Source organism: Ciconia boyciana, chromosome 7, assembly GCF_034638445.1.
Source record: "Ciconia boyciana chromosome 7, ASM3463844v1, whole genome shotgun sequence".
NCBI lineage: Eukaryota > Metazoa > Chordata > Aves > Ciconiiformes > Ciconiidae > Ciconia > Ciconia boyciana.
Window position 1 is genome coordinate 17,397,428 of NC_132940.1, and position 101,379 is coordinate 17,498,806.

General features: G+C 37.7%; 2 protein-coding genes, 1 long non-coding RNA gene and 2 pseudogenes across 8 annotated transcripts; 3 read left to right on the forward strand and 2 right to left on the reverse strand.

The window, feature by feature from the left end:
* Positions 1-1,690: 1,690 nt before the first annotated feature.
* On the reverse strand, positions 1,691-63,674 carry ODF2L (outer dense fiber of sperm tails 2 like). Of its 5 annotated transcripts, XM_072868449.1 has the most exons (19): positions 63,322-63,674; positions 62,250-62,364; positions 59,357-59,490; positions 36,950-37,047; positions 25,061-25,180; positions 23,600-23,749; positions 22,164-22,226; positions 21,860-21,931; positions 19,952-20,068; positions 16,552-16,737; positions 15,098-15,207; positions 13,393-13,528; positions 12,714-12,824; positions 11,444-11,548; positions 10,041-10,199; positions 7,839-7,924; positions 7,591-7,753; positions 5,953-6,078; positions 1,691-2,870 (listed from the first exon to the last, which is right to left on the reverse strand). In XM_072868449.1, exons 5-19 carry the CDS (start codon positions 25,166-25,168, stop codon positions 2,742-2,744), a joined length of 1,821 nt encoding a protein of 606 aa, XP_072724550.1. In that variant the 5' UTR covers positions 25,169-25,180; positions 36,950-37,047; positions 59,357-59,490; positions 62,250-62,364; positions 63,322-63,674; the 3' UTR covers positions 1,691-2,741. The 5 variants fall into 5 exon arrangements, with proteins under 5 accessions (XP_072724550.1, XP_072724545.1, XP_072724546.1 ...); XM_072868444.1 differs by lacking the exon at positions 10,041-10,199; XM_072868445.1 differs by lacking the exons at positions 10,041-10,199; positions 59,357-59,490.
* LOC140654114 (calcium-activated chloride channel regulator 1-like) lies at positions 37,019-55,134 on the forward strand (annotated as a pseudogene).
* Positions 63,675-63,853: 179 nt separating the features above from the next.
* Positions 63,854-90,073, forward strand: SH3GLB1 (SH3 domain containing GRB2 like, endophilin B1). Of its 2 annotated transcripts, none has more exons than XM_072867817.1 (9): positions 63,854-64,027; positions 68,623-68,764; positions 71,429-71,557; positions 73,299-73,432; positions 73,823-73,915; positions 81,995-82,084; positions 82,622-82,722; positions 88,392-88,623; positions 89,599-90,073. In XM_072867817.1, exons 1-9 carry the CDS (start codon positions 63,956-63,958, stop codon positions 89,704-89,706), a joined length of 1,101 nt encoding a protein of 366 aa, XP_072723918.1. In that variant the 5' UTR covers positions 63,854-63,955; the 3' UTR covers positions 89,707-90,073. The 2 variants fall into 2 exon arrangements, with proteins under 2 accessions (XP_072723918.1, XP_072723919.1); XM_072867818.1 differs by lacking the exon at positions 63,854-64,027 and adding an exon at positions 64,454-64,583.
* LOC140654496 (uncharacterized) lies at positions 74,051-77,615 on the forward strand. Its single transcript, XR_012043426.1, has 3 exons — positions 74,051-74,089; positions 76,018-76,056; positions 76,819-77,615. It is a non-coding gene; the product is annotated as an uncharacterized lncRNA (long non-coding RNA).
* A 1,044-nt stretch (positions 90,074-91,117) lies between the features above and the next one.
* On the reverse strand, positions 91,118-101,098 carry LOC140654115 (carboxypeptidase E pseudogene; annotated as a pseudogene).
* Positions 101,099-101,379: the final 281 nt, after the last annotated feature.

Sequence of the window (101,379 nt, forward strand, 5' to 3'; positions counted from 1 at the left end):
GAAAGCATGGTCAAACTTTTACACAGAACCTCTGATTTCTACTGCTTTTCTGGGCAAGGATGAAAAGAAACCTTCCTGCGTGCTAAGGGTCCTGTGAATGAACGCTACTAGACTGAAAACATAATCACAAAGCATGTACAGTACAGACCAGTAACTGTTGCTTTGATAATTTTTCTGTACATTTTTGCAGCAGTAAGATGTTTCATCTGACTGTCTGTATTTGAAAACTGCAGCAGCATATTAAGCATTTGGAGGGGGGAATGCTAAATCAAAATCTCATTTGAAAAAAGGCTGAGAGGTGAGGTGCTGGTGACTGCATCATGATCAAGGGCTTCTAAAATCGCCTAGAGATGAAAACTCCCAGGAAAGCAAGCATAAGGAGTCTGTTTCTTCCTAGAAAATTGAGTGTCACTTTGCTATGTGATGCAGACAGTAAAAATAAATTGCTTTAAAAAAAATATTAGAATCCCAAAATATAGTCAATTCAGTATAGCTGTATGCAAGAATTCTGCAGCATGACACATGGCCTTCTATGTTGTAAAATGAACAAGGCAAGAACTACTTTAGCTGTATTTTACAGTTACTAAAAATATAAGCAGCAATCTAGAGTAGATGGCAAATCCTTAGGTAGTTAGGAAAAGTAATTTCATTCTTCTCTTTATTAAAATCCACAGCAACTCATGTCTAAATGAGCTAACAAAATTTAAAATGGAAATAACATGATCAGCTAACACCAGTTCCCAAATGCAACTGAGAAAAAATAATTGATCTTTGTGCCTACTTCTACCATGCAAAAAAAAAACCCCAAAAAAATCCAAACCAGTAATGGAGAGCCATAAAAACATCACCATCATTTGGAAAATGCTGTCTTCATTTTTAAGAGATTTCTAAGACTTCAAAGATCGAGAATGTATATTCCAGTGCTTGAATATGAAGAAAAGGAAATAAAGTCTAGATTAATACAATGGAAACAATGGGTTGAGCCAAACAAAAATACAGATTTCTAATTTTATAAGCTAAATCAAGTCACATATACTTTGACATATCTTAAATTTATTGTTTGTAGACGTTCAGAGGTAGAGGTACCTGAAGCTGCCAGCAACTTCAATAATTCCAGATCTATTTCTTGCAAATGACATAGGAAAAAAACACCCTAATTTCCTGGATAGCAAAAGATAGGCTGAAATGAAGTTACTGTACATCTTTGTATCATTTATCAATGAAAAGTGTGCAATTTTCCATGATGACCTTTAAAAAACCTGTCATGGACTGGACTCAACACTTCATTTCTGAAAACTTTCCTTCATACATGATGACTTTCCAAAGGTTTTGATATTTAGTAGCACAGGCAGGACTAAATTAATACATATATGGTTATCTGTGTGTGTGTAATGCAAAAAACCCCAAAAATATAACAGAAATATTTGCTACTGGCATAAGTCATATATAATGAATTATAATTTTATTTTTAAAAAGTGCACACAAGCAGATCATTATGACATATCAGTATTTGTTAGGATGCATAAGCATTTGGGAAAAAAAAGAACATCAACATTCTACACATTATAAATAACAATGAAATACTAAAATTACCAAAAAGGTATTATCTGTGTATGAAATAACTTATGTTTTCAGTTAAAAATACAGATTATTTAAATACACATTCTAAATTGCATATATTTAACTTATCTGAATGTACTACTTTTCAAAAAACATATCACAGTTCTATAAGCATGTATCTATGAAACAATTACTTTGTCAGTCAGAATTGTTTTTTGTATTAGCCCTGTATCAGCTGGGCTGATATTTACATGTGTTTAACCTGAGGCATAAGTCAGTCTTACTCACTTCAGTGAACAGCAGCTTTTGTACTCAAGCACAGAAAAATACTTAAATACCTTAACTGGAGCTGTGTCACCGTGAAAGGTTATATCAACACATTCAGAGCTTAAACTGTATCTGTATCTAAAATACTTTCCTACTTATATTTGCAAAATATTACTATAGTATACTCCTGATCATAATGGGATGTAGGGAAAAAAGGCTGGATGGGACAGCCTTGTGGTGGCAACTATTTCATGCAGTGCAGTAGTGTGTGCTGTACTGGTGCTGAGCTACAGGGAAAAGACAGGAAGGGAACCTAATGCTCTCTAAATTTTTGCCTGTCTTAATAGGATAGATACCATTATCTTGGGCAACTAGATATCTACAGTAACAGAAGTGTAATGACTGATAAATATTATATAATTATTAATAATTAAAGTATGGAAATTACTATGCAACCAGTCCGTGGATGTTCTCTTCCCTCATGTGAACTGAAAGGTAATCTGTGATCATCTGCATTTACCATGGACTAAAAGGACACACGTAAGATTTTACAGCACAGGACCTAACACACGGTAAATTCACAGACCAATTTACAACTTTGTGTGCACACCCCACACTTACACACCTGTCATTACTGTCACGCAGTCTGCCTTTTCACTTTTGTTCCACAAATAATACAATTCTTTATATCAGTAATACCAGGTAAATTTTCCATATGTGACCAGCCAGTAGGATATACGGTAATGATTGACCTGCTTTTCCCTGTCCACAACAGAAGTTTTCCTAGGGAACAACTAACATTATAGTACTCAGTCCTACAAAATACTGTAAGGCCTCAACAGCCTTGCCTCCAACAAGAGTTAGCCAAATCTTGAAAAGTTTCCTTATTATTAAAATAAATTAAATTAAAGAATTCAGCCAAACATTGTTATGTATGAAGCTTTCAAAAACTGCACATAATTCTGGATGCTCTGGTTCTTATTCTCTGACTTCTGTAGGCTGTTCTCCAGCTCTTTCAAATGTACTTCACGGTGCTTTTCATTCTAAAGAAAAAAGATAAATGCAACGCAACTTAGAAATAAAATACAAATCAATCAAAATAATAATGTAAGACAACTAGTACCTAATTTTTACAAGTCTTATTTACTGATAAAAGTTTTCAGAGGCTCCACAAAAATGAAGGTTACCAAAAAGACCTCAAAATATTGTATGTTCAGTTAGGACCAAACTGAACATGTTTTGATAGGCTTATAATCCAAAAAAGGCCTGGGAATGTAAAAACTAACCTTCTGAATTTTTATAATGAAAGATTCCTAGCATCTTAAATCTGTTATGGACTTAACACTCTCTCTCCGTTGATTTTTCAAGGAAACATTTGTTATTGATCTCTGATGCAACATGATTTTTGATGCCTATTGTTCCTTATTTAAAAAGGATGATTGATAGCAATATTACCTGCTCATTAGTTCCATACCTGATGCACACCACAGATCATTTGTTATATAAATACTACAGATATTCAGGTATTTCCTTTTAGGTCCATTATAGATTTCAGATGCTGGTTGCTTAAAATAAATTCAACTTTAAAAAATGGAATTATAGTCTTCAGATTTAAATCCAGTCTTAGAAAAAAATAATCAGGTTAAAATGAATAACTGAATAAAGTTACCTTCACAGTCCTTTTTGTTTCCAGTTCCACTACAACAACAGGAATAAAACCATTTTATCGTTTTCCATAATGCATTCTCAGTTATATGTAAATGTAATTGGAATAAAAAGCAATGAATTAATTGAGAACAGTTCTTCTCGCAGACACATATACCTTTCACATTTATATTTTAACTATAAGCTTAAAATGGAAACCATTTGAACATAGACTTTATTTCTGACACAGAAGGATTAACAGGAGTGTTCTGCCAAGTGACATGAATTCTTATTATCTAGGACTGGTGATTCTCAGTTTCTTTGCCTGTAGCCATTGGTGTGAGGATTTAAAATGGACTAACAAGCAAACAATTATTTAGAAATTAAAGTGTACTGGTAATTTGATTGAAAAGAGCAAATTTAAATAATTTTAAATAGAACTAGGCTCTTGAGATCCAATTCTGTTCCCATCTCAGTAACTGGACTACCACTGATTTTAAAGGAAACAGAATGAGGCTTAAAAATAAACAGTAAAGTAACTTACAGATATCATACAAGTCGCATAAAAATAATTATTTTAAAACTGATAAAAAAGAACAAAAAATCCTGCCAAAAATGCAAGTGTGCCTACTTGTTTTTTTAAGTTGCAGAGAGAAATAAATTAGGATCTAATTTTAAGGATGCTTAACTGCCAGTAAAGCTATAACAGTGTATAGCACCAGATTCTGTAACTCTTACTTGTAACCACTGGCAGCAACTCCTTCCATATTGTTTCTTTGCCTTGTACCTTGGTATTATATCAAAGACAACCAATGCAACTCTATGATAATAAACAACAACAACATATATATGTACACAACATGATATATATCAACATATACACATATATACACACACACACACACACACTGTGCTGTACATTTTCAGGTTCGTTTCAAGACTCCAAGTCTTTAAAATAAATGTAATCTGGGAATCTTTAACTAGATTTCATGACAAGAGTAGAAAATAGAAATTTGAAATACAATATACTGTTTCTACATCACCATGAACCTCTACCACCAAAAAGCCCTGAAAGATAACTAATACCAAAACCAAACTAGCATCTCTGAACATAGGTCTTAAGGTATAGGATCTTACAAATCGGTCTTTTTGTTTCTTTCGGCTGAATTACAACACCCTCCCTGCCTCACCTCCCAAAAAAAGAGATTACATGAATGTCTAATCTTACTACACCTCACTAGGGAAAGGAACTTAATTTCTTTCTTAATATTAAGGCAAGGGTATTATGGCAATTTGCTTGCTGAATATGATTAAATTTCACATCCTAATTCAATTTGGGAGTTTTTCTTGGACAGAAGACAATAAAATTTTCTTTATTTTCTATTTTACTTTAACATAGTAAGAAATTCCTATGAAAAAATATTTGCAGTAGAATAAAATGCTAGCCAATGTCTGATTTTGTTTTAAGAACACTTTTGTCTTAGGGTAAATGCAGACATTAAGTTATACTTGATACAGATAAAAAGTTAATTAAAGCATACTGAATTCAGAACCATATCTCTGATGTCTCATTTGAACCTTGAATAGAGTTTGCATTTAGGTTGGCTTGATTTTAATCTTGAATGCTTCAAGTCAGAATACAGAATATTGGTTTTGAGAGTCTAGGAGAGTGATACTAAACCTTTTTAGTCTCTTCTATATTTATTTTAAATAGCTTTGTAGCTTATTATCACTGATCACAGGACAAATCTCTAACTGTATCAAAACTTTGATTAAAGCAAATGATTTGACATCACTAGGCTAGGCAATTCAGAGATGTCTGACATTTTATTAATAGAAAATGTGCTGGAATTTTCTGGATTAGATAAAACAATAAATCAGACTTCTTTTTTTTGTTGTTTTCAGGGAATATTACTCATGCAAAATACCTTCTTAGACTGTACATATTTTAGACTTCAACATATCAAAACCTGGGCATTTAAAGGCTTGACACTGAAAAATCAGAATATCTCTTTTGTTACTAACTACATTTATGTGCAACATCAGTATATAAGCTGAAAGCTTTTCACAAATTCTAGTAAGATCAGATTCTTGTATCAACTCAGGGAAAAAAAAGATACCACTATGTCATTTGGAACTGTTAGGCATTTATTCAAATCTAGGTATGCTTACTGAACATGATTAATCTGAGAGGGAAATTACAACTTCATACATATTCTTTTATTTTTGCCTTACTGGCAAAACTGGATTGAATAAGAGACGTAAACTCAATATTATTCCAGTGATTTAGTAAAATAGACTGGGCATCTGTTAAGTCTATTAGAAATGTCAATATACAAAGTATATTGTCAAGTTGAATTAATTTGCTGTTCCTCAAAGTATGTATCAATTAGATTAAAAGTGTGTTTTTCAGTAAAATGAACTTTATGTAAACAGTGATGTGGTGAGTAGTTTCTTACGTCATAAACAGTATTTACTCACATGGTGAAATATGCAGAGGAGTTGTTTTTTCTCTTCTTGCCTCTCTCTCACTTCAGTTTCAAGAACTAGCATTTTTGCCTGAAGGGCTTGTTCTTTGTATGACATTTTTTCCAGTTCTTCAGCTACCTGTAATAATAATGAGAGAGAAATTATGTATATTTACTTTCACTTAAAGCACAAACCAAATTATTTTCTTATATCTTAGCATTAGTAGCTCTATTTCCTATTCTGTCATCTAATACTTCAGCTATTTCCCATGCACAGAAACTAAACAAACCTGGGAAATATTCTGCCTAAATTTGAAAGAAGTTTCAATTTGGAAAAAAACGTCCTATTATTGAGAGGAAGACACTTTTGTAACTCATTTATAAGTTTACCCAAACTTGTTATTTTTTCAAAACCAAATCAATATCCTCAGACACTATTGAGAAAATTCAGACAGTTTATTTTAACATGATAATCTGAGACAGTGTGCTGGTTTTGGCTGGGATAAAATTAATTTTCTTCATAGTAGCTAGTATGGGGCTATAGTTTGCATTTGTGCTGGAAACAGTGTTGATAACACAGGGATGTTTTCGTTATCACTGAGCAGTGCTTACACAGAATCAAGGCCTTTTCTGCTTCTCCCTACCCCACCCCACCCCACCAACGAGCAGGCTGGGGGTGCACAAGAAGCTGGGAGGGAACACAGCTGGGACAGCTGAGCCCAACTGACCAAAAGGATATCCCATACCATTTGATGTCATGCTCAGCACATAAAGCTGGGGGAAGAAGAAGGAAGGGGGGGGATGTTCGGAGTGATGGTGTTTGTCTTCCCAAGTAACCATTAGGCGTGATGGAGCCCTGCTTTCCTGGAGATGGCTGAACACCTGCCTGCCCATGGGAAGGAGTGAGTGAACGAATTCCTTGTTTTGCTTTGCTTGTGTGCGCGGCTTTTGCTTTACCTATTAAACTGTCCTTATCTCAACCCACGAGTTTTCACACTTTTACCCTTCCACTTCTCTCCCCCATCCCACCAGGGGGGAGTGAGTGAGCGGCTGTGTGGTGCTTAGTTGCCAGCTGGGTTTAAACCACAACAGACAGAAATTACAACTTCATACATATTTTCTGATTAAACTAATACAATCCACTGCAATCTAAATGCCTACATTTCCTCTTCCATTTGATTTACTGTTTGCATCCTTTCTACAAATGACAAATCTCTGCTGAATATTGAAAGTGTGCAAAGACTTCCTCTAAAATTAGAAGGATTTCAAAACCAACATTCTTGTGGGCTACCTATTCCAAAGAAAATAAGAAAAAGGAAAGATTAAGCTTTTGTTCAGAAACTTTTTGCCATATGTGTGGGATTTAAATATTAGGTGGTTAAAACGTTTTGATTTGTCACCAAAAAAATGATGGTGAAATTTTGGTCCACTGAACTTCACTATTAATTTCAATAGGATCTGAATTCCACAAAGAAGTTGAATTGTGCAATCCATATTTAAATATGCAGAATTCCCAGTAACTTTGTAGTATTGCTCCCTACATGCAAAATAATCTTGTCCCATCTTTTCTTCTCAAGCACATTTGGTTTTAATGCTATTTTTAAATAGAAAATGGCAAACAAGATTAAGAGATGTATTAAATCATCAATACCATTTTTCTTCCTTCTTCCATAGCAGATTCCAGTTGTCTGGTTAATCCATTATATTCTGCAATTTTCTCCTCAAGTTGCAATTTACTGCACTGAAGACTCTCATCTTCTTTTTTGAGCTGACAAGCAAGTTCTTCATTTTGAAATTCCATCTTTTCTAATTGCCTTTATGCAAAACAGATTAATATATTATAATTCACTATAGCAGAAAAAATAGGAATTAATTGCAGTCAGATTTTTAAAAAGTTACCTTTTAAGATCTTCATATTTCTTCTGAATGTTACGGTTTTCTTCTTCTAAGAAATTACTACCCACAGAAGTTACACTGTCTTCCTCCTTTGAAAATGACAATTCGTTTCTAGTTGAAGAGACCCACATGTAGGATATTACAGAGTAAAGTAAGCTTGCCCATTAAAATCCAATCAAACAATTTAACTGTAATTTCAGGTAACCACTACATTATACTCAAGTAAACATTATCTTGTATTTAAAACAAATAAAATACAGCCAAAGTAGCAGACTAAAACTTTGTGTGAACACTTTAAGACTGAAAACCTGCTATGTAACAAAGTGAAGCCCTAACAAAACCCATATGCTGCTCATGCAGCCTTATGTATTAGGAGCTGGCCAGGTCTATCTCCTTGTGAACTTTGACTCTTAAGCTTTAGATTCCAGCAAAAATAAGTTCCCTCACACTACAGTCACAGGAAGCATAAAAATAATACCGCATATATATAAAGTTATCACAGAAGAACAGCGTAGCACTGGCAAAGAATTTCAGAAAGTAGTGAATATCAAAAAAGACAATCAAGTTCATAAAAAGAGGTATATCAGTAGCAGAAGCTGAAGAAAGCAAGAAGCCAAACTGTCTTGCCCTGATCAGCATCCAGACTGACAAACTGTTACGTGTTTTCTTTTAAATCTCCTAACAGTAGTGATGAGATTATTGTCCTTGCTACCACCCATCAACAGCAGATTAGCAATAAATAGCCACATCACCAGCCTGCTGGCACCATTATTTAAGGAGCAATATCCATCATTCATAGGACTACCGCAAGCAGTTCCATACAGTAATTTGAGCTAATCTGGTTGATTTTGCCTATGTGAAGTACAGGCTGTTCAGCTAGCAGACTGGTAGTAGCAGAAACCTCCAGCAGAGGGGCAGTAAACTGATGTCCTGGTCCAGCTGAACCCAGAAGAGGGTTTCTGCACATGGTCCAGTTACTTCAAAAGGAATTTTTCTAAATTCTGATCTTAGGATCAAGGGTCAGAATCTCTAAAAGACATCACCAAGATTTAATGCTGAAATCTAACTGCTGTTCCACCAGACTAGTGATTATATTCCCAATTACTTCACTATACTGAAGAGGTTTTTTGCATTTATTCAGTAAAACAGGTAGTTAGACTAAAATTGTACTAAATTACATACATCATTTTATATATGCACCTCAAAATTAATTGTTGCTTAAGTACTTTGCTAAGCAAAGATGGATTTATGAGTTTATGAGCATTTCTGGAAGGAGTATTTAAAATGATACAAACAAGAACAAAATTTGATGCTATAAAGATCATCTTGACAAGAAATTTAAAACAAAATCAAGAGCTATTTTTTTATAAGCATATAAAGTCTATAGGGACACAGAGACTCACTGTGTTTCAGCTGAAGTTTTCCACTGACACAGGAAGAAGATTAAACCCCTTTCCCACCCTACTGATTCAAATAAACACCTTTGTCATTCATGCTAGCAGGGTATTCTCTTCTAACTCAAAAGCACATAAAAGGGAAAAGAGAACAACAAAAACTCCTAAACTTAGCCCTGCTGTTGAAATTGATGTCACAGACAAAAAAAGCTGAGGAATATTCATATTCGGGCTTAAGAGGAAATACAAGCAGTAGCACTAAAATACTGCTAAAAATAGAAATGATCCCATTAAAGCATATTTTTAAAATATATTTTACCAACAAACACAATGTCATCATTAAAATATTAAAGTTATACATCATCAACAATACAATCTATGACTATTTATCTGAGCAAATACTGTCTTGTTTATAAATTAGTCATTAAAAACAAAATGAATGTGGAATTAAATTATTCCACTAGATACAAACAATAATTAGACTTGCACATTTATTTCCAGGGAAGAATACCACAACACATCTCAGGACATAAGTATTCAAAAGGATCAAGAATATACTCACTTAAAAGATACAGAATCTAAAAGTAAATATAAGTAACTAGTCTTGTCACATACCGAATTCACGTAAATACAGTTGGTGATAGTTTTATTTGCATTGTGCTATTTCTACAGAAGGAGCTTTTGATTTATGAAGCAAATAACAAAGGAAATGGCACAACTGTCACACATGCTAATAGGAAAAAAAAGTTCCAGAGACTTTCTTCCACATAATTTTCTCATTTATCTTTAAAAATCAGCATGTTCTAAGCACCTGAACTTGCAGCTCCCTAAGGGTTTTGCATTTCTGCACATGGATCCTTTCCCAGGACGTATGCTTTTCCTGATACCCCTGCTGCTTTTCCTCAGCTGCTTTCCACAAGTCACAAACATGTTCTAACTCCTTTAACTCAGCCTCCCTTTTGTCCCTCACCTGCATCATAGCATCACAGGAGAAAAATGTAAGTGTAAAACCATAAATTAATTGTCGTAATACTTAATGGCTTTCCATGTCAGTAATAAATCTGAAATTCTACACAAGTTGCATAGTGTCACCTATTTCATAAAATACTGACAAATTTACAAGTTCACCATTGGAGAAATTTCTATCTCTGACTACGTTTCATTAAAGACTCAGTAACACTCACAATGAACATTTACAAAATTATGCAAGTGTTAGCAGTTCATTACGCAATACACAAATTTTGATTTTATTTTTATTGCAATATATTTTGGGAGATGGCATACAGACACTCTAAGCAGCTTACAGAAAAAATTCTGACCATACAACTATTGCAGTATTTGAAAAGAGGGCAACACCTAATGCCACCTGAAGCCACATACAATGCTGTGCAAGTATTATTTAGGGGATCAGAAAATATTTTTTTCCATTCTACAACTGAATCATTGAAAAATAAGGTTAGTATGAAATAAAATGAACATCTGAGACACTTCTCTGTGCAGACTAATTCTGTTCTGTAAAACAGAACACAGGCAATGTTTCTAAACAGAAACAGAACTGTAAAACAGAACACAAGCAATGTAATTACAATTGCCTGTAAAACAGGCAATGCAAAACCTGTCCCTGCCTCAGCTTCATCGTTTAAAATAATATGTGTTTTGGTGAGAACTGGAACTGAGGAAAGTGATTTTTCTCCCAATTTTGTATTGTTTTCTGATGCTTAAGAATGTGCTAACTGTGTTGCAGTATTCGGCTCCACCTGCCGAAAAAACTTAAAACTCATCTCTGTATTGATTCTCCGTTTTAACTGCTAGTTAAAACAAACAACTTACACTGCGAACAGTGTAGGTTACAGTAGGTTTGCTTCCCTGTGCAACTTTCACAGCTGTTCTGTCGAGAGGTCTAGGTTTTAAAATCATCAATAACAAAATCACATTTTTAAAAGTCATAAAATGAATTCTTGAATTCTAAAATAGCATTACTCTAGGAAACATTTCTCACCTGTTTGCAGTTGTGTAGTATCCAAAAAATCACCTGCTCACAAGTAAGAGTTAGTAAAGCATTAAATGAATTCAAAAACAATTTTATAGATGGAAAAAGAAAAAAGAAAAAGAGCCAGTACCTTGTGACTTCTAATAAGTGGATCACAACAATGTAGTGATTGTCAATGTCCTACAGAATTATTTGGAAACATGTTTTATTACTGCAAAACTTACCTTATCTACTTCTAAGCATTTGCTTTCTGTTATTCTTTTGTTTTCATTTAAGACTGTGTCATATCTGGATTTCAACTCTTCTACTGCTGTTTGTAATTTTTGTACCTAGGACACAATATATTTTTCACATACATTTTCAAGGTGTTTCTTTTAAATATAGAAAAGAGAATCATTAGTATGAAGCATAAATTAAAACCTTTGATTTCTAAATAGAATCTCAATATTTGTCATTATATGAAGTTATTTATTTTCATTATCTTACTCACTACAGCAAATATAAAATGGTAGCCAGGTGAAGAGCACTCTGACATCAACATTTCATTTTCAACAATGAAGAATGAGCTACAGTTGTGCTACAGAAGCAGCCAGCATGACTCACCCTTCTCTCCCCAGATAACCAGTATCACCAATGAGAGTTCCCATCTGGAGTCACCACAGCTACGGGCTAGGGAATTTCTTCCCGCTCACTGCTTAAGGTTGACTGTTCACTGGGACTACATCTCCCATCTTAAAGCTGGCAACACTTTAATTGTGATGATGTGTCCCACAGACAAGGCACACTGGTTGTACTTAAGAGTTAGTATCAAGTCTTTCCTCTTGTCAATGATTTAAAAAAAAAAAGATAAGTTAAGACTGTCAGTGAAATAGTATCTATACTATAGCAGAAATATATACAACTTTGAATCAATGTTCTAAAATTCCTTCTCTGTGAGTAAAGCCAAATACAAAAAAGGAATTGATAAAAAGCCCATTTTAAGTCTGATTTATATGTTTTGCTGGTATTTTCAATGTGGAGCTACCGATATAAATAAAAAAACCTCTTACAACAGTACTTGAGTGCTGTTTTACTGTTCTTAGGAATGTGGGAATAAAGATATGACCAAGGAGAGGTGAAATACCATTGGATATGCCCACTAAAGACATCAGACTCAAGTTTTACTTTTTAAATATAGTTTACTGGGCTGCCAACTTGATTTTTAGGATGCAAATCTTTTCTAAGCAAGCATGTAATTAGCTCTGTTGGCTTCAACAAGCTTCAACTGGGCTTCACACAATTCAGTAAGGATTATGTGTACTGGTAAGAGTGTGGAGACTATTCTTGGATATGGTTTGTAATGGCACTCTCTTCTATCATCCTCAACGTTACGACAGTATTACAGTCAACATGACAATGAATCTGTTTTATTTACAAAGAAAACCTTTATCATTTCCTCAAAACTGCTTAAAAATTTAAAAACCCATACTTGAACATTTCAAATATGCTAGTCACCTGATTTTTATACCATTCAACAAGGTTTTCCTGCACCTTTGCCTTTTCTTGCAGATTTAGAAGTTCATTTTCAACAGAAACAGTACTGGTTTCCAATGTAGCAAGGGAAGCCTTGATTAAAACATGAAAAATATAAAAATTGTAAGAGTGTTATTAAAATAACACAATCTACAATATGATATTACTAGCAAGTGACCTGCAGACATTAAAAAGAGTGACACAATTATTTATCCTGTCAAACCAGAATGATAACCCACAGTTCATTTGTCAGCTCATCAGACTATTTACTTTGGAGGATAAATACAATACAAAACCTGTAAACCCTTTAAAAAATTTAAATTAATAATTGAGCTAAACTAATTTCTTTCATTTGAAAGAAAATTTTACAAACATAAAATAACAATTTCCAATTAAGCAATTTTGTAGCTACTGACAGTAAAATAAATGGCATCCTGGTTAAGCTCATAGATGATTAGACTATCCTGTTCCTAGATTTGCCACAGATTCCCACTGATAAATTTTCAATGTCTCATTTTCACTTACTATAAAAGATGGATGGCAAAATTTATTCTACAGGTTTGGGATCTCTAGACAGAAGGCCAAAAGGGAATTAATGTGGTTACTTTATTAATGTATCAGAAATGCAGAGCCATTCAACAATGATTTAAAATAATCTCACCTTTAATTTTTCATTTTCAAGGTAAATCTTTTCATTTTCAGAGTTTACAGAATTTAGCTTTCCAAGAATTTCCTCATCTGACTTTCTTCTCCATGCCTCCTTTCTTTTCAGGTCCTCCAAAAGGCTTGTGACCTGTCTTGTTAGATAGGCAAGAACGTCTATATCATATATAATACTTCCAAAACTCTCACTATGCAAATTAAATTGTACCTTAATACATACTTCTTCTGTGTTCTTATTTTATTAAAAGAAAAAAAAAACAACACAAAAATTGGGAGAATGCATTTGAGCATCCCAAGAAAGCAGTATCTATTGAAATAAGAAACTTTCCAAAAGAGATGTGGTCCACCAAGGAAGTGGTCCTAGCTAAATTATAAATAAATTCATTACCTAGAACACCCAAGCATACTTCCAAGACAACTATGCATACACATACTGTGCAAAATGGAATGATATTGAATTTATAAGGTCTATCAGATAATGTCCTACTAAGAACATTCCATAGGTAGTTTAGGAATGGTATTTTCCATTATTAAAAGCAGCAAATTGTGCTATATGCCTCACCATTTGCTTTCAATGTTAATAAAGTTAAACAATGAAATTTGTTTTGCTGTTTAGTTAGTCATACGCTACCTAGTAGAACAAGTCTTGTTAGAATGGTACATTTCAAGCAAAGACTTATATTTTCAGCTAAAATAAAATCAGCAAAAAAAAAGCTGGAAGCAGAAAGAGTACTTCCGGGAAGTATCATAGATGTTTCCCTTTTCTTATTCTTTCCTAGATGCCTCCTCATATACACTGGACCAATAGTGGGCTAGACAGATTTCTGGACTGACATCGTGTACCTGTACTCCTTTTAAATTTTAAAACACACAGAAAATCTGACATTTCTGAAAATATTTTCAGAAACAAAAACAAAACTCAAGCCAATTTAATTTGAGCTGTTATGTATTTGAGCATGAATCAAGTTCTTTGTAAAATAAACATTCTGTGTTAGGCCAAGCATAAAGGGACCTACCAGTTTCTTTTGCTTGTTTGAATTATAGTCCATATTTCTACCAACAGAAAAGGTAAAAGGATATTTGTCACTGTCTGACAAAGAAAATGGCATATTCTTCATGTACATTAAGATTTGTTTGAATAAGGTTGAATAGTTTGATAGAGAGAGCTTGAATAAGGTTGGAAAATTTTGTGTTGGTTTTCCTTACAAGAATAAACTGTTCAAACATGCATCTGAGAGGAACTCTTCTCTGTCCTCTAGTGGGGTGAGACATTAGTGGAACAGAAATAATTTTGCTGTCATTAGACTGAAGTAGAAAGTAGAAGCCTAAGTAAGAACCTTCTTCTGTAGTGCAGTAGACACAAGAGTTAATACTCAAGCTGTTTAATCAGTTACTAAATAAATGGTTCTGAGGAAGCAGCATAGTAGCTACTAGCAAGTCCAGGCTAAACAGAAGTATGCAGGGGAAAGAACATGTTCCTTACTTGTATGGGGGAATGAAGTTTTTAAAAAAGTTGTAAAATGCAGCAGAGAGAAGGACAAATCTTAAACTTTTTCTAGTTTCCAACTTTTAAATTCTGCTCAGAATTTTAAAATATGAATAAATAAACTTGTGTACATTGTCAACCTGAGTACTACGCTACTCAATATCAAGACTGTGACTACAGAAACAAACAAACAAAAGAGATCAACAGTTTAACTTACTTCTTAAGATCTTCTGTGTGAATTTCTAATGTAGTCTTTCCTTCAACCATTCTATCATGCTGGTTCTTCCAGACATCGGAAGCTGACAGTATCTCAGACAGTTTGACTTCCTAGAAAACACAGGAATTACAAATTATGTAGCAAAAGAATGCCACTGAAGAATACCATCTGCTTCTACAAAATTTTCTAAACACAAGAGCTATTTAATATAAGATGGCTTAGATCTCCCTAGTACAAAGCAATGTAAATTTTGTCTTGTCTCAAAAGAAAATAAACAAAACTACACACATTTTAAAAACTTAAGGTCTAAGTATAGACTTATGTTCAAGGCAGAGACACAGTTAAACACTGGCACTGTATATCAACTGTAGAATACAACAATATTTCAAAATTTAAGATGAAAATATTTTCTTACAACAAAAATATTTGTTTCCAATACATCTCTACTACATATAAATTACATAAATTAATAAAAAAATAAAATTCTGCCAAAACATTTTAAGAATAAAAAATAATAGCTAGGTAAGAAATGCAAAGTTAAGTAAAGTCATTCAAAGAAGTATGGATAATTAACCAACACATCTTGGAAGTACACCAGGTCTTCAATGGGGAAAGAAAACAACAGTGTGACTACAAAACATCAAAAGTTCAGGAGTTAGCTGCCATCCCTCTGTACTGCTAAGTGTACTTAAAGATCCACTACTGTCTTCTCACAAAGATCAAAGAAAACAAAAAAACATTATTAACTATCTCCTAGTATATTAACTGGAGAAATATATCTTTAGTACTGACATAACCAAAATTATGGCAACACATCTAAGAGTATGAAAACATACTCTCTTTAGGAAATCTAAATAAGGCAATAAAGATCTCGGCGCAGTTCTGATCCACCTGGCCTTTTTGAACAATTACACACTGTAGGGATATGTGGGGCAAGAATCTAAGGAACAATTTGTATTAAGGAAGTTTTGTACATGGATTTTGAAAAGGTTCAGAGCAAGCAGCTTAGAAACAGAAAGCTAAGTATCCACATGAGATGTCATACACTGATAAATAAAGAAAACAAAGACTTCAAACCCCACTCATGGATTCTCAGTTAGTATATTGTACCTCCGAGATGAGTCAGTGTATATCCATAAAGGTCTAACAGGAAGATCAGGAGAGGTGTAACTGAAAGCTGATCAGACTTCTCTTTCTTACTACAGTTTGAAGCATACAACCTCATGGCTTAAGACATTCACTAAATTTTAACAAAATGAAGGCAGTGAATGTAGTAACAGTTTGCATGTCACTTACAGCAACCTTTTCCTTAACCAAGGAGCAAAAAAATGAGAGAGATACAAACACAGCATTACCGACCAACCAACTTTTCCTATTTTTCCACAGGTTAAAGTCTCCCAATTGTTCAATTTAAAACAATACAGCACGACATTGCTCACAGCATAGTCACTCACACGTTCTCTTATTCTGGAGGTTAAATTTTCCACAGCTGCTTCAAAGTGTTCAGCTCTTTGTGTCTGGGACCTGATTGCTTTTTTCAGAGCAGTCTTCTTTTGCTCACTTGTTTCCCTTAAGGCTAACATCTGGTGCTTGTATTCACCAACTTGAAGTTTCCATTCTGCTATTTTCTTTTCTAGAGTCTGCAGTATAATTAAACATCAACTCTTTTCAAATTCTATACCTTACAGACCATTTTGTGACATAACATAATCAGGAATAGCAATTACATTTATAATCTGTTTCCATAATGTCTTTTTATCTCAAATCTTGTGGCTGATCCAAACAGCTAGCCAAGGTATGTACAGCACTAGGCAAGAGAAAATACATGTTGGGAGAAAATACATCATTATAAAGATAATCAAAAGAGGTTGAGGAAGTGGAGAAGCAGGCAGGAGTAGGGGGAAAGACAGCAATCTAACCATTGCTGTGTGCTCTTGGAAATGAATGCAGAATTTCAACGTAGAAGGCATGGCATGGAAGTTAAACCTATTTATGAGGAAAATAAAAGTGGTTTCAACGTTCCTAGTGCCTGATTTCTGTAAAGAATATCACGTTAATGACGCTACTAGTGATATTCACTGATGTACTAGTAGTCTGTCCTCTGAATCTATAGTGAGTACACACATAACTAGGGCTGGAGATCAGTATTAACAGTATATGAAATTTGAATATGAAAGTTAAGATCTTGGATTTGGGTTTTTTAAGTCAAGAAGCTAGGAAAGGCCAGGGTCTTTTCTTGAATATATGTATTATGATATGGTCTGTGATTAGATGACAATATACTATTTTCTTGCAAGATCTCTGACTTTTTCCCATGCATATAATGGCCTCACTCTATTAATGAGAATTAAACAGAATTGTTTAGTGAAGAAACTATTTTTAACAGAAAGTTATATTTTGTGTTCAATGGATAGTAAAGCAGAAAATGCAAAAAGAAAAGATTAAGCACTGCCTTGCCCACAGCAGACAATTGCTTAAAGATAATTAAAACAGGCTATGATAAAGCTTAAACCACAGCAGTAAATCACACATTGTAAGGAGAGCAAATAACTATAATTTCCTGAGTGCTTGATTTTGCAGCACTCAGGAAATAAAACGCATTTGCATTAAATGTATTTTTATTTAAATACATGTAAAACTACATTTGCATTAAATGTATTTTAATGCATTTAATTGTATTATCAAATGTGTACAATGCAATCGAGATGAGAGCTGGGTTCTACAATTGTCATTATATTTTCTGTTGCTGTTAATATTTCTGACTAACTAGGTTTCCACATCGCTCTGATGAAGGCAGTGTAATGATCCCATCCAATCCAGGAAGCTGACCTCTCTAACTTCATTACTTTTGTATTTTTCATCTACATATCACTTGTTATTTAAATATGAATAGAAAAAAGAGTCCACACATTAAAACACTACATGATGACATACAACAAAAGCAATACCAGACTCTGCTTCAAGGAGAACCTCAGATGAGATTATTTTTAAGGTGCTACAGCTTATCAAAAACATGACCAAGCTACCAGTAGACAACTACTTTCATAGAGACAAGTGCAAATTCCATTCATATCACTTATTATTCTTCTGCCAAACTACCACAACATAAGTAGGCTAGCAGTGTAAATAAATTTGTCTCAAGTCACTGATAAATATCCTAATTGTAAGAATGATTAATGCATTTGTTTCCTACATTTGAGTCTAGGTCTGACACTTCACTTAATTATGTTCTACATGAATAAAGACCAGAATGACATGCCATTTACCTACTGCCTATATTAATGTGCCAGCCTTATTCAAGATACTATTTGCCAGTTGCTGTAAAATATGCATATTATGCATATGAGAGCATATCTGTCAGTATAAGTCCTGCTAACGGCCCCAAAACTTATCCATAATCAATGCAAAATGTATGTGGTTTTCCAAGTGAAAGATGGTCTCAGGTACTGGACCCACCAAAAAGGAAAATACTGTTTCAAAAAATGAAATTATAAAAACCCCTAAATATGCAAGAAGTAGTTTTCATATATAGATGCTTGTAGGACATTTAATAAACAAAGATGTTACTTGGGGGGGGGCGTGAGGTGGCGGGGGAATACCTTCGATAAATAGAGCAATTGAGTCTATGTATGGACTTCTTTAACTGCTGGTATAAGTAAACAGCTGTTATACCCTGTTATAACCGCATGAGGTCACAATCACACTAAGAATAAGTGCTTTGGGCATTATTCACTGACAGGTAAATTTAAATTGAGAATTAATTTCATAAAGGTAATGCTAAGCTGTCACAAGCTTTTGTCCAGATATTAACAGAATCATCACCAGGATTTAAGCTAGCAACTGACTTCAGCACTTTTTGAAGAGCGAACAAACAAAACTTTTAAATATTGAATGAAAATACAGTTGTATATCAAGTTACTTTATCAAACTATCACAATGAAAATGTTGGAATTCTAATAATTGTACTAGGTAGACCAATAAAGCAATTTTTATTCAGAAGAAAACATGAGATATTTATAGAGACATAGACATACATGACTTTTTTTGAAATCGAATTGCTAAAGGTTCCTTAACAACTACAAATTATACAATTTGTAGTGGATGTATGCCACTAAAAAAAGTTTGGAAATTAGAAATACATTATTTTTCAGCCAATGTTTTCTCATTCATGCCTATGTTCTCGACAAGTTTCAAATATTAAAATCTGAGGCCACATACAGCTCCAGCCTCTGACACGCACCCTCTTCCTTGCCTTGTTCTAAAGCCAGTAACTGCTGCAAATGCCCAAATTTACCTCTTGCTTTTTAGAACAGAAAATGGAAATCATTTCATCTACCTTAAACAAAGTGCGGTTAGGCATTAGTCTTAAGTGTTTCTCTTTCAGTCAGTATTAAGAGGTTTATTGATTCCTTTACAGTCAATAAAAAGAAACAGGTGGTGATTCATCACTCTTATCTTACAACAGAAACTCATCCTGGAGACTTGCCTATCTCTTTCTATTGACTATACGGAGACTGCCTCAGGATCGATATCTATCTTCTAGACAGCACAGTTAGGTGAGTGCAAATGCTTCTATGTGTGCTTAACTTCTCTTCAGCAGAACTGCTAGTATGCACAAGTTGAGAAAAGAAGGAAAAAAAAAACACCCTTGCAATTAAGATAGTGTGGTCAGCCAGACTGTGCAAAATATAAATGCTAATGATTTTTACTGTTTGGGATTTTTCTTTTACCAAGAATTTGATTTCAAGTGATACTTTAAGATTTAACCCTCACATCTGAGTTAAACTGTGACCACAATAAGGCTTTGCTAATTTTTTCAAATAAAAACTGAAACACAAGTAAAAATATGTTGACCTGTATTTTCACTTTTAATTCATCATTTTCCACTTCTTTTCTTTGAATCTGACATTGCAGGTGAGCTTGTACTGCTTTTACGGATCTTGACAGGTGGTCTTCTTTCCGTACATTGACCTAATAAAGAGAAATATACACAAATCTATTGATCTATGGAGATATGCTGTATGATGCTATCTGTATTCTTCCTACTTTGCCTTACAGTTTCTAACTGACAGTTGAATGTCCTCAAAAGCTGGAAAAGATAAAACATGCTCTACAAGTATATTCACAAGCAGTAACTTGTTACTAATGTTATTAATGTTAAACAGAAATCACAAACTTGAAAGAATGTATGTATAATTGATGCCTCATATTTAATCTGACTCATTAAGTAGTATGAACAAGGCCTGGAAGCACAAACTCAGAAATCCAGGTTGAGCAAAACATCTAGCTAGCAGGTTGATCAAAATTAAGCCACACTGATCAGCTCTGCCCTGACTAATTAGGCCTGAACTGATCTTCATTCAATACCAAAGACCACCACCTGCTATTAGAAGTATTGATACATTTAATTCAAAGTAATTTTTTGGGGAGGGAAGAGGCAACTTATGTCACCAGAACTGAGGTCAGATGATTCCATGAAAGGTCTTGCAACTTGATTCCTTTGGCTCGTTCTAAATAAGAAATAATGAAAACAGGTAGAAAGAAGTCATATTATCAGTATAGACTAGAAGAGCATTGTAATGCACCAGTGCAAGTGTTCATTATGGATACCAGTAAGAAAGGCAGACTCAAGACTCAGTCAGGTATTGATAAAAATGCCATTTATTGGAGATAATGTTAAGAAGGAACAAGGAGATAGCATAGATAATCATTTATCCCTTCAGATGCTGGGCACCCCAAGTTGTTCAGCATTACATAGATCTCTAGTCTGCGCATGGCATGCTGCACAAATCCCATCAATGCTGAGGTTTGCTGGCATTGTGGTCTTCAGAATCTTTATAGGCTTTTCTGTTCAGCATTTCTCCTCTCAAGCAAAAGGATGTTTCTATGAAAACATGCTGCTTCACTTCAAGATAAAGACAAGGACATGCCCATTGCCACGTGTGAAAGTGGGCACCCTCACAGGCTTCTCTATTACAAGTAGCTGGCTAAGTTTATCCTGCAGCCAAGTGATATGTTCTCTTAGTTAAGCAAAGAAAAGTTCTTAAAGAAGAACCATGGCTCTCAACAACCCCAAGGAGTTACAAAAATCAAAGGTCACCATTGTCCCCTTAAAGATTTAACTCAGCCTACTCTGTCCCTCACTAACACAGAGCCACACTGCACTGCATACACATAAAGTGCACTTTAGGTATATAAGTACTGTAACACAGATTGCTAAACTACCAGTAAAATAATTTTGAAACTTTTGTAGCACCTTCTTGTACAGGACAGACAATCCTTCTCTTCCTCTGTTGGTTCCTGCACTGAGCCCCTTCCTTTGGTTCAGAGAATGAAGGAGGTCTTGTCAGCCTTTGATGAGATTAGCTCTGCTGTCAGTACTACCTTTCCCAATTCATTGAGCTCAAAGAGCCATGGAAACTAATGGTGAACAGTCTCTGTTTAGTTTACTCTGTATTACTTCATTATAAGTGTTTTTTTCCAGAACTATTGCAAAACTGTAAATGAGAAGCCAAAAGCCATTAGTCTAGATATATGCCCCTCCCTGAACGATGGGACATTAGTGTTAAGGATAACCTGTATCCTTAATAGGTGTGGATACTGTCTTATGGTTTTAAGATATTTCTGTAGGAACCATCTTTCAGGATTTTCCTTTTTTTCATAGATCTTTGAAATAATAGCTTTTCTCAAAATCTAAAATTTGTAAATAAGAATCTAGTACATTGGGAGAAAACATTCATTCCAACAGAACTGGTCACTCACTTTTTCAAGCTGAAGCCTGGATGAAAGTTCTTGAACATGTTTCTCCCTTTCAAGTATTTTTCTCCTGAGATTCTTCATGGAAAAAAATTAACAAAGAAATTATTTTAATGTCTATACACAACAATGTAACAGCAATGCACACTGATGAATGTTTCAGATGTAAAACTAAGATTCCATTTTGTGATGATAAACCAGAAATACTCCCACCTTGCCACTGTCACTTCACATTGTATGATACCATGACGTAGCCATTTTCAGATGTACAGCATAGAACAAAAAGAGACAGAAATTTTAATTTACTTACAGTATTTCGGGTTTCATTTTCACTTAACTTCTGCATCAAAGTGTCAATGTTTTTATTTTTTAGCTGCAAGACAGAAGCAGGAAACAGTAAAAAAATTACTTCAAATTATAATTGATTTAGCATTTTTTCAACTGTTTTGAATGTGGTACATATAATTTGCTATATTTTCAAATTTGGTACATATAAATACAAAAGCTCGCATACCCATGAGCTACTTAGAGTTGGTGGTTTAAACCCTAAAGATTCAGTTTATTTTGTGCATAGAACTTCATAGCTGAGGAAAACAAACTAGGGTCATTGCATATGCCAATTTCTTTCTTTATTTTAGCTAAAAGGATTCTAAATACCATAAATACTTAAGTGTTATTTAAACATGTAGTCAAATAGTGAAAGCATTTGTACAGCTCGTAATATTTTAAAGATTAGTATTAAGTATTAAAGCCTTTTGGGAACTTCAGTTAGATAGGAGAATTTGAAGCCTGAACCAGAAAGCATAGGCTGGGAGATCACAAAAATCAACCTACATTAACTGTTACTACAAATCCAAAAGAATTTATATGCCTGTAATATTGTATATGCCTGTATATCCTGGTCTGCATATAATTCCTCAGAATATTCTGTAATCTTGATCCCATGTTTATCTGTAAAGTCAGTACATGGACCCCAATTCTGCATCCAGGTTTCCACCTCTGCACGCAATGCAAAATTATAAACATTGTATTCAGCAGTAGTCCTGTCCTTTCCTGACTATACTGAGTCAGATTTGCTATCAGCAAATAACTAATATATAAACAGGAATGGTGTTTTGTGACCTCACAGTATTTATCAGCAAAAATAGAAGTGCTTAGAAGACTTCCCAGAACTGAGAAGTGACTGGAAACCTAAATTACTTGTACTATCTTTCCATTCTCAGGAAATTTTCTTTCCCACAGTTAGTTCTCTACGAACTTTCTCTGTAACAACCAACAAAAAGCCTCATGCTGTAAGACAGCTAGCATTGTCTACGAAAACCCGAAAATCAAGAATATGTTCAAAATTTAAAAAAAAAGTTCAGAATAAACACCCATCTCTGTTAGCTGGCAAGAACAAAAGGTTAGCTTTATGACTTCTGAAAGAACGGTAAGAAAGTCAGCAATGACAAATCACATTTAATTTTAAAACAAATCTACATTCTTCACTCCATCAGGTTTCTGTGCAAGTTCCATGTGACACTACTGTTAATCAGGAATTCATTGTGATCCACCTCCTGTTTTAACATACGTAGCCCACCAAATTCCTTCCAACTTTGCAGGAACTTTCTTAGTGCACTGGACATAACAAAAAAATCTTATTTAATAGACATATTGGGAAGATTAAGACTAAATGTTAGTTTAAGATTCACGTAAGAAATGTATGTTTGCATTGGTTCTATGTTTATGCCTTATATATTTTCTTACTTGGTGTTCTAGACTGTCAGATTCTTTGCTTAGATCAGTAAAGTATTTTCCATCTTGGATAGCTTTTGCAGTTCTATGATAATCCCTTTTATACAGCTGAATCAGTGAACAGAGGTTTCCTGCTTTTCCAGGTGGCACATACATTCTACCCTGAAATAGCATTCATAATGACATAACATTTAGTATCCCTCACAGTTAGGACACTGATCTTGCTAATTCAAGGTTATCAACATGAAACAAGTCAGCTCTTCAGGAGAATTGTTTAGGAGAAATTTTAAAGATCAAAGAAATCTCTCATTTATGACTTCCAACAAGGGTAAAAGCCTGTGATATCACAGGATGTACCCTCAAACTGATTGCTCACAGAACACACCTAATCTACAAGGCAAAGGTAAACAGTTTACCTCCAGTGAAGGTGGAGGTCAAGTCCTGCTCAGACACTGATACTGTGTTTCACAGCAGAGTTCTTCCAATTTGGAAGCAGCAATGGCTTTTCTCTTTTCCCAGTTTGGAAAAGCTCCTCACTTTGCAGGGCTGCACAGAAACATGATGCTGCCCGTGTCATGGCAAGTCCAGAGCCAAGTATCAGTGCCTACTACCTAAACGCACCCCATTCCCCCCACTTCCTTGTCAAGCACCAGAGCCCACCGTCACCCTCACCCCGGCTCCAAACACCTCTCTCCTGCCTCTGTCCTCACACTCCAGCATGACTGATGCCCTTGCCAAGCACAAAGTTATCTGTTTACTCTGCTCAGTGCTCTGCTGACTACTCATTATTTTTCAGAAGTGGATTGTCTTGCCTTCTTCACCCACCAGGACCCATTTGTCCTGCTTTCAGCCTGTGCCAGGTGCATCTCCACCAAAAGGATTTGACAGACTAAGAGTTTATATTCTTACATCTGTATCTCCTTAGCATAATTGAGAAAATGAGTAACAGAATTTGGGAAGATCCCAGCTAAAAAAATCACTTCCTCACAGAATCAGAATGTAGACTGCTCTGCTTCCAGCTGTTGCCATAAGGCAAATAACTACACTCCAAACGTCTAATGTTTTTTATTTTTTATATATATATATTTATGTGCCTTGTTTTATTACAGGCTTACATTTCCTGGCAAACCTCAACTTGTCTAATACGGTGCAGGTCTCTATAGCTTTTTCTTGGTTATATAGACAATTTTATTCTTGAATTTAATTACTTTGAGTGAAAACAGCATCTTGGAAGATTAAACATCGTGTTTCGTTTATCCTAGCCCATCTATGTAAGCAGAAAAGAACAAATAAGAATTTTTCCATAGTTTCAGTATACCATTTTTATGTCCAGCACTCTCACTACCCATTTTTTTGAATTATCACCTACTTCCCATCTGTAGCTAGGAAGTATGTTTTGAAATATGTTTTGAATCTTAACAAAGTAAATAGAATGAAAAAAAAAAATCAAGCTAACAGACAGGATGAACTTGCCTCAGTAGCATGAGGAAGAAGTAGCTTTTCCTGAAGATCAGTGTTCAATAAAGGAGCAGTACACTTATGTACAGGTAAAGATGAGGATGCTCGTGATGATGACGACATTTTGTTTTAACGCTGTGTAACGAGACAGTATATGTTAACATATATTGGTGTTGTGTGAATCAGTAACTGAAACATTACTGGCATCTCAGGTCATTCCCACTAGAAAATACAGTGTACCAGACCAAATAAACCCCAGTTTCGTCAGAGATTTACCACAGTTAATGCAAGAGAAATCTCGCACACATATTCATACCTTCTAATCACTTCAGCAGCACTGAATTCGCACATTTGGCGCACAGAAATCAAATCCCTCAACAGCAGAAAACTCAATACAGACGAAGGACGGGGTAAAGCTCGCAGCCGCAACTTCCCACTTCCGCGCTCCCCAGCCCAGAGGGTGAGGAGCAGCGGCACAGGCCACCCAACCGTGGCCGCCACCCTGGGCTCTGTCCCCTGGCCAAGCGCCCCTGCGCCCGCCTGCCTGCGGCTCCTGCCCCCGAGGGGTCCCGCGGGCCCGTGCCCCCCTCAGCACCTCCCTCCCGCGGGGCTGCGCCCCCTCCCCGCCGTCCCCGCCTGCACCCTCCCCGCCGCCCCCTGACCGCCGTCCCCGCCTGTACCCTCACCGCCGCCGCCTCACCGCCGCCGCCGCTGCCCGCCGGGAGCCGTTGCCGGGGCAACCAGCCGTTGCCGCGGCCTGCTCCTCTCGTGGCGGGCGGGAGGCGGCGGCGCCCTCCCCACAGCCGGCGCCCTCCCCACAGCCAGCCTTGTCCCAGGGGCCGGAGCCGCCCTGGCCCGGGGCGCAGGAGGAGCCCCCCGGGAGGAACCCCCCACCCCGGTCGGGGCCGCTGCAGCCCGCGGAGGCCCGGGGAGGCGGGGGCATCGGAGGCAGCTGTGTGGGCCCTTCCGGCCTCTGCAGAGCAGCGTGGGCCTGGGACCCCCGCGGGCCTGGGGAAGCGGCATCGCTCCCTTCCCCGAAAGGAAGAGGTGCATGCGGGTAGGATTCAAAGGCGCTTCAAGAAGTGGCTGTATCCCTTAGCAGCCCGTAACTTGTGCAGACGGGGCGGTGGTCATGCGCACCCGGGAGGTTATTTTCAGAGCAAGGTGGACAAACTTGGAGAGCTCTGGGGTGCTCTGGATCCTCTATTTGTTTTCTTTCTGGGTGTTTCCATTAATATATTTTTTCTGAGGTTAAACAATAAGTATTCACGTAACCCGCCTGTATGTGAAGCTTTTTTGCCCACACATTGTCAAACGTTGTAGAAAAGCCACTGACTTTTAAATAAACATGTTCTGATGAAAAATAAACCAATTACTCTTGCATCACATCCCATGAGAAAGCACTAATGACGCTTGAGGTGGCACTTTGTAGAATATCCAAGGCATCGCAACAGACGTATGGAAAGATCACTTTCAGATAGTGAAGTGTGCAAAACATAATGATCATGTGACACGAATATGATCATATGTATAGATACATATGTACATACAGATATGTACACAGATACATAGGTACATAGATACATATGATCATACACTATGATGATCCGCACATTAATTTTGTTCAGAAAAATGCATACTGATAGAAATACTACTTTTTAATATGCTACATAAAGATCAGTGTTGGCAACTTACATTTAAAAAAAAATCTTGGCATTGGGAGAAATAATCAAAAGCAATATAAAACATATCCTTTGGCATCATTTGTAAACATGCCAGTGTGTTTGTATTTTCTTCTCTTGCTGGCAATAGAATTTCAGAAGACAGAGCAGTTATTCTCTTTATACACTCTTTGGAGAGTATTATCTAGCCATGTGTGCACTGTAATAAAAATCAATGGTTAAATTTCAACCTTTTTAATTCTAGTAGAGATGGAATCACTCCATTATCCATTCTGGAGCAAGTGCCTGTTTGTACCTGAACTACAAGGGAGATTTTGTCTTTGCATGTGCAAAAGGCCCAATGTTTTGTTCTCTATAGGACCCATAGCCTTGAATTGTGAATTAACCATCTCCGTCAGACCTTTGCTTCAGCACCGCAGTTTATGAGCTGTGGCTTTGGTGTCTCATAGTCAGCTGAGACAGAACTCGTAATTTTAGCTTCCCAGAACTTGCTATATGATCGACTTATTTTTAAAAGAAAGCAACAAATTGTTGCAGTTACCTAAAAATGTGGTGATTGCTTATATAATAAAGCAACCACTATCCATCAGTGGGGGCTAATTAGCATGATAGTTAGCACTGCACTCCGTACCTCATAAACAAAGAATGAACTACAAGTTTCAGTCCTCAAAACCACGTTTTAATGACTGTGGCACAATCCACAGAGTGGAAAGTAATTAAAGGAAATATGACACACAGTTCCATGATGACATAATTACAAGCCTTACTAAAAGAGGTGTGCTGGAGAGAGGCTTCTTTAGATACCACGTGAACTCTGCGGAGTGTTTGTCATGGCTCATGACTTTATCTGCTCTAGAGGTATAACTGAACCTTTCATTTCTGTGTCAGAAATTCAAGACTCCAATGCCTGCCTTTCTTCCTTTTTTAATTTTGGCAATAGCCTGCTATCACAAAAGTCTCACAAAAGCAGCAGATTTGCTGCGACCCTGTTTATACACTGTTCCTTCCCCATCCTTTTATGCACTGCATGGTGTAATACTGGCCAGAATTTATTTCTCAGAGCAATCCTTAGACACTCACTGCCTTACACAGAAATATATATCCGACAGAGACGGAGCGATGACGTTTCTTCCCACACACACATAGGTATGGTGGGTTTTGCTACTTCCCCGGCCTGTTTCTCAGCATCTCTCACTCCGTGTCATGACGTGCCAGCTTCTCAAGCAGGTAGACAGGAAAGTCCTTCACTCTACAGTGCATGGGGGCAGTGGGCACTGGGGCGGGCTGCCCCGTGGAGTTATGATGCTGTAGTGCTATTGAGTTCCACACAGACAGCCACCCACTCACAGAGCCTCATCTCTTTGCACAGACAACTTAGCAGGAGCATCTTCACTGCTCAAAGAGCAGCAGCGGGTGTTTCTGCACCCACTTAAGGCATGGAAGAAATATAAAGCAATTCCAAGGCACAGGAAAGTAGCAGGGAGGGCTTTCTCCTGAACAGCATTTTACATGGCAGCAGGTCTGTGTGTCCTTCATTTGGAGACTGCGGGTTCAGTGTTGGTCTTCTTAGGTTTTGGCCAAGGGCATTTGGGAACATCTTACTGCAGATGCAGGTTATAGCAGCTACAGTGATGCAGAACTTCCCTTATTACGTGTATTGACCTGCCTGGATCAGAGTTCCCAGTACTAGTTGTTCACCATAAATCCAACTGTACTGATGCCACTCCTCATTTCCATGTGAGTCACTTCCAGCTCAGTCAGACATCTCAGCTGTTTGCAGGAGACTTTTTAGATCTTCAAAGCAGGCAAAAATAGCTTTGATTTATTTCTCTTTTACTAAGCAGTCCTTAAATCCACTTGCATTCATTCCCCAATTTAGACTTTCTCCCTGTGCAGTGCAACCCAGGGGGTGAGTATGAGCCCAGTTTGTTCCTCTTCCTTAGCATGTGCATCTCCTGCGAAACTGCTTGCTCCAGTTCCTAAATTGCTACAGCCCCTTCCTTACACTGCAAAATGGCCAGAGAGTAGGGTGAGGTCCCAGAACTAGGGCAGGTACCAAAGGAATCTGTTCAAGACTTGGGAAATGAGACCTTATGGTGAAAGAAGGAGCAAGGGGACATTACAGAGTGGAGTTCCAAGCAAAAGGGTAGAAACAACTGAGAGTGCATTGTATTTTCAAGATTAAGGTAGTTTAATTTGTATAAATATAGTTTAGTTACAGAAATTCCTTTCCAAGAGAAAGGGGCGCACTCAAACATATAGCTTAAATTTTAGCCAGACTTTTGGAAGGCCTGATTCTGTATCTGGCCAAATTCTCTCTCTTATCAGTGACAGCTCATTAGCCCTGGAAATTCTGCCTTGCAGGGAGCAGAGGCAGAGACCCTTTTGTGCATGGGTGGAGCAGACAGCCGGGCTGCAGTTAGCGGGACACAAACAATACCTACAGGAAAATGGGAAGTTCCTTGGAAGTGCTTAATGTGGCCAGCTGGAACTGTGAGCGGAAGCCTGGGTGGATGTAACGCACCATAATAAATGTCAAGCCATTCTCCCTGTGTAACAGCAGGGATCCCATCCCCAGCTGGTTGTTCATGGTGCTGCTCAGGGAAGATGCTGTTAGATTTACCAAACCTCTGCTTAAGCCCCGTTAGCCTGTGGGTTCCCCAGTCCTGGGCACTCTCTGTGGGAACAGCAGTCCCTATGGCTAAAAACTCCAGCTTTTCCATGGCGGGAGGGCTGACCTCACTTGCCTGCATTTCTTTGCAGAGGCCATTTCTTTGCTGAGGCCAGCCCCACATGGGGCACTGGTGGGCTTCGGCTCTCGGGATTTTGGCAGCACTTGGCCGAGGATGGCTATTCAGGAGAGAGATGGGCCAGAAAGGCCCTGACTCATCCGGTCCTGGGAAGCTGGGAGGAAGCTGTGGATCGCTGCCCAGCTGGGGGCTGCTCCTGGGGCAGAGCCAGCCGGGGAGGAGGGAGCCCAGCAGGCGCCTGCCTTGCCCTCCCACGCGTGTGGCTCCAGCCCTCCGCACCCTGCACCAGCTTCACTCGGGCACCCTTCACGCTTACAGGCAGGATTTGGTTTTGGCACTTCTGGTTATCACCGGTGAGAAATCAAAACATGAGTCCTGTGACAAGCTACGGCTCAAAGCCTGTTGCAGGGAATAGAGCACAATACATTCTTTTACTCACATTTATTAGTGCACCTTAAATTTTAAAAAGTGATGTGGAAAAGTATTCACATGAGAATGCCCTTAAGAACCAGCAAAATCATCTATGAACCACCATTAATAAATACATAAGTAATAATCATCAGTAACAACAGCAGTAACAACAGCTATACCATCCTGTTGGTTATAATGAACTACGACAGTGCTGGACTGTAAGAATCTCCAGGCTAAATCTATCATAGTCCATAAATGGAGTCCTTGCAAGCTGTTTAATCATTTTAATCAGACCTGGTCTGTGACCAGTCTGAATAGCCTTGGACTGAATAGCCTGTCTGGTCTGAATATCCTTGTTGATACTCAGTTTCATTTCACCACTTGGTTTTATATTTATTACAAGTCAGAAACCTTTGCTTATGAGTTCCAGTGTTTTCCTTTCCCCCCCCTCTTGCTTTCTTAACCCATCACCCCTCTAATAACTCCTGGCTGGCAATTGTGCTGAAGACAGCAGTAATACTTGTCTAGGTGGAGTTTCAGAGTCATGAGGGAAGGCCTGGCAAGAAATCCAAGGAGAACAAAGGCAGCCTGTTGCTACAGAGGCAGAAAAAGAAGTAGGGACTAGTTCATAAGAGTTGGTTAGTTAGCCTTGCTTCTCTACATGCCACTTTTCACTCGTAGCTATCAGAGGCTGAGCAAAGGATAATGGAGACATGTCTGAGGTTTGCCTTCCTTGTCTATCTGAAGCAGAGGTAGATGCTCGCTACCAAGCCCTCTGATTTGCAAGTGCTAACTCACTCCCTCCTCTTCCTCCCTCCTTCGGAGGCCTGCTGTTCTCTACATACATAGTGGCAGCTCCTTCTTGGAAACATGGCGATGACCTGTACACCCTACAACATGAAGCGGGTGGAAAAATGGGAAAATGCATCAATTTCACACCTAACTTCCAAGTAAATGATTATTTGATAGACATGTAAGGCTCACTGGGTAAATTCCCTAAACCATTTTACTCTTCTGGTTTGCCCTCAGTTGTCGACAACAGAAGACTGAAGAATAGAGAACATATGTTGTTTAACGCTTTCCTGTATGTTTCCCACACGTCTCAGTAGCATGTACTGCTGTGCGAAACCTGTGTGAAATGTATAAAGGTAGCCTTTTGTTCCTAATCCCTTAGTAGTGTGTCTAATGGAAAATAAAGCACTGGTTTGTTGAGGTTAGTTCCACTTACAATGTCAAATACTAAATTATAATTTGATGCCTGGTTTACTCTCATGTAAGTGTATATTAAAAAGCATCGCTGTTTTATCATACCTTTCTAGAGACAGAATTCAAGTTCAAACACATAATGGTAAAAGAAGCCAATTTTAAAAGACATAAAAGCTAAGACCTTCAAATGGTGTTATTTAAAGTTAGTCACACTTAGCCACAGAAGTGAATTACTTGGTATTAAAACTGCCTAAGGTTGAGTGTTGCTGGAAAGTTGCTGTTCAGAAAGTCCACCATATAATTTTGCTGACTAATTTTGCATACAGGGATACAATGGCTGACTACAATTACCATGCATTTGCCCTCCTGTTCTCCCTGCAGGCAGAGTCTTTGTTCATGAGTGGGCCCACCTTCGATGGGGGTGTTTGGTGAGTATGACAGTGACAGGCATTTCTGTGCCACTGGGCAGAATCAGGTTAAAGTTACAAGGTAATTCAGCATTTCCCTCCTTCTACAAGCCCTTTGTGGTGGGCTTTAGAAACCTGACTGGTCTTTTTCTATAAACTTTTGAGGTATCCCTTTTTCTTTTAGTCCTTATTTCATCCCTCATTAAATATCTTTCCTACTTTATGAATAGATCATGTGATTTCCTCTGCATTTTCATCTAAAGATATTCATCTTTACACATTTCTGTGGCTGATGGATCGGCAATGATGTTGGGCATTACTTTTTTCTGAACTGACACCGGAGACTTAATCACTTCTGTGCTCTGCCACTGGAGAGGAAAAGGTGCTTGTACAGAAATCCTCCTTCCCCCCTGCCCCCAGTGTTTGTCTGTCGTAGCTCTTCCTTCTCATCTCACCTCTCCCTTCTCGGAGTACACTGCAACTTCGGGGCTTTCGTATTAAGCTTCTGGGTCTCTCTTGCTCCAAACTCTTTTCTTTTTAATCTTTACTACCTCTGCACAACTTCACCCCACGCTCTCACCACTGCAGGAGTGCCTGGCTCACTATCTGTTTTTCCTATCTGTCCATATGGCCAATAGACCTCGAGAAACAAGTTTTATTACAGCATATTTGACCTGCAACTCACTGACCAAGTGCCTGTACGTAATCAGGAAGCCATTTAACAGGCATTTTCCAGGGTACAGCAATATTTGGAAGTGGTAACTACTGAATTAATAATACTACTTCTGCAATTGTAAAATTTAAATCTGTAATTGTAATATTTTTACTCAGGCAATAGACTGAAGTGATGGAGAAGCAAACAAATCAATGATTATTCTTGGTGTCACTTTGCAATGTCTATTCATATCTTTTTACAAGGATAACTGTTTTACACAAGCAGAGTGCAGACTACACTCCAAGCACCGTTAATGTCAGCACTACATTCAGATAGGGTTTTTAAGTGGAAATGTATTCTGTTTTATCCTTAGGTGTTCCTCTGATCTTACTGGCATCTATATCTGTGAAAAAAATTCCTGCACTGAAGGTAATGGTGTCGTTAATAAGCTAACATGGCTTTTTAAGGAAGGATGGGCATTTATTCCTGAAAGAAATCAAACTGCAGAATCAGCAGTAATGTGTATGCAAAGTTTATAAGTACAAACACATAAGAACAGATTTCTTTCAATGAAACATACTGTTATAAAATTTGCTATATCCTCCTTTTTGAAATGTAACATTTATTTCAACTTTTATGTAAATCAACTGTAATGCATACTGTTATTAATGTAAAATGAAGTTTACCATCAGCTGATGTCTCAACTGTAAAAATCAGTAGTGAAGATTATTTCTGTCCCTACTTTTATTTGTTATTCTTCTGTTGCTTAATTCTGATTTTTGTCTATTTGTTTATCATTGTAGGTGGCTGAATTCTGTAATGAGAGTAACCAGAACAGAGAAGCACCCAATCTGCAGAATCGAATGTGTGACTACAGAAGCACATGGGAAGTAATTAAAAACTGTGAAGATTTTGAAAATAATCTATTCTTTAGCTTTATAATGAAATAATAGATGATTTTGCTAAGAAATTAGCATTTCCTTGAGTTAAAACACAGTACAAAAAGGCAACTTCAGACTGCAGTCTTCTCAAACAGTTTTAACACACCATCAAAACCAGAGGAGCTGTACAGATTGCGTATCGGAGAAGAATTTTTCTGTTATTCTTATATTCTAGGTAAATTAATCTAGAAAGCATAAATAAATACAACCGTTTTTGTTTGATGTTAATTTATGTCATTTTTATAGCTAGGTTCTGACATTGTTAAGAATGATGGGATCTATTCCAAGTACTTGTTTACTTTCCCTGAGAATGGCAGATACAGCCTGAAAGTTTACATCCAAGCTAACAGAACTATTGTGCCATGAACTGCAACGCCATGGAGTCATGCCATGTCTATACCAGGTCATGTAGAAAATGGTACAGCAAAGTAAGGCAGAGAAAATTATACAGCTATTTATTCCAGCACTTGTATACATCAAGTCCCTTCACAAATACTAAGAGTAGGCACTAGAGCAATGACAGTCCTGCTAAGAGGTATTTAGTTCCGAACACTTCTCAAACACTGTGTGTGGTTGTTTCCCTTTAACACAATAAAAGTCTGTATTCCCCAGAAGAATATTTAAAGTAGACTGTAAACAACTATAATAGAGCAGTATCTGTGTACTACAGATAGACAGGATTTGTATTTTGACTGTGAAAAGAATACCTGCAGGTTTATTAACTAGAGTACTCTAATCAGTCATCTTAAATTAAAACTGTTGAAGTTTTAGTAAATTAAATTCTCCTGTAACTATTTTATAACAAGTAACAGTTACTTCAATTTCATATTAGCTTTCTTAGTAATTAGCACTCTTGAAACTCTAAAGAAACAGCTATTGCACTAGAAATTATTGTACTTATTTGACGTTAATGGATTTTTCAGATTTAAAACCATATCAATGAGAAGTTCAGGTCACCTGCATACTACAAGAATATGCATATAGTTAAGATTAATCAGCATTGTTTTAAAGCTTGAGGTAAAATCAAGATGAACCCATCAAGACCCTCAGCTATTAAAAATTGTATTTGGAGCAGAAGAGGAGGTTTCCACAGAACAGCTGCAGAAGGCTCCTTCATAGTGTCTGCAGTTCCAATGGGACCTTATGCTGATGTGTTTCCACCATGTAAAATTATTCATCTTGATGCCAGAATAGAAGATGATAAGGTAATTTTATTATGGACTGCCCCAGGAAATGATTTTGATGAAGGCCACGGTATGTTTTGGCTTGCTATCCTGCCTCGTGCCCAAGGTGAAATTGCAAAATGAATACATTTTCTGTGGGCATTTTAAGTGAGCTCCCAACCTTTATCAACAGTATTTTGTTGCATCTGGAAGCACCTGTACAAGCGCCAGCTCAATTTTTGTCTGTACTTTGTAGCAGAAACTGAAGACTCATTTCTCATTTTTCATCATTAATCAATTTTTTGTTAGCTGTAAATGGCTTAAATGTGCTATTCTAGTAATTCAGTGAGATACACATCACACAACACAAGATCTGTAATGGAGTTTAGTCTCACTGACACCAGTGGGAATTTTGTGCAGTGGTTCCAAGGCTTTATTCTTGCTCTGCTCTTGCAAAGGTTTTAAATGGGATTAACCAATATGTTTTTAGAAAGAGGTTCTTGGAATTTTGATGGAAGGCTCACTTTCACTATGCTGTAGTATTTTGCTGCTTATGGAAGAGAGTGGAAGGAAACATCAAATTTGGATAAGAAATAGGAATTTTACTTCACTTAGTGCAAGCTCAAATTAAGTGAAGTCAGAAATACTGAGACACTGCAGTGTGGCTTCATGATCTATTCATCATCTATTCATTTCAGTGCTGTGTTGTGAGAAATTTAATAATTCAAGCACTTAGGTAATAAAATAAGTTTTTTGCAATCTACCCACCATGCTGCATTTATTTTTCCCAGTAGCTGAACTAACTAATGAAACTGATACTAAGTAGTTAGTATTTTGAAAGTATTTTGAAAATAAATTATTTTGAAAGAGATCAAACGTTTGAATGATAGCTAACACACATGACAATATGTTCTAATATTTGCATTTTCAGCTGCAAGTTATGAAATCAGAACAAGTGAGACTCCTCTGGAACTCAGAGGCAACTTTTATAACACTGCTTTTGTGAATATTTCATCTATCACCTGAGCATGCCGGCTGCAAAGGTAAGTTAAAAAGTTTCGCTAACCAGTAGTGGGGAAGTGTTTAAAAAGGAATTAGTCATTACTGTTTCCAAGGCTTCAGTGACTGCTAAAGACAAACTGAAAACAATCATTATTTCGTATTGATATAAAAAAAAATCCACACAGAAGAATTTAGCTAATTTTTCTGTCCAATATTTCAGAAAAAGTGGGATGACGTAATTTCATACCATGACCATCAGGAGTTATTTTTTGATACACTAGGAAAACAGATGGAGGTAAATCTTCAACCTGAAGTACTTTTAAATGCATGTGCCTGGATGAATTTTACACAGTAATTTTAAAAGAATTGCGTAAGACCTTCAGCAGCAGTTTACTCTCTTGATTATTAATGACTCTTACAATATCACCAAGAAGACAGAGTATTTTTTTAAAAGGCAGAGGGGATGACCTGCAAAATTACTGGAAAATCTGCTTAACATCTGTCCCACAAAAATAATAGGAAAGCTGATACAGAATTCAATCAACAATGAATTAAAGGATGAAAATATAATCAGTGTCAATCACTACCACATTTATTCCATTTTTATTATTTTTAATGCAATTATGAATTTAACTAACAATGTAGCTGTATCATGAGATATTTGTGAAATGAGTACTGTGTGATATCGGATTCAAATTATAGTACTACGTTGGATTAACCACACACCTCCTTAAAAAATTAGAAACTACCTAGCTGGGAGATCTCAAAAAGTAGCTGGTAGGGAATCATCATCTAATAGACATTTCTCAAAGGATTGCACATCAGTGATAGATGTGATGCTATTAAATACTTTGTGAAGGAATTGGAATAAAATATAAAGTCAATTCTGGACAAGTTTCTTTGAGTATCAAGTGAGAAATGATGAGGAGGCATAGGACAGCCACACAGAGTTATCTGGCTTGCTTGACAAACTGTTCCCACTCAAGAAAAACACATTTTATTCAAATATGATGGTTATTCATCTAAAGGCAAACAATGCCATTTAAAAGGGAAGATTTTACATACCAAATATTGTCTACAGAACGTATCAGCATTTTATTATCTCACTGATCTAATCTTGCTTTTTCTATTGTTTCAATTCCATATTACATAATTATTGCATTGTTCAGATTTTTTTTCCAGGAAATTCCAATTGTGTTTTTGCAATTATTTCTCTCTTCTAAAATGAATACCAGAGCATAGATCACCTGAAGAGGCATAAGGAAATGAAACTGGTTTTTTTTTAGTTCACAATAAAATATCAAGTATTTCCTCCTAAAATTAAGACATAACTAAATGCAGCCAACATATCCAATATAACTGTACTTGCATAGAACATCAGTGCCTTGTTGCAAACTGTTACACCCCTTTTTGACACAAAGGCGGTGTTAGGAGCGAAGAGCAGGTACGAATCCCTCAAGGATGAGGCACAACACTCAGCGAGTGAAAGCTTTGGCTTTATGGAAAGCGTAGCATTACCACGGTGGGAGCCCCAGGACACTGATGCTAATCGAAATGGGGAGCCGACACAGTGGAGACCTGCTTGGGAGTGAAGCTCAAGGGGAAGCACCGCAGGGGTGGATAATAAAACTTGCGCTGATTAACATATACATATGCAATGTCCTGTTTGGCTCATTAGCGAACTCACTGATGCAATGCAGGTCTTGTTGTCCAAATGCAGAGATCTGCAGCTGGCTGTCACGTTGGCGTCCGTGCAATGCGGGGGAAGCGAATGACCCCGGGTTACTGCAACAACAAGATAAGATGCGCTTGGGACTCTACATACTTGGATGGAAAGAAGCAAACTACCACAGGTTGCTGTAACAAGAAGATAAGATGTGCTTGGGACTCTACATACTCAGATCGGGGAGGCAAACTATCCTGGGTTACCATAACAAAGTCTTCTCACACTCTACAGGCGGTCATACAAATAAGACTGATAAGCCATCGCTTTTCTAACCAAGAACCTTGCAGACAGGAACAAGTAGTGGGGGTACTTAGGAGTTTGATATTTTTGCTGTCTTTTCAGCTCCTGCCTGTGGCAAAAGGTTCTATGGTATGGCTAAATAAGAATGGCTATGAGGATTTGTTGCAATTAATCCCCAGGCGCCAGAAGATTCCAACATCATCCTGAACATGATGGTAAGAACATTTGAATTTACATGCATTGTTTCTCAGCAGTTGTGACTTGACTTTTCTGCTTGGAAAGTAGCATGAATCGGGTCCAGCTCCCATTCTTGTCAATAGGTTTTTTTCTTGTTGTTTTGAATTAATCATGGATCAATCCCATAGTTACTAAACTAGTAATTTCTAATTTGTCTTACTATCTGTTGTCACTACTAAGAGCACTAATTACCTCAGTCAATGCTGTAATATCTCTGTTGGGAGGCAGACTGAAATTCCTTTAAGTAGCTTTCCAAATTATGTTTACCCGAAAGAATGCCCTATGAATACTTGTTTAATAGCCATTGATTATACGACTGTTTGTTATTAGCTGGTATGTCTCATAATGTTCCTTTCAAAATTGTAAGGAAAAAAAAAAGGTTAGGTTTAGTGGCATTTCTGGGCTTAACTTTTATTGCAATCCACATAGATGCCTCAGTGGATAAATTCCCCTAGAATAGGATGCTGGCCAGGTCTTAAAGCAAAGAAATTGTTTTCTACAAAGTCAAATCATTTTAGAGAACACCACTGAACAGGACACTTCTGACAAATGCCCAGGGTCTGCAGTATGTCTAATGCCTACTAGACCCTGATGTAGGATTATCCTCATGTCATCTCTAAGATCAAGTATGAAGGATACCATCCTTTGTTCAGCCATAAAAATTTTAACATTTCCAGATTTCTTTCATCTTGTGAGAAGAGGTTTACATGAAGCAAAAGTGATAGTTTACTTTTTACCATCAGTCATTGACTGTCCCCTTTTTTAACAATAAGTAGAGTTTAGATCACTCCATTTACATTAAGGGACAAACCACTGAGCGTTTTTTAGGGTAGACGTGTATGAGTGATGGTTACTGTGAGATACCTACCACATATTAAATTCACATTATAGCTGACCTTATGAAAACTTGCTCTTCCACCATTCCTTCAGTTCCCTTGAACTAGTTAAAACTGCTCTATCTGCAGAGCAGGCAAGGGGTGGCATGGGGACAGCTGAAGTAGCACATCCCATTACTGCTCAGCTTCTCATGGGGTAGCACTCACTATCACTCTCAGTCCTGGCAAACTGAATCTCTTCAAGAAATCTCCTTTAGCTGCATTTTATGTACATGTAACAAAGATATTTGATTCCAAAGCCTCTGTCACAGCTTGTTTCTTAGTTTATGAAAATCCAGATTTTAGTTCCCTCCTTCCTGTTTGTTTTTTTTTTTCACTAAACACTTAGTTGTTAGTGGAGAGAAAAATAAACAAAGCGAATGCTTTTTCTAATGCCTCTACTCCAAGAGAGGTGGTAAAAGAGCAAGAGGAAAGGAAAGTAATGGCAGCATACAGTAGCCATAATACAAATAAGAAGAAAGGCGAAACAGTGAATTTGACGGAAAAATGATGACATCAGTCAGATAAATGAAAAAGTAGGTGCAATGTTGAATCTTGCCCATACTTGCTGTCAGGCCAGTATTAATTTAAGGGTAAAATCCTTGTATTTAGTAGTTTTCATCTCATCTGAAGGCTAGAGTGTGAATTTTATCACAATCTCTGATTAAGATCAGGATTATAGAACTGGTGAGAGATTCCAAGAATTACAGCTTAGTCCTTGACTTCTTTGTTTATTTTTTTCTTAACAAAGATTGTAATACTTTCTTAGTTTTGTGTTACATACGTAGTTCTACTTTATTGTACTGCTGTTTCTTCATAAGGCTAAATTATTCATTGCACATACAGTCAAATCTTTAATATTAACATTGATATTAATATTTTATTTTATTTCATTCCCTAGAGCATGATTAAAAATGCTTTTAATTACTTGTTTGAAATGATAGAACATTGATTTTTCTTCAAGTCTGTAAAAATTATAATTCCTAAAACGTGGAAGTAAACCACCAACTATTCAAGATTAAAAACAGAATCATATGATAAGGTATGATTTAGAGAACTCTTTATGATTAGAACAACAAAGAAAAGCTAGACTGATAAGGCTACATTACGAATCACAGCAAAATCTAGGACTAATCCTGGAAGTTCATACTCAAAAGTGTTGAGAGTGTTTGTAGGATTAAAAAAAAAATGCAGGACTGAATTTATTCAACAAGAATCACCTACCTCTTCTCTACACCCATGTTATGTATAACTTTGGCCTTACTTTTTCAGGCAGATGTCATCATAGCAGACCCTTACATGAAACATATAGATGATCTTTACACCTTACAGTATGGAGGATGTAAGGATAAAGGACGGTACATCCATTTCACACCTAACTTCTTGTTAAATGACAATTTGACTAATGTTGATGGAGAAAAAGGTAATACTGCTGTTTAATTTAATTGCCTGTGTTATTGTTCGTACAAACGGCCAAGATTTTTCAAAGTGATTGATGAATTTGGGTACTTTAATTTGCTTGCCTAAATGAAAAAAACTTTGAGAAACACATTTTTCAGAAGTAGTAAATACCTGTGAAATGTCTGAAGTTAAATATTCAAACACTAGATCCAGAAGTTGTTAATCCCTTTGAAAACCTTAAATGTTACTCCTCTGCACTTAACTACTGCCATTAGCAGTAGCCTTCCTTTTATGACCACTTACCAAATAAACTATCCAGTGTTTGTGTATCTGATTTTGTACTACACTGTGTCAAAAAATGTAAGGTTTTCTGCTCTGTGGGACAGAAACCTCACAAAACCTAAATTTCCTCAGGAGATTTTTGCCAGCTTGGAAGAAAGCCTCTAGAACAGTTCCTGCATTTCTGAGAGTCAAATATGAATAAAAATTCTAGTCCTGGCTGCTAAACTGATGCCTTCCTAGTTTTACCTCAAAGAAAAATTATTATCCCAATTGCTTAAATATTTCACAATCTTCCTGTATTACCTCAGATAAGGATTAGTTTAAATTGTTAAAATGTCTAAGTAGAGCACTGAGTAACTTTTAAACAGTTGTATTTAGAACGTGCACGTGCTACTCTTTTTCAACAGGTTGAGTTTTTGTTCACAAATGGTCTCACTATTGGTGGGGCGTGTTCGATGAATATAGTAGCAACATGCCTTTTTATGTGCCTAGAAATTCTAAAGAAACAAGTGTTGAAGCAACAAGGTTTTTTTTTAATATTTCTGCTTTTACATTACACAGGTTTAAACATTTCAATAATGTTTTCAATAGCCTCATTGTCTGTGCTGAGTTTGCACTTTGTAGAGTGTCCGTGACCTGTTCATGATTAAAATATGCTTAGTCAGCAACATCTATTGCCTGCCCTGCAGCTCAGAAAACCACAGCTGCCTTCGGTGCTCTTTTGTAAGAGGTTCAGGAGATCAGGCTGGATAATCTTTTGCTCTGTGTGCAACTGCAGACTTCAGCCACCATTTGTTTTGTACTTATTTAACATAATTTTAGTAAATACCAGTTGTCAACAACAATGAAATTGCCTACTGAAACCACTGTGATTTTAAACAGTTTCTACAAAGAGGGACAATAACTGAATGGATGTAGAGAATTAGTTCAGGCTTGCCTTTTTTCCCAGCTCAGACATACCAATACAGTCGTATTGCAATTACTAGCAGGATGTCTTTCCTGCATAGCCTATAATTATCACAAGGAAGATCACAAAAGACCACAAGTGTTTTATGATTCTAACTATTCCTAGATTAGTTTGAGGACCCTGCCAGGCATAGAGACAGCCTACCTATGTACTTGTGCAGTGTCTAGTGCAGTGCTGTGTCAACAACTATTTGGCTTTGGGCAGCCAAAATTCAAATAAATAACCAGTTACAGACTGGGTTCTTAACCAGCCCTGCCTATCTTCTCTTCCCTTAGCTGTCCAGCTGGTGTGACTGCTATACCTGTTTTCCAAGACTGCAGCGGAGACAAGTGTAAACCAAGAAGCTGTAGACATGATGGTCAGTTATATAAAAAAGGATGTATATTTATTCCAGATATAAGACAAAATATCTCATGTTCTGCTATGTATTTGCAATACGTACCATATGTAAGTATTACTATACCTTTCTGGACTGAGAGTTCAGTAACATTTGGGGTCTAGTCAGTTGTTTCTGTTGGGGAGAATGATCTGTCAGGCGTTTCTTTAATTAATTTCTATTTCAAAGAATATGCATGATGCTATCAGTTCTATTAAAATCTGCTCAAACGGGAAGACAAAGGAGCTACTGGAAATGATTTGACAGCTGTTTCCTGTCAATAAGGGTGAGATGTACTGCAGTCTCAGCATCCTTCTTGCTCCGTGTTTGGAGAATCAGGTCAAGAGGCATAAAAGGGAAGCATTCTTGCCAAATGTCTTGTCCATAAGATAACTGCAGTTTTCGATTACTCCTTATGTGAACTGGCACCCTAACTGTGTTACCTGGTTAGCTCTATTACACTCCATTGTAGAGCAATCTGGTCTGTCTATCTATCCTTAACACAGAAGCAGCAGTGCACCTCTCTTGAAAGCAGCCAGGACAACCAGGCAGGCCTCCTCGTGCCAGCTCTGTACTGTTCCAGTGTCTAGGAGAGGGTGCTGGGACAGGGGTTAGCAGGACAGTCAGTCTCCTTGCAGGCTAGATCTCTGTGGTAAGGGATCACAATTCCTCCAGCTATTGACCTCATTTCTTTGGGCAAACTCTTTCCAAGAACTTTATGGGTGTACAGGGCCTGGCTAGGATACAGTTAATTTTCTTCATAGCGGATCATATGGTGCTGTTTTTTAGATTTTTGACCAAAACAGTACCAATAATACACCAATGTTCTAGCATTAGCTGAACAGCATCAAGGCCTTCTCTGTTTCTCACTCTGCCCCGCCTCTTGAATAGACTGGGGAGTGCGCAGTAGGCTGGAAGGGGACACAACCAGGCAGATGACTCGAACTAACCTAAGAGATATTCTATACCATATAATGTCATGCTCAGCAATAAAAGGTAAAAGAGGGAGTTTTAGAAGGGGTAGCCATCTTATGCTCAGGAACTGGCTGGGCATCGGTCTGCCCATGGGAGGCGGTGAGTGATTGCCTTTGCATCACTCGTTTTGTTTCTTCTTTCTTCTTTCACTTATCTTTCACTTATCAAACATTTTTTTTGCTTTGTTTTGTTTTATCTTGACCCTAAAGTTTTTTTTTCTTTTATTCCTCCTTTCCTCTTCCCCCATCCTACTGGGGAAGGGGAGGAGGTGTGGTGCTTATCTGCCCACCAGGGTTAACCCACAGCAGTGGGTCATGGTCTTCCCTCAGCAGTATGCAGTGGACATCCTCAGACATTTAAAAGATTATTTCCTGTTTCTCTCAAAGTCTTGACTTTGTATCTTTTGCATGTTTCCTTATTCCACTCAAGAAAACTTATAGGAACTGGTCCAAGACCATCAGCTTAACCCAAGAAGCTGGTTAAATACTCAGGCTTCTAACTCCATGCTGTTCAGCTACAGTACCTATGTTAGCAGGCTTAAATCTAGTGAGACCTCCATGAATCAGTCACTCCAAGGATCTCAGTACTCACAGACTGAAAGCTTTGATTCTGCGTGTGCTTATGTAAAATCTGAGATAAGTTCTTTGGGAACGCTTTCTTTGCTTGCCTCTTGTAAGATCCTGGCTGGACAGGCACCATGGCACAGAGGACATCCGCTGGAGAAGAACACCTCCATTTGTCCTGTCCCCCACCACAAACTTTGTATTTTCTGAGATATTTTCTTATGCTCATACTGTTGGGTTCAGAATTGTTATCAGCTTCAATCTGACTTTTTAGGTGTCTGAATTTTGTAATAAAAACTCACAATAGTGAGGCTCCAAATATGCAGAATAAGATACGCAACCACAAAAGCACGTGGGAAGTAATTATGGAATCTGATGACTTTTGCAACTCAGCCGTTGTAAATGCTTCTGCAGCCACCTCTGAGACTACCTTCAGGCTACTGCAAACCCAAGACAGAGCAGTTGCGTTAGTACTGGCTGTTTCTGGGAGCATGTCAATGGTTAGAATATGCATTTTATACGCCATTTTTAGCAAAAATTGTAAGAAACAGAAAAAGTTACAAAATTTTAAAAAAAAACAGTCAATTCTGTAATTAACTTGATTATTTTAGAAAAAAAAGGACTACTCTTATACTCCTTGGTAATTTTATTTAGGAATTCCTACAAGATATCACTTCAAAATACTGAGAGTTGTAGGCCAGACTTGGTCTTTTTTTTTTCATGTGAAATCTCAATTTTATATATTTTCCTTCCTTTGTTCCAGACCTAGAATGACAGTGCCATTGTAGTTCTTCCAAGCAGAAAATCTATCACAGATGGAGTTTCACATTGTATTTTTATTATGAATTATTCTTAATTTAAAGTAAATATGTAGGTCGCAATATGTCAATAAATTAGATGTTCTTTCCTCATTACAATATTGTTCTTTGGAATCAAGAATGTAAGCTGGCATAATGTTATGTCATTTTAACAAGGCTGAGGTTATTTTTCCTTTTTTTTTCCCTGTAAAACTTTGCATAGGTTTATTCTTTCACAGCTTCTTGTGGCATGAGATACTAAGCTTGTTTATGGAGGCAAGGTTTAGTAAACATACCTGAATATGTGCTTATTTGAATAAATATCCTAATACTTTTATAAAGCTGTAAGCAACGTGATCATCTGTAGAAAGATGACAAAATTATCTGGGTTGGTAAGGCAGCCATTTCGTGATTTATTAATAGACTTTAAATCTCTATGCATACTCTAACAGCTTTTAAAAATCAGCCTATATATTCTTTTGATGACATACTGCATTTTCTTATCTGTAACTTACCTCTTCCACAGTTCAGTAGTGAGCCAATGACCATTACTCTCTTATTGAAAATACTGCAAGTTCAGTGTTTCATTTCTCAAAGGAATTCAAGCCTAAAAATAAGACTATTCATCTAAAGAAGGTAATTCAAAAAGCTCAAACATGCTGAGAAATATTCTTAAATATTTGACAGTCATATCTTAAACCAAAATATACATGAAGAAGCATAAAGCAGTATATGCTCCAATTCTTTAGTTATGGCACACATACTAATTGTGGGATTCTCCCATAGTGCTCCATCAACAGATCTATTTCCAGACATGCTGTTCTAGTCCAGAGGTGTTCTTGAGACTGATCTTTAGCAAAGATCTGCAATTGTAATATATTATATTATTTTTATAATACAGATGTCTACCAATCATAGTACATTTTATTAAATCAGTTAGTAAATAATAATGTAATGCTAAAAACCAAAATGAAGATAATTATGAAATAAATACTGCAAGAATAGCTAGCTCCAGAGATAAATGTTTTCAAATATGACTTTTTTTTTCAGTAATCCCTTTGAATATTTGCATTTAAAATAGCCATACTTTTACTTCAATATTATTTATATTTTCAAAATACTTAGTCTCTAGACTAACCTACTCCTCAGGCATCATAGGTGGTGTCCTTTTGCACTAACATCACACTATCAAAAAAAAAAAAAGAATCTTGATTAGGAATGAAGTCATAACATCAGAAGATGGACTTTGCCTGGTGACATCTTTCCTGGAAGATGCAGTTTGCTGCACATTCACAATACCAGAACATGGTTTACATCTCCTCTCTTCTAGAACTGAGCATAGATATGAGTTACCTTACGGCAGATAGTTTTTAATTTTTACTTACAACCTGATCAACATCAAAAATTACTATATTTCGTTCATAGTCAAAGCTTTTCAGAAGAGATTGCATTCTAAGGATGTTGTTTTTCTTCACATACAGCATGACTGCATCAGACATCTCCATAGTGCTGCAGAGGTATTTCTGGTCCATATTATTGAAATCAGTTCCTGGGTTGGAATTGTCACATTTGACTCTGAGGCATCTGAAAAAACTCCTTTGCAACAAATAACCAATGACACAGCACACCAAAAACTTGTTCAATGTTTGCCATATCTGTGCAGGCGTACGTAAAGGACTTAAGGTAAAGTACAATGTGGAAATACCTCCTGGTATGTATGGAAAATGAGGAAAAAGCGAGAAACATACTTGATAGCCCACTGAACACGGACTTCCTATGCAACGGTAGTGTTAAGAAAGATAATATGATTCTTGAATCTATCAGAAGAAAATTTGGTACCGAAACTATTTGGCATTACCATTATATGGCATTAGAAAGAGTATTACCAGAAAACAGGCCAGATGTGATGTCCATGCTTCAAAAGGGATATTGAAAAATGAGACGCACTACAAGAATGATCTAAGTTTTGGAAAATCAAATTTCTATTTGGAAACCTATGAAACTTATTCTATTTACTTTGTTTAAGAGAAAGTTAAGAGGTTACTTTAATACAGTTCTTTAATTACTTCTAGTGGAAAGAAATATGCAGTACTGCAGTCCAAACTTTCACATGACTGGATAAACTCACAACCTGATCACACTGCTGGGTGTATATACAGAGAAAAGGCTGCAGACCAACACAACAATGAATATCATATTGTATTCCTGCAATCTCTAAGATTTTTTTCTAGCAAAATGTGGACAGAGGAGACACCAGAGATCTGACTCATGAATCACAATGAACATATAGAATATATAAGTGTTAAAATGGGAAGCTGTACAATGGTAGTATTGTTAATTCCCACAGTTCACTAGTCATGAATCAAGCCCCTAAAATTGCGAAACCACATACAAATCATGAGATTGGGAAACAGTGATGGATAGATATTATTATTTATTTGTCTGTTTTACCTCCTTGGGCTGGCAGTCTGAAGTCCCAGAAGATGTCACCTAATTCAGATGCAAAACTGAAAATCAGGAGCAACATGTAGGAAAAGGGAAGAAAGAGAAAGAGAGAAATTGTATAGAGAAGGATGAGACTGCTGAGGTAGCCGAGAGTCCAGGGCAGAGAGGAGGCTCAGGGCAGGGGGACATCAGGAGGAAGACTGGCAAGCAGACAGGGATGGAACAGCAGCACAGAGGCCTCCCCCATGGGTGCTCCCTACCCCTTTCTGCCCCACCTTCAGTTACCTCAGAGTCTGTCCTTCTCTACTTCTGAAATTTTGATTAGAGAATAAAGAGTAGTTCCAGACAGTGGCCATAAGTTTTTAATATGATGCCCTTAAACATCCAGTCCCTGAACCAGCAAAGCTTATACAGGCAGAATGTTTCTGACATCTTCAATTTGGAACAGGTTCCTTCCCTAGGAAAACATATATTAAATATTCATTATTTATAATTGAACACTTACTAAATCTAAGCAATTAGATGTTGCAATATCAATTGCAATAATTAACATTGTAATAGTTTTAGTGTTAAATAAAAATTCAAGCACTTATTAAAGAATAAATTTTTCTTATATTTGAAGTTAACAGTTTTAAATGCATACATTGACTGTGCTCTGCGATAAACCAGTATTTTAAAATTATTCCGCTGCTTATATCATGAATTCTTTTCTTGATGCAGTTAATTGCAGATAAAATGAATACTACATATGGTTCAGAAATTGTGTTACTGACAGATGGAGAGGACTCAGGTACAGCAGCTTGCCTTGATTTGCTGAAAAAAAGTGGGGCAAAAATTCACACCATTGCACTGAGGCCATTAGAAGCCAAAGAATTAGAAGAATTTTCAAAACTAACAGGTAAATATTCTAAATGCACTCTTTCTCTGGCATGCATATTCAAGTATGAAAATACAAAAGCATGGCAATTCATTGGTCTGGAAAAAAGAAATTTAAGAAATTTAAAACATTTAATTTTAAAGAAATTTGGTTTTATGACAGGCTTTTTTAATACAAACAAGCAGAACTCTTCCAATCCACAAATTTGCTTTAAGAGCTGTCTTGATTTAAAAAATGCAATAACATGACAATACCCTATTACTAAGGAGATTTAATTATAATACTGTTATATAACATAAAAAGAAATGTTTAGAATTTTATTTCTGGCATTACATGCAATGACTAAAACCTTCTATATGCTTTAACTTATCAGCGTTTTTATTACATAAAGAATAATAATTTTCTCCAACTGTTGTGGCTGAAGTGCACTGGCTAGGAAGTTGTAAACACAGTGACTGCCTTTGTCATTAGCAAGCATGGCTGTCAGCTGAGCTGGAGCTACATAATTAGTTTGAAAACAACCATTTAAAAACTATCCATAGGGGTGTTGCTTCATGTTATAGCACCTGCAAATGCCATGGAAGAATGAAAACTCCTTGCGCAGATCTAGAAAGCAAGCTGACTCCAAACGAACACGGTGAATAAATATTCTTATTTGAGAGGTGCACGTGCTGTGCATTTTCAGACTACAATCCACTTGTTTTAGCAATTTAAATAACTTGGAATGCCCTTATGCGCTCTTCAACATCATTAGATCAACATGACTATGGGAGAGTCCAGAGTTCAGTTCTGTTCTGGCCTGTATTTTAAGACAGAATTTGTTGTTTAAGCTCCACTTGTGGAGTATTTATTAAAAATGGTTTGTGAGCCAGAGAGAACCCAGATGGTCCTTCAGCATGTAGTCTTCAACCAGCAGGCCTTCCTGCTTAGAAACAAAAATCAATTTTCCAAAAATACTGAATAGATCTCTGAGCTCCTCCAGCTCATACGACTCCACATGTTCTCTCCTGAGACAGAGCCATACGCCTGACGTACCCTGCACAGCTTATGTCAGTCTGTGCATGAGGGCGGGGGGTGAGAGGTGTTGGGGAGGGGCTGTGGGCAGCCTCCGCACACCCCGAGCAGGCTGCCCAGGGCTCAGCGCTGCACAGCAGCCTCTCCCCCCCTCTGGGATCCCAGTGCTCTGTGCGTTAGGAGCACAGTGATGGTTCAGTATGTATGATTCTAGTTTGAGAGAGAATTGCAACAAATGCATGAAGTGCAGATGCTTCAGTAGAGCAGCATGAAGCCATATCCACAATGCATTCATTAACAGACCTGCACTGAGTATGAGAACCTCCAATGGACTAGAGCTGCTTGAACTCAGTATGCATAACAAGAGGTCTAAACTTCACATTTGGAAATAAAGATGATCTGGACTTTAAGAGTCAAAAACCATGGAATGCCACCGTGTCTTTTCTGCAGAGGTATTTTCAGAGCAGAGCTTCACTAAAGGGATAATATGTGACTCCAGAAGTACTAGGAAAAGTCTAAAAATGCTGTACTTGATGCTATGCTGCAGGGAGTGTTTTTATTGCAAACTTTGCCAATGAGAGATAAAATGAGTTGAGCACACAAGCCAGAATTTACTATGACACATGCATTAACACATTAATAAAAAGATACATTTCTTTTTTGATTTCATAACAAATTGGCTGCCTCAGTAGAACATTCAGTACCAGAAGTCACATAAAATTTAGGAATTTTTGAGTAAAAAAGTAGTATTTCTGATTCTTTTGCTCTTGTCTTTCAGGAGGTTTAAAGCTTTATGCTGTGGATGGAGCCGTCCCCAGTAAATTAGCTGAGACATTCACTGCAATTACATCAGGAAGTGAAGATATTTCTGAACAATCTATTCAGGTCTGAATTTCAACACTTCTTTTTCCTCTTATGCTTTTAGTTGATCAGTAATTCAATGAATTTAGACATTAATGATCATAATTGTCAGTGGCTCAGTTTGGAAATAGGAGCAAGTACATTTGTTTAGTGATCTACTTTTCACTGCAATGAAATAAATATATAATTTACATAATCTATATAATTCTTGATTTCACAAAATCAATAAAATTATTTCTCAAAATTTCTCAAAGTCCAAGAGACTTTGAGACAAAAAAGCAAGCAGAAATCCCCCAGGATGTTTAGTTCACTCTCATATGAAACATCTTTTAGAGCATTTCAACAGTCTAACTTAAGTAACAAAGATACAATTAAAATACAGCTTCTCTCCTAAGCCATATGTATCATTTTAACCTATAAACTTTTCGACTTTTCATCTAGGCCAATTGTTAATTAGAATTTAGCAACTCATTCCTCACTTTGTTAATATTTTTACACAGATCCAGTCCTACGTTTTATCCAAAAGATACCACTCACAAAGATAGCTAGATTATAAGCAGCAGTCAATATAGGTTTGAAAAGCAGGTCTGGGATTTTTTGAATTGTTATATTGCCTTTAATTGACTCTTCTGTCCCACCTATACAAGAAAAAAAAAAGTTTATGACAGGCTATTTTCTAATTGCAGACTTTATTGTTCATAAAATAGGAGTAAGGAAATTACACAAAATTATTTTAATTTTAATAAAGGAAATAATGTTTACTTCTCTCTTCTATATATTGTCCTCTGTTCTGTTGTTATTTCTGTCTCTCTCATTACCTATAACCCTTACAGTCATATGTGGAGACATTTTATCTCTCTCTTTTCCAGGATTTTGAGACAGACAAACTGCAGTGGAAATACAGCTTACTGGCACAATGCTTTAGATAGGTAGATAGGTTAGATACAGAAATGAAGGACTTACACTTACTGTAACTTACTCTGTTTACCATAATTTTACACTTAAAATCAATGTTACTATGCAACAGCCATTTCATAAAGTGAATCTGGGATTTTATTAGTTTTCTTCATTCAATAGTTGTGCCAAACTGCTCTTAATTTTCCTGTAGGTAGTGACAGCAGAACTAGAAAGCCTGCCATCTTCTCTATATAACTCTGAGTTATAAATAAGTAAGCAGAGACTTCTTCTCATGCTAGTTTCCAAAAGGCATAAATGCTTTTCAATTCTGTCCTCCAAGACTAATCCATTTTAAGTCAGCAATGAATGGATACAATATTGTGCAATGGATGAGGAATCACTCTGAAAACGTGTTAAATGCTTCTTTATTAAATAGCAGTAAGACAAATTTCATTTCTCTAGCAAGAGCTTGAAAGCAAAGAGCTAGCTGTTCAGCATTCTGGATGGATGAATACTACCGTGCCTGTTGACAGAACTGTGGGAAATGACACTTTCTTCAGCATTGCATGGAGTCTATCTCAGCATTTTTTTTCCTGAGAGACCCCAAAGGAAAAGAATATGGAAGCTCAGACTTTACAATCAATAATTCAAAACCAAACACAGTTAGACTCAGTATAAGTGGCACGGCAGAGGTAAAGACTGACCATTTTATTTTATTTTCTGAATTAACATTTCCTATAGACTAGCATATAGCTTTTCTTTATTTTTTACGATATAAGGGAAACAATGGCCCTGTTAGAACATGAAGCTTTTTCACTAGTATTTTATATTTTTGTATTTTATTTGTAGGTGGGTGATTGGCAGTTTTGTATTAAAAATATTCATACAGCAACTCAAGCTGTATCAGTAACAGCTACCTCTCAACCACCATACTCTGATGTTCCTCCTGTGAGCATAGCAGCTCACATGAACAGGGCAAATAGAGCATTTAATCCAGTTGTTGTTTATGCAGAGGTTAGCCAAGGGTTTTTGCCTGTTCTTAGTGCAACTGTGATAGCCACCATAAAGAAGGATGGTGCTGCAGCAGTAACCCTTGAACCTCTTGATAATGGCGCAGGTAAGGTTCCATATACATAGTGAAAACCTTTGCATTTATGCATTTTGGAATCCAAGTCTGCATGTTCCCCTCAGATTTATTACTAAGGACTGAGTCATGGCTATGCCCTAAATCAAGAAAAAAATAAAAAGGGAGATGGAGAACCCTACTGCTTTAGGATGGAAGTAAGCTACAAAGCTTTTTCTTGGTGAGGAAAACAAAGACATGGGCCTTTACCTGAAAAATTGTTCCGCTTTCTTTCCTGTGCTGTTATTGAGGGTGAAAGCAGAAGAACTGTGCATGGTAGAGGGTACATTGCTCATATCTGCTTTCTGAAAGTGTACTTCATGTAATCATCTGCCCTCAAGAGGCAAGGTAAAAAGAAAGTTGTTTTGTTAGTCCATCTCATATTCTATGAAGCTGGACTACAGTTTTAACATTAGCTCACCAAACGTTAGCTTTATGTCTTTTGTACATTAAATAAGTGCATTATTCTTCTTTTCAAGAATACTCTTTCTTAGAGCACTAGCAAGAAATTCCTGGCATTCAGCATCCCTCGATCTCTTTTCATCTCTCCTCTTCCTTTTCTCTCACCACTGCTGTAGACCTGTAGCTTTATGAGTTCAGTAGTAGCCAGCAGTGCCTCCTCATTCTATCCTTGCTTTCACATTGCTGTACTTAAAAATATAATAAGATTTCAATGTGTTATCCTGTGTTTCTTAAACGTCTTCTATTTGCTGAACCTGTGAGGTTGTTTTTACATTGCTGCCAGGCTTTAAAATAGTTAGCTTGGATGCCACCAGCAGATCATCTACTGCAGCCAGTCAGGTACAACTGCACAAGTTCACTTAAAGAGAAGGAATCCTGTCTTGATGAATTCCTGGCCAAAGGTTAAATTATGGCATTTTTCTAATTTAAAGGTGCTTTATGTAGATGGCCAGTAAGTATTAAGTTGGTGGTTCCATATAGTAACAAGAGATTTACCTAAATCCTTAACACCCTATTTAAAGGTGTCAATGCAAAATGGTTCTTTTTAACAAAATCCATATGAAACACAGGTTGTCATAGTGGGACGACTGTTTTAAAAGATGTCCACATTACAGAAACACTGACAGGTGTTCAGGCTTTGTGTTTATGTACAAATAGCAAAAATAACCTTGTTTACCAGCAGGTATCTTGTTTGAGATATTAATTCTCAATAATTCTATACTGAGGTGCTGACACGATGAAGAATGATGGAATCTATTCAAGGTACTTTACTACTTTACAAGGCACTGGAAGATACAGTCTAAAAGTGAAGGCCCATGGGAGAAATACAACCACCAGACTTAGCTTCAAGCAAAATCAAGCCTTGTCTATACCAGGCTACAGAGAAAATGGTAAAGGGCATTTATGAAACAGACAATTTTTTGCACGATTTGTATGTAGGGGAGTGTAAAGGTTTAGCAAATGGGATCATTTAGATTCACAAAAATTGCATTTGATCTTAAAAGATGTTCCATCTATCATTTGCACTACAAAAAAGCCCAAACAAAACAAACCAACTCCAACTACTGTTTCCTATGTATGGGAATAGCATAAAATGTTGTCTTTAATCTAAAAATTATTTTCTCTTACAGCCATGAGAAGGATAAATATTGCTCAGAATCTGTATTTCAGCATCTCACAATAGGAATTTCAAATCTATAATTCCTCTTAAGACTTTAAAATGGGGATTTGGGGTAAATAAATTCAGCATGCAATGTTAGCACACAAACTAATGCTGCTAGAAAACTTAGCTTTTGAGATTTCTTGATTTTTTAGTACTTTTTCATCTTAATGCTGAAAAAAAATATTAGTTGTTGCAATTTAATATTCTCACACTTCTACATTGTGAAATTTAGAAAAAACAGCAAAAAAATTGTCTAAAAACCTCACAAAGTATGGCCTATATAACAAACTCTTTTTAAGGCCTGCAATATGGGCGGAGACATGAATAGAACTACCTTACTGCAGTCATGGCTCACCAACATCTGCAACCTGCTTTATTGGTTGCATCATTTCCAATTTTTACACATTTCAGACTTTGTCAGCTTTTTGGGTTTCCTAAATTTTATGCTGAGGACCCTGAGAACCCTTATTTTCTGTCTACTTCACTAACTTCCCACTAAATTTGAATAAGCTAAAGAAAACTTACAGGATGAGAAGAGATAATAAGAGGTAATAAAAATTAAAAGAAAATGCAATCCAGAGTTCTGTCATGATGAAAATTGAAAAATGTTTTAAACAGGTAAAATTTACACGAATGCACTGAGACCTAAATTTGTGGATAAAGAAATCCAAGTCAAGCTGGGAAGTTTCAGGAGAATTTCAACAAGTTCTCTTGTAGTGAATACAGGAGGAGATTCTGCTCCTATTTATCCAACTGTAAAGTTACAGACCTTCATGCTCATATAGAAAACAAAACAATAGTCTTGTCTTGGACAGCTCCAGGAGGTGACTTTGACAATGGAAAAGGTGAGTCAGACACTACATTTTTGTGAGATTAGGTTGGTGTTTTTATCTGAAAGGACATACCCTGAGGACCACCACTCAGGGATGAGGGTTACATCTTTCCCACCTGAAAATGTAACCAAACAGAAAGTTACCCTGTTGCATGATACTTGTCTTAGTTCTCCTTAATTCTTCATGTTAAAAAAAACTAGCCCAAGTAAACCAAGGAATATTATAAACAAATCAAATAAATAAAATTATAATACAACCACCAGAGACTTTAGCACCAAGTCTTAGTTCATGTCTGTCTTCGTTCATAATTAAAAAAAAAATAAAATCAGCCAACATGGACAATACAAACCTTTAGTCTATTTACAAAGATGTCAATGGACTAGAGAGATGCAATAACGGACTATCCAAAATACTCATTCTAAGGTTGTTGTACAAGAAAAATGAAACGTAATTCCAGATGAAATGTAGAAGCATTTCCTCGCATAAGCCAGAGATTGTATGTTAAAATATACAATCTACAGTTATGCAGATTACAGTTTCAGATTAAAATCTTACATTTATCTAAAATTTTTAATAACTAACCACACAAGGAAAAAAAAATCAAAAAAATTTCTCAACTTCTTTTATTGCTATTTAGCAACTATATGTCTAAAAACTTTTATAGCTAAAGTGGGCAGTGATTGCATTATAGTTTAAGATAGCAGGTCCTGCACTGGTTTGGAGCTGGGCATATCATGCACAACTCTCTACTATCTAAAGAGGAAAAGACAGTCATAAGGAAAGTCTTGAAAAGCTACAGACTTGAAATAGAAACAGCAGAACTCCCCAAAATTAATCAAACACATTTATAGCAATGTAACTACCAGTTCTTTGATTACAAAAGGGAGAATCATTTTGTGTCTTTCACAGTTTTTGCTATCAAAACCTCATGGTGAGAGAGAGAATACAGATCAGATGCACGGCCCACCCCTGCTATCTACACATATATTTTAATTGCTGTTTCACCTTATGTTTGTATTTGGACAGTACAGTTTCTCATTCAGCTACATTTTGCACAGGTCTGCACAAAACCAAGAGTGTTGGTGAAACAGTATTTTTAAGGCCAGTGAAAAGGAGGAGTTCCCAGACTCAGCAACAATAGACCTTTGACACTGTAAAGTAAGGTTTAAAAGCAAACTTGACAACCTTCCATGCTGAGCGACAGTCAGTAGTAAAACAGCAATCATCATCACTTTTTTTTTACAGAATGGCTCTAAGTCCTATACTGTCACCACAAGCAGGGATATTAAGACGTCTGTATTAATTTATTGTTAACGTGTGTTCTTTTTTCCCTAGCTGATCACTACAAAATAAAAAGCAGTGAAAATCTTCTGGACCTAAGAAATCACTTTGATCATGCTACTTCTGTGAATTCCTCTAATCTTATACCTGGTATGAGGCTGGTGGAGAAGAATCATTTAAAATTAAACCAGAAAATTTCATAATAGAAAATGACACCATAATCTACTTTGCTATACGTGCTGTTGATGACACCAACTTGATTTCAGAGGTGTCTAATATAGCACAAGCCACATGGTTCATTCCTCCAAAAGCATCTTTGCCTTTAGATTACGACAGCAACAATGATGGTGCTAACAGTACAGTCATAGTGGCAATAGTAGCTCTGTGTGTAGTAGTTGTCTGTACTATTGTAAGTCCAACTCTGTGTGTTTTACAGAAGGGAAGAGTAGATATTGAAACAATGCAAAAGCATGTGTAAAATAAAATTAAAAAATAGAATTAATTTACTGTAATTTTTGCTACACAAGTTTCAAAGTAGGGAAAGAGGTATTTGCACATTCAAAAAAATAAGTGCACTGATTTTAAACAGATGTATTTGTCTTTTTCGGTAGGCTTATAGATGTAGATTTTCAAAAGTGTGTCTTATATTCAAGTACATGTACACTAATTAAATGTTAACATGAAAGCACGTACTCAGAAATATAGTAAAGTATGATATGTGTTCCATCATTTGTTTCTATATGATAAAAATACTTAACTCTTCTGTTGCAAGATTTTTCCAAGTAGTGTGTTTTTTTCTTAAATAAAGAAGGCAAAGGAGGAATATGATACTTTCCTCATTTTTATTCTCCACATAACAATCAAGTAAGGCAAGGTAGGAAAGAGATCAGAAAAATCTTCAAGTAGTGCAATGATTTCCTATGTATCTTTCACATGTTGTCAGTTAGGCTTAGTAAGCTGAGAACAAAATTACGTACCTCCAGGCTGTTTATTTATCAAAAAATATTGAAAAATATGTACCTCCAGACTGATTATTTTTCAAAAAATATTTAAGTATGTATATCTACAGGTGTGCAGAAGAGTTGAGTATATAAATACTTCCAGAATGAGAGTTGCAGAGGATATGCAAATGAGCACATGGAAAATGTTCCTAGGTGGAGACTGAACAAATGTATAAATTTGGAGCTAGAACAAACCTTTATATAACAAGAGGTAATTTAAAAGCTGCTAATGGAGAAGGAGTGTGAGGGATACAGGGAGAACGGTGATCAGTATGACTCTTAGGTTGCTGACTAGCAAATTAACAACTGGCTCAAACCAGAATTCCTCAAACTTCTTACATGTCCAAGTACTTTTTACCTCTGCCTTCCAAAAATTGGGAAAAACGTACAATAATAATTAAAAAATGTTAAATTCAACAGTCAAATTATCATTCACAGTCTAGTAAATATACCATGTCCAGCAAACATGAGTACTTTCATTTACAAGCTTGATACTATTAATGCAATTTCTGATAGTGGGAATTACACTTCAGAACCAATATACAGTTTTTATAATTAATATAATATAATACGTACCCTCACCAAGTTTGCTGATGACACTAAACTGGGTGGTGAGGTGGATATGTCAGAAGAGAGAGCCATCTCACAGAGGGACCTCGACAGGCTGGAAGAGCGGGCTAGCAAGAACAGTATGAAGTTCAACAAAGAGAAGAGCAAAGTCCTGCACCTGGGAAGACATAACCAAAGAGCCCAGTACAGGCTGGGCTCTGTGGCTGGGGAGCTGCCTTGCTGAAAGGGACCTGGAGGTCCTGGTGGACAACAAGCTGAACATGAGTCGGCAGTGCGTCGCTGCAGCAACAAAGGCAGATCGGCTCCTGGGCTGCATCTGCAGGGACATTGCTAGCAGAGATAGAGACATGATCATCCCACTCTACTCAGCACATGTCAAGCTGCACCTAGAGTACTGTGTCCAGTTCTGGTTCCCACAATTAAAGACAGACTGGAGAGGGTCCAAAAGGAGAGTCACAAAGATGATCAAAGGGCTGGAGGACCTGCCCTATGAGGAAAGACTGAAGGAGTTAGGTCTATTCTCCCTGGAGAAGAGAAGGCTCGGGGAGACCTCATCACAGTATTCCAATACATAAAAGGCAGCTACAAAGAGGATGAAGGCTCTCTCTTCACAAGGAGCCACATGGAGATGACAAGGGGCAATGGGTACAAGTTGCACTAGGAGAGGTTTCATCTTGATACAAGAAAAAATTTTTTGCAGTGAGAACTATCAATCACTGGAACAACCTCTGCAGGGACATGGTAAAGACCCCATCACTGGAGGTTTTCAAGATGGAGCTGGACAGGGTGCTAGGTAATCTCATCTAGGCTCCCTTTTCCATGAAAGGTTGGACCAGATGATCTTTTGAGGTCCCTTCCAGCCTGGGCTCTTGTATGATTCTATGGTTTTCCTGCATATACCAACAAATCTATGCAAACATTGAATAATCATCTTAAGTTTTCTTCTCTATCTTTGTATCTGCAACATCAAATTTTGCCCTTTGTTCTACCTTACCTTTTACATTTTAACAGCACCAACTTTTTAATATTTTAATGGAATTTCTCTACCTTGCCTTTCCTATTTCTATACTTTCCACAAGTTCTGCTTTTTCTTTATCTAGGTTTCCCATTTTTTGTGGGTTTCTCTACTTCTACATAATGCCATCTCTTAATGAACCTTACTGTTGGTTGTGTTTTTGGATCTAAAATTCCATTTCCCCAAGCAATACTAAATGTTGTAATTTCAGTTCATATCAAGGCCAGAATAGCTCTCACATTTTAGAGAAGAGAGACTCCTTTGGAGAAGAGAGTCAGAAATCAAAATATTATTTGGTGATATCAGTTCCCTCTAATAGTTTTTAGGTCACTGAATGTCCATTTATTCAGAAATACTTCCTTTTGTTTGCTTCTGAAGTGTCTTCTTATTCCCTAAAGTATTTCTGCTGCATACAAATTGTTTGGTAGGAACTACGTCATAAAATCAGAATAAGTGGGTTGCAGCACTATTCCTGGAACTATTTCCTAGAGTTACATAAAAATATGACAGACCTTACACAGCTAATCTCCATGATCCAAGACAACTGATGCATTACTCTGAAGACACCCAATCCTACCTGCCTAGCAAGCAGAGCTGCAGTAGTCTATTGTGTGGCGACACTGACATCTAGTGAGCTCCAACAACACTTCCAGTTTTCCCAAATGTTACAAAAATCGGTTTAGATCAAAGCATCTTTCTCTGGGATACCCTGACCTTAATATAACAGCATATTTAAAAGTATAATCAAATATGAGAGTCGAACGTTGAATTTAGTACTTAAGGCTGGCTCTTACTATAGGAGGATGAAAAAGATTTATTTGAACTAGGAGCATCAGTTTACAGAGCTCTGTCTATAGTAAAAGCTCTGAAGAACTCAGTTCAAGTAACGCGGGATTCAGCACTCCCCCAAACATCTCTGCAAAAGAGAGACAAAATTTGCTCTTTCATGCTTCCTGAAAAGCAAGTGCGAAATGACAGAGTAAGAGTGTTTGATTAATTTCAACGATCATGTTTACACTAACAGTATGTATGCTCAAAAGCTATGTAGGCTGGGGTCCCAGTCACTGACACAACTGCCACATGCCAGTTCAGACTAGCTAGAAAAGATGCAATAGTTAAAGTCAAAAACATAAGCTTTGTTCCTCAACATGGTCTTCCCAATGCTCTGAAAATAATTTCAGCTTCCAGCTGCCTGCACAGACCTCATGGTGTTCCATGGAGAAGATAAGTTTAATTATTCCTATGCGACGTGGAGAAACTGTAGTACCATGTGATAAAGTGACTCTCACAGGCATCAGCAGGGAAGTGGTAGAGCTGCAAATATACCTCCAGTCATTAAACTATCATTGCACAGTAAAAGGAAGAAACCCCAAAACTTCAATTTTTATTTCCACAGGGGCCAGTTATGGCCTATAGAATTTTCTATACAATCTTCCTCCAAGTATAAGATAGATGGCTTCTTCTAAGATAGACAGCTGGGGTGTGGGACCAAATTCTTATCCTGCCTGGGTATCAAACTAACCCACTACGGCTCCAGGAAGTATGATACTGAAAGGACAAAGATCACAAAAACAGCACATGATTTACCTAGTCCAGTTCCCTGAAATTTCAGGACTTTTGCCTACTGAATGTTGTGCCAATTGCTGCATGCAGTCCTAGTACAACTCCAGTTTAAGTGTTTAGGGGAAGCACAGCAACAGCTGCCGTAAGGATCAGTGGAAGAGTGCACTAATGTTAAAAGGAGCATTAATTCTCACTCAGATAGCTGTAGTTTCTGGGCGGAAGCATGCTGTTGAGAACAGCTGCTTTCTGGTTCTGTCAAATCGAGTCCCCAGATTTTTCATGAAAGCCTGATTGTACACAGGCCAGGCAGCTGGCACTACTGATTTTATAATCTTTGCCTGGTTATTATCAAGCTAAGCTCACAGTTGTTAACGTTGGCACAGAAGCTATAGACTCACACACAAACAAATGCCCTTACCTATTTTAGTAAAACAAGCTTTGACTATTAAGTAGAGGTAAAATGTAATAATGTTTATTTAAAATGACACATTCTGCTCCTGTTATTTTTATATGTCTTTTCACTACATTAATAAACATTAAATCAAATTTACCTTCAGATTTTCACACACATCTATTTTGAAACTCTGGTTCCAGGATTGCTGCTATTCTTCAAAGTATTAGTTCGAGTTCTGCAGAGTTGTGACTGGTAATACATTGCCAGAACTGTTTGTTTCCTGCTTTTTAACTGCATTAAAAGATGACATAAATACATAAATATTCATAAAACAGCTGTTTGATGCAAATATATGTGACAATTACATAATCATGAGTGGGAAGGGGAATAGTGTATATACACACAGTGACACAGGATGTGACCCATATAACTCAATGTATTATAGAACTAAATATGTATGAATTCCAACATGGGTACTACATTATTGGGATTACACATGCTACTAAAATGTGTTTGTTTATTTTACCGCATTTTCACAGTGATATAAACTGACTTAAGGAGGCATTTTTTGATTGTCTTTGTTAAATTTTTGACTCCAAAGCCTTTGGTTTAAACACTACCTTCCCATAAAGTCAGGAAGCAGTACTGGGAGTCAGCTTAGAAGCATTTAAGTTATAAGCTATTATTCTTTATATAAAAATATTTTATGTTCTTAATTATACTATAAACCTTTATATTAATATAATTTTGTTTGTTAGGTTGGTTGGTTTGGGGTTTTTTGGTAAGTGTAAGTCTTTAAGGATATGGTCCAAGACTTGTTAGCATCAAGAAAAGAATACTGGAAGCACTCCCAATGGATACACTAGATATTGGTGCGTGGTATTCAAAGGATTGCTTTAAAATTCAAATATTTTAGAACAATCGTACATCCCTTAAAGTTAAAGCACACCTTGATGGCAAGGTGAACAAACAAGATAAAAATTGACATTACCTATCAAGCCATTCTGAACCATATTAAACTGTGCTAAACCTACAATGTTTCTGCAAAGTGACCTTAAAAAATGCTCAAGATTCCACACACTTTCAATGCTTTTGATTTTCATCAAGCTTTTCAAGAAAAGTCTAATGACAAGAACTAAAACCTTAAGATTAATTTCTTCACAGACAAGTGTGACACAGAAGCAAAGTTAGTACAGAGTTCGTAACAGCGACTGTGCTGCAGCATCTAGTTAGTCAACCTACAGATCTCAAATTTCTTGCCCTATTTTACAGTGTATTCAAATGTAATACTTTGCTGCAAAACTTTACAGCTACATGATCAAGATTTAGGTAGACAAATGTAATCATCTAGAGAAATATAAAGGGCTAGAACTATAGCAATTCTAACCATTGGTCTTATTTGTCTCCCGCTTCAGGAAATCTTAATCAGAAATCCTCAAAGCCCTCACTCAAATTACCAAGTAACAGTATTAAAGTTCTCTATATAAATTCTAGTTATGATCATAGGCAGGGATGTTCCAGGGTCTGTTTATATCCAATAGTACAATGCTGTAAAAGGTTATTTCTTCTTTTTGGACATGTTACAAGCAAGGCTGAAGATCAGGCAGTAGGCAAAGTACAGTGTTCACCATACCTGCTGGTGCATTGGTCACCCACCTTCTTCTTAATTGTCAGAGATGAGAGGACATGGCATGCTTCAATTTCTTTTTCAGCCTGAGACGATTCTGTAGATTCTCTTGTGGCTTATACTTCAGTACTTTTACAAGCGACCATCCCTGCAGTCTACCCTACACTTCTGAAGGAAGATACTGTTCCTCCAGCACATGTGGCAGAAGTAAACACACTGACTCCTCAGCTGCTTGCAGCTGATTTTATCAGAATGAGCTAGGGTATCTCTACACACTGTACATTCTTTGAATATACCTTCAGAGCTCTCTCAGTCAGTATCTGGTTTGTAACTAAGCCCACATGCTACGTATGGCTTTCCTTACCTGAGCCAGATGTACTAGTTTATCCCGAACTCAAATCCCTGACAATGTTTTTGGCTCTGAATAGCAGCTGTAGGGAGGGACCACATTTCCTATTAGAACCAGGTATTGAAGCTTCCAATACAGACAGGGCAGACAGCCTGCATATGGTAATCTCTTAAAATGACAACAGGAATCTCCAAGATTCAGCTGTTAACACCTGAATGCCTGTTCCTTCCAGGATGCCAAGAAAATGTCCAGAGTTTGTCCTGAACACTACGTTATAGGCCTACAGAGTGTGGAGAAAGAGAATTTCAAGAAAGGAAGTAACTCAGTAGTGTTTTAAGAGTAGTAGAATACTGTGGAACTCAGAAAGCATGGAGTTCCAGGTTGTGATCCAGTAACTGAATTTATTTTTACATTGTAGGATAAAACAGGGAAAAAAATATCCAAACTAGGGTTTTATATGAAATATATAACATGCACTAGAACAGATCTTCCTCTTAGATAAGTGTAGTAACTGTTAGTCTGAAGAGTTATTTTCTCCCTCTCACTCACATTCTGACTGCTTAAACATTCATGAAAACGGGAAGGATGTTAAAAGTGAGAACTGAAAAAACACATCCAATACCCCACATATGCCAAACAGCCCATCTGCTAAAGGTGGAAGTACCATCTACTTAAGACATTTTCCTAAGCAGTGGTACTGTTCTGTTTAGGGCTTCTTAGGAAAGCAGCAATTAAAAGTAGATATTCCAAATCCTACAAGAACACTCTAACCCATGGGAGCTTAAAAAGATGGGAGTCTTCTTCCTCTTCCATCCAGGCTATGCTAGAAAGGAGAGGTATTTAACCATTTTCTGAAGGAAAAAGCGGAGTGTCAAAGCTGTCAGTCAATATACCACAGAAAGCAGCGCTTTCCTCTCTGGCAGGTGAGGCTTACACATCAGGGCAGTAACAGGGTGCAAGCTTCAGGGAAGAACTAGCAGTATTTTGTTTTGGGAAGAGCTAGACCATGTTGGTTGCTATCAATTCCAGCCTGAACATACCACTCTCCCAAGGCATTATTGGGGTACACCTCACCTGAAGTGATGCTTCTGCCTCAAGGTCAGGCACTGCTGCTCTCAGTTGTTTGGCATGTCTGTCTTTTTGTGGAACTCCATCAATGGGAACTGCTGACTCTTAGCACCGATGAAAGCTATGAAATTAAATAATTGCATCTGTGTGTCCAAATTTAAAATCTTTGATGTTGCTGTCTTTTCACATATCCTACACTGATATCACAAGACATTGTAATCAGCTCTTATATGACCATGTAGTGCTGAGCATTACAAGAGAGACTCATGAGACCTTTATATGCTAGTAAAACTCATTTTAAGAAATGGAAACAAACTTGCCATATAGTTTTTATATATAAACACTTACACCCCTGTATAAGTGAGACAATAAAAACTGAAAAAGGTAAAATGTATTCAAGCAAAGCAAACACATACACACAATAGCTTTCGGGCCCTCTCCTTATCAGTACTAAAGGTACAAGGGGAACTTTACACAGCTTGGGTTTTGTTTTGGTTTTAATTCCTGGAATCTGGCCGGCATGTAAGCAAGATTGCATTGATTGTTACAGTTATTTCCTTTCTCTGGAATTCACTTCTTGTCATAATGCCCTAGGATTTCCTCTAGCTTTATCAAATTTAGCCAAACATTATTTACTATTTGGATTATGAGGTAAATTACTTAACTGAATGACCAGGATCATTTTCAAGCTAGGAATATTAGTTTGTTGACAATTATGCCACATTGTAAATCTGTTTTCTAATTGCTAGTCCATGTCAAAGGTCCTTTCTTTTCTTCTTGGGCATTCGAAAATCATGATGAGAGATGTTAAAATAATAGCAATTATTAAAATGAGAGACTATTTTATTCTAATTTGCTTGATCGCTGGCATTAAGTTATGCTCAAGGTATTTTCAAATACTCCCTTTGTAATGATTTGGTGCTATTTTACAGTTGTGTCTCAGTATACATTTATCTAAACAAGCTCTTTTAATAAACAGCCTTTTTCTGAACGACTTCTTAAAAATTCTTTCCCACCTTACATTTCCGCAGTCTATCCCAAAAATATTTTCCATGAAGACAAACAAGAGCTGACTTACAAAACCCTGGACTCAAGAAACGGGGGCGAGGGGGAACTTGTCCTCTCATAGCCGGCTCCGAGGGTGCCAGCCCCGGCGGGACAGGCCGGGCCGGAGCCCCCCGGGCGGCGGGGTTTCCACGCGTAAGGTCGCGGACAAACGTGCCCCGGGCGGGCCATCACCGCGCCGCACAAGGGGACTCTGCCTTTTCCGCCCGCCTCGCTAGCTGGTCTTTACGGTAAAGGCCGCGACGGGCTCCGGGGAGCCTCCCTTCCCCCACGGCTGGCGGGCGGGCCGAGACTCGCTCCGGAGCCAGCCGCAGCCGCAGCCCCGGAGCACGCAGATAACGGCCGGGCTCCCTGACGCGGGGACGCGTGCCGGGGCCCCGAGGGGCAGCCGCCCACAGCGGCGGGACGCACCGCCCCCTCACGGCGGCGCGAGGCGGGGCGGGGCGGGGCCGGGGCTGGGGAGGGCGTCGCTGCCGCTTCACCGGCCGATCCGGGCTCTGCGGATGACGCCACGGCCGCGGCCAATCCGCTGCGGCGCCGGGCTGGGCCTGGCACCGCCCCCCGGCGGCTCCCCACAGGGACGGGCCGGAGCGGCTGCCGCCGCCGCGGGTGTCCGGGCTGAGTCAGTGCCCCGTCCCCCGCCGAAGATGAACATCATGGACTTCAATGTGAAGAAGCTGGCGGCCGACGCGGGCACCTTCCTGAGCCGTGCCGTGCAGGTACGCCCCGGTCGCTCGCCTGCCTCTGTGGCGGCCTTGCCGCGACTGGACTTCGCCGCCGCGGCCCCAGCTGGGGGAGGTGGGCGAGGCCGCGGTCTGCTGCGCGGGGCCGCCGCTGGGCCTGGCGCGGGGTGTTGGCTGGGGAGCTCGGCTCCTCCCCGGGCCGGGGGAGCGGCGGCCGGGAGGGGCCGGGCTGGCGGCTGGGCCCGCCGCGGGCTTCCAGCTCTGAGGGAGCGCCAGGCCGGGCCGCGCTGGCGAGGGGTGAGCCCAGAGCTCTGGCCTGGCCGGGCAGCGATGTGCTACTGTGAGGTGCCTCCTTCTCAAGCCGGCTCCTTCCCCCGCGGGTCCGCTGCTAGCCTAGGGCTTGGCAGCACCCGGGGATTTCGTCCAGGCTGGTTGCGAAACAGCTGGCCTCGAGGGTGGCGGGGGGAGGCTGAGGCAGCCCAACGTCAGGAGAGGCAAAGAGGGGAGAAGGCGCCTGCCCTGGGGGGGACGAGTTGAGCAGGCATCAGCTGCGGGGAGATACGGTCGGAATTTATCTGTGAAAAGGACAAAGGTGTGTCTCGCCTGACGTAAGGTTGTGTTTTTACTGACTGCGAAAAATGTATCCCGCTGCCTGTTCGGTAAAATTCGAGCTCTGATGTGACACGTGAAAGCGTCTGTCTAGGCTTTTTGGTTTTGTTGGAGCTTTATTATCATTTTTAAGCTTGTTTGACAGCCCATTGTTTCTGAATCGGTCTTCCCCTTTCTTCACGCTAAGGGCACTATAATTGGCTTTTGTTCCTTAGCTGTTGTCTCGAGCGGTAATCCCCTTTCTTTATATAATCAAACCTGAACAGATTTCCTGTCGGGAGGTGGACATCCAAGCAGTGCATAGTAATCCACTTTGGTTTCTCATGAGTTCTCGCTGGGTCACGGTCAGGTTTGGAACGTGATTGAAGTTGTTATCTGGTCTGATGTATTGCCCTAAATCTCAATATGCAAGCAGAACCAATGATCAGCAGCACAGCAGAGCTCTGAAAGTGCAAACTCGTCAGAAAACATTGTTGTTCAAATTTAACTGAACTTGAAGCAGTCGTTGTGGCTTCTCTTTGTGATGGTGGTCTTTCCATCCTTCTCCCCCCACCCCCCGGCTTCTTCCAGGTCTACGTGTTTCCCAGACCATCTCTTCCTTTCCAGCCTCCACCCTTTTCCCTTTTCTTGCTGGACAAGGAAAAAAAGGGAGATGCAGTTCACCCTTCATTGCAAGATCCTGTGACAGGACCTTGTGATTTCGTCTCTTTTATCTTGACTTTTTACATGTAAATCAGCTTATTGCACTAAATCTAATGTAGGTTTCTGCAGTGTGTCATGGTTTAAAGGTGGTGTGAACTGTGGTTTACTCCAGTATGCTCTGTCTGTGTTGTTGCTTTACATCTGAATAGCTACATTAGTTATCTGCTTAATCTAAACTAAAATTTAGTGGAAATGTGGAAGTAATAATTTTGCTCTACCAGCTGCCACTTTCCCCTAAAATGAGAAGTTTAATGAAGCCATTGAGGGGGAGGAGCAAATCCCTAACATGTTTTTATAATCTGAGTAACTCGTGTTCTATGTGCTACTGTTGCTTCCCCTGTTTTTTCTTAAGTTACTATGTAAGGCCTACAGATAATATTAAGGGGTAATAATTTTGTGGATTTTCAAAAATATCATCTGGGTGTAGATTTTGCATCCTCCAGTAAAAATTACAGTTCTGTATATTGAGTTAAAATCTTACGTTCAGGCATTGTTGGATGATGTGGTATGACCCGACACTTAATTGCTTTCGCAATTAGAAACAAAAAACCCCACCAAACCCTGTGAAACAGTTCAGCAGCATAAAATGGAAAACCGCTTAAAATTTCCATTTCAGCTCTACTTCAGCTGTTTTACAAGATGGTGAACGTCTTGTTAGTGTTTCACAGGCTTATTGGACTTCTCTGTTACAAGGGGTTTGGGGCTGGTTTACCCAAAACCACCTGATATTCATGTTCCAGGAAACCTGTTCCTTCTGTGGATGAGATTATACTGTGTTCAGACTGCCATATTCTAGTTAGTAATCTACAGAAAAATCAAACCTACTGGCCATCGTCACCCAAGGCCTACCCTTCCTTCTGGCAGGCAGAAAATGCTTTGAAGGAGTCGTTCTCAGTCACTCTTGCGGTAGTTGCAATTTGTGAAATAAGGTAGCAAATGGTTATAGTTAGTGGTATTTGAGGAGAAATAAATAATGCCATAGAGTGTAGTAGCAGGAATCCGAGTCCTTCCTTTTGCCAGGTTCTGTAATCGACAAGCTGCCTGCGTAGCGGTCGGGAATGAGCAGGGCTTTTACTCTTTGGTAGTAAAACACTTTTATTGTTCATGACTTCTACCTGAAGTTAGAGGTTTATCTTAATGTAATTTCTCCTTCTAGTAATTTTGCAGTGTACACTTGAAATGTCAATTGGGCTGTGATAACTCAGTTGTATACAAAACAGTACAATTTCATTCTGTGTGAGCTGGTCACATCCAGGCAACTTGTGTGTGTATTTTGAATTTAATAAAGATAGATGGGTGGATTAGACGGCTTACTGATATGATTTGTTCCAGCAAGTGCTTATATTAAGTATCTCTGTATGACATGTTTTAAGCTTTACTAAAAAGGAAAACAAAACTTTTGGAGCTCTAATCAAAGTAGAAAATCATTAGTAACTGCCTATCGGGAACATTTTTTCTAAGCAGAAGAAAAATTCTTGATTGATAGTACCACCTTCCTTGTTTTCTTTTTATGCTTAAGAGACAGAGTAATGTTTGAAAAAGGATGTAAACCAGAAAGACTAGTTCAAATTTAGGTTTCAGGGTAACAGAGATGGAAAATCAGAGTGGCAGCATTGTTGTGTTGCATTGATGCTGGAAGCCATACTTCTGTCAAACTACTATTGACCATGCTGCTCAGTATTGCTAAAATTAAGTTTTTCCTTTAGGTGTATATGTGAAATCTAACATTGAGATCTTCACTAAGCAGTCTTCACAGTGCTGAGAAGATTTATGGAAATATTAATAGGAAAGCCCATTTTATATGCAAATACTAATTACAGAGAAGAGTAAAAAATAATTTCAAAAGCATTAATATTGTATTATGATGAATCTGTACAAAGTTTTTGAGAACTTACAGTACCTGACATCTTTTTAAAGGGCCTTTTAAACAGCAGTAGTAATACATCCATAAATAAATTTCATTCTTCCCTATACTGCAACTGAACTTTCTCACGAAGGCAGTTTACTTTTATGGGGAACTGCAAATGCCACAGCATTTGTCTAGACTTTAGATGTGCTATCAAAGTGGGTTTTTTTCTACATGTGATGGAAATTAAAATACACTTGGACAATTCAATTTACTTGTATTGTATTCTTGTTTCTTACTGCAAGTTTAAATATCCCAGCAAATAACTTGTTAAGAATGAAGTTTGACAGTCAAAAATGCTCCCAGTCCTATTATGTTCTTAATTGGTAAGCTTGTTAGGGATTTAATCATAAGCCAGGTTCTTCTGAAAATGCCTGACTTTGAACAGGCTGTCAAGTGATGAGATCATCATTGTCATGAGGAACTACTGCTCTGAAGAGAGGCAGGCAAAACCCTCAGTTCCGGTTTTGCTTGGTTCCCTGATGTGAAACGCGTGGCTTCCCTCTCTCCCAGAGAACTGGGATTGAAGTACAAACTGCTTGTGGATTAGTAAGAGTTGGCATGAAGTTAATATTGAGTGAAATGAATTGTCTGCTGGATTTATTTAGCTAAATGGAGTTACATTGTATTTCATTGTCCCTGAAAACACAGCTTGGAAGAGAACAACAGAGGTCATCTTACTGTTTCTGTAAGGCATAACAGGATCAGTTATATGTAAACAGTTCATCAAACATTGATTTGTCCTATTCTAAAAAAAGCAAAACACCCCCCACCCCCAAAGATAACACAGCTTCCCAGGGAAGTCTATTTTAGCTTTTAATCCTTGTCTTTAAAAGTTTTCTCTAGTGTTTAATTCTGATTTAAATCTTCATGCTGAAGTTTAAACTTACTACTTTTTGTCCTGTTTGCTGTGGACAGGACAACACTTTTTTAAACACATTAAAGGTAGCTGCAATGAGAGTCTGTTGTGTCTTCAAGTTTTACTGTGGGAGAAGGGACAAACTTAATTACAAAATATAGACGATTGAAGTAATCTTTTAATTGCCTTCGTTACCTCTAGGCTCTCTTTTCTTTTGGCTCATGTCTCAAGGAGCACTATGCAAAATTGGACAAAATGCTTCAACTGAGAACTCTCAGTACCAAGCAGAGCAGAGGATTTCTTCATAATGTTGTAAATTACCTTCCTCATCTTGGTCTGATTAACACCCTCCCACCTCTTTTTTTCCTGATAGTAAGGGTGTGTTGTTGAACTTAACAACTTTCAAATTTATCCTTAGATTTTTATTGATGACTGTTATCTTTGAAAACATGTTCTACAACTAATATGAGTGAATAGTTACTGTCTTAAACTTGTCCTGGGAAATGATTTCTGTGAACTAACTGAGTGTTTTCAACCTGTCTGACTAACTCATAGTTCACGGAAGAAAAGCTTGGTCAAGCAGAGAAGACTGAACTGGATGCTCACCTGGAGAACCTTCTCAGCAAAGCAGAATGCACTAAATTGTGGACAGAAAAAATAATGAAACAAACAGAAGTATTACTGCAGCCAAATCCAAGTAAGGAGCCCTTCAAGTTTTTGTTTGCAACTCTTGAATTAATAGATTTGCCAATGTAAATGTTTACTGCAATAGGTATTGCATAAGTTATGACTAAATATAGCAGTTTTAAAATTTGAAGGCTGGAGTTGGGGAAAGCACATTTTGAAGAGCTACTCAGAATCAGAGACACTGCACCAATTGCTGGTACTTCTTTAACACTTCAAATGGGAAAAGCTGTAGACAGAGCTCTTTAAACTATAGCATTGGTTCCATACTCTGGTCATTCTCAGGCTGACTGGTTTTTGAGTTGTTTCCTGTTTAACTGAATTTCCCACTCTAATTCCAGAAATCTTAGGTAGCTGTAGGAACTCTGAAGTTCTTCATGAGGTAGATGCAGTGGCTCAAGAAATTTCATTACTATTTCATTACTTTAAACTGTCCGCACGATACAATTCAGCTTCAAGCAGGCAAGATGAACTGAAATGCCTGTCTGTAATGATTCCTTTACTAAGGAATGATTTTCTCCAGATGCTGAGTCTTTTTAATTTGCCAGCGTTTTATACACCATACTTAGGCAATACAATACGTTTTCAAATATGCTTTCATCACTGGAGAATCTCTTGCTGTAACAGTAAGAGAAAAAACATAGGTAGAAGAAATGTATTTTTCTGGTGTGTTAATTTTATTTGTTTCTGAAATTGCTGCTATGAGTAGTAATGGGGATATCAGTTTCAGACTCACATCCTACAGTTACCTGTGCCATTTGTGGCAGTTGTACTAGAGTTGGCAGCTATAGGAATTTGCTTACTGTCTAGATCTAGATTTAAAGTCAAGACCTGGTCGCTAGCCACTGGGTGAACTACTATTACAAAAAAAAAAAAATCTAAACCTCCTTTAGGTTTGCTCAAATGATAAAATTATAATACTGCTAATACCTGTGCACTGAAAACATAAATATTCTCCTTGTAGTGACATACTAAGTTAGGACTTATTAATACAGGTAAATCATACACTGATATCACTTCTCTAATGCCAAATAGATAAATTCTTTATAATGCTGATCTTTGAAGTATTATTTTGGTAGTCTGTTGCATCCTTTAGTTGTAAAAACAGTATTTAAAAAATAAACATAAAACCCAAAACAACTAATCCTGTGGGAAGGATGCCATACAAAATTAGAGAATATTCCAGCTCAAATTTCTGCTTTTGTCTAGGCCAGAGGAAGTAGTCATCTTGTTCATTTAATTCAGTATTCACAATATGTATTGACTTTTTCAGAAACTTGTAATTGTAGAATATTGAATCACTAACTGTAGGCTGGTAGAACTGTGTGAGGAAGATTCAGTAGAGGGATAATATATGGTAGAATCTCAGTTATGCTGACCAGTCAATTTTCTGATGGCTAAAAATACTCAGCGTTAAGCAGTGGTCTTCATCTGTGAATGTAACTTCAGCTGTTTGGCAGCCTACTTGGGAGGACTATCGCATGCTGTAGAGAGTTTCTTTTGGTTGTTAATGGAGTGACCCTGTCTGGGAGAGGAAAAATGACTTTCAATCGCACTTTTATCTGTACCTTTAGGTCAGACCCATATAATAGCCCAATAATTTTAGATTACTTTTCAGTTCTTTTGTCAATTAGTAAAAAATAATTATTATGAATAAAGAAAAACCAATGAATTTGGATCATTTTTGGTTCACCCTTGCTTCCAGGGAATGCACTGGTACCCATGTTTGTCTGTGTCAGGTTAATTTTTGTGACCTTCATGAGAGAGTAGTTATTTAATCCAGTGCTGGTGAAAGTTGTCTAATTAACAGTATTATTTTTGGTTGCATCAAAGTGGCAAGTTTGTTCATTGGAGATCTTCTTTGTGGTTGTCTGTACTATTGCAGGCTGAAATTAGTTCATCCTGACTGCATAAATGAAGTGAGCTAATTATGAAGACAAAACAATTGGTCAGAGAAATCAGGTGTTGTATCTAAGGAGGTTACTATTGTAATTAACAGTGTCCCTGTTTATGTCTGTGAGGCTTTTTCACCTAAGCAGCATACTGTAGCTTAATATTATGATAGATAGATATTAATGATTATACAGTCAGGACAAGGTTTTTTTGATAATGTTGTTGCTAAGGAAAGATGGGAATATGAAATGAAACACTTTCTAATATCTTTAGTGGTTTGTTTCAGAGCATGTCAAAGAAGCAGGGGGAGTGGGAAAGAGAGGATATATTTTCTGAGGCTACCAAACTTTCAGAATATCTTAATAGGGAACCTACAGTAATTGTTGAACTTAATTCCTACACTGCTAATTCTAGTGAACAATTTTCACAATTTTTTCCTGGAGTGGGGGCAGGGGGGAAAGACTGTTTTGTTTTGTTAAGGAGAAGTGTTCTATTATGCTCTTACAGTGAAGACTTCTGGACAAAACTTTGAAAAACTGTATAAATATGCTGATAGGAGGGAGAAGAAAATCACAGGTGGCTCTAAGAAACATTTGAACTTAGCATGAAAAACATGGAATACAGCTTCCAAGAACAGTATCTTCAGCTTAACATTGTTCGCTTAATGTTGAGTTTAATGTCCAGATTTTGAAATTCTTTTTTCTTTTCTTTTCTTTTTTTTTGGTTTCTATTTCTAACTTGTGTTTTGAATGACAGTAATTATTTCAAATAAACATTTTTTTAGATGCCAGAATAGAAGAATTTGTCTATGAGAAGCTGGACCGCAAAGCACCAAGTCGCATGAATAATCCAGAGTTACTAGGCCAGTATATGATTGATGCTGGGAATGAATTTGGCCCAGGAACAGCCTATGGTAAGTAGAAGCAAAAAAACGTCTTGTGTTGCAGAAATGAAGGGGGCAAAAATGCACAGATCTAGTTTTTCTTAATAATGTAAAATGGTATTTCTTGTCTTCCTCTAGATAAAACAGTTCAATGACTTTTGTATCAGTTTGAAATGACTTGCTCTGTATAACTTTGAGCATTAGGAGATCAATGGTGAGGTTTCTATCCAAATCTAGAAATAGAACCTGCTGTTGGAATGATAACCGTCTTTGTGGATGGCTAATTTTCTTACCAGAACAAATAACTCTGGAATTTAGTTTCCTTGTTAAAGGAACACATTTGCACACCTGACAACATTTAGGCATTTTATTTGTGGTATAGATTGAAAATGTTATCTGAAGTAAATTTCCTTAGTAAGAAGCCTCTCTAACTTCACAGTATTCTTGCTTTTCTTAATATTTCACTGAAGATGAGACTGTAGAACATAATCTAAATTTTCTTCCTTCTCCAGCAAATTTATATACCTATGACAGGAGGGTTGGGGAGTGTTAACATCTAATGTTTTTACACTGGCATTAATTATAAAGTCTAATTCTAGTGTTCTCTACAACTCTTAAAGTTGCTGATAGCAGATTTAGCTGTTAATTTAACTTAACCAACTGAAATGCATAGGTGTCTATATATATAATACAGTCTCCAATTGAAGTCTGATAGTTAGCTCTCTTTAGTTGCTTTCTTGAAAATTGCAGTGGCAAGGAAAACTTTTGTTCTGTGAAGAATGAGTTCTTTATATCTGGAAATAATGGGGTTCCCTTTCAAAAGAAGGAAAGTGCACTTCTATAAAACATGTACTTTTTTTTAAGACTTATGGATACAAAATCAATAATGGCAGGCTTTATTCCTCTTACTTCCGCATGGTTTTATGCTGTCATCTATGGCCTTCCTTCTGATCATCAGCCTCAGGTCTTGCTTTTTAACAGCAAATACAGTTGTACTTACAGGCACACTGTCCCTTAACTTGCAGAATTTTTAGAATTCAGGCAAGTAACATAAACTATTAGCATAAAGATAGATACACTGTTAACTTTAATGTGGTGTCACAGTATTTTCATTCTCTGAAAACTTAGTGGCTTTTCTAACTCAGCGGTGTCAGTCTGTTGAAACATAATCATAACAGCTGTATTCTTGATACACTAACCTCAGTTTCGATACCTAACTCGCAACCAAATTTCAAAGTATTGTTCAGTTAATGTACAAATGGGTACTTAAAAGTTGGAGTTGATGGGGGCAGGGAAAAGCACATTATTTTCCAGTAGTTAAATGAGCTTTTTCCTTGCTACCAACTACTCCTGACTTAAACAGAAATGTGGTATAAAGGAGAGGAGGTTCTTGGATTAAAATAAGTAGGTATGCTATCCAGTTGTAAAATAGGTGTTCACAATGGAGTTGCCATAGTTAGTGCCACTTCTACAATGCTGTATCTATTCTCATTGAAATCTTGCCTTGACCTGTGATTGTTACTAATAAAAATGGTTTGGTTTGGTATGTGGGTGGGTTTGTTTGGGGTGGTTGGGTTTTTTTGGTGTGCGTGTGGTTTTTTGTTTGGTTTTTTTTTTTGCTTTTTGTAGCTGATTCCAATTTCTTTTGAAAGCCCTTGTGATGGCATTGGATTATCTTTCAAACTGCTGGCCTAAACTTTCCTGCCTGTAGAAACTTGTTTTGTTAACCACCTGCCTGAATCGCTATGAAACTTTTTTTTTTCCTTTGCAGGAAATGCGCTCATTAAATGTGGAGAAACACAAAAGCGAATTGGGACAGCAGACAGAGAACTAATTCAAACTTCTGCTATAAACTTTCTCACTCCCCTAAGAAACTTTATTGAAGGAGACTACAAAACTATTACTGTAAGTCAAATTGTGCATTCTTCAGCATTTCACAATAATTGTAACTGTAGACCTTCAAAATGAAGTAGTAGATAATTGTGCATTACTACTTTCCTCAAACTAATGTAGAAAAAGTCAGGTAGAATTTGTGCCTTTGGTGTCTTTTCCTTCCTTTTGCCCAGGTAAAATCAAAATAATTCTGAAAACTTGCTTTTTGTAACTAATGTTCTATTAAAAGTATGTATCTTGAGTATAAAACGTGTGAGAATAATTAGGATCTAATTCTGCCTCTCTGTTCAACTGAAGAACCTTTTTGTATGTGATACTTCATTAAAAAAATTTCCAAGTAGACAGGCTTTTGCTTTTGAGTATATGTACCTATTCTCACGAACTAACCTAACTCGCTTTCAGAAAGAACGTAAACTATTACAGAATAAAAGACTAGATTTGGATGCAGCAAAAACCAGACTGAAGAAGGCAAAAGTTGCGGAAGCTCGAGCTGCAGTAAGTAGAATTTTTTTTTGTCCATAACTTTCAAGCTTATTGATATATATTTATAAACTTGACTGCTTGGTTATGTTTCCAGTCCTAGCTTCTTGCCCTCACTATTTTTCTAGATACGTTGTAAGAAATGCCTCAGTGGAACACAAGGAAATGGAAGCAATTGCTGATCAAGGTGTTAGTCTTCTATTTTTAGATATTCCATCAAGTTGAACTTACTTGAACCAAGTAAATATTCTCCCCTTGTACTATACTAGATGAGCCTATACTGCCGAAATGGCTTGCTACAATCTGCCAAGATTGTAAATACAAATCATTCAGAGGTCAACTTTTGGCATTTGAATCTCTACCAGTGTTGAAGCATGTGTATAATTACTTCCAATTGATGAACCTATCTAGACTTAACTCCTCTATATCAAAAATATTTGTAGTTTACTCTTTCTATATAGTTTACTACTTCACACCACCAAACAGGGTGAGAATCTCAAACTCACATTTCTTAACCATTCTTATTCCTTCAAGAAATGCTTGTTCAAGGAGATGAAAATTACTGTAAGCTAAAAAGCTTTTGCTTTTTAAACTCTTCAAATGCCTTGAAATGGAGGAATAGATAATTGCATGTATGCAATTTCAGACGGGTATACTTACAGTATTTTCACAGCTATCTTTTGACCGCATTCCTAAAAGCGCAGCAGTTAATGATGGATAGTGAAGTGATTTTTCCCATAAGGCTTAATGCAGTAGGGGTCATGCACACAGATGCTGAAGGAATATAGACAGTTTAAATCACAGGGACCATGTACATGATGAAGAGGCAGAAGTGAGACTGTCAGATTTTGCTGGCTTTTCCGAATGGATAGCTGTCCTGAAAGATCTTTGAAACATTGTTTGTGAAACTGAGCTTCATAGATGAAGCACCTTGCATCTTTGCGATGGTGATCCTTCTAAAAAACCAACATAATCTCGACCTGACAGTTCTGCTTCTGTGTTTCAATCCTCCGTGTCATGCACACTGTCCCTGTGTATTTAAATTGTCTTTATTTCTTAAGTCCATGCATGCATTTCCCCTTATATTATGTAAATTTTATGCAAAAAAGTTACTTCTCTATTTGTCAAGCTTTCTTAAATTGTAAGACTAACAGTGGGGAGCAGAGCAGGATTTTAGTCAGCTAGTAGTGAAAGTTGGAAGTAATGGATAGTAAACTATTCCTTTGCTTGGATTTTTTCAGAGTTAAGTTTCCAAAAAAAAAAAAAAGTATTTTGGTTATTAACTTCCTTGTGGTGTGGTAGCAGGTATATACCTTACTTTCTAAAGCAATAGAAAGACCATAAGGAAATTGTTCCCCTTGAGCTTAGTGTTAAAAGAAAGGCTCTATACTTGAGTTTTAGTTCCATCAACAGTGTAATCATCCAGAGCTTGGTGCTTGGACAAAATTATTGCCAGTTGCTGCTGCTACTACTTGACCAGTCTTAAATATTCATATAGCAAGTAATTCAGTTTTATTCACAAATAATTTAGTGTTGGTAGATCATGAAACTCTAGGCCTCTTACTTCACTACCTTGCCAATACTTCAATTTTAATTACATTTTAACAGCAGTGTGCATGTTTAAGAAGTATTGGATTGTAGAATTCCTAGAGAAGCGAAAAAATTGCATCTCTACTTTATCCTCTGCAATACAGAAATGAGGACTAACCTGGATATAGGTGTGATGCAAATGGTTCATCTTCTGCTGGCTCTCTTATGAAGGAGGATATCTGACAAACAGTGCTGAACTGATAGCTTAGCAAAGTGTATTGAGTTATGATGCAACCTTTTGTGTTTCGCTACTTTCTTTGACAGGATAAAGTGATAAATTGCACCTACATTTGATTATTTTTCCCTGTTATAAAAATATTTAATATTTGATTAAATTCTCCCATGCTTACTGTACAACTGAAGTAGCTTAGATCAGTATTTAAAATGGAAATCTAAACAGTTTTATTTACCTATATTCAGTTCAGTCTTGCTTACCTTAAGCTTGCAGTGCTTTGTGCCAGTAATCTGTTCACCTGCTATATTCACAGTGTTGTAACTTGCTTTTGTCTTTTATCTATGCACTTAAGCAACTAAACACCTCTCAACCTGAAGAGAATAACATTATGGTAAATGTCTCTTACGTGCTCAACTTGCTGCATGTAAAATGGCTACAGGTTTGTTGGCCTCCTGTGTTCATTCATTTTCCTATCAAATGTTTCCTCTTGCTATCCAGCTCATTTGGTCTTGTTTCAGATGTTTTCCATTCCAAACTGGATTGGTATAGTGTACTAAATACACTTATGTCAGTACAGCATTAGATGATGTTTTTATCAGAGTATTTCTGATAATCTGAAGTATACAGTATTATATTCTAATTTCTGTGAGTTTATGAATGTAAACCTGGGATGCAAAGGAGTTGATTTTTTTTATCACTTCTGAAATTAATTTCACCCATTGGAGGGAAAGCAAGTATTTCGTTTTCCTATTTTTTAAAAATGAGTAGGGGTGAATTATGTGAAACAGCCAGGAATATAGAAATTATTCCCTTCAAGCAGTACTTTACAAATAACTGAAACTGAATAATGTCACATAAATTAGTGGCTTAACTTAGAGTACAGTATATCCTAAACTTGTTGCAAAGACTCATTAATGCAGCTTTTTTTAGCACCATAATTGTGAAAGTGGAAAAGGAAGGGGTTAATTAATTATGTACAACATAGACTGTGCTGTTCAGCCTGCCTGGTTTGGGTTGTGGATCTGCACAGCATAGTGGGTCTCATATCAGTTAGTGTTCCAGATTTCTCAGTTATGATCAGATAAAAGAGCAAGTAAACTTGTTTGTTACAACTTGCTTTTGCAACCTTTATGCACATTTCTTCCTACCAAAGTCCTGATCGTGTCGTCGTCTTACAACTGCGGAAAATGAAGGTTAAAGGAGAACTGCATTGCAAGAGGGAATTGGAACAGCAAGCTGAAGTAATTAACTTCTAGAGTAAATTCCTTGCAGTTCTATGATTTTGCTGTACTACTTCATGCTACTTTAATACTCAGTTTGATATACCTCTGTAGTATTTTTAATTAAATTTAGGTTTCAATAAAAATGCTTGTGAAATAGGAAACAGGTAATGGAATTAGCAAGAGAAATCATTCATTTGTCTGTTTCAGTTGTTACTTAACATGTTAAGTGTGTTACTTAACACACTTCGGGTGTTAAAATGAGAATAGCTTTCCATAGTTTTACAGTATTTTAACATATTAAGGTAACTTAAATTCCTCCATAAGGTAATGTAGTTTGTCTGATTCATGTCATTTTCTAAGTAATTATGTCTTATGTTGTAATAGCTTGTTTTAAATAGATTTGTGTAACATATAAGTTCTAGAAGTCATACACTCTTCAGTATCTAATTTATTTCACAGATGTAGTGCTATCCATACTCATTGTAGTTTCATGATGGGCTTTGGGCAACTAACTTACAGCACTCCTCAAATCCCTGTGAAGTTCTGAGGACAGGAAAGTAGTTAAAAGCCAAAGTATGGTTGCATCCTGTATTAAAGTACCACCACTGTCTAAGTTTGTATGTTTTTATTTTTTCCTCCCCCGACTCTTAATGCTGACTAGATATGGGCTGAGGAAGTGACAAAAGTAAGTAAACAATTTAGAAACTGCAGAATTCTGAAACCATAACTTGTGCTGGTCTAATGTAATAAAGGATATTGCATGTTGTTGATTTCAGTCTAATGCTGGCAGCCTGATGGATCACATCAGAATACACTGGTTCCCTCTAGGGCCTTTCAAACTCCAGTGGCGAAACAATTCCTGGGGCTTGTTTTATAGTAAGCTGTTTCTGGCTAACTGTCACTTAGTACCATATGATTCTCATGTGGCAAGATACAATAGAAAAAGAACTACAGGACTTGTCTCTCAAAATTTGCTGGTATGATGCATCCTGTTAAAAATGACCTCTTAAGAATGAGCTTATTTGAAAATTTTCAGAAAGGTTAGGGTCGACTAATCTAAACTGTCCTGAAAAACACTGATCTTCAACTTTTACTCAGAACATGGAACAGTAACTGAAATGCATGCAAGAAACTCAGAGAAAACTCTGTTTTGGAGGGGATTTTTTTTGTTCCTTGCCTTTCTCGCCAGTGTCACTAGAGAATGCTACGCTTATCTTAAGCAACTGAAGTTAGGAGGTAGGCACATCTGAAAACTGCACCTGGGCTGAAGGCTAGTTCATAAATATAGCATTAGCCTTGGGGTGGGGTCTGCAGCCTTGTCTTGTCATGCCATCCCTTGCACAGGGACAAACTCAGTGGAGCTAATGGAGTGTTAGATGACAGCTGCTCCAGTGCCATGAGAAGGGCTGTTCTCAGGCTCACTGGCTCTGAAAAAGCCATATTGGGAACAGGCTGTGAGAACCTGTGCTAACAGTTAGGAAGAAATTTCTTAGGGGATTTCTGTGGAGGAGGGGAAATAAAAATTAAGGGTAGCAATAGAAGGTAAGGATAGCTGGAGGGCAGGGCTTTGGCATATGGCTTTTAAAGGGGGACTAGACAGGCAGCTGTGGGAGGTGTAGGGAGTTGCTACTAGAAGCTGGGATACAGAGCTTTGGGTGAAATCTTTGGGGGTTGTGAGAAAATAAATGAAGGCTTTTTCTATTCCAACTTTCTGTGAGTTATGGTGCAAACGGGAGTATACGTATAGAGTGTAAGGTGAGAGTTTAGGGGGAAGAAGTTTAGAGATAGAACTGTAAAAGGAGGGTTAGGTCAACTTTGATCCCAAAGTTTGAGAATTATTTTACTATTTAAGTAAAATTTTGGAAGCAGCAAACCTGTCTGCTGGAGTACTTGGTACTGTTTTGGAAAAAAGATGGCAGGGGAGCAGTATTGCTGTAATGAAAACTAATCTTGAAGTTATAAGACAATGATAAATTTCATTAGGAGTCTTATGAGGTGTCTGGTGTAGTCAATGGAAAGAGCAGAGGCTTTTTGCTCTTGCTTTTTTACTATTTGCTCTTCAGAGACAATGACAAGCAACTTTAAGGATAGTGAAATCTAACAGATTGTGTCTTGGAGAGAAAAATAAATAATACAAAGTGGTTAACCATAGCATAAAGGAGATTAAAAACTTTAAATCTTTTAATAAATTATTTAATCCAAGGTTCCCTTTTTTATTAAACATATAAAAAGCAGAGACTATTGAGAAGAAACTACAACACACATGTTCTGCCAAAGGAACAGTAATCCCTTCAGGTTTCTAAAGGCAATCTGTCCTGTGTTTGAAAGCTGGAGGAAAAGATTCATAGATGTTTTCAATTTAAATCTAAGAAGCTTCCCAACAAGGATTTTAGACTGTCCAGTAATCTCTAGGTCAGTTACAGGTTTTTTTTAAGTTAGAACAGAAGATCTGCGTGGTGTCAATGACAAACTCTTCAGTTTAACTTCTCCAATTCCACATTTCAGAGGGGGATTTTAAATACCATGCTATAAAACACATGGGGTAGGTACCAATGTTACACACTTTATAAACAGATAAATTTCATTAGGAGTCTTCTGAGGTGTCTGGTGTAGTCAATGGAAAGAGCAGAGGCTTTTAGCATGTGTTCAGCATATTGAGGTTAGACTGGTTTTGAGCATCAAGAGGAGCTCCTGTCTTTATTTGACTACAAAGGAGACACAGCTATATTGGGTAGCATAAATATATCCATTATCACTGTTTTACTAATAGTGTGTCTAATAAAACAACATTAGGAACGTGATTTTATTTCCTATGCTCTTATGTGTGTTATCCCTTAGCTACAGGATTGCACAGTATTTCTGAGAAGTCGTATAATCTTATGTGAAATTGGGGGAGATTATGAACTTCTGAATATTCATATTCAGAAACTGGGTTCATATTCTGAACTTGGGGAGCAAGAACCATTTTGAGGGATCTTCATGGGAGATACGCAGTGAGGCCTTCTAATTGTTCTAAAAACAAAATATGACTGTTGCTGAGGGTCACTGGAAAGTTTAGGCTTGTATTTTGAACTCTTCATTCTGTTCAGAAACGAAGGTGATCAGGCCATAAGCTTCCCAGATTGAAAGTCAGCTGTTTTCCATGTTTACCACAAGGTGTAGAATAGATACGCTGTCCTGCTACTGTTCACCTAGTAGTACTGAAAATAGGGATGGGCAAATGAAGACATCATCACAGAGTTCAGTTTATGTAAATCTGTACAAAACTAGTACATAGGGCTTTTGTAAAGCAATGTATTTGAAGTCACTGTACTGACTAAGTTAATACATGTTACCACATTAATTGCTTTGCCGTTTTGTACGGGAAGTAGCTGATTTGCTAAAATATTGTTGAGACAAACAGAATTATTCTGATGGATATTTCCCCATCTTATAAGTTCCTATTCTCACGTATTTACTTACCTGGCAGGAAGAAAGAAACATATTACCTTCAGAGGAGCAAGAAACTAGACTATTTATCTCCAGATAAATGGTTTACCTATAATTTTGCTGAGGTTTTTTTTTAAAGGAAATGAAGATGTTGCTAATACAGAAGAGAATGCTTTTCTTCCCCTCTTGGTTATCAGATTTTCTTTTCCCCCGTTTGTTCTTATGTTTCTCTCAGGGACTGCCAGATGGATTTCACTGATATTAATACAGATTTAATAGGAAAATTCCAAGCAAAGATTCTTGCCTCAACAAACTTTGAAAACCTAATTAGTTTGTAATTTGATACATACACTGCTATCTCAGTTTTAAGTAAGAAACACACAGTACTCTATAGCTGCTTCCTACTGTTTAATTAATGTGTAAGCCTTCCCAGCTGCAGTGACTTCACATGAAAAACATTCATTGGGTAACTGCATCATTATTCTGTGCTCATTTCTGAGATTAAGATCCTTCCATACGACTTTTCATATTGATTAACATTAGTGGTATGCAAGAGCATAATGTTTGCAAACACATAAAACCCTTTTGAAACCAATGTTTTATCAAGTATCACCTCATTAAGTTTCCTGAAAATATATTTCCTTACTCTGTTTTGTTGAGAACAGTAACTGCTGTATCTTGGACTTAATGCAGATTTTTGCCTTTGGATTTGTTTTTAGAAACAAGGTACTAAATGCATATAAGCATTGAGGCAAGGTAATCCAGATTCCAGGCTGAGGACATTCTGTCTTGGAACAGTAAATCTTAGATATTACAACACATGCATTTATGTATTTGTGTGTTTTGAGTAGTGTCCTTTTTTTCCCCAAAAGGATACTCTAAATTAATTTCGGCTTGTGCTAGATGAGAGTCCTTTAAAATTGCTATAATGTTGTTAACTTATTTTAAAATTGCTGATAAAGATATGTAACAAGGAATAAATTTGAATTGGAATTATTTAAATATGAAACTTAAATACAATCATTTTAATAGAAATTTTACTCTAATTGAAGTTAGAACATTTGCTACAGTTTGGATTTATTATTTATAAAGACACCTCAATTACAAACTCTGGAAATAGTTGTAAGTAGCTTGGTGGCCAATATGAGACATTAATTTATGAAAAATCCTGTTAAAACTTACCGTCAAAGATTTATGTACAGCTGATTGCCATGCAGTTACTTGACAAAAATAGTGTGAGGTTTACCCTAAATTATTTGGTCAGAGCCCTATTAACTTGGAAGTATGGAAAAAAATTACATTGTCCTTGGCTGCCATTGCTATGCTGGCAGAACCCCTGGCGCAGACAGTGTTATGCCAATGAACGCATGGTTTGTTATTGGGAGAGGTGGGGTAATACGCTGGCAGAAAAATGCCTTCCTTTTGTGAGCATTGAGTCTATGTGGTAGGTGTCTGATGATAAAGCTGTTGTGTATAGAGGGCCTCAACGTTTCTGAACCCTAAATGCAATTACTCTTTTTGCCTAGTAAAGATCTGCAAAGAAAAAGCACATTTCAAACACCTAAGCTTGTGATTAATGCATTTGTATAAGTACATCTGAATAAAATGGAACTGTTGCAGTTGGCAGGTGTAACAGAGTGCATTGTACAAATACCTAATGTGCATCCTTACTTTTAGTCTGAACAGGAAGTACGAATTACTCAGAGTGAATTTGACCGTCAAGCAGAGATTACCAGACTTCTGCTGGAAGGAATCAGCAGCACACATGTGAGTACCCAGATGAGGTGGAGGGCGAAAGTCAAAATCAGGCCACTTTCTAAAAATAACTACAGTAAGCTACTTGGGAACTTTGGGCTACAAGTTTTCACTTTAACGCCTTAAAGCATCAAACAACTGTGTGTTCTTTATTTTTCAAATTCTAGTTTAGTATCCACTGAATTTAACTTTAGTTTCCCATTAACCTTGAGAATGCAGGAACTTTCATTTTCATCCTTTAAATTCAACTTCCCATTCATAAGGTCAACTGAATGTTGAAACCACAAAAATGTGCTAAAATATTTATTCTGTTGTGGAAACAATATAGGTAAATGGCATGATGCTTGTACAGCACCTCTTTTTTGTGCTCAAATATGTTAATTTTTGTGATATTTTCTCCCAGTTACCTGGTAAATCCAGCACTATGCCTATATGGCATAAATCCCTATGTGCCAGTATTGGCATTAGCACCTGATTAGGAGACCAGTCTTTCTAATGCAGCATAGTACTTTTACAGACTAAAAACTTGAATTCTTTGCTGTATTATAGGCACATCATCTTCGCTGTCTGAATGATTTTGTTGAAGCTCAGATGACCTATTATGCACAATGTTACCAATACATGTTGGATCTCCAGAAACAACTTGGAAGGTAGTAACACTAAAAACTTCAGAAAAAGAACAGTTTTTTCTAAGTGCTTATGAATAGTAGGAAAACTTACACTGATGTAACAGTGGTGAACACACAGGCATGCTGGACTGAAAGGAAATATATCTGTTCCCAGGTAATTAATATGTAATTACCCCAGTGCAACTACCTCCCTAAGCCTACACACAGCACTAATGCCTTTTGAGGGTTGATTTACTGAGATTTTGTGTATTTTGTAATTGAGCCTGTGGTAACCTAATTTAATGGCACAAAAAAGAATTTCTAGAGATTTACTTGTAATCATTCAGTTGTCTTATGCTTCATGCTACAAAAGTGCTATATGCAATGCGGGAAGAGTTTTTGTACTGCCCGTAAATTCCTGGTACCTCTTAATTTGCTACAGGGCACTACCTGATTTTCAATGAAACTGCATTCTCCACTGTTAAGTGAGTTGCCAGCATAGATATTGTATCTAGGGAGAAATGTACTTCATAATATCTATAATCAGTAATCCAAAGCACTCACAGTGGAATGAGCAAGTTTGTCTAGTTTTACTGTTTCGTGGGTTTAGCATTTTTAAAGTAAGAGAAGAAACTGTCTGATGTTAGTTTGTGCTCATAATCCTTTTTTTGTGATTGGTGGCGATGTAAAGAGATCTACCTGCTTACTTTTCATAGGGTTTCCCTATTCTAATTCTTCTTCACAAATCAGCCTTTCTTAGGGTTATACCAGACCATGTTATTGAGGTGAGCATATGCACCGAAGGATTATCTGTACTTAGAAGTTTACTGTAGTGTCTATTCTAAATAACTGTCTCTATAAAGTATCTCTGTTTGTTTTTCATGAAGAGGAAGTAAAAACAAAAGTGTTCTTGAGTCTTGTCCTTTTCCTGACTTGCAACTTCCTGTGGCGTTTGATTTCCTTTCCTCTGTTTGAATGGGCAGTTTAAAGACTTTTTTTAAAAGTCTTTAAAACTGTTATTTTAAAAAAAGCTACATCTTTAAAGTTACATTCCATTGAAAGAAGTATTCAACTATAAAATCTGGTAGCACATAAATGCAAGTTGTAGAATTGAAAGCTTGAAAATAAACATTTACTGGATTAAGAACAAGTGCCTCTTAAATTAGAAATTAAGTGAAGTATATTTATACAACTATTTTGAGAGGATGTTTTTAAAATCTGTATTCTTATCCTAGTATATTTACCAAACAGAAAGCTTTAAGCATAATACCCTTAACCTAAGGAAGAACATATGCCTCTCTAAAATCTTTTGCTTTAGGATGTATAGCATGTCCAGAACAGCTGTCTTTGTTTAAAATTTATGTAAACTGCTACCAGGTATAAAAAAGTATATTTGAAGAAAATACTGCCTTTAGGAAAACAGATGTATCTTTATGTGGCTATGATCTGATTAGTATTTTTGATAAAATTACTATGACAGCTAGAAGACCAAAAGCATGGAAGCTTTGCAAAATCCTAAATGCCTCAAACAGCCAAATGAAGTTTCTCTACCTATGTGGATTAAAACAGTAATGGTATTAAATCTTGGGCATGTCTTTCCTTCCTTGTGCAAGGAAGTCCCACTGAACTATAATGGACAGCACTGGGACAGGGTCTCAAGTTGCGATCCTTGTTTTGGAAAAGTTCCTCACTTTATAGGCATATGGTGCATAGCACTTGCATTAAATAAACAGATAAGCAGGGTATGTGTGGTGTTCTTCCTATGTTATGGTAGGCAGATACAGTACTAAATAAATAGCTTAGGCAGCTCAGCTAGATTTTCGTTGTATTTGCAGTGCTCTGTTGGTTAACAAGGGTTATATAGTGCTGAGTATATAACAAGGGTTATATACATGCTCTTTTCACACATCTAAGAATGACATTGTGCCATATTCTCATATGAAGGCGAAGATCTGTGAGGTACTTGTTTTTGTTCTGAGATCGTTGGTGAACCAAAGGTGTTCAACCTCTAAGTGGGATAGTGGGATAGTTTGTTGCTTGAAACAGAAACCTGTTTCTCAGACAGATGCATATTATATGTTTTACCTGGGTCAGAATCTGGGGCATAAACCCTAACCTGGTTCACATTGAGACTATTCAAGTTGCAAAGCTGAGCACTGATTTTCCTGAGGTACTCTCCAGAGTCAGCTGTAGGGAAGGTGGGGAGAAAACTTGTGCTCAGTTCTCTTTATGTAAATAGACATGGTTTTATGGATGTTTCTTTTCAAGGCAGCATCACCTGCTTATCCCTCTATTGCCTCCCCCTCCTGTGGGGCTGCTTAAAGAATCAAATCTCCCAGGTTAAAAGCAATCTCTCTTCTTATTTTTAGTTCCCAAGAATGAACTAAACAAATCTATTTCAAATATCCTGGTACTCTGGCTGCTGATAACTGCTTTTGCTTCAAATTTTCTCAGCTTCCCTGACAGCCAAGCCTAAGATTTGGCATAATTATTTTTTCAAACTACCCATTACTAGTCCCCTACTCTACAAGCTGTGAAACTCCTGCTACTCAAGTGTTCAAAAAAATCCCAGACAACCTCTGTATAGCTGAAGCTTTCAGTAACGTGCCTACATATGGCTTTGCAAAAAGAGTGAGACTTAATGCTTTACTGATTGACAGAGTGGTTATAAAGCTTTGGCTTTCTTTTCCACTAGCTGTACAAACCAGTGACCCTTTGAACTGAGCAGAATGATTTACAAGTAATTACTGTGTTAACAGAGAACAGATTTAGCAGTATACTAAACAGTAATTTAGCAATATTGAGAAACAGCTGATTGTCATTTAAAATTAAATCCCTCTGCCAACTAATCAAGTGATAAACATCATGAGGCACAGCTGAGTTATCCCTAGAAAAGTGTGGGGTCTAGCTCTTCCTCCCTTTGTTCTGCTCATTTGATTTGCTCAGGGAATGTGGTGAACTGGTTTGAAAAAATAATCTGGCAAATTAAAAGAAAAGGGTTTTTTTGGTGGAGTTGCAGTCTTTTCTTGGTCAGTTCAACCAGCTCTTTATGATCCAGTGAGGTCAAGGTAAGCCAGAGGGGGAAGTGGGACTTCCTCCTTTTGACAGTAGTAAACTGCTAACTAAACTCACAAAAGTCTCCTGAAAGTCTACCCACTTTTTAATATGCAATTCAGTCTAACTGTAAAGGGGCTAGTTCTGTCCTTCACAATATACTCCTGCTGTTTTCCTTTGGTCAGATATAACATATAACTGCAAGGTGAATGTGTTTAACAAGCTGTTTTGATGGAAAGTTAGCAATCGTCTTGATGATTTTTGTTAGATCAGATTGCTGAATCAACTCAAAAGCAACAGATTGCTAGATCTGACACAAATGACAGGGAACAATGCAATAAAGGGGTAGAGGAGTGGGTCCACCTTGTTTGGTGGCAGTGTAAATTTACCAGATGAAGCATAGCGTGAAACCATAAGCTTGTGTGCAGTACCACTGCAGCTGATACAGATTCGAGCTGCCCTAATTCCACCTATATTCATGGCCACACAATCCAAAAATTAGTCGCTATATCGATAGATTCAGTTTTCATCTGCATCAGCTCCCTAAACTAGCTCCTCTTATGATTATGTGAGCACCAATAATGCTGCAGACATGGGTGTGGGAATATACTGTCTTGATTTATATGGTTAAAGTTGCTGCTGAACTGCATCTTCAAGAAGAACTTAACTGCGGAGCATGGGTGGGAAGGGATGAGATGAGACTATTTTCTGACAGGTTCATACACACAATATGAATAGATCTTCATTATGTCAAAAGAGTAAGCAAAAAAAAGGGGGGGGGAGGGTAATACGTCCACATTCCGGATATTAATGAAAAAGCATCTGTGTAGAAGGACTGATGAGGAAAGTTATGTGTGGGAATTGACTGACTAGTTGATGTGTAGACTGGTCAAAAGAATGGAAGGAAATGCAGCTGCAGTTCCACATCATCCTGACTCAGTCTAACTCCTACTTGCTGACCCTTTTTCACTGCATCAGCTCTGCCACTTTTCAAAACCTTCATTGACCTGCTTTGAAGGTAGAATCAGATGAGTGTTGGAACAAAGGAAGGCAGCAAAGATGGCAAGGAATGACTACATCAACTGCTAAATAAATAAGTTTAGTCTGCCATGGAACTGCATCCCAGGATGTAGGGCAGAGTAACATGAGACAGTGACCCAATCTCACAGCTCATCATTGCCCCCCATGCTGTCCCATTCCTCCTGCCCCAAAATCTCTTGCTGCTTTGCTCTCCTCTCTGCTCCTTCCAGTTTTCAGCCATGTTATTCTGTCCTTTCCCTCTGTCTGCTCTGGCTCTCATCACAGTTTTTTATGCTTCAGCTCATTAACTTAGTAGAAGATTACACACTTTTTTTCTACCCCTTTTTTATTTTCAGGCAGGTTAATGAGTTGAATTGACTTCATGGAAGGGTCTGGCAAACACTACAGCTGGCACAGAACAAGCAGCAGCCTCACCTAGAAAGGAGGGGCTTAAGTTGATATAAGTTTATCTTTAATATAACAAATATTTTTGTTTTACAGCATGCAGTTAGCTGAATCAACAAACTGATTTAGATTACAAAAATAGTTGTGGGGTCTTTTTCTTCTTTCAGAGGGAGGCTATGTTTTTAACCTGCATTATATTTCCATGATCTGGTTCACCAGCACAATCTTTTGTGTAGCCACATAATTGAGGAATGAGCAGGAGGAGGTGAAGGCTACTTTTACTGGCAGAGCTGTTGTCATGGTTTAACCCCAGCCAGCAACTAAGCACCACACAGCTGCTCACTCACTCCCCCCTGGTGGGATGAGGGAGAGAATTGGAAGAGTAAAAATGTGAAAACTCATGGGTTGAGATAAAGGCAGTTTAATAGGTAAAGCAAAAGCCACGCACACAAGCAAAGCAAAACAAGGAATTAATTCACTCACTGCTTCCCACGGGCAGGCAGGTGTTCAGCCGTCTCCAGGAAAGCAGGGCTCCATCACGCCTAAGGGTTACTTGGGAAGACAAACGCCATCACTCCAAATGTCCCCCCCTTCCTTCTTCTTCCCCAGCTTTCTATGCTGAGCATGATGTCCTATGGTATGGAACAACCCTTTGGTCAGTTGGGCTCAGCTGTCCCAGCTGTGTCCCCTCCCAACTTCTTGTGCCCCCCCAGCCTGCTCGCTGGTGGGGTGGGGTGAGAAGCAGAAAGGCCTTGACTCTGTGTAAGCGCTGCTCAGCAGGAACGAAAACATCCCTGTGTTATCAACACTGTTTCCAGCACAAATGCAAACCATAGCCCCATACTAGCTACTATGTAGAAAATTAACTCCATCCCAGCCAAAATGAGCACAGCTGTCAAAAGAAATGTTTATTAAAATACAGTCTGAATTAAGTCTGACCAACAATGCTTTCCTGGTTTTGCTTTTTTTTTTTTTTTGAGGCAATTACCAAGTTTTTTTAAGGTGGCAGTATTTCTTTTCAAGTATATTGGTTTGATTTATACTACAAGTAAGGAACAAGTATCTTTGTTTAGGTTTATACAAGTCTCGGTGCTATTCTGTTACTACTGTCTGCTGGTGTTTATTCTGTAGCTGATGAAAGCAAGAATGCTAATTTAGGCATGGAAGCTTGTGTAACTCCCCGTGTAGAAAAGATTCACTCAGAAGTCTTTTCATTTTGTTTTCTCCCACAGCTTCCCATCTACTTTCCTCTCTAACAATAATCAGTCTTCCTCAACTCCTGTGCAGAGTGTTTCTGCTCCCTCAGTCTTGGCCTCAGCCTCTGCTTCATTGCCTTCAGTAAGCAATTCAATAGTTACTTCAGGCGTAAGTGAACTGAAGTCATCAAGTGGCAACAGGAAAGCTAGAGTTCTCTATGATTATGATGCTGCAAACAGCAGTGAATTATCACTACTTGCAGATGAGGTAAGAGTTTTCTATGTACCTTAATCATTTAAAAGTAAAATCGGAATGCTTGCGACTAGCCAGTTAAGATGTGCTACATGAAGAAGTCTGTGTAGTTGACTTTTTTTAATTAAACTTCAGTAATACTCTTAGAGCCGTAATACTCTATAGTGAGACTTAACATTTGTTATATCAGCTTAGCTTGCAAGAACATTTGCTAGACAATCAAGATGCAATTCTGCTGTCTTCTTTTTACCACACCTTTAGCACTGTTATCAGTACAATTAGTCTTTCAAACATTAAATATTGCAATTTGGGAAGAATATGAAAATACAACCACTTCTTGTTTTGATGGTGGTTGTGCTGTGTTTATTCCTGTTCCAATTCAGTTGCAGTCTTAAGTCAGACAGCCTATACAAAGCAGGTGGAGATACACAATGAAGCAGGGTGCTGGAACAGAGTTCCACCTAGTAACGTGACTGTAGCTTAATCCTGAAGAAGAACATCCACAGAAAAGTTTTCAGACTTCTTGGTTTTTTAAATGTGCATTACTTAAATATTTCTATTTGACTTTTTTCTTATTTAGACAGTGACTTAGAAGCTGCGGCCTAAGGTTTTCTGTTAAGATGTAGCACATCAACACCATCTGTCTCTGTCATGCACTTGAAGATCCAACGAACCTTCTTTTAGATTTCCTGTTAAAGTTGATGGTGATATACAAGATTTATAGATAAAAAATAATAGAAAAGAAACAGTAATGAATAGAATTTCATCAGAAAAAAAAAAGAAACTTTAAAATATGCTACAATACCTGCTTCTTTTCCATGGACCAGTGAAATAATTTTTATGAGCACTAGATAATGTTCCATGGATATTTATGCTAAATGCTCTATTTAACTTGGTTAATCTCAATTCTAAGACCTGGGAAATCACATGAAGGTAGACCTGTAATTTTTTTTCAGGCAAGGTTATAATAATGTGTTTCTCTTTTTTTAGGTGATAACAGTGTACAGTATCCCTGGGATGGATTCAGACTGGCTGATGGGTGAAAGGGGAAATCAGAAAGGCAAAGTGCCTATTACTTATTTAGAACTGCTAAACTAAATGGTTGGCCTGAGTAAAGACTGTCAATTATGGCGACACCGTATTTATATACAAGTAAGGTTATGTAAGCAGGTTTAAGTGTCTTCCATGTTATTGTCTGGAGGGACAAATACCAGCCATTACAAACTGGCTTTTCTGCCAGCACAGTTGCATGGTAAATACTCTGTTCAAACTTAATGTGTTTAAAGCTTTTACTTCATGTGCCAAGAACATGTTTCCTACAGATTTGTTTCTACTGAAGTTTTCACTAATACAAGCTTCTACTTTTGAGTAATCTAGATTGAAAGCAGGAGGTACTGTTTTCTACTGAAATTTTTCATTAATGGCAAAGCTTTTCTTCACATAAAATAAACTTATTGTGAACTGATGCAGGTGTAATGCACTTATTTTAATAACCAAAATCAAACATGAAACATAAACCTTAAAGAAGTCCATATAGTTCTATTACCAACACTTGTGGAGTACAAATGTGCTGAGGCATATATGGCTATCTGCTGAGTAACTTGTGCATTTAATCACCTTTGAAAAATGAAGATGGTTGTTTTCTCTCTGTTGAAAACTTAAGGCAAATTGGTAGTATGTTGAGATTTTAAACTGCACATAGGTGGATTGACACAAGCTAGTGACATATGTTTTGACTTGTTTTCAATCTTGCCTTGGATTTTTTTCCCTTTAATTGCTTTCCAGAAAAGAGGCTAATTCAGTTTGATTAGTAATTATTAAGATTCTTTCAACTGCAAATCAGCCTTTATGTTAAATTAGGCACTGCATTTTGCTAACCACATATGCACTGTCTCCCTACATTGAAGTAGTTCTATGGATGAGCATACATTTGTTCAGATTATAGGTTTTAATGAAAATCTGCATTCACAATTCTTATGCAACAGTTTATTGTCATGTTCTAATTTGATTCAATTAGTGTTACACTTTTTTGTTTTGCAAGAGGACCTCCTTTAAATATGTGGGAAGGAAAAAAAAATGTTTTGAACCTAAAAATGGCTTTAACAAAGGTAGTATTATTTGCAAATAACATAACTTTTTCCTAAACATTGCACCCTTTAATGCTTCATAAATGGCAGATTTTTAAGGGTGTAAAAAGATTAGAAGCAAGGGGAATTTTTTTTTAAGTTCCATTATATTTGATTAATTGTGTTGGACTGGTTGAAGGAAATTCCTTCCATTGAGAAGGAAATTATTCTCCTTGCAGAAGCTGCAACACTGACAGAAGTCCACTTTAGCTCTTAGGGAACACTGGTACCAGATGCTTAGCTAACTGCTTCTGGTCAGCAACTTTGTCTTTTCTTTAAAGAATTTTTAACATTGTCATTGCAAACATGTATTGAAACTTTTAGTGATACAAATTACTTCAGTGGGATGGATAAAATTGTATTCATTTAGGTGATGCTGTGTGTCATGGTTTAACCCCAGAAATTGTAGCATTTGCTACTGGGTTGCTCTGAAGATCTTTAACAAACTCCTTCACTCCTCAATGAACCTGTTCGATGTAATTAATAAGGGAGTTCTTGTTGTCCTCCCAGTAGTCCTTCAGAGTTTCTTCAGGTGGGAATGTTTCACAGCTAAGCTCCACTGTGATTTCAAAGCAGTTGCTGCTGAGGTAATTGAAATCCTGCATTCCTCCTGGGACACTGTACCATGCACCGCCATTAGTTGTTCCATCCCCAAAGCTGCTGTCATCGTCACTTTTACGACACGGTGGTCTGTTTGGATCAGACACAATGGGATTGAAAGAAGAATAACTGTGAGTCAGGCTTTGAAAAATAGCATCATTGGGGCAGGAGCTGTATTCATGAGCACTGCCACTCTGAGTCTCGTAAGGATAGTTTGCAACGAAGTCTCCTCTGTGAAGACTGGCAGAGAGCACAAAGGGAATATCCATAATCCAGTGAATGACACCTTTTGTTTCAGGAGCAAGCTTAGGATTCTGGTCCATGGCTTTTTTCATGTTTTTCAGCAGGTGGTTGTTTGGGCCACTTTTTCTCATTAACATAGACTGTTCTACCAAGATCAGGGAAATTTCAGTTTAGATCTATCCGTTGGGTGTTACTTTGACCAACAAACCAGTCTTTAAGTTCACTGGGCTGGGATGCTGCCTACTCAAAGCCATCAGGGTTCGAAGACGGCATGATATGGACACGTGTGCTATGGATCAAGTTAATAATAGTTTCATTTACTTTCTGGTATTCATTACACAAGTACTGAGCCAAGAAGGTGAGCAACTCCCTTCTGACAGCTTCATTGCCATGCATATTCCCAACATATTTAAATTCCAGTTCTCTGGCTCATGCTCGCTGGGGCAGACCTCAATGACCAAGAGCTCTCGGCACTGTGCCCTGCCATGTAGATGCTGCTGATGGTAGTGCACTGCAGCCACGTGGCCACCAGCACCTCCCACAGCTCAGGGGCCTGTATGGGAGATCCAGTTTTTAGGAATTAAATGGCAAGATGGACGTCGTCAGATCCCAGTGGATGTGATCAACAAAACAACAGCTATGTCTCAACCAACTAGTTAAAAAGAAAACACAAACTTTCTTAGGCGTTGTGAGGTTTTGGAGAATGCATATTCCGAATTACAGCCTGATCGTAAGCCCTCTCTATCAAGTGACCTGGAAGAACAACTATTTCAAATGGGGCCCTGAGCAATGACAAGCCTTTGAACAAATTACACAGGAGATAGTTCATGCAGTAGCCCTTGGGCCAGTCCAGGTAGGGTGAGATGTAAAAAAATGTGCTCTACACCGCAGCTGGGGAGAATGGCCCTACCTGGAGCCTCTGGCAGAAAGCACCAGGGGAGACTCGAGGTCGACCCCTAAGGTTTCGGAGTCAGGGATACAGAGGATCCGAGGCCCGCTATACTCCAACTGAAAAAGAGATACTGGTAGCATATGAAGGGGTGTGAGCTGCTTCAGAAGTGGTTGGTACTGAAGCACAGCTCCTCCTGGCACCCCGATTACCAGTGCTGGGCTGGATGTTCAAAGGGAGGGTCCCCTCTACACATCATGCAACTGATGCTACGTGGAGTAAGTGGGTTGTACTGATCACACAACAGGCTTGAATAGGAAACCCCAATTACCCAGGAATTTTGGAAGTGGTCATGGACTGACCAGAAGGCAAAGATTTCAGAATATCACCAGAGGAGGAGGTGATGCGTGCTGAGGAGGTCCCATGCTGGGCACCAAAAGGACTGTTGTGGTTTAACCTCAGCCAGCAACTAAGCCCCACACAACCAACCGCTTGCTCACTCTCCCCCGGTGGGATGAGGGAGAGAATCAGGAGAGAAAAAAGTGAGAAAACTCACGGGTTGAGATAAAGGCAGTTTAATAGGTAAAGCAAAAGCCACGCACATAAGCAAAGCAAAACAAGGAATTAATTCACTCACTGCTTCCCATGGGCAGGCAGGTGTTCAGCCATCTCCAGGAAAGCAGGGCTCCATCACGCCTAAGGGTTACTTGGGAAGACAAATGCCATCACTCCAAATGTCCCCCCCTTCCTTCTTCTTCCCCCAGCTTTCTATGCTGAGCATGATGTCCTATGGTATGGAACAGCCCTTTGGTCAGTTGGGCTCAGCTGTCCCAGCTGTGTCCCCTCCCAGCTTCTTGTGCCCCCCCAGCCTGCTCGCTGGTGGGGTGGGGTGAGAAGCAGAAAGGCCTTGACTCTGTGTAAGCGCTGCTCAGCAGGAACGAAAACATCCCTGTGTTATCAACACTGCTTCCAGCACAAATGCAAACCATAGCCCCATACTAGCTACTATGTAGAAAATCAACTCCATCCCAGCCAAAACCAGCACAAGTAGTTTTGTTAAAAAGTGATGATTTTTATTTTGAATTGCACTTCCAGAAATAGTCTCTTTCATTTTTAGAGTGCAGAGGTTACATTAAAACAAATACATTGAGTTGGTTCATCAATTGCAACCTTCTTGAGGTAACTACCAAGAAAATCCTAGATTTATTCGGTCTGTTAAATGCAAAGATTAGAGGAAACAATAGTAATAATTACTGATGAATTAGAAATAACCGTGCATAATTCATGATGCATTAAATAAAATTAATAGGAAGATGAAGCCCTACAGTTTAGAAGGAAAAAGACCACAGTGGTGGTCTTCTCCAGTCCTCTCTAATGTGAACTGCTATCAAATGTGTTTAAATTCAAATAAATATTATTAATTTGACTTAATTTATAGAATATTCAAGAATACATATGTAAAATAATTAAAAAATGTAATTGACTTTGCTATACTGGACTGTTTACTTCCTATTTACATGCAATAAAATGTTATAGAGCAGCATTTAGAAAGATGGTGGGGGTTTAGTGAAATATAAGTAGTACGGCTATGGCTGTGCTAGACATTTGGCAGCAGTCAAAATTACTTTTTGTTATGTCAGCAGCTTAAGCTATGTATGAGAGAAATTGCAATTGACCCCTGAGTCACTGCAAATCCATATTCTCAGTTCTTCCTGTTTCTATTTAATTTCAAACCAAAAGTAATTTTTCTCTTAAGAAAGTTGTTACTGTTTTCTTGAACTCATCTGTCTTGAGGTTCTCTGTTGTACCATTGAGAAGGGAAGCCGGTAGAAAAGTGCTCGTTTAACACTAGTATTAAATTGAATAGAACCTTATTGCAGGTAGCCCCAAAACTCAGCCTCTTTAAATGTCATTTTGTGGGGAACTTTCAAACAAAAATTGACTGGATTTCTTTGGTTTTGTTTTCTGACTCAATAATTTTTGCAACAAATATGAAAGTAACTGAAGTTGGCTTTGGGTTTCTCATTTCTTAGGTTAATTCCCTGTTTTCTTAGAACAAGCTTTATTGGTTGAAAGAAAGGAAAAAAGGTAAACCAGGCCAGAAAAACCCTGTATGAAAGTTCCAAACATTTGGGAAATCAGATTTCAAACATGGAAAAAGGCGTAGAATATGCATTACCTTATATTTAATAACTGGTTGGGCAAGATAAGTGCATTCTGAATTGATACCTAAGGAGGTGTGCATGGGGGGATAAATACTTCCATTGCTGTTCAATGCATATCTTTTTTTTTCTGTATTTACTGGCATTTTACTTCATTTTGCTAATTAATGCTAAGATTTTGGACAATTTCAACCAGAATAGCCATCCCATGTACACTCTGTAACAAACCTGAGTGAGTTTTCATCAAAGATTATCATCTTTTGTGGCAGATGAGATAATATACGACATCATTAGAGTAAATGAATGCTTTTAGAAAACTAAATACTAGCTTTAAATAGTTCCTACCATAATTGCTGTTTTTAATGCTTTCTTAGTCAGGCTAAGCTTGAAAAGTAACTCCTACTGATTCTTAACAGAAGTCCTCTTTTGGACTTTTGCAAACCATGAGATTTTTATAATTGTTATATTGCTTCTATTTCTTTCTAGAGTAGGGTTGTATCTTGGAGCAGAATTCTCTACCATGTGGAAATTTTGGCTACAGGTAAAACCATCAGTATATAGTGTCTTAGTTCAGGCAAATGTGTGTGGGAAGGTGAAGGAAGGAAAGAAATACATCCATGAAGTACATTACTGTGCAAAGATACTGAACATAGCATAGGGCTCTGCCCAAAGCAATTAGTCTTCTGAAATGCAAGCATAATTAGCCCACAAACAACACTATGTTATTACAACTCTATTGCCTCTGGGACTGGAGCTAGCATCTCTGGATCTCACATACAGTATGTGAATTAGTATGCTGCCATATTAATTCTTGTAGTGTCACTAGCTCAGGTACCTCTGTAATGTGCAATTTATTGAACATTGTGGAAGTTGCAAGAAAAGATAGAGTTAAGCCCCTATATTCTAGTTGTCAGGGTATCCCATACCTTTAAGGAACACTGTAAGGTGAGTGTCTTTCTTATTACAATGCAGATACTGTAGCAGTAAACTAAAGCAGTAATACGAAGATTTGAAAAATATGAAGTTTAATAACTGTAGGTGCTCTGCTAAAACAGAACTTGAGAGAATTACTTACGAGCTGCCTAGGCAATGACTACCAAGTCCATATCCAACAGAGGCTTCTAAAAGATGGTTGTGATGTACTGGGGGAAGAGAAGCAAAATGGGAAATGCCCAAGTGTGAAACCTAAAGATATTTTGACAAAACCATGCAAGTAATTGGAGTTTATGTGTATGCTTAGCATATGGCTTACAGTAAGTAACTGCTGAAAAAGTATAAGTGTATTCTGGAAAAAAACATTGGCAGAATACATGATAAGAGTGATTCAGATTGAATACTTACCTATGGTAGTTGTAGCTTGAATTTTTTGGATGTAGGTAGCTGTACAATTGGACCCTAAGTTTGGCCACAGGTGCTGCTTCATAATTGCAATTTGCTGTGTTGTTCTCAGTAGAAGGAACATACATGACAGTTCCACTTTTAAATCTGGCCCAGGGAAGAGGTAGCATTAAAACCGTTTTGGTTCTGCTATCAATAATACAATTAGAGTTTAATCTGGGAATTAATTATAAGGCATCAATAGATTAAATGAGATGAAATAGAAATCAATTAATTCCTGAGTGTTTGATTATCAGCATTGAATAATGGCCCCTTAGATCTCAACTCAGTTCTTTTTGGAAGATTGTGCAAGAGTGACCTGAGGTGTATTCTAGGAGCTTAGGTGTGATAATATATGGAAAATTAGCAAATTTGCCTCCTCTATGCTGCTTCAAAATAATTAGCAATACAAAAACTTGATGTACTATATGCAACTTCAATGCATCTGTGTAGAATGTGCCTTTTCATATATTACATCTGGCCTTTCCAGTCTCCTCTTAAAAGAATGCTTTCTACCAAGCAGCTTCATTAAAGTTCATTCTTTCAGTTTGACAAATGTTTTCTGTCCATCCTTAATAGTTGCACTGATGCATCCATAGAGCCACTTTTAACACCAATTGTCATTTTAATGTCCCACGACAGTGCTTTTTACTGTTGTCTCAATCAGTCATGCCACAAAATAAGCATAGAAGTACAACATATGTAGCTGCTTTTGCCAGAAGATTATGGTCATGATTGCTTGGTTCCAGCAACAAGTTTCTGCCGTCAGCAGTCTGTCCATCTGGCTTTTAGACTTGGCAACAACACAGACATTATAATGATGTTCCCTTTCAAGCACAGGCATTCGAGAATATATGCTGACTCCAACAAGTAGCAGTAATTACACAGTACTATTAAATACAAGGTACTACACAAGGTACCCTAGCAGAATCTGCTGGGGATATGGGTTGCTTCATAATGGTTCTGCTCTTTCCTCGCAAGTCATTATACCTTTAAATATTAAGATGTCCATGTTAAAATTTAAGGTTTAGTATGACAAGTAGTCTCCTTTGTATAGAACTTTTGTAGCATAATGCCAGTAATCACTGGAAGATACATTAAAGACATAATATATTGAACAGAACCAAATCAGTGGTGTATTTTTAGATTAGTGGTGCCCAAGGTCTGGGTTTCTAGGAATCTGTCTGGCCATACTCTCTCATCTGTCTTGGAATAATTCTCCTGTTTTTCTGTATATCTGGTGGTACTGAATATAGAGATGCCTTGAATTTATATTTTGCTTTGTTTGTCTTCCTTTCTTAGCTTACTCCCAGGTTGGACTCTTGCTATGAAACTGGCCATCAAGGCTTTCAGAAAACTCCCCCTCAAAACAAACTCAAGTATTTAGAAGTAAATAAGCAGCTCAAGAAGGCAGGAATTGCTAATTCCTAAAGACTGCAGTATTGGAAGAAAGCCTGAGTACAGTCTGTTGTGGATTTTTTACAGAGCAGTGAAGGATAGGGGGCACATGCACCAGTCAGCAAGATATGTGAATGATAAATTCTTCTTTACAGCGTATAGTACAAAAAGTTCCTCTAGTGCAGGATATAGTCTCCCATATCCATACAGATCTGTAGGTCAAACCTAGAGGAAAACTATATTTAGGACTTACTTTGCTGTACAGTAAAGGATTCCTGTCAGCTTTGGTGAGGGCTGAACTGGTCTGGCAGCTTACTGATAGTCTAACTGTGGTAGGCCTGATCTTTACTCGTGCATGTAGCATCATAGCCAGGGATTTATATATGATGACTTAGGAAAGCAAATTGGGCAGGGTTGACCTCATCTGTATTTTGTACAGTGAAGATGTGGGTAGTCCAGATTTTACAAGGAGCTGGCATGGGCTTCCTGAAAGATAGAGCATACCAAGAATATATTGCAATTTGGAAAACATAAGAACAAATGTAAAACTTGTTAGGACTTATGCTGGCTACGTCTATACTGTGCAAACACCTTGTCTGGATTTCAGAATCAAAACTACTATTCACTGTAAAGAATTTTAGTACTGGTGTCCAGATAATACCATCAGAATCGATTGGAATAACTGAAATGGGCTTCATCCTACCTTGAAAGCTAGGAGGGCTTAGAAACCGACATTGTGAAATAGATCATTGATCTGGGGTTTAAGCCAGGTACTGCAGTACTGTGGAATTGTATAGGAACAGCAACAGACTGCTTCTTCCTTTGTTTTCATTTTAAAAGCCCCAAGAATTTGCCATTTCAATGTTGTACACAGAAAAGCACTCATGACAGCCCACAAACATGAAAGGCTTATGAAACAAATGTTCTCCATTCAAAAGACATCATATTACTTCTCTGACTCAAATTTCTAGCAGGAGTCCCATTAGTAATTTTTGTGCTTCCACCTGGAAGGAACAGGCAAAAATATTCCCATCTGTATTCAGCACAAAATACTTGAGCATAAAGGGAAACAGAGTTTCAGTGCCCCCAAAATGGAGACTGAAATTGTCAGTGGAAGGTAGTGAAGCCCTGTGAAATTCTGCAGTGCAACCTGGTACCTTTTAATCCATCCTTCAGAATTTGTGGAACGTCTCCACCTAGCCATGCAACTCCACATTAAACTTAGAGCAAAAGGATTTAATGTTTAACTGTCTAGTCAGTAGTTGATGATAATATATTTGTGGCTTTCCTTATCCCAATTCAAAGCTAGTCTTTTAGAGGGTCAGGTAGTCATCTGGTCTGAAATAAATACTTCTGGGAAAGGCAATAGGGTTATCAAAGTCCCATCAGCCATAAATAAACTAAGGTCTAGTCCTGGAATCTTGTTTAACAAAAACTCCTGTGAGAGTTAGTAGATGATGTTTGTGCCTATATCAGGTGATGGGAAGTTAGTCATTGCCTTTCTGGCACTATGGCTACAAGTGCGTCTAAACAAGGACTGCAGAATTAGGCTGTCTTATTTTCCGTGGACTGCCAAATGTATAGATTTACTTAGGGTCAAGGTCTACAAAGTCCTGTGAGACTAGAGTTGAATCCCCATATCTCAGACTTACTTGAAACTGTTTTAGTTTTTGCTCCCTTTCATTCACCTTAAGAATTTATGAATTGCTGAAAATCCTTGCTAAACTTGGCTTGCACACCAATCCTGATCCATTTCCTTTTTCTTTAAGCAGAATTCCTAACCGGGTATGTGCTAATATAATGGGCTGTAACCAATTAATCACACGGCTATTAATGGAAGTACAAGACAGTACATTGCAAGCTTGTTAGTTTCACTTAGCCATGCGAATTTGTGTTTGGTGAAAATGCAAAGTATCAGTCAAGCTGACAGACACAACCTCAGTTGTATTCTATGCTACTGCCCTTACCGTTGTTCAGGGACATGGAGCATTCAGCTTGGCATCTGGCAGTGAGAAACCCCTCCAAACAAATTGGGTAGCTTGGTGAATTCTGTACCTTAGCTGAGGGAATGGCAAGAAAATGTACCATGAATGCAAACACTAAATTACTGTATGAACTTTATGCCTTTTATAAATAGCTTCCTGCCAGAAGTGAACGATAGGAAACACATTAGCATGGGGAGCTTGCATGCAGTTAATAATCTGAATGCTAAGAAATTTTTTCCTCCTGACAGCACAGAATTGTTTTATAAATTTTTTAAAAACGCAAAATAGGTGTTTGACATGAGCGATTAAGGGAAGCTATTTAGAACTGCAAAATGAATTAAAGCTTTAAAATGTCTTTACACAGTTATAGGCAGAAGCAAAGTATTGGAATTGGAATAATGAGCTAGGAAATTGTTTCTTCGAAAGGAGAAACATTTGAAACCAGAAATAATCTTCCAATTTTACTTCTCTGAGTTAAATTGCTTTTAATTCTATATACTCAACAGTGATGTTGATATACATCAGGATTCTCAGAAACAGGGGTGTTTTGTATGATACAAATTTTTGAAATGTTGAAATCCCCTTTCTGGAGATTTTAGGGAGTTATGTTTTATGCATCTTTGGAAAAGGGAAAGGTAGTGCCACTGAGGCTGAATTTCACATTTCCCACATCAACCTTTACACGCCATCCAGTGGAAATAGCATTGGTGTTTCTGCATTGAGAATATTAAGCATTTAGGAGAGTTTCTAGTTTTTTAATCCTGTTCCCCCTGCAGAGAAACTATTCATTATTTTCAGTGTAATTCCTCCATATTGCTGATCATAAACTTCCTTTACAAAGGTGAGTGTCGTTGTCTCTGTTTACCTGGGAGAAACTGCAGCACAGAAATGGGGGATGATTCATCCATGTTGTCTTAGTGATGATTGAGCCTACTGTTTCCTGCTGGCTTGTGCCTTAGTCATATCCTCCTGTAAAGGTTGGCTCAGAGGTGACCTCTCAGGGGCTGTGCTCACATTTTGTATTTATAGCAAGAGAGAAAAAATATTTCAGATTGAATTAATTCTCACTCGTTGTCCTGAAAGGAGACCCTGACATTATTTTATCATTTTCCTAAACTTTCATTTTGCTCTGTTGCTTTGGTTCTTGGACAGCCTGTTTAAAAAAAAAAAAGAAAAAGAAAAAAATTGTTCAGCACCAGTTGTGAGAAGGTCTGGCAGCCACTTGGGAACAGAGAAGTAGACAGTGTCCAGCCCGGATCAGAACAGACATATTTGCCCTGTGCTAATAGAATAACTGCTAGTGTCAACTTAATAGGAATTTTTTTTTTTCCTGTCAATTCAAAGCTTTCTAGCTTTTTTAGATCTGTAGATTTTAATATTAAGATACTTCTAGCGACAAGAGTATTTATCTCAAAAGCAGAATACAGTGACTCTAGTGCATCAGGTGAAGATCTGCAAGTTACCATGGCTACCCTAAGGCTTTTCCAAGTCGCACTTGACTGAGCTCACACAGCTGGTAGCACTTGAGTTTGCGGCTGTGAACGATGGGAACCAAAAGGCGGGCTGGGTTCTGCCTCCACCAGACCTGCTCCGTTGCTTTACCACTGGAGTCTGAAGTTCCTCTGCACCATTTGTGCTGCAGGCGATGGCTTCTTGGAAGTGCAGATTCTTCCTCCCTCCAGCTTCCCAGACAGGCTTAAACCCTGACATTATTGGTGAGCAAGAAGGTAAGAGGTTGTAGGACTACAGATGGTGAGAAATGAATGATTAGAAAACCAAAATCCAAACTCCACCTGTCAGTGTCCAGTGGAAACCCTGTGGTTCCACTTGCAATCCCAGTCAGGATCATTAGGTAGCACGTGCTTGCTAATATGCTGACAGGCTTGGAGAAATCTGTGGTAACAAGGGTAACATAAAGCTTTTTGATAATAGTGTTAATCCTGTAAAGAAGTGTGTAGATCACACACTTTTTTTTTTTTTTAATTTAAGAC

Bases quoted from the DNA above. Each gene is read 5' to 3' on its own strand.
- ODF2L (XM_072868449.1), bottom strand. From the start codon at position 25,168: ATGTCGTCATCATCACGAGCATCCTCATCTTTACCTGTACATAAGTGT. The intron at 22,227-23,599 runs GTAAGAAAATAT...TCTGTCTTGCAG, and splicing joins CTGACAGTCTAGAACACCAA to CTAAAAAATAAAAACATTGA. The intron at 6,079-7,590 runs GTATTGATGATT...TTATTATTACAG, and splicing joins TGGAAGAAGGAAGAAAAATG to GTAGCTGAAGAACTGGAAAA.
- SH3GLB1 (XM_072867817.1), top strand. From the start codon at position 63,956: ATGAACATCATGGACTTCAATGTGAAGAAGCTGGCGGCCGACGCGGGC. The intron at 73,433-73,822 runs GTAAGTCAAATT...ACTCGCTTTCAG, and splicing joins GAGACTACAAAACTATTACT to AAAGAACGTAAACTATTACA. The intron at 73,916-81,994 runs GTAAGTAGAATT...CCTTACTTTTAG, and splicing joins TTGCGGAAGCTCGAGCTGCA to TCTGAACAGGAAGTACGAAT.